General features: G+C 36.6%; 1 long non-coding RNA gene and 1 pseudogene across 1 annotated transcript; both read right to left on the bottom strand.

The window, feature by feature from the left end:
• Nucleotides 1-3,420: 3,420 nt before the first annotated feature.
• LOC116575339 lies at nucleotides 3,421-5,439 on the bottom strand (annotated as a pseudogene).
• Nucleotides 5,440-54,869: 49,430 nt separating this feature from the next.
• LOC116575340 lies at nucleotides 54,870-120,744 on the bottom strand. Its single transcript, XR_004279722.1, has 3 exons — nucleotides 120,694-120,744; nucleotides 56,123-56,193; nucleotides 54,870-54,910 (listed from the first exon to the last, which is right to left on the bottom strand). It is a non-coding gene; the product is annotated as an uncharacterized LOC116575340 (long non-coding RNA).
• Nucleotides 120,745-144,179: the final 23,435 nt, after the last annotated feature.

Here is a 144,179-nt window from a genome sequence, read left to right on the forward strand (position 1 = left end):
CAGAGAAGAGCAGTCATAGAAATTCTAGCCACCCAAAGCTATTGTGCCCTGAGACGGTAATAAAAGATACCTAGTGGACAAGGGAAGTATGGGGCAGGTTTAAAAAAGAAAAAAATATCCTTTCCATCTGAATTCATTTCAATTCTCTTTAAATAATAGGTCTCTTTATGATTGTTATTAAGCCATTTTTGCAGCAAACCTTCATAACCTTATTGATATTGTTCAACATAAAACAAAGCATTATACCTAAAAATGGAAATTCAAAAAATATAAACACAACTTTGTCTTACCAACCTTGATAAATAAGGTATATTCTAGCAGAATGCTAAAATAGGTTGATTATCTTCATGACGTAAAAGTAAAAGTCATTGTTTACTCCACATGTATGTATTTTCTCATGCAGGTAGTGGAAGTACTTTATCACAGGGAATAAACATATCAGAGTTATAATGCTGGGGGGAAACTCCTCAAAAAACACTTAGGGGGGAAAGTAAACTGAAATAAATTTTTTTTCTTTATGAGAGAATAGCAAGGAATAAAATGAGCAAGCAAACGAAGGAAGAAACAGGGAAAAATAAAACACAACTGCACACCCTGAGGAGCAAGGGACAGAAAATCTATATAGCCAATAAATAACCCCCTAGTCAGAGAATCTATACACCATCCAAAGCGGACAACTTGGGAAGCGCCAGCAAAGATAGAGAAGGCTCAATCACAGCAGTTATTGAAAAGAAAAAGGCAAAAAAAGAAAACAATAGAAAAGAGAGGAAGCATGCACCTGACTCTTCTGAGAAATTTATTACAAATTGAATCTACTGGTTTCCATGGGAGGGAGGTTGTTTTGTTTTGTTTTGTTTTGTTTTCTGTGCTTGAGATGAGGTGAAAGAAGGAAGGGCATTTCCCTTTCCTCCTAGGATTCTAATTCCCTTTCTGTGTGAACAGAAATTACACCAAAACACCTCTCAGATCCACCATTCAAACACCTGCATTTTCTGTCCAATCTTGTACTTTTCCTTTCCTGGTCTATTTCTCCCTGCCCTACCCTGTTGAGACCTGTACTGTTCAGATCAGAAAGAAAAGATAGAAAGGAAGAAGTACTGGATAGGAAACAGAGAGGACTGTGTCAGAAGGGAGAGGTGGGGAGGCAAGACCGTTGTGTATGTCTTCCACACCATGCCCCACCAAGCCTCTATCTCCCTATCACAGAAGTTGCCACATTTGGTTCACTTAACCATATTTTTTCTAAAGGCAAAGATCATTCTATGTAGTTGTCTGCTTTCTACTAAGTCTTGAGTAGGGGAATATCCAATATTTCATGATGGGAATTTTTTTTTTTTTAAAGATTTTATTTATTTATTTGACAGAGAGAGATCACAGGTAGGTAGAGAGGCTGGCAGAGAGAGAGAGAGGGAAGCAAGCTCCCCGCCGAGCAGAGAGCCCGATGCGGGACTCGATCCCAGGACTCTGAGACCATGACCCGAGCCGAAGGCAGCGGCTTAACCCACTGAGCCACCCAGGGAATTTTTTTTAATGTACTTTTAAATCCTACTTAAGAGCTTACCATTACCAAAGGGTCTTTGCTAATTGACTTTGTGGCAGAGCTGAGACCCAGTGGAAAGAGGATCAAGTCAAGGAAAATCTTTTCCTCTCATCTGACTATTCAGTGCTTCAGAGTCAGAGTGCCAGATACTCACTACATCAAGTACTTGTCCAGGGCCTACTGAGTTATTAAAATTGTGGTTGGTGTAAAATAATATCATATAGGTCGTAGGCCCAGAAAACTTAACGCCAAAGTAGAATGAACTAGGCAGTACTGTATATTCAAGTTATCTAATGGTTCAATTTAAGGGTTAAATTATACAAAACAAATAACTGATGGATATTAATGCATATGGTATATTAAGTGCATTGTACATAGAAATAAGTGAATCCTAAGAGGGGAAGGCAGAAGTTATTGGATATGATTTGTATTCAAAAGATAATTATAGGGCGCCTGGGTGGCTCAGTGGGTTAAAGCCTCTGCCTTTGGCTCAGGTCATGATCCCAGGGTTCTGGGATCGAGCCCCATGTCGGGCTCTCTGCTCCGTGGGGAGCCTGCTTCCTCCTCTCTCTCTCTCTGCCTGCCTCTCTGCCTACTTGTGATCTCTCTCTCTCTGTCAAATAGATAAAATCCATAAAAATATATATATTTAAAAATAAAAGATAATTACACTGTAAGGAGATGTTTAAGATAAAGCTTCTGGATTTTTTTTTAATACTAGAAGATTAAATAAGGAGCCAAGAAAGTTTTAATTAAGTAAATTCCATTCATATTTGTTATAGAATATTAACCTTCCTAAGATATTTTTAGAAATTATGATCTAAATATATGTAAATGCTTTAAATTAGTAGGACAGTAGGAGATAAGGTATTATTTATAACTATTTAATCATCTTTTTAAAGTCTACCCTCTTTAAAAATAAAAATCTTGAATTCAATCTCCTTAAAATTTCCCCTATTCTTAAAATATTATAATTTGTTTTTAAAACTTTAATTATTAAAGTATAATATTTATTCAATCCTGGATAAAAATGGAATTTATATTAAAATATTTTTGTATATTCATAAGAGAACTTGAAGAGAAGGCAGATAATGAAAAGAAATTTTAATCACCCATAATCCTATCATGCAGACATAGACATTATTAATACTTTGAAATATATATTCTAGTCTATGTCTTATATAATACATATCTTACTAAAAAGGAATCTTATCATATATCTGCCTTTTGCCTGTTTTCTTTAACAGTTTGTCATGAGTATCAGTAGAAATACATTTAAGACCAGGAAATGTTTAGATATTTATCTTAGAATGTATGTATATAAAGTTTACTTTCAGATTTAATGTATTACTTATTGGATTTTTTTTGTGGTGCCAATTTTAAATACAGTTTTATTTAAGACATTGCATTTTCCACTTAACAATATAGTGCTTATAAAGTGCAATGTTTATTTACTTTCCCTGTGCACATATTCCATATTCAAGTATCAAGAATGCCCAGTTCTGGGGGTAGGAGAAGAATAAATGAAACAAGATGGGATTGGGAGGGAGACAAACCATAAGTGACTCTTAATCTCACAAAACAAACTGAGGGTTGCTGGGGGGAGGGGGGTTGGGAGAAGGGGGGTGGGGTTATGGACATTGGGGAGGGTATGTGCTTTGGTGAGTGCTGTGAAGTGTGTAAACTGGGCGATTCACAGACCTATATCTCTGGGGATAAAAATATATTATATGTTTATAAAAAATAAAAAATAAAAAAAATTTTAAAAAAAGAAAAAAAGAATGCCCAGTTCTTTTGCTATAGCAGCTCAACTTTACAACTGCCATGGAATTTGCTACAAATTTGGGTCCTTTGAATATTGTGTGTGGTACAATGCTCAACCTATTTATTCTCAGATTGGTTTAGTCAACCTCTTCAATGATGGGCCCAGAGGAGGCACCACCAGAGGGAGGAGATCCACCACCAGGGAAGCCTCCAGGCATTCCTCCTGGCATGCCCCCTGCACTCTGGTACAGCTTGGTGATGATGGGGTTGCAGACTTTCTCCAACTCTTTCTGCTGGTGTTCAAATTCTTCCTTCTCTGCAGTCTGGTTCTTATCAAGCCAGTTGATGATTTCATTGCACTTGTCAAGAATCTTCTGTTTGTTTTCATCATTTATCTTGCCCTGAAGTTTTTCGTCTTCAACAGTTGCTTTCATGTTGAATGCATAAGACTCAAGTGAATTCTTGGAAGACACCTTGTCCTGCTGTTTCTCATCTTCAGCTTTGTACTTCTCAGCTTCCTGGACCATGCGCTCAATATCTTCCTTGCTCAAGCGGCCCTTGTCATTAGTGATGGTAATCTTGTTCTCTTTTCTGTGCTCTTATCCACGGCAGAGACATTGAGGATAACATTAGCATCAATATCGAAAGTGACCTCAATCTGAGGGACACCACGAGGAGCAGGAGGTATGCCTGTGAGTTCAAACTTTCCAAGTAGATTGTTTTCCTTGGTCATGGCACGCTCACCTTCATACACCTGAATAAGCACACCAGGCTGGTTGTCAGAGTAGGTAGTGAAGGTCTGTGTCTGTTTGGTAGGAATGATAGTATTACGCTTGATGAGAACAGTCATGACTCCTCCAGCAGTTTCAATGCCAAGAGAAAGTGGAGTGACATCCAACAGTAGCAAATCTTGAACATTTTCAGATTTGTCTCCAGAAAGGATGGCTGCCTGGACAGCTGCACCATAAGCAACAGCCTCATCAGGGTTGATGCTCTTATTCAGTTCTTTTCCATTGAAGAAATCTTGAAGAAGTTTCTGAATCTTGGCCATACGGGTAGAACCACCCACCAGGACAATATCGTGGATCTGAGACTTGTCTAACTTGGCATCCGAAAGGGCTTTCTCTACAGGGTCGTGCCACGGAACAGGTCAGCATTTAATTCTTCAAACCGAGCATGAGTGATAGAGGTATAGAAGTCAATTCCTTCATACAGAGAATCAATCTCAATACTGGCCTGGGTGCTGGAAGAAAGTGTACGCTTAGCACATTCACAAGCAGTACGGAGGCGACGAACTGCCCTCTTGTTTTCACTGATATCTTTCTTATGCTTGCACTTGAACTCTGCAATAAAATGGTTGACCATTCGGTTGTCAAAGTCTTCTCCACCTAAGTGGGTGTTTCCAGCTGTGGACTTAACCTCAAAGATCCCATCTTCAATAGTAAGGATTGACACATCAAAAGTGCCACCTCTTAAGTCAAAGATCAGCACATTCCTTTCAGCTCCAACATTTTTGTCTAAGCCATAAGCAATAGCAGCAGCAGTTGGCTCATTGATGATTCAAAGTACATTGAGACCAGCAATAGTTCCAGCATCTTTGGTAGCCTGATGCTGAGAATCATTGAAGTATGCAGGTACTGTGACAACTGCATTGGTAACGGTCTTCCCAAGATAAGCCTCTGTGATTTCCTTCATTTTCGTCAAAACCATAGAAGACACCTCCTCTGGATCAAAGCTTTTTGTCTCTGCCTTGTATTCTACTTGGACCTTGGGCCTTCCAGCATCATTCACCACCGTGAAAGGCCAAAGCTTCATATCAGACTGGACAACAGCATCATCAAATCTCCGTCCAATCAGGCGTTTGGCATTAAAAAAACTGTGTTGGTGGGGTTCATCGCAACTTGGTTCTTCGCAGCATCACTGATCAATTGTTCGGTGTCTGTGAAGGCGACATAACTTGGGGTGGTCCGGTTTCCCTGATCATTAGCAATTATTTCCACTTTCCCGTGCTGGAAGACACCCACACAGGAGTAGGTGGTGCCAAGATCAATGCCAACTGCAGGTCCCTTAGACATGGTTGCTTGTGTGTGGGCCTGGCTCGGGTTGAGAAGAAGACAGCAATCCAAATATTTAGCCCCGCGTTCAATCACTTATTGGATTTTTTAAGTGGTTCTGTTTTTCTCCTCTTCACTTTACTCAAAAGTACATGAATATGAGGAGCCAAATAATTTTTAACTGTTGTGATATCAAAAGCAGTCCAAGAATGCTCTTACCATGGAACCAGGTGTGGTGCAGAGTCTGTACCAAGCATGAGTACCAAATCAGAGGAAAGCCCCAGGTGACAAGTCTCTATATGTGAGTTCATATTCTGGCTCTGATCCTGAGCATCTATGCCTCTTGGGCAAGTCACTCAGCACTTCAAGTTGTACATATGAAACATTTAATACTAAATGACCTCTGAAACTCCCATGAGTCTACTCTGAATGCAGGTATGGGATATCCCAGAAATGGGAAAACTGATATTTAAATATACAGAGGTGGTGCTGGCAGCCTCAAATTTCACTGGCCTTGGTTTGAAGACTGCTTCTATGCTACAGGTTTCTGAAATCTGTGCACAAAATGACAACAAAATTTTGGTCAGTGTCCTAAAACCTATTCTTTCAGTTAAAATGAAAGGAAACAAAACAAATTTAAAAACTCCTTTGGAGAATCCATTTTGGCCATTGAAATAAAACCAATCAAAAGTTGACTACATCTATCCTACTTCTACCTACATCTACCCTATTTCCATATAAATGACTTTTCCTTCCTAATATATCTGTGACATTATAAATAGTCATTTTATAAATATAAGCAAGCACCAGTGATATCTACCCATACTTTTAGCTTTTAATGGAATTTATAAATACAAATTATTCAAAAATGACACAAAAATGACATCAAAAAGTGAACACAAAGAAATTATAAAGATTAACTCCACTGCCTGGAATCTGATAAACAGGTTTTTGCTACTTATAAAACATGGTATTGTGTATTAGTAGACGCCAAAAAAAAGGAAAAAATTTTAAATGCATCAGTTGTAAATTGATGATCTCAGATAACTGATCATCAGCAGTATTCAATAAAACATTCAGTAATGATGGAAATGTTCAATACACATGGTGTCCAATATGGTGGCCCCTATTGAAATGCAACTAGTGCAAATGAAGAACTTTTTTTTTTCAACTTTACTGAATCTTAATTTAAATTTAAATAGCCATGTGTGGCTAATGGCTACCATATTGGACAGCAAGACATAGACCATATTTGGGACAGAAAGTATAATGGCCTAACCCATCTATCCATGTTATTCAAAATAAAACATGATAGAATACAAACTTTACAGGTCTACCAAGATTACATTTCCTAATTGCAAAATCCAAAGTAAGTTCACCAAGGTTACACTTCTGTTCATATTTTTATACTCCTGTTTTGCCAGATCCCTCAAGTAAAGACCCTGATACCTTATACCTGATGACTTACTTAGACCTAGGTATACATACAAAGACCAGCTCCAAGACAGGGTCCTCAAAATGCAACTGCACCTCTGATGAAATAATTATGGAAGCCTGGTACCAATCACAAAACAACACGGTGGGAAGATTTTTTAAAGATCCTAGAGCCCAAACGTGGCACAGAATGCTAACCATTTTCAAGATTTCAAGAAGGCTTGGACAGAAACCCATCAGAAGTAAACTAGACACCAGCTCCCAACCCCAGTTATTTCTATCTACCTAAGACCCAGGAATTCTTTACTTACTTACTTACTTATTTATTTATTTTCAGCATAACAGTATTCATTGTTTTTGTACCACATCCAGTGCTCCCTGCAATCCGTGCCCTCTATAATACCCACCACCTGGTACCCCGACCTCCCACTCCCCGCCCTTTCAAAACCCTCAGATTGTTTTTCAGAGTCCATAGTCTCTCATGGTTCACCTTCCCTTCCAATTTCCCCCAACTTCCTTCTCCTCTCTATCTCCCCATGTCCTCCATGCTATTTGTTATGCTCCACAAATAAGTGAAACCATATGATAATTGACTCTCTCTGCTTGACTTATTTCACTCAGCATAATCTCTTCCAGTCTCGTCCATGTTGCTACAAAAGTTGGGTATTCGTCCTTTCTGATGGAGGCATAATATTCCATAGTGTATATGGACCACATCTTCCTTATCCATTCGTCCGTTGAAGGGCATCTTGGTTCTTTCCACAGTTTGGCGACCGTGGCCATTGCTGCTATAAACATTGGGGTACAGATGGCCCTTCTTTTCACGACAGCTGTATCTTTGGGGTAAATACCCAGGAGTGCAATGGAAGGGTCATAGGGAAGTTCTATTTTTAATTACTTGAGGAACCTCCACACTGTTCTCCAAAGAAGCTGCACCAACTTGCATTCTCACCAACAGTGGAAGAGGGTTCCCCTTTCTCCACATCCCCTCCAACACATGTTGTTTCCTGTCTTGCTAATTTTGGCCATTCTAACTGGTGTAAGGTGATATCTCAATGTGGTTTTAATTTGAATCTCCCTGATGGCTAGTGATGATGAACATTTTTTCATGTGTCTGATAGCCATTTGTATGTCTTCATTGGAGAAGTGTCTGTCCATATCTTCTGCCCATTTTTTGATATGATTGTCTGTTTTGTGTGTGTTGAGTGTGAGGAGTTCTTGATAGATCCTGGATATCAACCTTTTGTCTGTACTGTCATTTGCAAATGTCTTCTCCCATTCCGTGGGTTGCCTCTTTGTTTTCTCGACTGTTTCCTTTGCTGTGCAGAAGCTTTTGATTTTGATGAAGTCCCAAAAGTTCATTTTTGCTTTTGTTTCCTTTGCCTTTGGAGACATATCTTGAAAGAAGTTGCTGTGGCTGATATCGAAGAGATTACTGCCTATGTTCTCCTGTAGGATTCTGATGGATTCCTGTCTCACATTGAGGTCTTTTATCCATTTTGAGTTTATCGTTGTGTATGGTGTAAGAGAATGGTCGAGTTTCATTCTTCTACATAAACTTCTGCCCAGTTTTCCCAGCACCATTTATTGAAGAGACTGTCTTTTTTCCACTGTATATTTTTTCCTGTTTTGTCGAAGATTATTTGACCATAGAGTTGAGGGTCCATATCTGGGCTCTCTACTCTGTTCCACTGGTCTATGTGTTTGTTTTTATGCCAGTACCATGCTGTCTTGGTGATCACAGCTTTGTAGTAAAGCTTGAAATCAGGTAACGTGATGCCCCCCATTTTATTTTTGTTTTTCAACATTTCCTTAGCGATTCGGGGTCTCTTTTGATTCCATACAAATTTTTGGATTATTTGCTCCAGCTCTTTGAAGAATACCAGTGGAATTTTGATTGGAATGGCATTAAAAGTATAGATTGCTCTAGGCAGTATAGACATTTTAACAATGTTTATTCTTCCGATCCAAGAGCATGGAATGGTCTTCCATCTTTTTGTGTCTTCTTCAATTTCTTTCATGAGTGTTCTGTAGTTTCTCGAGTACAGATCCTTTACCTCTTTGGTTAGGTTTATTCCCAGGCATCTTATGGTTCTTGGTGCTATAGTAAATGGAATCGATTCTCTGATTTCCCTTTCTGTATTTTCATTATTAGTGTATAAGAAAGCCACTGTTTTCTGTACATTGACTTTGTATCCTGCCACATTGCTGAATTGTTGTATGAGTTCTAGTAGTTTGGGGGTGGAGTCTTTTGGGTTTTCCGTATAAAGAATCATGTCATCTGCGAAGAGAGAGAGTTTGACTTCTTCATTACCAATTTGGATACCTTTTATTTCTCTTTGTTGTCTGATTGCTGTTGCTAGGACTTCTAATACTATGTTGAACAAGAGTGGTGAGAGTGGGCATCCTTGTCGTGTTCCTGTTCTCAACAGGAAGGCTGCAAGCTTTTTCCCATTGAGGATGATATTTGCTGTGGGTCTTTCATAGATAGATTTGATGAAGTTCAGGAATGTTCCCTCTATCCCTATACTTTGAAGCATTTTAATCAGGAACAGATGCTGGATTTTGTCAAATGCTTTTTCTGCATTAATTGAGAAGACCATGTGGTTCTCTCTTCTCTTATTAATTTGTTCTATCACATTGATTGATTTGCGTATGTTGAACCATCCTTGTAGCCCAGGGATGAATCCCACCTGGTCATGGTGGATAATCTTTTTAATGTGCTGTTGGATCCTGTTTGCTAGGATCTTGTTGAGAATCTTAGCATCCATATTCATCAGTGATATTGGTCTGAAATTCTCCTTTTTGGTAGGGTCTTTGCCTGGTTTGGGGATCCGGGTAATACTGGCTTCATAGAAAGAATCTGAAAGTTTTCCTTCTGCTTCAAATTTTTGAAACAGTTTTAGGAGAATAGGTGTTATTTCTTCTTTGAAAGTTTGGTAGAATTCCCCAGGGAATCCATCAGGTCCTGGGCTCTTGTTTTTTGGGAGGTTTTTGATCACTGCTTCAATCTCGTTACAAGATATCGGTCTATTCAGGTTGTCAATTTCTTCCTGGTTCAATTTTGGGAGTTTATAGTTTTCCAGGAATGCATCCATTTCATTGAGGTTGCTTAGCTTATTGGCATATAACTGTTGATAATAACTTCTGATGATTGTTTCTACTTCCTTGGTGTTCATTGTGATCTCTCCCTTTTAATTCATAATTTTTTGAATTTGAGCTTTCTCTCTTTTCTTTTGGATTAGTGTGGCCAATGGTTTATCAATCTTACTGATTCTTTCAAAAAACCAGCTTCTAGTTTCATTGATATGTTCTACTGTATCTCTGGTTTCTACCTCATCGATCTCAGCTCTAATCTTGATTATTTCCCTTCTGATGTGTGGAGTTGGTTTGATTTTTTGTTGATTCTCCAATTCTTTAAGGTGTAGAGACAGCTGGTGTGCTCTGGATTTTTCAATTTTTTTGAGGGATGCTTGGATGGCTATGTATTTCCCCCTTAGGACCACCTTTTCTGTATCCCATAGGTTTGGGCCAAAGTGTCTTCATTCTCATTGGTTTCCATGAATTGTTTCAGTTCTTCTTTGATCTCCTGGTTGATCCAAGCATTCTTAAGCAAGGTGGTCTTTAGCTTCCTGGTGTTTGAGTTCCTTCTGAACTTCTTGTGATTGAGCTCCAGTTTCAAAGCATTGTGATCTGAGAATGTGCAAGGAATACTCTCAGTATTTTGGTATCGGTTGAGTCCTGATTTGTGACCCAGTATGCGGTCTATTCTGGAGAAGGTTCCAAGTGCACTTGAGAAGAATGAGTGTTCTGTTGTTTTAGAGTGGAATGTTCTGTATATATCTATGAGGTCCATCAGGTCAATGTGTCATTCAATACTCTTGTTTCTTTATTGATTTTCTGCTTCAATGATCTATTTCTGAGAGAGGCGTGTTAAGATCTCCAACGATTAGTGTATTCATATCAATATGACTCTTTATCTTGATTAACAGTTTTCTTATGTAAATTGGCTGCTCCCATATTGGAGGCATAGATATTTACAATTCTTAGATCATCTTGGTGGATAGTCCCTTTAAGAATGCTGTAGTGTCCTTCTGTATCTCTGACTACAGTCTTTAGTTTAAAATCTAATTTGTCTGATATGAGAATCACTACCCCGGCCTTCTTTTGAGGCCCATTGGCATGAAAGATGCTTCTCCATCCCTTCACTTTCAGTCTGGATGTAGCTTTAGGTTCAAAATAGGTCTCTTGTAGACAACATATGGATGGGTCCTGTCATTTTATCCAGTCTGCAACCCTGTGCCATTTTATGGGTGCATTTAGGCCATGCACATTGAGGGTGATTATTGATAGATAAGTTTTTATTGACATCGTGTTACCTTTGAAGTCTTTCTTTTTGTAGATTGTCTCTATATTTCTGTTCAATGCTATTCTTGGGCCTTTTCCTCTTTTATAGAACCCCCCTTAATATTTCCTGCAGTATCAGCTTGGTGGTTGCATAGTCTTTTAAGCCTTGCCTGTCTTGGAAACTCTTTATCTCTCCATCCATTTTGAATGTCAGTCTTGCTGGATAAAGTATTCTTGGCTGCATGTTCTTCTCATTCAGTGCCCTAAATATATCTCGCCAGCCCTTTCTGGCTAGGTCTCTGTGGACAGGTTTGATGTTATTCTGATGGGCTTTCCTCTGTACGTAAGGATCTTCTTTGTCCTAGCTGCTTTCAAGAGGTTCTGCCTACAATTATAATTCTTCGTTCTTACTATTAGGTGTCTCAAGGACTTTCGAGAATCTGTAATCTTGGGGGGAAACCTTTCAGCCTCTAGTACATGAACGCTGGTTCCATTCATGAGATTCGGAAAATTTTCATGAAGAACTTGTTCCACTATATCTTCTAGACTTCTTTCTTTCTCCTCCCCTTCAGGGATTCCAATAATTCTGACGTTGGAATGTTTCATGGCATCATTTATTTCCCTGATTCTGTTTTCGTGACTTTTAAGCTGTTTGTTCCAGGCTTCCTCCTGATCCTTTCTCTCTGTTTGTCCTCCAGATCACTAAATCTATCTTCTGTCTCAGTTACTCTAGCATTGAGAGAATTTAGATTAGATTGGAACTCATTGAGAGCATTGTGAAGCTCATCCCTGGTAGCTTTTCCGCTCTTCCCTAATATTGAAAACATGATCTCTGGTTGTTTTCAGTTTGGCCCTAATCAATTCCATTTGGTCACCCATGGCTTTCTCCAACCTAGCTATTGCTTGGATAATTGTTAGCCTGATTTCTCTTTCTGACATATTGTCTATGTTGATAGCCTTTAGCTCTGTTGCAGAAGGTCCATCCTCTGTATTTTTCTTCTATTGGGCATTCCTCCTCCTAGTCATTTTGGTGAGAGATGGCTGAACAGGTGTAGCTGGATGTATCTATCGTCTGTGGTGCAGTCAAGGTGCACCCTGGAACGCTTCTGAGCAATCAGGGTTCCCCACCCAAATGAGAGGAAAAAGAAAAGGAAAAGAAAACAAGAGAGAGGGAGAGAGACAGGAATGAAAGGTGAGATAAAAGAGAAGGTTCAGCCCAAAGGCCCCAGGAATTCTTAATTTGAGCTAGGGACAGTGAAGGGAGTCCCAACAATGATTATGATTTAATCTTCTGCTAAAACAAGGAATGGGAGAGAAACTTAAAAGAAAAATACACTTGATTTAGGAAAGTAAAGGAATATAGTTCTTTAATCCAGAAGTTAGAAGATCCTACTTCTTTATCTGACATTGAGACTTGCTCTATCTCCTATAAGAATGTCATCGCATTAGTTTCAGAGAAAGTCTTTCAAGGAACATATTGATGAGTTCATTGGGGATAGAACTCAAGCAAGTAGTTTAGTTCTTATGCCTGTTTGGCAAGAAACGTCTATATGTGTAACAAAAGTTGGTCTGAGATTACTTTCACTGTGATGATCCGAAATTGTGAAATTTTAGGGTAGAAATGCATATCCTACTATGATGTATAAACACTAGATACTAGGAGAGTCACCGAAATGAGCCTGATATTTACTCAATGAAGAAATTGGCTTTGGTGGCTGGCAATATAATTATTTTACATATGATTTTAGTTTTTGTTAGTATATTGCACTTATTTTTATTTTAAACAGGATCAGTATGACCATTTTTTGTATGAGAAAATGCATAGAAGCCAGTAAAATGTAGACACTTTCCATCCCATCTTTCTAAATGTTTATTTTGTGAGAGCAAAAGAAAACTCTATTTAAACACACATCAATGGCTAATTTTAAGAAAATATAAGAAAGTGGAGAAATCAAAGCCCACTGTAGTAAAGGAGAGACTGAGGTATTATTGGCTAGTCTTAAATATTTTAAGAAAAAGGATAGAAAGAGTATGCTTTCATGTTTAATGTCTAAACGCTTGTCAGATAAAGTAAGAGAGAACAAGAAGAAGGGAAGATAATCATGCTAAAAATTTCAAAGATAAGTAGTTGGGGAAATGATAACTCTTCTTTTTGATCCCTCATCAACTGACTCATTGCCTAGGAGGTTTTTGTAATGTTGATCTCCTGAGAGACAGCCACCCACTGAGAATATATAAATTGGTAATGAGCAAAAAGTCAGCAGATGGAAAGAAATCACAGAGAAGGAAGTAAGGATTTTCACTCTGCACAAATTACAAAACATAAGGGAAGACAGTTTCCCAAGAGAAAGCAAAAATTGTATTGGGTTGGTTAATTAGAATTTACTCTACAGGAGTGAACATTGTTGTTCTAACAAAAAATGAAACTGGAAAACTGAATGTCATTCCTCATGATAGAAGTATTGGGTCACACTTATGGCATCCTGGAGGTCTAGTTAAATGAGGGAAATCCTCATGGCTTTACTGTATTTGCAGCTTGGTAATAGTCTCTCTATAATCAAAACAGCCACTTTAATGGCAAAGAAATAAAAGCCATTCTGGAAGCAGAAGACATATTTAAGTGGTTGGCCATGATTGAATAAGTTTATCAAGAAATTAAAAAAAAAACTCCAACAGAACTACTTAACGCACTAAAAGGAACTGGTTAATTAACACATTAGGGAATCCAAAATACTATCACAATCACTGAACAACCTACAACTGGTAGAAGCATGTTCATTGGTAACTAGCTTCACTGAGGCATTCACCAACTAGGGTAGACTGTAGCCTTTAGCAATCAACTAACTAAAGAAGAATTGTGGAGAATTATAAGAGAATGAAAGGTCCCAAAGGATAAAGTTGGTGGGCAGGAAAATGAAGCATTTTTAGGATATAATCAACAAACCAACTCTAAACTCCAAAATTAACCCACAAGGGGATAACAAGTGGGAAGAAAGTTTTCAAAATATAGTTCCCCAAAGCAAAATAAATAAAAATGAAGATTGCTTGAAATCCCCCTACTTGAGAATGCCATGGCCTTCTCAACACTAGCAAATAAAATCTCTTAAGACACACACATGCAGGAACTTGAGTAATTATGATATCAAATAAAATTAATATTAAAGCATGTTTGTATCAAATAGATGACTTAAAAAATTTTTTACACTACTAATTCTAGTTCCAACCATGACAGAACAAATGTCATTGGGCTTACTATTCTACCTTAAACAATTATAAATACATGAATCAACCATTTAAAATAATCAAACAACAGCCATCCATGATCCTTGGGAGAAAGGGCATACATGAGTTGAGTTCCAAACTGCAGCATAGAAAAGTAGCCTGAACAAAAACTGTGTTCTCACGGGGTAGGAGAAATAGAGACCAGAATTAAGGGCTGCTGAGGCAACAGAAACTTTCAGGAAAAGATAACTGGAGAACAGTATACTACACAGAGAAGTATCTCCAGATATCTGCAGATATATCCATTTGAGTCTTTGGACCAATACTAACATACACACATTCAGGGCAAGACTACATGAGGCATGGTGTAAAATGGCTAGTAGGGACTGTGAAGTGAATGAAGGGCTCCACAATCACGTAATGTCCAGAGACACTGAAATTCTAATTCTCTAGAATAAGTGGCTTCACTGAACTCCACATACATTTAGTTGAGACCTCAAAAAGAGTATACATTAAAAGTAGTATTATTTTGGTTCTAGATTAAGGACTACTCTAGACCTACTCAAATAGCCTCAACATGATAAAATTTATCAGATATATCAGACAGGAAATTGCTGCCAGAAAAAACTCAAGACTTTCATAAAGATAAAAAAAAAAAAAAAAAGTAGGCTCTCAACAATGGAGTATTCACAATGTCCACAACAAAACCAAAATTACTAGGTATTCAAAGAAACAGGGAATGTGACACAACCAAAAGAAAATATATATAGAAAAATAACTAAATACGATGTAAATACTGAAATTAACAAATACTATGGCATTAGAAATGTATGAAGGATTTAAAGGAAAATACAGAGGTAATAAATAAATGCACAGAAAATAAGAATTTATGAAAAACCAAATGACAATTCTATATTTGAAAAGTCCATTATCTTAAATGAAAAACAAATATGACTCAATCTACCTAATAGTAGATTGGACACTATAGAAGAAGAGAGAGAGTACCAGAATATCAGAATCTATCCATACAGAAATACACACATACACACAGAGGGAGAGAAAGAAGACTGGAAAGTTAAATAAAGGCTCACTAAAAAAATAAGTAAAATAAAGTTTACTGACATGTGGGACAATAACAAGGAGCCTAGCATATATATATATAATTGTAGTCCCAGAAACAGATGTGAGAAAATGGCAAAAATATATGTGAAGAATTAATATTTGAAACATTTCCAAATTTAATGAAAACAATAAAGGCACAAACACAAGAAGTGCAATAAAACATATAAGCAAATAAGAAAAAAAAAAACACAAGTAGAACACTAAGGTCTATCATAATAACATTGCTAAAAACCAGTGATGAGGAAAGAAGCTTAAGAATAGCCAAAGGGAGGAAAAATTACAAGACATAGGAAAAATGTTGAGTTACCTTTTACTTATTATCTGAAACAGTACACAAAAAAGTCAAGGAAATGACAAATTTTAAGTGCTAAAAAGAAAATAGATGTCTATATTCAGCAAAAAACATTTTTCAAAAAATTAAGGTAAAATACAGACTTCTTCAGACAAACAAAACTAGAGTGAATATCTTCCCAGCAGACCTGTACATCAAGAAATGTAAAGGGAAATTCCTTAGGTAAAAGAAAAATAACACCAGATGAAAATCATATCTAGACAAAATAAGTAAATAAATAAATAGTACTAGAAAGTCTAAGTATATACATAAATACAAGAAACTTTTTTTATTTATAAGTGTTCTTAATAATCCATTATTTAGATCAAAGCTAATAATACATTTGGGAAGTTATGTCATTGTAGAGGTAAAATATATGGCAGCAATAGCACAGTAAATAGTTTTAAAAAATGGAAATTGTGGGAAGCATAATTATAAAAATGTAGTGTTCATTCTATGATCCCCAGGATAGGATTGTGAAAATGATGGACTTTCACAGCCATGATTAATTTATGTTACATGGCTAATGGTATTTTTAGATATAATTAAGTTTATTAATCCATTCACCTTAAATAAAGAAACTATCTGTGTGAGCCAAAACTAATCACACAAGCCCTTTAAAGGTAGAATTTTCTCAGATTTCCTTGAAAAAGGAAGTCAAAGACATGTGAATATGGGACATATTAGGTGTACCATTGCTGGTATAGAATGGAGGCAGTCATATGAGAAGGAACTTGGAAAGTCTTGGAAAATGAGAGTGACCCTCAGCTAATAGCAAGTAATGAAACAGGGACTTGATGCTACAGTAGCACAGGACTGATTTTTGCCAGCAATTTAAACAAGCTTGACAGCCTTCTTTCCCGGAATTTCCAGATAAAAGCTCACCCAGGCCAACATCTTGATTTCGGCTCTGTGATAACTAACCAGTCAAACTCCATTGGACTCTCTGATCTACAGAACTGTGTGCTAATTAATTGGTGTTGTTTTAAGCTACTAAGTCCATGATAACTTGTTAAGCAATTGAAAATGAATAGAGTATGCTTTGTAGAGTTCTTTCACCATACATAAAATGTATTGAAAGGTGACTTAAGTCATACAATTGTGAGAAGTTAAATGTGCACCTTTAAAGCCCTGCAACAATTACACATACAAAAAGATAAACTTAGCAATCTAATAGTTGGGTACAATGAAATACTAACTATTTTCATTGAATTCCAAAGAATAATACTTTGAGCATTCTCAGATTGAGCAGGTACTTTGTATCTTTTGTTTTAGGACAAAGAATAATGTCTGGCATACAGTAGGCAGTCTTTAAACATCTATGGAATGAGTGAATAATTGAATGCATAAATGGATAGTCAAGTCTATGAGCTAAGTAATAAAAATTCATCAGTGGGGGGGTTTGGGAGAAGGGGGTGGGATTATGGACATTGGGGAGGGTATGTGCTTTGGTGAGTGCTGTGAAGTGTGTAAACCTGGTGATTCACAGACCTGTACCCCTGGGGATAAAAATATATGTTTATAAAAAATAAAAAATTAAAAAAAAAATTCATCAGTGGTTCTAGACCCAAAAACACCTGAATGAAGACATGTTTTAGGCCATAAGCAAAATAAAGAATAACTGAATGGAAAATCACCACTTAAACAGAGAAATCAGCAAAGACTTGAACTTTCATTATTTATACCCAACCTGGTTCTAAAATGGATTTAAATTACTTGACAACAGTTAAAAGATTGAACCAATAACAAAGATAGAAAATCAAGTTTATTATATGTAAATGTAATGTAAATAATCCATTATAAATAAACAGAAAACACATACAAACACTCCCTGCTTTTAGAGACAGGAAATATGCATTCTGGGCTTAACACTGTTCACACTGTTTTTTTGTTTTGTTTCATTTTGTTTTGTTTTGTTTGTCATCATGCTACACACAGTGGGAAGAATGTCTGTATCCTTGCAAAAGTTGCAAATCTAATTATAATGTGCAAGGTCAAATAGCAGTCCAGAAATAGAAACTGAGATTTGAAGAAAGTGCTTATATTTCCAGATAGTGCATAGCCCATGAGTTGAAGCAGCTTTTTAGCAGAATCAGCTAGAGTTTTATAAACTCCACGTTGCTCATATCCAATCATATGTACACAAACGTTCCACATATCATAATCTCTAATACATGGCAGGGTGAAGGGTGAGGGCAGAGGAACAAATATATCTTAAGTGCCTATTTTGGGTAGGAGAGGACCTCTCTAAAGACCTCATTGAAGGGTTGCATATATATTCTGTTCCTTTTGGGAGAATTCCTGGCACAGGGATATAGTTTGCAAAAATGTAGACTAATGTACTTGGGTTCTTGGCAGTGCTCTGGTTTATTCTGGATGCTACTGCCTGAGATGTTTCAATTACTCTGTAATCCAAAACCTAGACCTGCACTTTCACATAATTTTGAAAACTGTTGTGGCTGTTCATATGTCCACATATTTCAGATAAGAATCTAAACTGTCTTAAATTAACATTATTAAAACACGGAGTTGTTCCCTTCCACCACTTTACATAACTGTACATAGCCCTATTGGAAAATACAAGATATGTGTGGCTCTCTGGGTTTATGTGAGGTTGGTCTCCCTCTGAACCGATGAATCTAGATCACTAATTAACAACCAGGTACAGGGTGTTTTACTAAAAACTGAAGTGACTTGATTAAACTCAAGCTTTTGAACCAAACACAATAGAAATGCATCTTCTTTAAATTGTCTAAAGCACCTTTTTCTCTGAGGATATGCTATTGGGAAAATGAGCACAATCTTTAACCAGACCCTACATAATTCACACTAATTAAACAAGTAGTTTATAGGTTTGAACCCATGATATCGAGTTATAAATTATGTAATTTAAAAGCTGCATTCACTTTTTCTAGTAACTAGAAACCAAGAAGAGGCTACTTAGCAGTAGCTTAATCCAATAGACACAAACTGAAATTTGTGGTCACTTCAATATTTAGCTAGTAGCTTCACTTTTTAAGAGGCTATTTACCAAACATGAAAAAGGGAAATTAAAGACAGAACCAAGCCTCATTTGGCTTGAAATCAAGAATCCCATAGTACGGCCTAAAACAAATATAACACTATATTTACTAACAGAAATTAAAATAAAAACTTTTTAAAAAGAGTCATATATCAACTAATACATACAGTAATTTACTCCTCAACTATGTGCCAAGTATTGTGTAATATGTCAAGGATACAAAGAAGAAAAAGATGTGATTCCTTCTCCCCAAGTTACCTCCAGTCTAAAGCAAGAGAACAATGAACATCAGTAAGTTCAGAAAGTATGCTAGGTGCTCTGAGAGGTACCAGTGACCAATGATTTCATAAAGTTTAAAATGCATGAGCTGAAGGCCTGAAATATAATTTAAATTATCTATTCTACAGGCAAAGGAAACTCAATGAGCAAAGGCAGACTGCTATGAAAGTGAGGCCCATCTGGAAGAGCACAGAGGGTAAGTATGATGTGAAAGACAGAGAAACTGCCCTTTGAGGAGGTAGAGGCCTAAAATAAATGTATAGCTGTGAGGATAAAAGGGGGAAATTTTTAATTATGTTCCATAAATAACATTTCTAAGAGGTTTTTATTAACTGTGGTTAAATTCTTATAAACTCCTAAATTCATAGTTTCTATAGCATAGTCATTAAAAAGAGACTATTAACACAAATGGGCTTCATATTAAATAATAATTATATTTATGTAGAATGTGTTGGGATACGATTATTAAATATTTAAGAGTATTAAATTTGATAACTTTCTCACAAACAATTATTTTTCCCTTATTAGCTAATTCCAACTCCAATTTTATATACAAAACTTAGTAACATTCAAACTCACACTACTCATCTTTGAATCACTTAACTGATAGACATTTGCAACCACTAGAGAGCAAAGAAAATAGTAAAAGTAAAAATAAAATAAGAATAAAAATAGTAGGGCGCCTGGGTGGCTCAGTGGGTTAAGCCGCTGCCTTCAGCTCAGGTCATGATCTCAGGGTCCTGGGATCGAGTCCCGCATCGGGCTCTCTGCTCAGCAGGGAGTCTGCTTCCTCCTCTCTCTCTCTCTGCCTGCCTCTCTGCCTACTTGTGATTTCTCTCTGTCAAATAAATAAATAAAATCTTTAAAAAAAAAAGGAATAAAAATAGTAAAGTAGGATCTACACAGCAGTAGATAGTAAGAGGCTGTTTACCTCTTCAGCAGTTATGCTGGTGGCTCGCTTTGATGTGTTTTACACTTACCAAGGTACTTCCCATATATCAATTAATTTAATCATCCTAACAACTCTCAGAAGCAGACAGTATTTTCTCAGAAGCAGACAACAGATTTTCTTTTTATATGGACACTCAGAAGTTATGTAATTTCATCAAAGTCACACAACTAATAAATACAAGTCAGTCCTGGGACTCAAACCCAAGCCACCTTTTTGCAGTAAAGACAGCCAACATTCACTGTGTTCTCGTTAACTGTTAAACATTATATTAAGTGATTTAGTAATATTATTTTAATCCTCATAAAACCCCTCTGGCGTATACACTAGTATGCCTATCCCCACTTTACTAAGGAAGGAAAAGAGAAACAAGGAATTTGTATAAATTGTCTCGGGTCACCCAACCAGTAATTAGCAACACCAGGTTTCTGACCCGAGCTCTTAAACTACAGGGTCACACCGTCTACAACTAAGCCAGCCCAACCACAACCACCTGCATTTGCTCTATCTGTATCTAAAGAAAACTGACTACTAGGTAAGCCAAACCCAGATATAATGTTGAATTATCCTCTGAGACCTTTAGCTAAACTGTAAGTTCTTATGTTCCTTTCTGAATACCTATAAACTAACACACTCTAAGCATTATCTGTACATTTTCTGGCATGCTACCATATATTGACTTTTTTCCAGAAAAGAAAATTTCTTTTGGAAATTTTGGAATTTTGGAAATCTGGAGTAGAAAAACTACTCCAGGTTTCTTTTGCTCCTAACTTGTTAATAAAAAAAATAACTTGTGCTCTATATCCAGTAGTTTCCACAACCATCATTTTACACATATCAGGTAATTGTGATGTCAGAAAGAAAACCTCTTTCTGCAAAGAGGTTGAAACTAAAAAATAAATGCTAATCAGAACCAAACACTTAAAAACATATTTAAGTAGAATATGACCAGATTTAAAACACATATAGTTTTAAAGTAATTTTCAAATTAGCTGGGCATCAAAACTTATAAAGAGTACTACCTTCAGTAATGCCTAAAGGTTTAGCAACTTCTCTCTCTGTCAAGATGCAGAAGGACCACAGACCATCTCCTATTTCTCTGCATTCCTTCATCCTTCTTTTCCTATGGCTAGCAGTGATAAGTTCCTTCTCATTTCATGTATCTCTATTTAGACATTTATTTAAAGACAGTTCTACAAATTGTAGAAATGTCACAGATAGATCTAGGGGCTGAACATGGACCATGTAAATGCCAGACAATTATAAGTAACTCTGTCTGCTTATATCTTATGGCAGAATGGAAGATAGTTCTCCAGAAGGAGCCCGTCTCCGGTGAGTCCTAACTTGGGCTGATACTTCTGCTTTTCTACATCCTCTGCAAATATTTAATCTTTTGCCAACAGTTCTGTGGACAGAGGGAGCCATGGTCATAGCATCTTTAAAAAATGAGCAATCTAGAGAAAGTGAAGAATACTGAAGAAAGTGGGACCTATTGAGAGTCAAAATGATTCCTTGGTGAGTGTGCAGCCTCCATGTTCTAAGGCCAACTCCAACTCTTTCCAGTTTGTTGTGTCTGTGACATTTAGATATCTCATGGTATCTTGCAACATGGCAAAAACACTAAGGAAACTCTGAAAAATAGATTGTTTTCTTTCAGATTCCCTTCTATTATGAATTATTTCCAACCTATAATACGAACTTTGAAAATAAATCACACACAGTTTCTTACAGATAAACCCCGTACGTGGTGTTGGAACCACCACAGTGAAACTCACACTACTTCCAGCTGAACCTCACACTACTTCCAGCTCTGTGACCTTGGATTCCTTCAAGTACAAATCCTCAAGTACCTCACATACAGAATATGAATAACAGCAGCTGTTTCATTGGATAAGAATATTAGTTAATTCATATAAAGACCTGGGCACACAGTAAATTCTCCATACATGTTAGGAAGAAAAGGAAGAAGAAAAAGAAGATAGAATTATTGTTTGTTTTCTTTCAGTTTCCAGCAGGAAGAGAATAAAAGCATTTTGGATACTCAATTCTGACAGATGCTGTAAGACAACATAATGCTTTTCAATTTGAAAACTTAAGAACTCAAGTCTGGTCACTTTTTAAGGGACGAGAAATAATGGAAGAATTACAAATTGACATAAAGACAATTTATTTTAAGTCAGAAAAACTGATAAATTTTCAAATCATCATTATAATTACATAGAAAAATTCAAGAATAATGAGATAAACTTTTAATATTTAAACACACCAGAAAAAACAGCTTTTTAAAGAATGTCAAAATAGTATACAAAGAGGAAAAGATTTCATTTAAGCCTCACTAGGAGAATGACAAAAAGAAAATACATAAAAGTGAAGATTTATTTCTTACAAAACAGATTGAGAAATCCAAGAGTTATATGGAAATTTTGGCTGAATGATGAAAAGGAAATGTTTTAAAAGGAGAAAGTAGGTATCTCTTGGTGATTTAGTGAAATGTCTTCAAAATCCAAGGTTACAGGAAGGATGGAAGACTAATCAAAAGGATTATTGTGAAAAACAATGGCAAGTGTGTTAAATGATGAGTTTTCAGAGAATGCTTCACCCTGGAAATTTAACATCCTTTAAAGCCCCTCTTTCTGACTCACTGGTCGTAGTTTTTAATAAAGTCTAAGAGAAAGGGTAGATGAGTAATGCTATGAGTCAGAGGTTATTTTTAAGAAAGGTGATATTAGATTTTAAAATCTTGGCGACCTTTAACATTTTATAATGCCTGCTTTTCTAAATTATTCTGAGAAAGTTACCAAGGTTTACAGAAGTTGGCTGCTTCATATCCATCATGAACTATTATGAAGCAAAATTTGGCAAAAGGTTTAGTTTTTTTAAAAGCAGTGGCAAAGCGCTAAAAAATTTAATGCTACTTGGGTATTATTTTGCTAAGTTTAGGTCATAAAATTAATTTTTCCCGTTAAAGAGTTGTTTCTTAAAGGTGCTACAGACATTTGGCACGCGCTATTAACCAAATTGCATGGTAATCTCTAGCCCTCTTTCCCTAAGATTTAGGCCAGGTGCTTCACTTTATATAGACTTAAAATTTTGCTTTGGTGATAAATATAGATAGGTAGTTGAGATATTAATCTCAGCTTAACAGTAAATTCTTTTGTGTTGTTAATAATTGATATTGATATACATAAACAATGAATCTTGGAACTCTGCATCAAAAACTAATGATGTATTTTATGATCACTAACATAAAACAATAAATAATAATAAAATAATAATAATAATAGTAATAGTAATAATAATAGATATTGATTATGCAACTTGTGAGAGAGTTCAGTTGTTAGGATTTTGTGTTTTTAATATCTTACTGTCAAAATATCATAGTATCTAGTGGATATTTAAAAGTTTACAATGATAGCCTAATACAATGGTCTACACCTGGGGATATTACATGTAGATATTTGCTGTTTGAGATTGCAGGTTCCTGCTTTATGGTGGAATCTGGTCAATAAAAGCTCATTTATCTAATGCTAAATTGTTCTCCTTGCCATATTCCTAATAGCAGTTGCTGACCAAATTGAAACCATTTCCAATCTTCACCCTTTAGCTTACATGATTCCTGACAAGATGGAACTTAAAAAACAGATTTGCAATTTTTATCTTTATAGACATTCATACACAGAGCTACCCATAAATATATCCATGTATAGAACACATCCATTTGCAAAAGGGAGTGTTGATTTGAAAAATGACAGAGGGATGCTGCTCAAGACCAAAGAAAAACTGTTAGAACTTTGTATCAATTCAGGTCTTGAAAATTATAAATTAGGGGTGCATGGGTGGCTCAGTCAGTTGAGCATCTGTTCTTGGCTTCAGCTCAGGTCATGATTGAAGGGTTGTGAGATGGAGCCTTAAAACATTGGGGTACTTGATCAGTGGGGAGTCTGCTTGAAATTCTCTCTCCCTCTTTCTCTGCCCATCCCCCTGCTCATGGACTCTCTCTAAAATAAATAAATCTTAAAAATGATTAAGTTAATTCCCAAATAAAATTTAGTGAGTTGCAAAGCAAACTGTGTATCACTATATTTTTAATTCCATGAAAATGTTAAGAAATAATCTCTTTGTTTTATAACACACCATCTGTTAACTCAATGAAAGCAAAGTTTTAGAAATACTGTAAAATTGCTTTAGAATTTGTTATTTTTTGAAACAAATGAAGGAAAATTAATTTTGTTACATTTCTATTCTGAATCTAGCTTTGTTATGCCCCTATACAAATCCTAATCAAACTTTTCTACAGGGTCATATAAAAATTAACCAGTTTCTTGATAGGAGCCCTTTCTTGTGTCCAGATTTCTATATTAGGTATTGGTTTTACCTGGCTACAGACCCTGCAACTCTTCAGTGCTATACATCATGATAAGAGGTAGAAGATTGTCTTCTGATGAAAGAGCACCTGCAGTATCCATGCGAAACCATTAAAGACTATAAACTGAGAAGGCCTCCTTGCCTTAGAAACCCTGGCACAGTTAGAATTGTGAGTCAATAAAGAAGTGGCAATCAACGTGACATACCTTGGGAAGGCACAAGGGCTTCTCAAAAGTACAGATGCCAGTGTTCATTCATTTGAATGTAATTTCTTCAGCTCAAGACGATCTTCAATGTTTGCAAGAAAATCCATTGAAATTTAAATACATTTGAAAGGAAAAGAACTGATATTTATTCTTGGCTTAATATATGCATTATTAGATGTGCTTTACATAAGTTAATTTAGTTGTTACACATTTAAGCTTATGCCTTAATTATTAGCTAACTTATGCATAAGGTTTAACAGGAAAGCTCCTGAAAAACTAGTTCCCAGAGAGTATTCACAATTGGGCAGAAAAAAACTGAGAAGTTCAAAAAGGGTCAAACCCCAGCATTTAAACTAAATTTAAACCTATAATTCTTACCACTGACAGAGGAGAGTGATATGACTTTATGGCAAATATATCACTTATTCATTTGTCAGTTCATTCCTTTATTTTATAACAAAATACTACGCTATGACGTGAAAAATATACAATATATTAAATGACCAGTTAGACTAATACAGAGTATAGTGAAAAAACATATTTGAAAGTACAATATTTGATAATACCTTTCTATAAGCAGTAAACTTTTACTTGGCAGGATTACTTGGAAAGGAAGGGTGGGCAGTGTATTAAAATTATTTTGAAATAAGGAAATTAATAAATAAAAATACTTATCTAAGCTTTAAAATATGTGATATTTTTAATTAACCTAAATGTTTCCTAGTTAAATGTTCTCTCTTAAAAAGCCTTGGAAATCAATTTTCATCAAACTTTCAAAGCACTAGCTCAGATTATACGGGAACTACTCTACTTATACGTGAAAAAGATATTTCTCAAGTTCTTAAAAGTGCCGTTTCTCTTCCATTAGGCAGGTTCTTCTAAAGCCTATTCACATTGTTCCTTTGCTTGGCTATGCTTTTGTGAAAATGCTCAGATGAACTTTCATCCTGTCAAAAATATAAAGTCTCTGATTCCAAATCCCAATTAATATGTAATATGCCAATCTGGATATAAAATTTTATTCTGCATTTTATATAATTTAGTTTTGCATTTAGAAGATATTATTTATTGCATCATTCATTATCCTGGATATAAAGCTCACATGGGAAATTTATTTTAGAATTTTAAACTGGAGAGAAAGTTTTCCCAAAAGAACTAAAATGTTTCCTTTTTTCCAATAACAAAGGTCATTTCTCTTTTTGCTCCAGCTGCCAGGAACCTCAGAACCAAACCTGATGTATATTACACTAACTTGATGGTCACATTTAGCAGTTTCTACTTTTCTATCAGCTTGATTTTCTGTACCAATCTCTACTCTGTTTGTGGGTAGAGAAAGAAACATGTTGTATTTTATTAATTAAAATATAAAGAATAATATACTATACATAACTCCTAAGTCATATAGTTTCAAATTATATATAATTGCCCACCACTTTTGAAATAAATGATTAATATATAAACTTATTTGTCAGGCCAGGTCAAGTGGACACAAACACCTCATTTTTAAATTAAAGTATAATTAACATACAATGCTCTATTAGTTTTTAGGTATATATCATCATGATTTAATATTTTTATACATTATGAATGTATGCCCAAGATAGGTTTAGTTACCATAAGTCACCTTACAAAGTTATTAAGATATCACTGACTACAGTTCCTGTGTTGTACCTTACTTCCCCATGATGCATTTGTTTTGTAACTGGAGGTTTGTACCTCTTACTACTCTATCCATTTTGCCTGCCTCCTCAAACCCTCCCTGCTCTGGTAACCAATACTTTGTTTCCTGTATCTATGAATCTGCTTCTGTTTTGTTTTTTATATTCCACATGTAAGTGAAATCATATGATATTTGTCTGATTTACTTCACATAATACACTCTAGGTTTATCCATGCTGTTACAAATGGCAAGATTTCATTCTTTTTCATGGTGCAGTACTATTATACTGTATATATTTACCACATCTTTATCCATTCAACTGCCAATGGACATTTACATTGTTTCCATATCTTGATTATTATAAGTAATATTGCAATAAATACTGGGATGCTTATATTTCTTTGAAATGGTGTTTTAGTTTTCTTCATGTAAACAGCCAGAAGTGGAATTGCTGGAGTTTATGGTAGTTCTAATTTTAATTTTTTGAGGAACCTCCATACTGTTTTCCACAGTGTCTGCAACAATTTATATTCCCACCAGCAGTGCATGAGGGGGTTCCCTTTTCTCTACAACCTTGCTAACACTTGTTATTTTTTTTTTTTTTGTCTTTTTGGTAATAGCTAATTGGAAAGCTCTGGGGTAATATCCAATTTTGATTTTGATTTGCATTTCCTTGATTATGAGTGACGTTGAGCACCTTGTCATGTATCTATTGGCCATCTGTAGGTTTTCTTGGGAAAAACGTCTATCCAAGTCCTCTGCCCATTCAACACCTCATTTTATTTATATGTAAGGTTATTTAAGTGGAAACCTGAGGATGTTAAAGTGAGTCTCATTTAATCTTAATTTCACTGTTAATGTTTTACCATCATTTTAGACTAGAAAATATAGATCCACTACACTAGTAGTGTAGAAAGCCATCATCATTATGTAGGTTTGCAATTGTTGCTACGAAAAGAGTAAAGATAAAATAGATTGGCAGAAACTAAATAGCTTACATGTTTACTCTTGTCACTCTGCCTCCCTTCAAACTATGCCTTCTGAAAAGAAGACACAGAAGTGAAGGAAGTGATCTGAGGAAATATAGCCTCCTTTCCTTTTTCATCATTTGCGCTCAGCTCTACAATCACTTAAGAACTTGACTTTTTCCTTGGTGCTATGTATTTAAGAATACAGCTTCTACCCCTATTGTTTGTCAACTTAGACCAAATCACTCCCATAAGCTCTTCCATTTATGCACTGTCCTTTCAAAATGATCTATATCAATTAAAGTCTAAGAAACTTTATAATCTTAATATTGACTTATTTTTGATAACTGCAACTATCCCCCCCCCATACCATTAAGGACCTATTCAATTAGAGAGGACTTTCCTTTCCCTGGAGATTTAAAGTCAAATGAAAAAGTCACTTTGGAAATTACACCTTAAAACAAAGTCACTGTGATAATCCAAGGAAAACATAACCAAAGAACACATTTCTATTTCATTTCACTTATAGTTTGTTTATTATCTATTTATTTCACCCTATCTCTGGAAAAAGCTTGACTTTAAAGATGTTTTTCTTTTCTCAAAGTATGTCATTGGGTAATGAGGAAGAAACCTGAGAACCTATCATGGGGCATTTGGCTGTGTGTATACTAATAAAAACTAGTATTTTGCCTCCTTGTAAAAAAAAAATTAAAAAATGTTGATCTGTATTAAGTGATCAGGAGGACCTTAACTAGAAGATCTCTGTCTAGCATCATCGGCAAGTGTAGGCCATCTTTTGGGCTTTCCTGCTATCCTTTTCTTTGGCCACTGAACTCTCTGATCTTCTAGGTCATGATCAATCTACCACTTCCTTGCTTGTTTCCTGCTTCATTAATCTAGTCTGCCTTCTGGTGAATAAGAGTGCCTTCTCACCCCCTACCTTTTCTCAGTATGCATCAATAACAATAATGGCTAATATTTATGGAGCATAAGTACTTTACATGAATATTCATTCAACAAAATTATTTACTATATACTAAGTTATACTCTGCTAGGCACTGAAAAAACTGATTTAATCCAGACAAAATCTGTTTCCACTGAGTACGAGGAATCTACGAATATAGTAACTCTGAAAAAAAGGAGAATTTTTTTTTAAAAGAGTCTATCAAAGGATTTTACCTAGCTAGAGAAATAGGAAAGGTCTTAACCAAGGAATTGATGACCAAGTTGAGACATAAAAAAATCAAGATAATTTATTATGCATAGAGGACAAAAGATATTGCAGAGAGGAAGCAGTATATGCAGAAAGCTTAAAATCACATAGTCAGAGGAAATGATAGAAATAGAATGGCATGGACCATTTGAAGAACTAAAGAAGATGGGCATAGCAGGAGTGCACAGAGCTGGATCTAAAAAGAGTGGTGAGCACTAAATGAAGGAAAGCCTGGTGAGTTATGTTAGGGATTTAGGTCTTTATCCTTAGAGCAGTTAAAACCACTGAAAGTTTTTAAGTAAAAGTGATACAATTATATTTGGACTTTGAAATGATAACTCCCCCAGGATTAAGGTTGCAGGCTTGGAGAGATACACAAAAATGGATAAAGGAAGACCAGTTAGAATATTGCAATAATTCAGGCAGGAGAAGATAATATTTTAACCTAATAATAGCTCACTTTAACAGAATTCATGTGTCAGACATATCTCATTTAATCCTAAAATCAATCCTATGTATTAGAGACTGTAATGATCTTTACAGATACGGAAAGTAGCTTCACAGTTGACTTGCCAAGGTCACATAGGTAATACGCAATATGAGTAGGATTCAAGCCCAGGCAGTAAGCAATCTAGCAATAAAACTCGTGCTCGTATCTGGTGTTCTACACAGCTGCCCAGAAATGGCAGCCTTTAGAAATGAAAAGAAGAGCACAGATTTAAGAGATACCTGGAAGCTGAAACTCCAGGACACAATGATGGATTTGTTATGGAGAGTGAGGAGGTGATATCAGTTAAAATAAGAAGGAGATATCAAGGATGATGTCCAAGAGTCTGATTTACACAGGTGGATGGATGATAGTGCCATTCACTGAAATAGGGCACATCAAAAGCAGACCAGATTATTTTTGCTGGACACTAAAGTGGTAAGAACAGATTTGAATCAGTAATAACTATTATAATAGGGAAAAGAGTCCAGCATGAACTCAGCTCAACTTCAATTTCTGCACAGGTGACTAAGAGTTTTAAAGGAAGAATTAAGGGAGAAGAGTCTTAAATGGATCCAGGTAAGGGATGGCACAGTATGGGAAGTGAATAAGTACAAAAAGTAGGAGGGAGGACATGGAATAGTAAGAAATATAGATATCTACCAATCTCTACTCCTAGTTTCTGACAGACTAGGGTAACCTGGGGACCTACTACTTGGTGATTAGAATCTGTAGCGAGGAGCAGTCTTGTGGGACTAAACTCTTAATTTGTGGAATCAGACACTATCTTCAGGTAGATAGTGTCAGAATTGAGTTAAATTTTAGGACACCCAACTGGTGTCACAGAGAATTGCTTGGTGTAGGAAAATCCATAATATTTGGTGAGCAGAAATGTCAGAAGTGTTGTCAGTATATGAGTAAAGGAGAAACATGGGAGAAAGACAGGTTTGTTAGTTTTTTGTTGTTTTTTTTTCCCCCACAAAACAGGGATTAGTCCATGTAAAATCCATCTGGATTTGTTAGCTGGCACTAATCAAAGTTAGGCCCCTACCTTCCTACAGAATCTAGAAAAAGGGACTTATCTTCAGGTATTGGCTGGAACAAACATTAGATTCTTTTTGTAGCCTTGACTTTTCTTAGGAAGACACTGTAAGACGGTCATTCTAGAGATAAGGCCTTGAACTGTTAGGAACCATGTTAGTGTTTTGTTTGTTTCTTTATAGACCAAGGTTTACCTACTAAAGAAGAAGGCTCAGAGAAGCCTGCATATGGAAGGTAATGGAAGTCACATCATAGTTGAACTTACTAGGACCTGTTATTTTTCCCATGCCTGTGAAACTCTTTCACACCCCTTTCACACTCCTACGGATCCACTCTTTCACACCCCTGTGAAGATTCGGGTAGATCCCAGAGCCTTTCTCTAGTTATAAATAATAGAAAGTCATTCACAAGTTTTAAGAAACAAATCCATTGTAATGGTTAAAACTCCAAAATCTCTAACTCCAACCTGCCAGAGCAAAGGCTATGGCTATTTTTTTTTTTTTTTTCCTCAGTGTACTTGTTCTCTGTTACTGGCTATTGCTTTGATTCCCCCTGGTGAGAACTGAGAAGATTAGTGAGAAAAGAGCACACAGTTAAAGTAGCTGACGTAGTTGGAATGTAGCATCTGTATCTGTAGTCAAAACCTGTATATCTTATGGATTACTAATAACTCCACTTAAGTGTCTAGTAGACATTTACAACTTAATGTCTAATATCAAAGTTGATTTTCCCTCACCGTAAAACCTGATCTTCCCAGAATCTTCCCACAGAAGCAATTGGTGACTCTCTTCTGTCAATTGTCTGGGCCAAATATCTTAGTGCCCTCCTTTTTTCTCATAATCCATTTTCAAACCATTAGCCTATCCTGTCACTATCTTCAGAATACAGCCAATTCTCATTATTCACAGTAATTATGTTCTATAAAGTCACTGCAAACATCAAATTAGCTAATCCTAAATCATTGCTCCTTGGGGGAAAACAGGGTTATGTTCCTGTGTGCATTTTGGTCACATTTTCATCAACCAATCAATATATAACCTTGTTTTATGTGTGCTTCTGTTTAAACACTTATTTAATTTATATCATTGATTCATTAACATAGACCTCATGGCCAGCAGCACTAGAAGTCATGCCTGAACAAACCTTATCTAACACATATACTTTCTCTGTAGGGCACATCACCATGCTTGGAATAGTTTTAAACAGCAAAATTAACAACAAAAGGCACAAACGTGCAAAAGATGTGCCATTAAATATACCATAAATATACCATGAAAAGACGTGCCACTAAATATACCATGACACATATTTAAAATATGAGAACTGAAACAAAAAGGCAGAGTGTCATCTTGTTGAAACTCAGCTAGTAATATGCACAACAAACAACTCAAATTTTTTGCTACCCTGTGCCCATGCATGTCTGTGAATGACCACAAAATAAGGCACTGTGAGTATTGTTTTGGGGCCTATAAATAAATTTTAGTGCAAAGGCAAAATCGCAAACCTGGAATCTGTGTAAAATGAATATTGATGATATATCCAGAATCTGACCACTTCTCATCACCATCATCTCACACCACCTCTGCTCAGACCACTATCATCTTTTCATGTGCACTCACCTGCCTCCCAGCATCTACCATTTCTCCCAATAATAGTCTAGCATCCACACACGTTTTCTAAACTCAGATCAAGATCATGTCATCACTATGCCTCAAACCCTCCGGTACCTTCCAATCTCTTTTGACAAGAAATCCAAAGCCCTGGCCATCGCTCTCCAAGATGCTGAATAATCTGGCCCCCTTCAAGTATAGTGGCCTCATCTCCCATCACTCTCTTCCCTCCCCAAACTCCATTCTAGGTAAGCCTACTCCCATCTCAGGGCCTTTACACTTCTTTTCTGCTTATAAGGCTCTCTCTATTGCATGCCATCTAACTTCCTTGAGATTTCTGTTCAAATATTCCCTTATCATAAATAATCATTCCTCAGCTACCCTTATAGTAACACCTCTATTATCTTCTATCCCCCTCGCCTACTTTATTTTTGAGTGGACTTATTGATACCTAACATATTATATTTATTTCTATTCTTGTTCTCCTCTTTTTTCACTGCTGCTTTCCCAGCATCTAGAACATCTTGTACAATATAAGGACACAATAAATATTTATCAAAGGAAGGCAGAGTCACTGACTTTCTCACATGTGACACTTTTACAGATTCTGTGGTAATCTATTCCCTGGCTGGGACTGGAAGACTTCCTTCTGTCTTCCAAATCTTGTGCTTAAACCTCTGATTGGCAGAATCTAGCTGGCACTCTGCTGGCAAGGGAGTAAGTAATTTCTAGGCTTTGTCCTGCAGCATTGGAATGTCAGGATAGAACTGAGAATCAGTAACAATATTAGGTAGATTCTACTCTTTGGATATTCAATGTCCATTCCCAGTGCTTGGCCCATTATTACCTTCCAAACAATAATATCAAAGACATACTTCCAACTAACATAAATACAACTATTCATATGCTAACAAAGGCACACTCAACTTTTCTCTCAAAAAAGAAAGACAAAAAGCCCGATAAATTATTGTATTGATGTCTGGATAATGTTCATTTATTTTCTAGCTCAGGAATCATCCTTTGATAAATGGCTTGTAATGTAAGTAATGAATAAAATGTTAATCACAAACAATACAAATTATATGAAATCGTGGAGAAGGGGGGGAGAAAAACAATTAATACATTCAATCATATACACAATAAAGCAAGGATAAAATATATATATATAGTTATCATAGCCCTTGATTCTGAAACTGATCACAACATCATAATTAGTCAACTTTGCTCAACTACATTCTATTTGCTTTTGCCCTTATCCAGCACCTAAACCAGTCACTGGAAGACAGTTCATGGATCTCTCAAGTTTCTGCCTATTTTGCAAGTAGGACTGCCATTTCAAGGATAGATGCATAGCAAAGAGTAAGTTTATTTATTTATTTATTTATTTATTGTCCAGTATAATAAAGACAGTATCTCCCCTAGGGCAAAGGTCAGACAGACTATACATTATAAAGCACTTCTTCATACTTATTTCTTATTTTTAAACTCAGAGTTCTCTCTGATGCCACTCACTGTAAGTATATACATTACCTGACCATCTTCTATCTCTATTTGGGAATTGATGCTTGAGGACCAGCAGAAATGCTGACGCTCATTTATTACTACTGTGGTGAGTAATAGTCTTTTTAATGACCCACACACACACGTATGTGTGGATCCCTATGATCATGAGAAACAAAAATCCACACTCCATGGACATTCTGGTGTGGTTCATCCTCACATACCTCTTTGAAGCCCAGATCTTAGAGTCAATAATTCTTCAGTTATATGTCTTTGGCCAAAACTTCAGGTACTAGGAATAACATGATATATATCTATACCACCTCAGGCCACCTTTCTTCTAGATGAGGGGGAAAGCTAGATGAATGTTTGAACTTCTGCCTCCTAGAATTTTCTTTACTCATTATCCTTCAGGGTTATCTCTAAGTAGGACTGGAATAGCATTATTCACACCCATAAGGTCATGGGTTTGAAGGAAAAGTGGCAATATCACAAAAGAAAGTGGCACTTGGGTCTGAGTCACATGCCCAAGCAACTTAACTTATATCTTAGCTTCTGCGAAAGTTCAATGTCATTGATGACATAATATAGCTGTATAGGCCTGAATTTATAGCTCAATAATTAAATAATATTTATTTCACAATTATATAGTATCCAGGTGTTCCAAAATCCTGGTGTCCTTCATTACCACTCTCCTGTCTGAGTTTCCCTACCTGCATCCCTACCTATCACAGTTATTTCAATTACTATTGGATTTGTTATGTCATAAAGCCCATGTGGTAGACACATGTGTTTCCCACATGGCTGCAGAGCCTTCTTTTGATTTGGACACAAATCAAAGCTGGAAGCCTTATGGTAACAAGAAATAGATTGGAGTAGCATTTTCCAACATATTCCAATGCATTATATGTTGACCTAGAATCCAACAATTCAATCAGTTATGCCACAATCAAAATGGAAATAAGAGTGTTCAGTTCTAAGACTTTTTCTAACTTCTGATATGCCAGCAATAGTGTATATTCTCATCAGAGCAATCTAGATAAATCTTTGGCTGCAGGAAACACTACTGCTTTACCTCCTGCGAGAGTACCAAAAGAGCTTGAAATCTTGTTTTCAGTCTTTGAGAAATTACAGAATACTCTAAAGTTTCAAGCAGAATACAAACAGAATAAAATGGTATAGTTTACTTCCTGTCTCTCTAAGGCACTCTAAGACTAATTTGTATTGGAGTACCCTACAACTGAGTCATTTGTTTCCTGCCTTGAAATTAGAAATGATAAGAAATCTTAATGCAGGGCACCTGGGTGGCTCAGTGGGTTAAAGCCTCTGCCTTTGGCTCAGGTCATGATCCCAGGATCCTGGGATCGAGTCCCACACCGGGCTCTCTGCTCAGCAGGGAGCCTGCTTCTCCATCTCTCTCTGCCTGCCTCTCTGCCTACTTGTAATCTCTGTCAAATAAATAAATAAAATCTTTAAAAAAAAAAAAAAGAAATCTTAATGCAAAAACCATTCTGAGATAATTATGTCTTGATCATAATGTATTTAAGTTTTCATATGCATGTAGGATTCATCAGAGATTCCAGTTGAATACTTCAATGCCTGAAGTCTATTATTCTAAATCTAATATGATTCTGGGATAACTGGTTCAAGATGGCAGCATTAATGAGCCAATTATGTAATATCATGGCACTATAACTTTTCTTCCATTATGCAAATTCATTTGAATTTTCCCATATAAAGCACTTATCTTGGAAATTCAGACTTAATGTCCTTTGTCAAGAAAGCTGGAGACTATCAGTACTCCATGGTCCTACTTGTTAATCATTAAATCCACTCCTTAGCATTTGCTTTTGACTCAGAAAAGAGAACAGGTCATCTTCATTTATCAGTAGGTAAAATATCCAAAAACAAATCATTCTGTAATTATACCAGTGATGTGGAATGAGGCACTGGTGATGTCTGGGGGGTTTTCAGAAAAAAAAAAAAAAATGTTAGCAATCAGAAGAAGCTTTCCGAGAAGTGACACTGAAATATGACATATTCTTGTTTATCAGAGAACTGAGATCTCCTTTTTTTTTTTTTAAGGATATCTGAAGGCAACCTATTACCTACTGATTACGTAGTAATGAATACTGATCAGCTTAGTAAGCAGAGAAAGAATTTTCTAAATTCAATCACTCTGACTAGCTGAATCATATTTTGGGTGGGACATCAATCACAATTTGACCTTCTCCAACAGTGCTGTTTATAGACTATAGCCAACTCTCAAATAAGCATATAAAATAACTCATTCTTAAATTGTCTCATATCAGTGAAGTATGAGCAATGTGTTTCTGCAGAGAGGGTAAATTTTAAAGAACTAATGACGGATTATTGAGTTATAGTATCTATCTTTACAAATGAGAAAGATAACTCACAAAGGTCTTTGCCATGAAGATAAATGCTATAATCATTCATTTCATATAGATTATTGAACCTAACATTCTATTGTATTCTTCATTCTTTAGAATTAATTTCCATTGAAAAATTTTCCATTTATGGACCAAGACAGCAACAACCACTGTACACAAGAAGAAACATGTTAATGAAGCAAATCTGAACTGAGAAAGAAAATACTCCAAAGCCACTCTTAATGATTTGCCCTCCTACTTCTGAAACTGGCATGACATAAATGAACCAAGAGGTTAGTCATTGTGGAGCAGATGTCCTTGCCCCTACAAAATTGAAAGTAAAGAAATTACATTTTTAAGCGCCTATTTTGTTCATGATTTTCTATAGGTTTATTCCAAATAGATTGGTCTAAAACATACAGCTTATTCTTCAGCAACTACATTAATAAAAGCATAAGGAGGAAGACATTTCTCAGTAGCTTCCTCAATCAACATTGTATACAATATGATTTTGAAATCAGAATTATTTTGCAATGTGTTTTAAAGTAGTTACTACTAAATAAATATTAATTCAAAGGAAGTAATCTCCCAAACTGTGCACTCAGTTCAGACTTCAGTAAGGGTCTTATTTTAATCATTATCCACTTTTTGTGTGAATCCAATATCTAAAAGAGAAAATCAACATTTTTAGTGTTTAAGTTTTTAAGATAAAAGATTTTAAGATAAGGGAGCCTGGGTGGCTCAGTGGGTTAAGGCCTCTGCCTTCAGCTCAGGTCATGATCTCAGGGTCCTGGGATGGAGCCCCGCATTGGACTCTCTGATCAGTGGGGAGCCTGCTTCCCTCACCCCCTCTGCCTGCATCTCTGCCTACTTGTGATCTCTCTCTCTGTTAAATAAATAAAATAAAATCTTTAAAAAAATTGCCTTCAATTCGGGGAAAAAAGGCAGAATTAAAAAAAAAGATTTTAAGATAAAAAGATATATCTTAGAACATGTGAAGATTGCATTTAATTACTTATAACATGAGACCACCATATCTTAAGAAAATTTCATCAAAGTTCCCTAAGACCTTGAGTATTTAGTATCTCAGTCTTCCTAGGGAGAGCACCTAAGACACAGCTTCCTCATACTTAAACACATTCTCTAGTCTATAAAATATAACAGTATATCAAGTTTCCAAATGTGGCAAAAAGTTAAATAGAACCCCAAATTTATGTTTAATCAGAAACTGTGTTATAGCAGGAAGCCAATTTAAGCATTACCTAAATGTAACAGCAAGTGAGATATGTTTCTAAAATGCTCACTCTGAAACACAAGAAATAGTATAAGTTGGTTTAATAGAAAGATTCCTGGATTACATTATCACAGTTTTAACTTCTAAATGCTTTTAAAATCTTTCTAAAATGTATCGGTAAACTTAACTTTCTCACCTCAATAAGTTAACTTTCATAACATAATGGATAATTAAGGTCTCTGTAACCTCTTAAGAATATGATTACATACATCAGTTCTTGCTAAAAACAATTGTAGATGCAGTTACAGATTTAAAGACTAAACCAAATGCATACTCCTCAACAAATGTTGAATGTCTTTTAAAAATAATTTCACTGGGGACACCTGGGTGGCTGTCAGTTAAGCATCTGCCTTCAGGTGGGGTCCTGATTCCAGGGTCCTAGGACAGAGTCCCACATCAGGCTCCCTGTTCAGTGGGGAGTCGGCTTCTCCCTCTGCCTGCCACTCTCCTTGCTTGTGCACACTGTCTCTCTCCCTCTCTCTAACAAATAAATAAATTTTTTAAAAACTTAAAAAACGGTTTCACTAATCTGAACTTATTTTTTCTTCTACTTGCCTACTTCCAAAAATAAAGTAGCTGTCCAAAAAATGCACTAGATTGAGGAGTTGGTGAAGGGATTCTGAGATTGAACAATTATCCTATGAAAGCCACAGTATCTGCTTTGTTACATTATTTCAGTTAATCTTCAGGAGAACCCTTGGTGATAGGAATCACTGTTCCAAGTTTACAAAAAATAAAAGGAAGGTTTAGAAAGTTTAGTTAACTTGCCTAGGTCCACAGGCAATAAATGAAAGAAGCAGCTCTGTTTCCCAGACTTGCTATTTCTAGTATATTATGTTGCTTCAAAATCTAGTTAGCTGGAAAGTGTAGTTATTGGAAAGTTTTCAACATTTTGAAAATATTATTTGCAACTGAAATTTGTCAGTTGTTTCAATAATTTCATTCATTTTTTTAACATCCTTTATTGAGTGACTCCTACTAACTTTGTATCAGGTACCATACTAGGCACAATTCACATAACAGTGGGCAATAATCTCTGCTCTCATGGAATTTATAATTTAGATTGAGTGAACAACAGAAAAGAAAAAAGACAAAATAATCATATACTATAATAACTACTGGCAAGCAAACAAACAAGAAGACCAAACAGAGAATAACAATGGGAGAGCTATATTTTACAGGGTAGTCAAGAATTAGCCAGGGCATGGTGGTTCCAACCATGCTGGGACACAAGCAATATAGACGTTATGGGAAAGGTAAGGGACAGAGCTGAGACTTACCTAGGAAAAAAGCAGATGAGCAACCGGCTTGACAGCCAGACCAGTGAGAAGGCAAATCAAGATGTGTCTTTATGCTTGGAATAAAACTAATAATGAAAATACAGAAAGGGAAATTAGAGAATCAGTTCCATTTACTATAGCACCAAGAACCATAAGGTACCCGGGAATAAACCTAACCAAAGAGGTAAAGGATCTGTACTCGAGGAACTATAGAACACTCATGAAAGAAATTGAAGAAGACACAAAAAGATGGAAGACCATTCCATGCTCTTGGATCGGAAGAATAAACATTGTTAAAATGTCTATACTGCCTAGAGCAATCTATACTTTTAATGCCATTCCAATCAAAATTCCACTGGTATTCTTCAAAGAGCTGGAGCAAATAATCCAAAAATTTGTATGGAATCAGAAGAGACCCCGAATCGCTAAGGAAATGTTGAAAAACAAAAATAAAATGGGGGGCATCACGTTACCTGATTTCAAGCTTTACTACAAAGTTCTGATCACCAAGACAGCATGGTACTGGCATAAAAACAGACACATAGTCCAGTGGAACAGAGTAGAGAGCCCAGATATGGACCCTCAACTCTACGGTCAATTAATCTTTGACAAAACAGGAAAAAATATACAGTGGAAAAAAGACAGTCTCTTCAATAAATGGTGCTGGGAAAACTGGACAGCTATATGTAGAAGAATGAAACTCGACCATTCTCTTACACCGTACACAACGATAAACTCAAAATGGATAAAAGACCTCAATGTGAGACAGGAATCCATCAGAATCCTACAGGAGAACATAGGCAGTAATCTCTTCGATATCAGCCACAGCAACTTCTTTCAAGATATGTCTCCAAAGGCAAAGGAAACAAAAGCAAAAATGAACTTTTGGGGCTTCATCAAAATCAAAAGCTTCTGCACAGCAAAGGAAACAGTCAAGAAAACAAAGAGGCAACCCACGGAATGGGAGAAGACATTTGCAAATGACAGTACAGACAAAAGGTTGATATCCAGGATCTATCAAGAACTCCTCAAACTCAACACACATAAAACAGACAATCATATCAAAAAATGGGCAGAAGATATGAACAGACACTTCTCCAATGAAGACATACAAATGGCTATCAGACACATGAAAAAATGTTCATCATCACTAGCCATCAGGGAGATTCAAATTAAAACCACATTGAGATATCACCTTACACCAGTTAGAATGGCCAAAATTAGCAAGTCAGGAAACAACATGTGTTGGAAGAGATGTGGAGAAAGGGGAACTCTCTTACACTATTGGTGGGAATGCAGGTTGGTGCAGCCTCTTTGGAGAACAGTGTGGAGATTCCTCAAGAAATTAAAAATAGAACTTCCCTATGACCCTTCCATTGCACTCCTGGGTATTTACCCCAAAGATACAGATGTAGTGAGAAGAAGGGCCATCTGTACCCCAATGTTTATAGCAGCAATGGCCACGGTCGCCAAACTGTGGAAAGAACCAAGATGCCCTTCAATGGACGAATGGATAAAGAAGATGTGGTCCATATACACTATGGAGTATTATGCCTCCATCAGAAAAAACGAATACCCAACTTTTGTAGCAACATGGACGGGACTGGAAGAGATTATGCTGAGTGAAATAAGTCAAGCAGAGAGAGTCAATATCATATGGTTTCATTTATTTGTGGAGCATAACAAATAGCATGGAGGACATGGGGAGATATAGAGGAGAAGGGAGTTGGGGGAAATTGGAAGGGGAGGTGAACCATGAGAAACTATGGACTCTGAAAAACAATCTGAGGGTTTTGAAGGGGCGGGGGGTGGGAGGTCGGGGTACCAGGTGGTGGGTATTATAGAGGGCACGGATTGCATGGAGCACTGGTTGTGGTGCAAAAATAATGAATACTGTTACGCTGAAAATAAATAAAAAATAAATTTTTAAAAAATCCAGAAAAAAATTGTCTTAGGGGAAAATGAAGGTTCTAAACCCCAAAAAGAGACATGACTGGGACTAAGCAGAGTCATTTACATGGGTTGTTGTCAAGGTATAAGTTTAGTCCTAAAGGGAAACTAAGGTTCAAGTGAGGTAACCATGCAAAAACTATAGAGGTTGGATCCAAGGCAGGGAGGGTCAAAGAAGGTTGGGGTACATAGCACAATAGGCATAAGACCCTAAGACTGGCTGTCAATGAAATGGCCTTTGGCAAGGGAGGGCATGTTAGAACTCTGTAATTAAGACCATGCTGGGATATCTCTGATTCAAAATATAAACCTTTTTAGGATGCAGCTGAGGCCAATGATGTGACCAAAGTCCACTCTCAGACTTAGATTTCATTAGTCCCAAATGTGGCCACACCAGGAACAATTTTTCAATAAACTTGTTACTTTGAGATAATAGAAATTCACACACAGTTGCAAGAAATAGGATTTTGTGTCCATTTTACTAAAGTTTCCCTCAGTAATATCTTGCAAACAAAAGCACAATATTATGACCAGGATACTAACATCAAGATAAAGAATAATTCTTTCACCTCAAGATACAAAATTTTCCCATCAGTTGACCCTCTTTTAGCGTTGCTCACTTCCTTTTCATTCTCACCCCATTCTTAATCCTGGACAAATAATGTACTCATAATCTTGAAATTTTTTCATTCCAAAATGTTATAAAAAAGAATCATGGGGGGGGGGCGCCTGGGTGGCTCAGTGGGTTAAGCCGCTGCCTTCGGCTCAGGTCATGATCTCAGGGTCCTGGGATCGAGTCCCGAGTTGGGCTCTCTGCTCGGCGGGGAGCCTGCTTCCTCCTCTCTCTCTCTCTGCCTGCCTCTCTGCCTACTTGTGATCTCTCTGTCAAATAAATAAATAAAATCTTAAAAAAAAAAAAAAGAATCATGGGTATGTTACTGTTTGGGGTTTGCTTTTGTTCACTCAACATAACTTCCAGTGATTCTTTTAAATTGTTCCATGGATTAGTAATATGCTCCTTTTTATTGCTGAGTAGTATTCCATGGTATAGATGTACCACAATTTACTTAACCATTCATCCATGAAAAATACATCTGGGTTGTTTCCTGATTTGGGGGTATTATGAACAGAGCTGCTATAACCTTTATGTTCAAGTTGTTATATGAACTTGAGATAAATGCTCAGGAGTGTAATTACTGGGTCATATGGTAGTTACATGTTTATTTTTTCAAGTAACTGCTGAACTATTTTTCAGAGTGATTGTACCATTTTGCATTCCCACTAGCAATGTATATAGTAATCAAGTTTTTCCACAACCCCTCCAGCATTTGCAAGGTAGGGAGCCAATAGCACTGACGCACTCGGATGCCACAGGTGCATTCCAGGTGAGGGTTCCTTAACACTAATATATCTATTTTCACTTATCATCACTGAAATCTGGATATGTAGTCATGTTAATTATACTGTTTTAGAATAATCTAATAAAATTAGAATAATAAATAAGCCAAATGTGGTTTTTAATTTACTATCAGCAATCTGTCATTTTTTAATTATCCTGCCATTTTTATGGAAATGAATAGTTAGAAAAAATATGTTAAACCTGTCATTTATTACCTTACACATTCTTATGGGGCCTAAAGCAACAGACAAACCTCTTAAGTATATGCCATATATCAGAGTGTCATGTCTAAAGTTTGGCACAAAGATTTTTAAGGTCATGAAGGGTAGAAACTAGGAAAAAAAAAAAGCTTGTCACTTAAAAGCTGCAAAGTTTCTATCTCATAAGGTAAAATACTTTTATTATTTTCCTTGAGAAACACTTTCTTCACCCTGAGAAAATCACCTAAAAGGTTCCTAAGTTACTCAAAGTAAAAAGTAAGTATCTGTCTACTTTTCCTGAGGAACAAGTAAAACAACCAATAATCTGAAAGCATATGTTTCACAGAGGGAATCTACGTGTTCTGTTTGGCAATATAAATTGTATTGAGTGGATGTCCTAAACTCTGAACCTGCAGCTTTTGTTGCTTTTAGTGGGGAGAGTGAGAAAGTTTCTGAGTGGATTGAGTGAAGAAAAAAAGAAATTCCTTTCTCTCTGGATCTTGGGATACTTGAGTTTTTCCAGAATGGGAGAGTCCAGTGGGGAAGTGGGATTTCTGGGAAGTGGGGATTTCTGCACTGAAGATTGAGCTCTGAGGACAGTGGCAAGCTATCTGTTTAGGAAATACCTTATTTCATAAGTGAACGTAAGGCTAACAGAAATTTTTTAAAAGTTAGCTTATGGTCACAGCTTCTTAATGTAGAATTACGGAAAGATCTTATTTCAAGTCTGTGAGAATTATAAAGAGAAGGGGAACTGTCCCTTCCTGCCTGACAGCCATAAGCCAGGAGTCATAAGCAGTCATAAGCCAGGAGACATCACGATGTGGTCAGGCATAACCACTCAATGAAGAAGTCAAGAGGATTATGAGGAAATTTGCCTTTCAGCACATGGAATGCAGAGTATGAGGAACCTCCCAGATATAACTAAGGGGCACAATGAGGAAAGTCTAACTCCTGGGTGTCCACTCTGATGTTGTCTGCATTAGATTATTTCAGTGCAATCAGCAGTGGAACCCCATTTTATTGGAAGTCAAAAAGCAGTGGTTCTCATGCTTCAGGGTGCTAAGAGTCTCCTGAGTGCCTGCTAAAAGGCAAATCCCAGGGTTCCAGAGCAGAGGGTCTGATTTATGTCTCCCATTTTAAAAAGCTCTCAGATAATGCTGATGCAGGTGGTCCAAGACAACACTTTAAGAAACATTGCCTGAAAAGCTAAAGCACTTTTATCAGGTGTTAATGAGACCTACAAGGGAAAAAAAAAAAAAAGAAACTCAAGTCATTCTTACATAAAGTAAGACAATACATTTTAGTTCTTTAATTTACATTTTGGCTAAGAGCTATTAGAACATTTAGGACCCAGAGCCTCATTTTGGGATAATTATCTTTGGTGTGGGCTCTAGAAATAATTATCTTAACAAATTCTTCTCAAATATCAATAAAATATGTTGTTGTTTTATATTTTTAAAATCAAAAATTTTATTTTGTTCATTAAAAAATGTGTGTTGAATGCCTACTATCCCAAAAAATATAGCATCATATAAAACAAAAAGTTAATTTACATGAACAAACTTGTTTCAGGTACTTTATAATCTATAGGTTTTTAGAATGAGTGAACTAAACACATCTATTGGATATTCTTATATGTGAAAATTGTTTTATTCCATGGGATTCAGAAATAAATATCCTCTTAAATAATGATTATGCACATAATTCCTTCTCTTGTTACTGCAATTAAATTTTAAATTCTTCATTTATACATTTATATAAATCTTTCCAATTTCCTATTTTATTGACTGCCTAATTACTTTCAGATATTATAATTTGTAGATGTTTATACTGGATTTCTTTATTCAATAACATTTCATAATGCTTAAAAATTAGGCAGTTTATTTTCATTTTTATTTACTTAGCCAAGTCAAATTATTTTCAAGAAGGAAAAAAACATACTTGTTAGATTGGGATATTTGATTCTCTGTTAGAATATATGAATGTGCAGAGTAGTAAGAGCTAGTCTTTAAAAATTTAATTCCAAAATGTCAACACATAGGGAAAATTTTAGATGACTTTGAGTCCATTTCTTATTATAACTACAAGTATTTCGAGGAACAATTAGCTTTTCATCTTAGAGTTCACAATTACAATCAATATTATAAAAACATTTCTGAAATATGCCTCTCTGTTTTGACTTCAAGTAAGATATTCATTTCTGAGCTTTTATAGGATTTGTTAAGTTCTCAGCTATTTATACTAGACTAACATTTTTTAAAAAGAGCATTTAACTAAACTTTTTAAATAACTAGTTCACAAAATTGCTTCATATATGTTCTAAGAATTTCTTTTCATTTTAACGAATTGTCTTATAAATTGTAGAATTCTCTCTATATCATTATAGTAATTACTGATCAGATTATAGGAGTCATGTTGAACTACTAGGGAAAGGGGACATATGAAAGTGAAAATATGATATCTGACCAGTCATGGTGGAGCTAAATAAAAAGATAAGGTAGGTAATTCAGTCAAACTGTTGTAGAAAGAAAGAAAAGGTAATAGAAGAGCATAACTAGTGGAAAGCAGAGTTTAGGGCATGAGAATAACCTGTCAGCAAAACAGTTAAGAGTCAGGTTGATACAAATCTGAAGGAAGCTTCTCCAAGAATAATTTATTGTTCCAAATATCTCCACCTTCAAAGTGTTACATCACTAAGAGTGTTACCAGAAATCCCTAGCTTTCATTTTGGAGTTGTCTGAATTTTGTGTTTGGTTTGGGTTCAACAGACTCGATGGAATAGAAGAAAAGACAGGTACATGTAATTTATAAGCAATAATTTGTTATTATTTCATCTCTTAATCATATTAAAAGTCTGACAGTGATGCTCTACATTCAGTGCCTGGAGCATCATAGTTTCTAAAAAATTAGTAGAAACCTAACAGTCTTGAAAAATTCTCAATATGGGGCACCTGGGTGGCTCAGTTAAAGCCTCTGCCTTCGACTCAGGTCATGATCCCAGGGTCCTGGCAACGAGCCCCTCATTGGGCTCTCTGCTCAGCAGGGAGCCTGCTTCCTCCTCTCTGTCTCTGCCTGCTTCTCTGCCTACTTGTGATCTCTGTCTGTCAAATAAATAAATAAAATCTTTTTTAAAAATTCTAAATATAAGTCAGAACATTAACTGTGTAAGAGTGTCGTGGTTGTTGTTTTATGGCATTTCTCTTGAATATTCTTGCTGAATTTTGGCTTCACTCAGGCAGTAAAAACCACTGTAATGAGTCAAAACATAGAAAAAAAAATCCTATGGCATATTACTGATAAAACCCATACCACATGAGTTGAAAATAAGAAACTATGAAACTATGGACTGCCTGAGTAGTGAAAAATGCATGTTCAAAAAAATTTAGAAATTCCTTTTCAAAGTGCTCAAGGTCAATCATGATTCAAGTGAATTTGACAAGGATCTTTGTATCGCTATACTATTTTTTGAAAATACTATATACTCATCCTCAAACATAAATTAAATTATTGTCTTTAGGGTATAGATCAGTCACACAAGTACCATCTTCGCTTCTACCTGAAAACAGTGGCATCATCAGCCATCTCTTTTTTAAACCTTATGTAACACTTCCACCCTAACATTTCCATGTCCTAACTTATCTGGTCCCTCTCCATTTCACTGCTTCCATCATGAGGCAGATATTACTAGTGCTAGGGCTAAGTGCTAGGCACAAATTCACCATCTTTTCTCCCCTTCTTTTCTAACATTGATTGTATATGGGAGGTACATGTGCTAGGTTCAAAGTGCTTACTGCCTATCTCCCATGTGGTGAGGGGTGCTCTGTTCTGGCCAATGAGTTATTAAGCTGAAGTTAACCGAGTGAGTCTTAGAAAAACCACTGTTTTGATTAAAGTGCTGGAACCACTTTTTGCCTTTCATTTTCCCACTTATCTTCTTACCTGGATCTTGGAAGCCTCATACTAAGGTTTGCAGAGCAAGAAGCAAATAGAGCCCAGAAAGTTGGTGACCGTCTTAAACAGCACCAAGAATTTTGGACTGCCTACTTCTGGACTTCTTGCCACATCCAAAAAAAAAACCTCTATTAACTTAAGTCATTATAAACAGGTTTCTTGTATGTGGAATCAAATGTAACAATAATCAATACAAACAGGAAACAATGGCTCCTCTCCTCACATTAACAAGTATATAAATATTTACACTAAAATTATTTTTTATCTTACATCAATAAACATTTTTAAAACACAGGAAGAAATAAACATACAGGAAAAAATTAAATACACACAAATTGTTCAAGGATTTTGTTTTGTTGATTTTGTTTTTGTTGGTTTTTATTTTTTGGTTTTTTTGTCCTTGGCCAAACAATGTTTAATATTACATGCAATGGAAACAAATCCTAGTTTTGTGCTTTTTAAAAAATAGTTGCTAATTCTTTGACACTTTTCCCCAAAGTTAGAGTCTATGCGCCTTTCCCTTTGATTAGTAGACTTGCCTGTAACTAACAGAATTCAGCAAAAATTATTCTGTGTGATTTCCAAGGCTAGGTCACCAAGGGCAATGCAGCCTCAACCTTATTTCCTTGAACATTTGTATTTAGATCCCTGGCGACTCCCTAAGAAATCCAGGGATTCTAAATACACCATTCTTTAAGGAATCTAACAGGGAGGCACACTTAACAGAGTTCTAAACCTCAAATTCTTCCAGCTCCCAAGCCAAACACAGGAACGAGCAGTACTTCAGCCCCAGCAATTGAGTCCTTTTTGGACTATGAGTCTTTTTAGCAGAAACTAGACATCATGGAACAGAGACATGTTCATCATGGAAGCTATCCTCTTATTGATCTATCCAAACTACTGACCTATAGAATTTATTAGCAAAATAAAATAATTTATGCTGTTAAGTTTTGGGGTGATTTGTTTTGTGTAAATAGTAGCCACAACATTGGAGAAAGCTGTCTCCCCACCCCCACATTCAGATATATGTGAGAAAAGAAGTTTTTCAGTATGAAGACAATGGCACGTGGTAATGACAGAAATGGTATCCAAGAGGATTGCAGTAATAATCAAGCAATATTTTACATTTACATTGTGCCATTGAACCCATGGAATTCAAGACCCATTACAAACTTAACTCCTTAACAACAAAATACATAGAAACCCTGTTTGTTGTGTGTGTTGGTGTACTGAAATTCACAAGAAAGAGAATGAGTTCAAATAGTCATAAATAAAAATCTAAAATCACCAAATAGCACTGAAGTTTCAAAATATATTCAAAGTTTTAGTTTGCCAATTAATACCCTTTAACAGGATACCTGATGCTTATATACCTCTTACCTCCTCCCAATATAAAAACAGCAGCAGCGTTATCATCATGATCAACTTTATCTCAGTTCTTCAACCCAAATGGTGAAGATTCAGATGGTGAGATGCCATAGATTTCTTTATCATGTAATACATTTCTTTCATATTCCACATTTAATGATGTTTGATTTCATCTTTTCCCCTTTCATATTGTAAACTCTGCAAAGGCAGAGCCAATGTTACTAAAACTTGATCTATCTCTAAGTTTCTTACACTTGGCTAAACTATAGTGTCCCATATTGAAAACATAATTTTGTTGTTTAATTTTGTTGTTTCATTCTTCCTATTAAAATGTTAAAGTATCCAGTCTAAAATTCTTATTCTCTGAAAGATTTTCCTTTGCTTCTTATTTTTAAACAACAGCAGCATTTCTACAAGATGCTTGCAAATGACTCTGTATTTTGATCTATTCTTATTTTTCTTTTCTTCATAGTCTGTCCAAAGAGGCATGCAGATATAGATGGGGTGATGAAAACAAAATGTCATGGAAACCAGACTCATTGACAGTCAGCCAAGAGTTTCCCTTAAATACTTCTCTTGAAACAAAGTTGAAAATTATGAACTTTTTCCCAAGTCCTGACATTGTCTTCCTCAAAAGAATCCAACTTAGGTCTTTCCAAGGGTTTTGTTTACTGTCAGGGACAGACAGTTTATATCCTTCCTGAGGCCTAAATTGCTCAGATTACTGTCAAATATCACTCAATCCAGTACTTTGTTTGGATATACCTGTCCTAAAATTGTGACACTAACCTCCACAAGCTTTGTACTGAAAAATGGAAATGGAATTCTCTGCTTTTTGTTAACTATAAAAAGGCACAAGTTTCTAAAATCTGACTATTGACTTTAAAGTAATTAAATGATACTAAAAAATTTACAAGAATCTGGCCAACTTATTTATGTTAGCTACAATACACATATTATAGGGTTTTATGAGTTTGGTTTGGTTTTGTTTTCAGATTCCACCATAATAGTTTCTAGGTTTGTGAAGGCCCACAAATAGTGCCAGGCTCAATGTGTTAGATCATCGTTTGAGGTTTCAGATTTCATTATCAATGGTATAATTTTAATCTTATATATTTTTTTCATTTTATTTCATTTCTTATCAATGTTCCAGAATTCATTGCTTATGCACCACACCCAGTGCTCCATGCAATACATGCCCTCCATAATACCCACCACCAGGCTCATCCAACTCCCGCACACCCCCTTCCCCCCAAAACCCTCAGTTTGTTTCTCAGAGTCCGAAGTCTCTCATGCTTTGTCTCCCGCTCCAATTTCCCCTAACTCACTTTTCCTCTCCATCTCCCAATGTCCTTCGTGTTAGTCCTTACGCTCCACAAGTAAGTGAAACCATATGATAATTGACTTTCTCTGCTTGATATGTTTATTTCTTAATGTATTTTAATAATTGGTTAGTCACTACCTATTTTGTACTTTCTTACCTGTTTTGAATCTTTCTAACATCTTTAAAGAAGAGTTTGCCTTCTCCATTTATCAGGAAGACCTTTTTTTTTTTCGATTTTTTTTTAAAGATTTTATTTATTTGACAGACAGAGATCACAAGTAGGCAGAGAGGCAGGCGGCGGGGGGGGGGGGGGGGGGAGGGGGAGAAGCAGGCTCCCTGATGAGCAGAGAGCCCCGATGGGGGACTTGATCCCAGGACCCTAAGATCATGACCTGAGCCAAAGGCAGAGGCTTAACCCACTGAGCCACCCAGGCACCCCAGGGAGAACTTTTTAAATACGTCCTCAAAGAAAATTAATTTTTCACAAACATAATTTATATGGAACTGATTCTTTTTGAGTTAAATGGGATTTTTATTCCATGGTTTGTATCTAAGTTGACTTCCAAAATATCAAATGTCATGTGTTTTGCAACATTATTGTTGGCTTTCTATTAAGTTCATCTATTGGCATGACTCTTAAATTTATAAACCATAACAAAGTATATTGTTATATTTCACGAGTTGATATTTTCAGAAAACAAATGCTAAGTAATTAGGGAGTGGACAAACATTTGGAAGATTATTCAATTTTCCAACAGATTTGTTTTAACAGTTGTGGTAGTCAGGACTCCTGAGATCTGAGTGCTGTGTAATGGAAACATGTGTTTATTAAGTTTCTGTTGAGTGTCTTCCAGTGCTTCATAAGGAAAGGTGTGCCGCCTTAATTGACACACAGCCTAAAACAACACGATAACATTCTCTTACAATAAATGCCTTGACTGCCAAATATAATTAGAGAATTTCCAGATAATGCCAAGAAAATCTAATCAAAAACCTACCACTAACAAATCCATGCCTTATTAGAAAATTAAAATGGTTACTGAAGCATGGATTTGTCAACTTCTTCAGGTATTCTACTCAAGTCCTTAATTCATTCACCTTCACTTACCAGGAACCCACATTTTTATTCATGCAATTTGTTCCTATATACTGTAAGACTAGTTGCATTGAATTATAGTCTATATGTATATACTGTCTGTTTGTTCCAGTAAGATTTGAAATTATCAAGGGCAGGGACAATTTTTTTTTTTTTATCCCTGTACTCATCAGCTAACAGAGTGTGAAAAGATAGACCACAAGTAATATGGAAATGGGGAGAGGTGAATTTAAATCTTACACTGATGGCTGAGTAATATTCCATTGTATATATGGACCACATCTATTTTATCCATTCGTCTGTTGAAGGGCATCTTGGCTCTTTCCACAGTTTGGTGATTGTGGCCATTGCTGCTATGAACATTGGGGTACATATGGCCCTTCTTTTCACTCTATCTGTATCTTTGGGGTAAATACCCAGTAGTGCAATTGCAGGGTCATAGGGAAGCTCTATTTTTAATTTCTTAAGGAATTTCCACACTGTTTTCCAAAGTGGCTGCACCAACTTGCATTCCCAACATTGTAAGCAGGTTCCCCTTTTTCCACATCCTCTCCACACTTGTTGCTTACTATCTTGTTAATTTTGGCCATTCTAACTGGTGTAAGGTGGTATCTTAATGTGGTTTTGATTTGAATTTCCCTGATGGCTAGTGATGATGATGGGTATTAAAGAGGGCACATACTGCATGGAGCACTGGGTGTTATACATAAACAATGAATCTTGAAAACTGCATCAAAAACTAATGATGTATTTTATGGTGACTAACATAAGACAACAAAAATAAATAAATAAATCTATCTTACACTGAGAAGAATGATGAAGTACTCTGTATGGAAGTTTAGTATTGTCTTGACCACCTATGTGCCCAAAATACATGCTAGAAAGAGTGTTAATGCTTCAAATTCACCAAAAATCACAAAAATAATTAAGTTGAGAGAAAATTAAGAACACAATTGTTTCTAGCACCATTTTGTATTGTTGGGACATTTAAATCTGCAAATGTAAACAGTGATACAAAAAGACAGTACTGACTACTTTCCAGAGTAGCAGTACTTGCTTCCACACTGCTATTCAGGAATTTTTTTTTTTTTAAAGAGGTATTGTGGATCAGCTTGAAAATCATAGTGAAAATAATATATACATGGAATTAATCAGCTTAATAAATTTGCTTTTTTAATAAACTGAATTAGGCACCTGCAATTGTTACAGTAAAGGCCTATCCGGGGAGATTATGTCAACACACATTTCAGAGCTTGAAAGCATAACTCCAAATATAAATGCTGGCCATGATATAAAGTCAATGGGATCTTACCACAGGGTCAGCAGAATTTAGAAAATACAGGTTTCTGGTGACTTCAGACCTACATGTCCTCTCAGACTGCAGAAAGTAGTGCAAGTACTCTGCTGACACATTCAAGGATGTGGCTGAAATTTTACCAGTCATGTTACTCAATTCATTCCATTAAAATGCAGTTAGACAATATGACAACAGTTCATGTTACCTAATATTAATTTTCGGCAAGAAAAAAATTAATGTGTGAGGGTTTCCAGGCTTCCTCCTTATTCAACTAGAAAAAAAAAAAAAGAAGAAGCAGAAGAAGAAAAGAGAAAAAAGAAAAAAGAAAGGAAGGGAGGGAAAGAGAGAGGAAGGAAGGAAGAAAGGAAGGAAAGAAAAGATTTCTAGAATTACCAGTTTGATCAGTTTTCCTCCCCACCCCTTTTCTCCTGAGATCAACCCTCTCTGGCTTTGATTGCAAGACTGGATAGAAGCAAAGAGGGACAGAAGGAAACTAGGTTTAAGAGTTCAGGGTGGGGAGAATTCCTCAGAGACTGTGGGATGTGAGGCATGGCAGCTTTTGCACACAAGTGAAGTAAGGAGAAAAGATGGTTTTTCTTTTTCAGTGTTACTACCATCTGCTTGCTCTTCCCCACCCTACCCTTTCACAGTTTTTGAAAATCAAGAACTGCAAGCTTAGAGGATTGAGAAGCCCACCTTTCAAGGATTACATGGCATAACAATAAAGCCCAGTGGGTTTACATATCCAGGACTCAGCAACATTCCTCAGGATACAGCAGATGCTGCCAGACTTCTGAAGAAGCAGTGTTACATAATGAGAGGAAATCCATGATATAGGGTCAAATAAACTTAAGTTTGGTACCCGGCTCTCCCACGTACTACCAAATAATAGGGAGCATGTTGCTCTCCTCCTCCGGTAATAATACTGACAGGCAGGATTACATATGTGGTCCATACCCAGGTGGTGGTTGTAAATGCATGTTCATTCTAATTTTGAAGTACCAGTTGTCAATAAAAATACCCTTATACTATTTTTGCCACTGAATCTTTTGTCAAATATTGAAAATAATGTGTTCTTCAGGAGTATGATTAATACTATACTATAAAGCATTTGCAGCTTTTAAAGCCCTTTTCACAATTTTTTTTAATACAACCCCTCTTACAGCTCTGAAAAGTATGCTACTGTATTAATAGCCCTAACATATGGACAAACTGAGGCTCAAACAAGTAAAGGGGTTTGTACAAAGCCAATGATCAAGTGACAGAATTAAGGCCTGAATCCAGATCATCTGGACTTAATTTTTATGCTATTTCAGCTGTATCTCCATTGCTGCAATTGCAAAATGCTATAAAGATAGAACTAAGTTCTCGAGAAGAAGCTGATCCACAGCATGGGAAGTGACACTGAGGACATTCAGATCAGTGAAGAACCCCACTTCCAGAAGTTGTTGACACAATCACTGTCCTATTTCTTAAGTGTAAAGGTAGTGTTTGTTACTCCATCTGTACAGAGGAAATGTGTAACTTTACAGGACAGGAGTTTTTGCTTTAAGAAAGTAAGTAGCAGTGACTTAATTACTACTAGTAGTATACCTATCCCAAGCCCCTATACTTCTTCTCTGTCTGGATAAATTATTTCATCTAGGACGCTTTCCCTCATTCTTAGCTGCATCCCAGGCTGAGTTAGAGGACCCTTTTCTGTCTCCTGACAGCATTTTATTGGGGGGGGGGCAGACATCCCTCATAGCCCTTACATTTACCAGAGTGAAAGCCCAAGGATAGGCTTTTGTCTTCTTCACTATTGCATTCCTAAAATTAGAACAGTACTGGTCATTAAACAAATAAACAAAAAAAGTGCTCAATGAATATATGTACAATAAACAAATGATGCCCTTGTATGCTTTTGAATCATTCAGTGTCTAGGTCCCAAGTACACACGTGCTTTGAGGATAGAGGTTCTCCCATATCTGTAAACTCAAGGCCTGGTCTAGATTCTGGCACATACAAACAGTTCTTACATATTTGTTAAATAATACGTACTTGGTATCATGCACTAAGTCGTTCACGGATATTCACTCATTGATTTCTGATCATACTCTAGCAGGTGGGTGCTATTATCCCACCCATTTTGCAAAAGAGGAAACTCAAGCACAGAATACATTTAAGTAACTGCATAAAATCACACAGCTGGAAAGTGGCAGGGCCAGAGCTACAGTCTCCATGGTCTGGCTTCAGAGTCCATGATCTTAAATAAATAGACGGAACTAATCAACAAAATAAAGACACTACAGTGATACCTTCAATAACAGAGGACTAGAGTTGTGCTATAAACACAGAGGAAGAAGTCATTAATTTGGCCTGGGGATGGTGAAAGCCTTCATAATATAAGTAACATTTGAGTTCATCATTGAAGGATGAAGTTTACCAGGCAGAAAAAGTAAGTATTTAGTGCTTATGCTACATATCATTTATTACAAACAACATGATTATCTATCTAAAATCTAGAGTTTTAACAGTGTTTTTATTTAGCATCTATACTAACTTCACACACCATTTTTTAGTTCCTTTGGAACTTCTGCTAGGAAGCCTACCTCACAATTTTTTCTGTTTTCTTTGATAATGACAATCTTCTGGGAAATGCAGGCTTTTATCTTTATGAAGTAGATTATTTTTGCTGATGCTCACGAAATGAACTAGAACAGAGCTGAAAAATATGAAGTAATTTTTCTTCTCCATTACATAAGAATCGCTTTGGCTTTCAACTCAGAGGAGCTTGACACTGTATACTGATCACTCCAGGAACCACCAATCTATATTAGAAGGTTCACGTCTGGTTTTGCCAAACTTCCACTTGAGACCACATCCAGACCTCAAAAGACTCAAGAGAAGGAAACGATAGGGAAGGGGTGATAGGAAACATGGCCTAACTTGTCCAGAGTGTGCAATAGGAAAATGGGAGTCACTGGGATAATGTGGAGATGAGCTAATGCCAACATGGCAACATTAAGGATCAAGTTCCCCTAAATGATCCTACTGGAGATTAGACTGGCTAGAGCTGATTCTGCCCCTGCACCCCTTTGGCACATTAAGGCAAAGAAGGCTTAGCTTGCAAGTGCACAGCTGCTAAGCTTGCAAAGGAGCCAAGAAACAAATGTGAAAAACATCTGCAAGCATGTCACTCAAAAAAGACCTTGAGATAAGTTAACTCTAAATGTGTGAAAGTTGGGACGAAATGGACGAACACGTTTTGTGATTTTGCCCAGTTTCCAAATTGTGTGAAGTGGGAATAACATACACATTGCTTCAAATCTCTGAAACACTAGTTCCTTTCCACTTCAGAGGTCACTGTGTTTAATATTTTTGACAAGGAAATTTCAAACCAAATCTCCATGAAACAAAGCTACTACATCTCAGCTTGATATCCTAAAAAAGACATTTTATCCCTTATTGTACTACACAGCATCAGTCTATAATCTCTTGGAGTGGAGTAAGATCACACATTTATCCCCTAACGACCTGCAGAAACAGTAAATAAAACACAGGCACAGGTCAGGCTGACCCACAACTGAGTAAGCACATATAAGGGGGAGGAATTTAACCAGCAGAGCTGCAGGGGCAGGGGCTCTGTGAGACATCAACAGTACAGTTTATTGTGAAGTACAGGAAATAGCCCTGGAGGACTTAAATGTCCAAGTAGGTAAAGTGATGCAATGCATTACTAAAACATTAAGTAAACGTCAGCACTCTGTCTTCCTGCTATTAGATATTACTCTATTGGGTAAAATACAGTAATTCTAAAAACAAAAGTCCAATTAAACAAGCAAACTATCAGGACTTTCAAAATAAGCCCTGATCAGAGCAAGAAGTTCTACCTTTTGGATTCATGTATATAGTGTCAGACATCATAGTTTTCATTCTTAAAATGCTCCAGCCCCAAATGGAGCTAAGAACTCACAATTAACTTTTTAAAAGATCAGATACATGTGAACTTTGAGTTTTGATTCCACAAAGAATATAAATGACCTTAAATAAACTCACACAAACCAGTGGTAAATATTACTGAGAACCCAGTGGGAAATAAAACTCCATTACCAAGGCAGGGGGGATAAAATTATAATTTTTAAAACAGATATCATGGCAGGACTCTGTATCAATTTTGCAGTTTTAACATTTTTATTTTATCATTCTACATAAGACAACTTACTCTTTTAGGTACTGGTATACAGCCTACATGGTATAGAGACCTAGAGAGGAAAGATTAAACCAAGAACAAATGATCAAATTGCTGAGTTCAGAGATTTCGCTAATATTCAAATTAATCAATATGACTAGAAAACAGTATCAGTGTCTTCAGGAAGGCCTATTTTAATATTTAAATGTATTTTTTTCCCTTAAAGCATTTTTATCAGTATCTGTTTCAGCAACACAAAAACAAAAGATGAATCTCAAGTAAAAGTTTCCTTGCTATAAATCCAAAATTGCTCTAAAAAATAAAATTTATTTTAAAAAATTAAGTAACCCAGGGGTGCTTGGGTGATTCAGTTGGTTAAGCATCTAACTCTTGATTTTGGCTATAATTGTGACCCTGTGGTCATGGGATCCAGCCCCATGCTGGGCTCTGCACTCAGGAGGGAATCTGCTTGTCCCTTTCCCTTTGCTCTTCCACCCTGCTCATGCTCTCACTCTGTCTCTCTCTAATAAATAAATGAATAAAATCTTTAAAAATAAGTAAAAATAAAAATTAAGTAATAAATATAGCATTACCAATAAAATAAAATGTTTTCTGTCTCAAAAATCTTAATATGAGATTTAAGAGAGTTTAGGATTCTGTCGTCTACAACCTTCACCCAACTGCTAAAATTAAAGGGTCTGATAGGCACAGAGAGAAGAAATAGCAAATGACTATTATTTCCATTCCTTTTACTTTTCTATAATTTCACAAATATTTAAACTAAAAAAGAATATATAATTTTAGTAAAAGTAATCTAGTACTTCATTCCCTACTCTGAATTCTTTGGGTTCATATCAGAAATTGCCCTCAAAGAGAAAATAAAATTCAACACATATGATCATATACAAAATCAAAAGTATCAAAATCATATAGTAAGAATGCCAAAATCAGAGGTTCTGGTGGAATACTACTTATAAGAAGACAGTGCTCTGTAATAGAGGTCTAGACTGGGAATAAGTAGATTAGGCTTCTTCTTTGATTTTGTGAGTAGCCAGATAAAAGACCTCAAAAAATGAATTAACCTCCCTAAATTTGTTCTTATCTGCAAATAAGTACAAAAAAAAAAAACTTGTTCTGTTTACCTAATAGGATTGTTGTCATGTGAACCAAATGAAATAATACAAATCAAAGGATTTCCAAAATACATTATTCCCCAATTTAAATTTAAAAAAAGAATGATAACTTCTCCCCATCCACATATACAGACTCCTACTGAAAACATTACCTGAAATCTTCACTGCTGAGCCCATCGCCAGTTGACAAGGAAAACATCTTGACTTTTTTTTCCACATTGACCTACAAAAATCAGGAGTTGCACACTAAATTATAAAGTTTACACATTTATATTTGTGATACATGTTTAAAGCTCTTCACTAACTAGACCAGAATGATTAGAGAATTAAATTCATTTGCAATTCTAGATTGTTGGTTTTCAAAAAACTTTGAGATTTTCAACTCTCTGTACTCAATGTTTTTAGTGAAAGAATTTTGTTTACTTACTGTATGCAATCATGACTAAGACTGAACCTGCTTATTTTATTATTTTGTTCTCTTCCACATTCTATGTGCTTATCAGTCACTCTCACACCTCATTACCTGGAAAGATGTGCCTCAGAATACACAATAAAGCATCTCTCAGAGGTGCCTGACTTCAGCAAGCTACAAGTCACTGTTTCAAATGGGAATCAGTATTACATTAAGAAAACTGGACAATATTGTCAGTTGTCTCTAGTCTTTCATGGACAACATTCAAAACCAAATTTAGAATTTGTCCTTGCCTGGCTAGTCTTCCTTTAATATTAGAAAAATTGTTTAAGGAAATAATGCTGATACTTGGGAGTTTTTTTTCACAGAAATTTTTATTTTAAAACATTGGGTAGCAGCAGGCTATGTTTTTGTAAAAGTGGCTACTTAGTAGGTTTTCATGGTTTTGACTATGATTTTTTATCCCTTAAATCCTTAGAACCCTTTAATCCCAAATATCACTTAAATGGACTCTAAAATCTTTAATGGCACAAACTATATTTTATTCAACTTTGTATCTCCAACACCTAATCCAGTGCTTGTCATAATCAGAAAAGAGGTCCTTAATATTAATTGCTGAGGTGACCTACTTCTAAACCATCAAAGGTTCTGTAATATTCTGCCTTCTTAGATTTGGACTATCATATCTCAAGAACTGGATTCCCCACTGTAAATCAACTTCACTAAAACTAAACAGTTACCATGTATTTAATACGATTTTGTTGTTGTTGTTGGTCTGAATGAGGCTGAAATTTCCAGATAGTGTATGCCAAGGGTGAATATAAATTCACTCTATTTTATCTTTTGTCTGTGAGAAATTTTAAGAAAATATGGCCCTATCTTTAATAGGTGTAAATTTCCTGAAGAGTTCTTTATACAGTTTTCAAGTATTAATTCTCTTGCCATGGGGAAAAGCCTTCAATTCATTTTTAATTGATAATTCATTACTTACATCAGTGACTTTTCTCCTTTACATATTTATAAGAACTTTTTGGTCTCCATCTTGATTTTTAAAATAGATATTAATTTAAAAAGTGATCGGTTCATTACTAGAAAATGATGCAGAAGTGGAAAGTGGTTCCCTGTTGCCCCAGGTAACACAGAATAAAGGAAGTCTGAGATCATGGCCAGTGTATGCCATTTTCTGCAGGGTATGAGGTTCTCAGCATCGCTACCATTTACCTGAATCCACTTCCCTACATGGTTCCAGGATAGTGGTGTAATAATGAGTCCAATTCCAGTTCTGATGTTTGACCACTGACAGCTTTCAAAGCCCCACCTCTCCCCCATCCCATTCCCTTCCTCCTTACAACTAGGCAAGATGATAAGAAAGCACAGGCACACCTTCCTTCAATGTGCAAAGCATAAAAGCTCCAGCCTGTGTGTGTGCAGGAATCATGCCAAGCCCACTTCCTAACTACAACAAAAACCATCCAGCCTCTACTCCCTGCTCTCTCAAACTATCTCTAAACCCATTTGGTAGCCTCCCCAGAAAGCCACATTTTGTGAGTCATAAACTTTTCACTCTTTCCTACATGTATGGCTATCATCCATCTTGATATCTGAACCAAATTTTGGGTGGAAAACCCATCTCATTTTTACAATGTGAACCAGAAAGTAGAAAAGAAATGAGATATCCTGTGGAGTTGGGTGAGAGGAAGGCGTTTTTTCATACAACATGCATTTCTGACAAATTTGTTGAATAATTTGCTGTTGGTTATGCTAACATTACTGGCCTTTGGCAGGTCTCTTTCCTCTTCCCAGGAATCATGCAGCTCTCAATTTGCATGACTATCATGCCTTGCAAGGAGACCTGGCAGGAACGGAGTCCACAGACTTATATAGAAGAAAAGTCAGCTGTGGGTGCCCAAGGAAGTAGGAAACAGCAGCTCCAAAAATTAAAGGTAAAATATGTATTCAGTGAAGAGTCTTAGAGAGGATTATCAGAAAGTAACACCAAAATGAGAACCAAAGAATGTATATCTACTTCTGGCATGCAATCCCCTTGCTCTTATTTGTATAAATTCTTTAAACACTGTGTTGCAACTCAATTTGACTTTAATATCCATGAACCTCACAAGGAGAGACTCTCTCTCCAACTCTTTAAAGCTACTAAATATCTCTTGGCATTTTTTTTTAATCTTATACCATTTTGGCTAACAGGTTGACAGAAATCAGCAACTCCCCTATTATGCTATGCATGAAACCATTTGCTGCTGCTGTGAATGCTTGTACTACTAACTATACTAGTATCAAAAACCAATGACTCAAACTTTCATTTGATGTCTTCATGTAAACATTGCCAGAATTTATCTGCTTATTATCTTTCCCTGAATCCTTTTCTGACCCTTCTTAACTACATCTTTGTCTTCTAATCCAAGATCAGTGGTTCCTTTCCTTTGAGTTAAGACTATATACAACTCACTTTGGTTTTCTTCTCACTCACCTGCAAGATAAAAAGAAGGCACTAGAAATTGCAAGGTATTTTTTATAAGTTCCAGTCTACTGAAAGAGAAGGTATGAGATAACTGTGCAGTGAAGAAATATTCTTCTTGCTGCAGGCTAAAATCAACTTGTGAGGTACTGGATAAAAATATAAAATAGTCGGCAGTGACCTCATAACTATAAGTTTCCTGCTGGCACAGATACATCTCTAGCTTTGCCCTTTGCTCTAGAAGATGATGTTGCCATTAGTATTGCCTTCTGATTGAGCATTGTGATAATCCTCAGTCTGAGATATATAAACTTCTGAAGCAGCAAAGACATGAGTGATATCATTTAAGCTCCATCTTGGTAAGGTGAGTGGCCAAGATGGCAGAGAGCTACGCAGAACACTGGCAATAAGTATTGGTTATCAAATATTTTATTTTTTTCAAAGATTTTGTTCTATTTGAGACACAGACAGAGAGAGTGAGAGAGAACATGAACAGAGTGAGGGGCAGAGAGAGACAGAGATCTGTACTGCAGATCAGTACAGACTCAGAGGGAGTCTGATGCAGAGCTCAATCCTGGGACTCCAAGATCATGACCTGAGCTGAAGGCAGACTCTTAACTGACTAAGCCACCTAGGTACCCCATGTGTTATCAAAAGTTTTAGAGACAACCATATAACACAAATAAGAAAGAACATGGTCCCATCCACATGCAAATTACTCACTTGTATGCTTTTTGGGATAGACATAGAAACACAAAGTCATATTCAGTCATACTCATCCTTCTTCTCATGTGCGTGCTTACATGGGAATGTGTAGGCCAAAAGAGATTCAGAAACAGATCCCACAGCTGCACTGACTGAGATTTACAAGCACACGCGCATGTCAGGTCCACACCACCCCAGCAGACACTCATGCAAACATGCTACAATGGTGCTGTTCCTGGCATTCAGAATCCCTCAACCACACGCAAAGTCCACTCTGTCGTATGCGCTTATCTGCAATATAATTGCGTAATGTGACCAATTTTTCCTTAAGTGTTTTGTCTCTTTTTCCTGATTAATAGTTAAGTTCCCATCGAAAGTTATTTTGACAGTCTTATTGATGAAAGATTCACCAGAAAAATTAAAATAAAAACTGAAGTACACTTCAAATTTCTGAGTGCAAAATATTGAATCATCTTTTACTACCATGAAATTTCCAAGTTACTGTTTAGTCCTCTTCTAGTACTCTTCTAGAAGTTGAATTTTCTGGAGTACTTTGTAGAACAGAGTAGTTATTTGAATAGTAGTATTTTCCCCTCTGCCTAGGATTATGGTCTGCATAAAAGTGCCTTGAAAACTAGGAAATATTTCTACACTAATTAAAGTATATAAACACTTCAGGCTAAGCTTAGGCATGTGAAGTTGTTACTCAATTTTAGGAACCGAGTACCTTAAAGAAGAAATAAATACTGTGGCATTAAATTGTATATAACTGAAAGAGCAGGGGAAAAGGTCAACACATCATAAAATACATGCTGGAAATTTAGGAAAAGCTCACACTTACAGAAATAAAGATCTTCAGGTATAATAACTAAGACTATTGATGTTAACCATGACATAACAGAGTGTTTATCCAAAGGTCCTTTGTAAGATTCGTTCTAGGTTTTGCTTTGTGTTTAGAAATGGAATTTCGTATATGTTAATTATACTACTCCCCTGCTGTTTTTAGTACTAATGCAAATTCATAAGGCTTGATGTCCCTTCAAAGCAATTGAGATTTCACCCTTCAGTTCACCTACTGATATTACTATGTCTCTTGAAGGAGGACAAAATTAACCTCAAAATTCAAGGCACAAATACTAATTTCATATGCTATTCAACACCTACATGAGAGTTCATCTGATTATAAGTTGTATTCAGAAGGCTCCCTCTTGCATATTTTCAGATTAAGTCCCTATTGTAAACATGTCAAAGTTCATGGTTGGTAAAGTGCTACATTTCAGTACAGTCAGTGACCATAGAAGTGCCATAAGACACAAATTGCTTTGTACCAAAAAGCACAAGATCTGTGTCTAAAGCAGAGGTCCTACTCAGTTTACAACATCCTACAGACACCGAGAGTAGCAAAGAGACAAAGAGGTCAGGTAACCACTACAAAGTCAGTTGGCTTTTCATGTTTTTGATCTAAAAGTTAGGAGATCCAGATGGTAATAATTATTATGTTCTTAACAAATAACAATATGGAGCTCCTGGGTTGCTCAGTAGGTTAAGCCTCTGCCTTTGGCTCAGGTCATGATCTCAGGGCCTAGGATCAAGCCTCACATGGGGCCCTCTGCTCAGCAGGGAACCTGCTACCCCCCATTCCCGCCTGCCTCTCTGCCTACTTATGATCTCTCTCTGTCAAATAAATAAATAAAATCTTTTAAAAAAATAATAACAATATACATTTTCTGGAATGGCTTACTCATCCTCTATTCTCTCCGTTTAGTTAAAAAAAGATAAGAAACCAGAGTTTATATTTCCCAGACTCCCTTACAAACCTCTGTTTCTTCTGTGTTTACTCATATTGCTTGCAATTGTTTTCAAAACATTTATCAGAGCTATCTGGTACTATATTTTGTTATCCCAGATTTAAGCTTCCCAAACTTAATTCTGGAATTCTAGCCTCCTGCAGCTCAGTACAGACTCTACTTACTTTGAAACTGATGGTTTTGTGTTTATCAGGACAAATGTTACTTAAAGGAGATTATACTGGTGTCAACACGGAATGATCTGGCAGTTACCAGGATAACTCAAAGTGCACAAAGATATGTTTCCCACCCAGATGTTATAGTATCTGACATTTCACTACTAGAGAGTCATTTCTTTGGATTGTACTCCGTAGCGTCTGCTTTCAGTGTTAGCTACATCACACTAATTCAGACTGAAGAGTCAAAGGGTTATGTTCCAGCAAGGACTTCATTGCTGTAGATGCTTCAGTGAAGATTTTTCATTATTTGTAGCAATACTATCAACCATTTATTGATTTCCTAATGCATACTAAAGTACGAGACATTTCATAGTTCTATTATTTAATCTATACAACAACCCTATAAAACAGATGTTATTATCATCCATATTTTACAGAGGAGAGGAACTTTAGGAGAGCAGTTACAGAGTGCTGTCTTTGAGGCAAGAGAGACATGGTAAAACTTCAAATTCATTACTTACTAGCAATGTGCCTTGGAAAATTTACAGCCCCTCCCCCTGTAAAAACAGTGGCAATGGTATTTTTATCCTGCACTTGTTATAAAGAGTAAATAGGCACCTGGCATCCAGTGGGTCTGAACTACAGAGGTTTTATAAAGATAGATGAGAAAACAATGAACAGAAGTCAAACAAGCTGCCCATATCACTAGTTAACAAGATCCCCAACCCTGGACAGACTCCACTACAATATATAATATAATAGTGGGTTTTGCAAAAGTTTGCATGTCTCTGTACCTCTATGTCCTTCTTCCAAAACAATTTGCATAGATATAAAACAGGAAGGCAACAGTCACTACAGTAATCACAGCAAGAAACACACTGCAAAATGAACCAGTCTCCCTCAGAATAGGCAGTCCTTTCCTAACCTGGATTGTTAAGGTCTGCTATGGATTCAACAATGGCAGCCTCATTTCTCTCTCCTGGCTTCACGTGATTGGTCTGCCAGTCAGTCTGTGATACCAATTCTAGTCTATTAGGGGACATGTGCGAGTCCATGCCAATGCCAAGGCTGAATCACGTCAGATAAAAGATGATGCAGTCCTCAGACAGCGGAGATAGCAATTAAAAATGACCTTTGTTGGTGAATGAAGTACCTACGCACCAAAGTACCGACCCTCAAATTAGTATCAGGAGAGAAGGTACTGTGTGATTCAAGAGAAGAAAATGTAACTGTTGAGAAAGATATGGTTATACTCATGAGGAGAAGAGCCAGAGAGAAAAGGTTCTTACTCATGCTGTAATTGGTACTAGACACAAACCTTCCATTTTGCTTTTAAGGATGTTCAACTTAGCAGTACAGAGAACTGTTTATTTCAAATGTGAACTTTATAACTGCTCATAAAAAGAGTCCCTTTCTCTCTTATTGACATACTTTTTTCTCTTTTAGCTATTTATATTGACCCTCATCCTCATCTTTTGTGCAGTATTTTGTTAGAACTATTAAAATAACCAAACATAAATTCTAAGAAAAATCTTGCTTTTTCTCTATTCACCCCTATTACTTCCTTTAGGGACACAAGAGATAGTCTTTCTTTATTATCAATTGTAGATTATTTTAACAAGATCTTTTTCCTTATAACAGTAAGACTGTGTTATAATATTCTCTAATATTATTCCCTGGGCCTGAACCAGTCTGATAACTCAGCTTCTAAAGAAAAGGAAGTAGAAATCATCAACCAGCTTTCTCTTAACTGAACGTTCTGTTTTTTGAAGAAGAAAACCTTTTCCTTTGGTAGAAAATGCCAGTTGGTTCTGACAAACACTTGTGAAACTTCTGTCTTCTTGAAAATAGCAAATATCTAAAAATTCACAAAAATTTTCACAGATTATAAGAAATTAGTTGGAATAGGTGTGCTCTTAAAGGCCAAACTTCCTGAGCTCCAGCCCTGCTTTTGCAGCTGTCTTTCCTGCATCATCGTGTAGAAGTCTTGCCAAAATCTTAGGTTCAACTTGTTCAAATCTAAAATCTCCACCCCATCCTCCAAACTTCCTCTCACAGGAAAGGGCATTCCCAGCTCACCTTTCAGATGTCTTCAGATTCTTCTCGCCTCCCAACCACTTATACACAATTCATATCAAGAGCTGGCAGCTCTTCCTGTCAGTGGGTCTTAACCGTATCTCCCTCCTCCTCTCCATTCTCCCTGCTTGGCACTCATCATTCTCAAATGACCTTCTGAAGTCTCCTCATCGATGGTCTTCTTGCCTCCTCTAATGTCCTTCACACAATCACAGCACAATCTTTCTCAGATACAGAATATTTTTCAGCAGCCTACAGAATGAGTTCAGGACAGCCTGGCACCCACCTTCATCCTGGGTGACCACTTCGTTTTGATATTCCCACATAGCAGATCCTCTGGCTTCACCGAAAAACTCAGTGTTGCCCAAACGTGCATCACACTTCCCAAACTCTCCTCCTCTGCTGATGAGACTCCCTGTTTCTAGAATGCTTAACCCATCTCCCTGATGACAGTACTCCCCCCTTCTTGAAGTCCTCTTTGACTTTTTCAAAGTAATATCACTCTTTCTCCTCTTAGTGCCAAGGTAAAATTGTAACTCTTCATGGCAGCCAGTAGGATCTTTTTTACAAGACAAATCAAATTAATATCACGTTCCTGCTTAAATATTTTGGGGTTACCATTAAGCTCAAAATAATAAAATTAGACACTCTTAGCCATTATATACAATGCCCCGTATTTTCTGGCTCCTGTCTACATCTCTGTATCTCATGCTGCCCTGAGTTATTGCCACAAGGTCTCATTTTTATTCTTCAAGATTCTAAGTTTATTTCCACCTCACCATCTTTGCCCTTGCAATGGCTCTGCCTGGATTACTCTTCTCACACATCTTCACATGACTGACTTCTTCAGGCCCTCAAAGGCACTGCCCTTCGAGAGTAGCCAACATAAATGCAATATCACAAACCTCTGCATTTTTTTTTCTAGCACACATGACTGTCAATAGTTAGACTTATCTTATGTGTATATACTTACTTTGTGTTCATGCCTGTCTCCTTCCAACAAAATGTAAGCCCCTTGAGGAAAGACTGCTATTATTTTGTTTACTATGGAATCCTCAATACAGAGCCAGACACATTTAATAAATGTTTATTAAAAGAGCTAAATGAAAAACATAGCACTTTTTTTATATATTATCTTGTATTTCAATGATTGTCCATCTTTTTCCCAAGATTATAACTTTCTTGAGATGAGAAACTATATATTGATTATACTTATCTTCCCTCACAACACCTAGAGTATCAGATTGTCATGGTAGGTATTCAATAACATTTTCTAATTGGAATTGAATTGAGTAACTTTATCCTTCACTGAGCTATCCAATCTCCCTCATTGTAAAGAGCAGTGGAGCCAGGAAACCTTGACCCCAGGCACAGTTTTGCCACTTAAGAGCTGTGTGATTATTGTCAGGTTGCTAAACTCTGAATCTCTGATTGCTCATATGAAAACCAGAGATTGTAAAAATGCTTCTGCCCAATTCACCTCACCATGCGAGGATAGAATTAAATCACAAGTGTGCTTTTGTCTCTAATTAAACTACAAACTGTTTAAAGACAGAGGCAATAATTGCTACTTCTTTGCCTCATCTGTATAGAACAGTCTCATATTGTGTACACATAGATCAACAAATAATAATTACTTATTGAGTACCTATTGTGGGATGACAGACTGTAGTAGGCACCTTTCGTATGATAGTTTATTTAATTTAATCCTTAAAACCACCTTGTGACACTAAATATTGGTCTCCCTATATAGAGAGGAAAAAAATTAACACCTACAGAGATGAAGCACTTTGCATAAGGCAATCCTGTTAGTCACTGGAAGTGCTGGGATTTAATAGAAATCTGTGTGAACAGCTAATTGTAAATGCTGATAGTTGTTTATCTTTTTTTAAAACTACCCAAGATCCATTCTTCTCCTGAGAATTCCCCAGGTACCTTGATAAAATCTTATGTGCTATAAGCCCAAGAAATCCTTGGTGGTTTTTTCTTTAATTCCTCCCACACATGATTCTCAAACAGCTGAGGTACAAGCACATGACCTAAACTTGGCCATGTTCTTGGGAGCACTGAATCTTGGTCATGGTGAGAGTGGATGAAGGAAAGAAGGGGAGTTCATTCTGAGCAGCAACAGTTTGTGTGAGAGACTGTCCTTCAGTCCCCTGCCAGGAGCAACTTCTAGGACTGCCCGACTTCTGTTTCAAGTCTGGTTCTCCAGTCCTGCCTTCAATACAGTGAATTCCCTAATAGTCTTTCAATACATTGTTTGTGTCCTTAAATTTACCAGATTTTGTTGCTAGCAAAAACAGAACCCTCACTAATAAACTGTGCAAAAAGAAATACAATGGGAATTATAATGAATTCTCAAAAAAACATATAATGAATAAGTATGCTAATGAATAGATACTGCTATTCATATGGAAGCATGTAAAATATTAGATTATAGACTAAGGACCACATTAAAAAATCACAAAAAAGGAATGCCAAGAGATAGTATATGATTAATTGCCCAAATTAACAGCCCAGGCTATAAATGCTGAAAGTGATCAGAGGAGAAAAAGAACACAGCAAGCCTGTATGGTTCAGAAAGCCTTCGTAGTTAAATAAATACTCAGTGAATGAAATCTGGATATTATTTTCTAAGGCAAACCTGAGAAAATTAATGAATGCAATTCTCTGAGACACAAAGAGTGGGGTGCTGAACGATTCAGCACCTAGTCAACTGAACTACTGTTCTTCAGAACTATGAAATTCAACAAAGGCCTGTTACAGAAAAAGAGGTTTCTGCCATACTGCTGTTAAGGACTTTCAGTCAACAAACTGGATCAAGCTCCAAATATCTATCAAGCAACCAGTGCCCCAAACATCAGCGAGGAGCAAGGAATACAAAGAGTCAAAATCAGACATCCAGGTGTGCACCATCTAAGTGAGTAATAGAGACACCAAATATTATTAAAATAATGCACTATTGCATTTAGAGAATTGTCAAAGGGGTTATCTTCCCTAACTGGGGGGCTGGAGATCCTTTTAGGAAGGGATGTTAAGTCTTGAAAGGTCTTGAAAGAAAAGATAGAATTGGCAAAGAAAGAGGCAGGCAAAAGGTATTCTAGGAAAAGAAACAAATATCAGCAAAAACGGAAACAAAAAAGGCCAACGTTTGTATGGGTATAGTGTGAGGCAGACAGCAACAAGAGATTAGGTCCAAATGGGAAGCAAAGGATAGATCATAGGGGTTCTGGGATGTGATGACATTGTACACACAAGAATATAAAACCCTAATTGACCAGGCCTGGGTTTCATGTCTACCTTTGAAAGCTGGAGAGGAGTCAATGTCACTCAAGTCACATGAACTGAAAGTGAAATGGAGTGATATCCTGGAGGATTATCAGGAAGCTATTTCCAGAAGAGAGAATAGATGCTCAGTGGGAAATGGCTGATAATATCTATTATTCTATTCTGCTAAAGAAAAGACTCAAGGGCTTCACTATAATCTACTAGGCCAAAGAATTCAATAATAACTGCACTTCTTACTCATGAATAGTAATTTGAACTTCACAATGTGTTAGAATCTGAATAAATCTGCTATACAGTAACACCATCAGGGCAAAGACAATGTCTGTCCAGTAACTACCACATGTGGTACATAGTAGGTGCCCAACTAAGTTTGTCTAATAAAAATGAAAGAACGCATATAATGCCTTATTTCGTGTTCACTATCAATTGTATAAATTTGATATTTTAATTTCCATTTCATATAGATAAATTATTTAAGTGATTAATAACATTTTTGGTGAGGAACTATCTACTCAGATGAATACAAATATCTAATCAGTTATTCTTCTTAACACTGAATAAGGATAAACGATTCAAAAATCTAGAAGACAGAGTTTTTATTGTATTTACAAAAGAACTTTTTTTTTTTTAAGATTTTATCTATTTATTTGACAGACAGAAATTACAAGCAGGCAGAGAGGCAGGCAGAGAGAGGGGGAGAAGCAGGCTCCCCGCTAAGCAGAGAGCCTATGTGGGGCTCGATCCCAGAACCCAGGATCACGACCTGAGCCGAAGGCAGAGGCTTTAACCCACTGAGTCACCCAAGCACCCCAACAAAAGAACTTCTTGACTTCTAAGTTTATAAAAATTAGGGGGCGCCTGGGTGGCTCAGTGGGTTAAGCCGCTGCCTTCGGCTCAGGTCATGATCTCAGAGTCCTGGGATCGAGTCCCACATCGGGCTCTCTGCTCAGCAGGGAGCCTGCTTCCTCCTCTCTCTCTGCCTGCCTCTCTGCCTACTTGTGATCTCTCTCTGTCAAATAAATAAATAAAATCTTTAAAAAAAAAAATTAGAACTATTTGCCCCAAAAGTCCACACATCTCCTACCACAAACGTGTTTTTTAAAAGATTTTATTTATTGGGGCACCTGGGTGGCTCAGTGGGTTAAAGATTTTATTTATTTATTTGATGGCGATCACAAGTAGGCAGAGAGGCAGGCAGAGAGAGAGGAGGAAGCAGGCTCCCCACTGAGCAGAGAGCCTGATGCAGGGCTTGAACCCAGGAACCTGAGATCATGACCCGAGCTGAAGGCAGAGGCTTTAACCCACTGAGCCACCCAGGTGTCCCTACAAACATGTTTTAGACAGAGTAAGACGTAGATTTAAATGAAGACTGCTTTCCTCAAAGCAAGGAGATGGACACATTGAGCTTCAACAAATTAGTCTGTAATTTCTCTTGTAACGCTGAAGTTTCCTAGGGAAAAAGAAAGCATCCTTGAATGGCTGGTTTCTTTTACTGTAGTGACACCTACTGTTGTAGACAATACTTTGTTTTTGGGAAAATGTATTTAAGCTCTAATAAAAGGCTGTTAATATGAATTTTTTATTTCAGTGATTTAACCCATGAATTATAATATTAAGGCAAGTAAAAAGACAATGTGTTTAATTTAGACACTTTTGAAATATATATAAATAAGGTATTTATCAAATACTATTAAGTGATCAGCTTAATAAAATGGCCATTACCAGATTTTGTCAATTTAGTAATAAAGCCTATACATTTTAAATGTAGTATTAAAATAATAGACTCCTTTAGGTTTTCAAAATAATCCTAAAACACCCATTTGAATAGTATTAAAGAGAGTATATGTGCTCATTTATGCTCACTGTATTTTACTAACCACTTAATTCTAACTATTTTTTTTTCTCTTTTTTCTCTTTTTCTTAGAAAGGCACTAAGAAGACACTGGGCCCACTTTACAGGATCTAAGAAACCTGAATTTAAATTAACTTAAGAGGATGGTTCAGTCATTAAGCGTCTGCCTTTGGCTCATGTCATGATCCCAGGGTCCTGGGACTGAGCCCCACATCGGGCTCCCTGCTCAGCAGGAAGCCTGCTTTTTCCTCTCCCACTCTCCCTGCTTGTGTTCCCTCTCTCACTGTGTCTCTCTCTGTCAAATAAATAAAATCTTTAAAAAATAATAATAATAAATTAAATAAAAATTCTCTATTTCCATAGCTTTTTGGAAATGGAATGTTGAAATCTCCCTCACATTGAAAATATCAGTATCTTTAAGACATCTTTGTGTTTTCATTTTGGTGGAATAAATACACTAACCTACTTAAAGTTGTCTAAGTTTGGAGTAAGCTAACATTATTATTATTGACATTACATTGCTAACTAGACTTAATTGACTACTTACTCTGTGACCAGGTCATGGTAACTGTTTTATAAGTTATAAGTTATTATCTTGCTTAAGGCTCACAATAGCCTGGAGAATTCTACATCTTCTATACTGCAAACCAGCAAACTAAAGCAGAGAAATATCACATAATTTTCCCAAGGTAGATAGATCACCTAATAAGTGGCCAATAAAACTATTAAACTCAGGGCAGTCAAGAGTCTAGAGCCCAACCTAGGATCACCTATATCTATTCTGACACATGAAAAATGGCATGCAATTTAAAGGAGAGAAGAGGAAATTTAAGGAAAAGCAAAGCATAGTGTAAGGAAAAAGTCCTCAGCAGATCTATATTCCCCCCTCTGCAAACCTTTCTATGCTCTCCTTTTGCAATCTTTGCCTGAATACTCCCAGCAAGATATATCCAAGTGGGAAAAACTCAGCATAAAATAATCAATGCCACAAGCCTGATCAACCCCATAGCACAATTTTTTACTTGCATAAAGACATGCTTTTTGGAAAACATACACAGCTACAGTAATCTAATAATACAGAAATAAAGCATCATATAGAAACTAGGAAGCAAAAAACCGGTTTGTTGTGATGATCATTGGAGCATACCAACTGTAAATATCTCAACATCAGTTAAAAGTGGGAGGTAAAGATCAACAAACTCAAACAACATTAGAACTAAAATGAAAAGAGTTAGGGATCTTTCCTAGTATCTCAAGAATGAAATATTAAAAGACAAGGATACTTCCTGAGAAGACAGTCTTCAGATCTATAGAAATTCTTATTCGTTTGAAGGAATTTCCCTGACACATATTTATAAAGATATCAGTGACTACCTAAGATGATGAGATCTACATAGACATGGATATCTATACTTAAGCTTAACCTTCCTGCCTGGTCTTCCATATTCTCACAAAACTACAATAACAACAACAACAACAAAAATCTGTTGATATACACATTTTGAAGAGAATCCAGGCAGGCACCAAGAAGGGCAGAAAGAACTGCAAGGATGGAAAGCAATGCAAGCAAGCTGACAGAGATAGTCTACATGAGAAAAAGTAATCAGCAGTATCAGACAGAAAAAAGCTTCATATATTACAAAATGGAATTTGGGAATGAATGACAGCCTCTAACTTGGATCATTACAGAGTACATCACAGAGTCACAAAATAGACAATGAATATGAACTGAATTTTTTAAATTGATTTATAAATACTGATAGTACTTAAAAAGACAAAAAAAAAAGAGAGAGAGAGAGAGAGAGAGGAAACAATCCGTGCAAGGGAGAAGAGAAGAGTGTAGAACACAAGGTGAAGTCAAGACTGTTCAATATGCATTCAGAGACAGTGCTTAGATTAGTTTGTCTACACAGCAGGGATTCTAGACAGGCTGCAGGATTAGTGTCAAATGGTAGATTCATAACTTACCATGAATTGTGCTGAATGGTAGGCTAAAGAGTTGGTCTTTACTCTCTTTGGTGATTTAAAAGACTTTGATCATCAAGACAGCACTGTGCAAACAATATTTTGGGAATAATATCCATAGAAATGTAAAAGATAGGCCAGGAAGGATAGAGAAAGATGGGACAAGATGGAAGCTGCTTCATTAGTTCAGTATGAGATTTTAAGTATCTGAATTAGATTGGTCAAGCTGAAGGCTGTAAGAAAAAACATGGATGTGAGTTGCCAAGATTAAGTTTAAAGATTCTGGCAAATAGCAAGGATCCTGGTGTTTGGCTTTAGTGTGGATGCAGGCTATAAAGAGCAAGAAGAAAACAAAATAGAATAATGACTCTGATAGATCAGCTATCCTGTAGCCTCAAGCTTTCAGAAATGCACCCAATCAGGCAGGGGGTAAGTACCTCTAGAAGAGGAAAAGAGAATAACAGCAAAATTGTTAAGAAGAGAAGAGCTGAAAATTACACAGAATGGGCAGTGATTGGTCAATTTGTTACATAGAATGAAAGGATATTCTCTAAATAGTCCGTAATAACTACGAAAGCCAAGCCGATTTGTGCAAAATTCAAGCTGTCTGGACCAAGCAACAGAAAAAGATATAGAAGAAAAAAGAAATACGAAAAATAAGCAAGTGGCAAGCAGCCAACACGACAAGCAAAAGAAGTGGCAAGGGAGAATAGAAGCACTGGGAGTGACAAAGAGCTGTCACCTTGACAAAAGAGAAAAATAGAGTTAACACTAGATAGAGGTGTCCATACAGCTCTGAAGTCTAGCATGACTACAAAATTAAGTGTGCATCGCTTAGTAACCATGACATTGACTGTTTCTAGGAACAAAAATTAAGAACGTTGTAGTCACCAGCCCAGATTTACTTATGAAAGCAACGGATAGAATGCTAGATATTTGACATCTGGGAAGGAGGGGTGGAGAGAAATTAAGTCAAAATAGAACAAAAGCCTATGAATAATCAATCTCCCAAGACCTCTGCTGTCCATTTTATGGAAATGTTCTTCCTTGGGATCTCCCCATAGCTCACAACTTCCCTTCATTCAGTCCCTACACAAACTGTCACCTCCCTGTGCTCGCTAACTAAATTAACCACTCAGTCAGGACAATCACTCTTTAACTTCCCAATATGCTTTGTTTTAGTTAAAGAATTTAACTGCTCTCTGAAATTGTGCTTTTATTTTTGAATCTTTTATTTTCATGTAAGCTCCTTAAGGGCAGGTAGATCATCTTCGTTTGTTCATCACTGTGTTCTATAGCTTTGAAAGACTCCTAAATGCTTGTTGAATAAATGGATAACCATATTTTCACAGTGATGGTCTAATTCCCACAAACCCAGGTTGAAATTCTGACTCAGCCACCTACAAGTTTGTAGTGGGCATGTGCTTTCATTTCAGCATATTTTGGAGAATCTCTCATTGCTAATTTCAGCCCAACTGGCTCAGGATTCTGGCCCGCAGCTCCAAGGGGACCCCTAATATGAGATGGGTTATTCGGAGGACCCAGTCGTCCTGACAACACTGGTTAGTTTGTGGATTGGCATGGAATCTAAACTAGGTCAATTCAGACTCATCCCCAGGGCTTTCTCTATAGCTATCCAATCACTCTACATATTCTCTGGGATCTCTTATAAGTAGAATATAAGCTTAGTTACTGAATGAGAAGTAGCTGCTCAAAAATAAATCGAACATGAAGGGAACGCTGAGAGATATGAAAAAGAGACACGTTTTTGATGACATGGCTTGAACCCCTAGATCTAAACATGCCTAAAATTTAACCTTTTCAACTTCAAAGGAACATAAGACAAAACTCTTGTTTAAGCTAATTTGAGTTGGATTTCTCTCACTTGCAATACAAAGAGTCCTGATAAGCAAAATTGTGAGAATTTGAGTCGCGCGTCAGTTATTTGCAAAACAGTGATATTAACACCTACTTGGGTGGGCAGAAAATGTAATAGTTTAACGTATAAAAAATAAATAGCAACAACAACAAAGTAGATACTCGATAAATGGGAAAAGCAGCTCATGAATTGTGTACAGAAGACATAGCAGGGCTCCCAGTTTGTAAGACATAATTGCTAGTATTCAAAACAAGCAAAGGAAAAACTTTTTCATGTCAGATCTGTGCATAAGAAAGAGGACTGATGTGAGATAAATTTAGCAATCAGTGCATGAGAAATCTAAACAAGCATCATACCAGAAAGAAGGAGACAGGTCATAGACAGACAGGAGTTAAAAATGAGGTTAAAACTATCCATCAAGTCAGGAAATTAGAGACACTGAGTTGATAGGGAGTTAGAAAGAAGTCAAGTTTTAAACACCAGGAACAAAAAGAAAAAAAATATCAAGAAACGACTGAGTGAGAGACGACTGAAATAATATTGCAACTATTTGCACTGATCCTCTCACAGAGACCCTGGCTGATTTACTGGACTCAGGGCATCTCCTTGAAACATCAGAAACTTTGTCTGATATATTTTATTCTGAGTTAGTTTGTCCAATTAATAAATCAAACCTAGGTACAGACATCCTCTTAAAATGTGAATTTCTTCTTTTTCTCAAGCTAAGAGCAACGGCTTTAAAAAGTTAAAATGTTTCTGAAAGAGAGAATGACTATTTGTGAATGACTTGAGAAGAGCCAGCCCCTGGAACTAGCTAACAAACCCTCAGGGTGTGCAATCCTCCCCATTATCTAACATCAAAAGGGCTACTGGTCATGTTATTTGTCAGTTTTTAATCAACCAAATATTGTTGAGCATTACTATACCAAGCAATTATGTGAGCAATTCACAGTGAGATGAATGTATTTCCCTATCCTGTGTCCAAAGTTAATTAAAAATAAACATAGATGTATATATGAGGCAATGCAATTAATTATTGACAAGTATTTTCTTTTTTTTAGTTTAATTTTTTTCAGTGTTCCAAAACTCATTGTTTATGTAGTACACCCAGTGCTCCATGCAATATGTGTGCTCCATAATACCCACCACCAGGCTCACCTAACCCCCCCATCCCCTCCCCTCCAAAACCCTCAGTTTGTTTCTGAGTCCACAGTCTCTCATGGTTTATCTCCCCCTCCAATTTCCCCCAACTCACTTCTCCTCTCTATCTCCTCCATGTTATTCCTTATGATCCACAAGTAAGTGAAACCATATGATAATTGTCTCTCTCTGCTTGACTTATTTCACTCAGCATAATCTCCTTCAGTACCATCCATGTTGATACAAAAGTTGGGTATTCATCCTCTTATGGAGGCCTAATACTCCATTATATATATGGACCATATCTTCTTTATCCATTCATCCATTGAAGGACATCTTGGTTCTTTCCATAGTTTGGTGACTGTGGCCATTGCTGCTATAAACATTGGGGTACAGATGGCCCTTCTTTTCACTATATCTGGATCTTTTCAGTAAATACCCAGTAGTGCAATTGTAGAGTCATAGGGTAGCTCTATTTTTAATTTCTTTTTTTTTTAAAGATTTTATGTATTTATTTGACAGAGAGAAATCACAAGTAGATGGAGAAGAAGGCAGAGAGAGAGGGAAGCAGGCTCCCTGCTGAGCAGAGAGCCCGATGCGGAACTCGATCCCACGACCCTGAGATCATGACCTGAGCCGAAGGCAGCGGCTTAACCCACTGAGCCACCCAGGCGCCCCTCTATTTTTAATTTCTTAAGGAATCTCTCCACACTGTTTTCCAAAGTGGCTGCACCAACTTGCATTCCCACCAACAGTGTAAGACGGTTCCCCTTTCTCCACATCCTCTTCAACACTTGTTGTTTAGTTGTTGTTTACTGTCTTGTTAATTTTGGCCATTCTAACTAGTATAAGATGGTATCTCTTTTTATTTGAATCTCCCTGATGGCTAATGATGATGAACATTTTTCATGTGTCTGTTAGCCATTTGTATGTCTTTGTAGAAGTGTCTGTTCATGTCTTCTGCCCATTTTTTGACACGATTATCTGTTTTGTGTGTGTTGAGTTTGAGGAGTTCTTTATAGATCTTGGATATCAGCTCTTTGTCTGTAGTGTCATTTGTGAGTATCTTCTCCCATTCTGTGGGTTACCTCGTTTTGTTGACTGTTTCCTTTGCTGTGCAGAAGCTTTTGATCTTGATGAAGTCCCAAAAGTTCATTTTTGGTTTTGTTTCCTTTTCCTTTGGAGACATATCTTGAAGAAGTTGCTGTGGCCGATGTTGAAGAGATTACTGCCTATGTTCTCCTCTAGGATTTTGATAGATTCCTGCCTCAGGATCTATAAAATCTATAAAAGACCTTGAGGTCTTTTATCCATTTGAAGTTTATCTTTGTGTATGGTGTAAGAGAAAGGCTCAGCAAGTATTTTCTAATGAGTGACTTGATATTTTGAAATAAGACAAATCAGAGTGGAGTAACAATAGCAGCTTGAGAGAAAGACTAAGACAACTTTAAAACCAAAGAATTATAGTTCCTCAGTGGGTCCAGATTGATATCAAAAGCCCACTCATCTTCTATAACCCAGCCCAAATGTCACTTCCTCTAGGAGGTCTTTTTGAACCCTTCCTCGAGAAGAGCTGATCTCCCTCTCACCTTGTTTTGTCCATATGCTTATTTCAGCACTCAGATGAAGTAATTCTTTGCTTCCTTTTGTTTTCCCATCTACCCTTATTACCCCAGTCCCAAAGCTGTGACCTTCTTGAAAGCACATCCTTACAACCCTAGAATCTAATACAAAGCCTGGCACCAGGCAGGTGAGCAATGAGAGAATGATAACCGAATGAATGAGCACAACATAATTGGAAGTGTTCTATATAGCTGTTGAAATGAATCTATTTTGGCAAATCTTACCATTATTTGGATAGCTGCCTGTGAATCAAGTTCACCTAGATTTTAAGAGAACGATAGTGAATTGACTGTTCTAGCATTTGCTAATCTGGAAATTTCTCGTAACTTAGAAAACACCATCACCTAGGAGATTCTAAAGATTTTTCCCCTTGTTACTTACACAGTACAAGCTAATTCATGGATGAACGAAAAACATTTCTTGTGTTATCATCTTTTCCTGTGTTTAGTGAAAGTTAATTTCAGAACCAAATGCTTAACTGAAGATAGCAAAGCTCTTCTACTGCTATAATATTGAAGAACTCACCCCAAGGAAGCAGGGTTATTGCCTGTTCATATTTTTAGCATTTCCCTGCTCCCCATTGTTACCTCATTGATTCAACTAATGTACCACGGTGTTTTTCAAAATATGAAATGCTATTAAGCAGAGTTCTGAGGGAAGTTGATTCATTTGAAGGAATAACAAGAATTCTAAGCTCATTACAATATTAAAGATGCAATTTCTGTGATATTACTTTTACTGGCATTCTATTCAGAATCAAATATTATGGAAAACTTAAGAGGAAAGTATGACCTCAGGTCAATATGCAGAACTATTAATAAAGAATAATGAGTGGTTAAAAGCACAGACTCATGGAGTTGTCATGCCTGAGTTTGAATCCACCACTATAAATGTGTAACTTGAACAGATTATTTTATCTCTTTAAATAGCTTCATTATTTGTAAAATGAGAATAACAACAATAATATCCATGTCCAGACTGAATTAGATAATCCATGTGAAATAGAACATTCAGTACATTTTCAGCCAATACTATTTTTATTATTACTCTATGAGCATGAAGATATTTTAGGCTTGCAGATTAATTGAGTCTTTCTAAAGCATCCCAACATTATGTTGAAATGATAAGGGTTATCCCTCCTTCACACCCATCAATCAATGCCTGGCTAATAAAGTAGATGTGTGGTTCCTTATTCAGTAGACAATAAATAATATAGAATTGAATAATATTAACAGATGAAAAAACACTGACTTCTACATAAAGGAGGAAAAAAAAGAATTTTTGGCAGAAGATGAAGGAATCATTTGATAGGTTCTTCAGCTCAGACATGCTGAGCTGAGTGAGTACTATGTCTAAACATTACCCTAGCACTTTCTTCCTCGAAAGATTAACCAATGTGTGTGTGCATCTGCATTTAATAACTTTATCTTTTTTCATAAAGGAAATATGAAATGAACAGACACAAGACCCCAAGATAGCCAAGTTTAGCTAATAAAAATTAGATAGCAAATATAACACTAGATAATTTTTTAGTATAAGTATGTCTCATGCATGTCCCCCAGTTGGTATCCTGAAAGGTCAATGTACTTACTACCTAATTAATATGGTTTAGCCCTACCCCAGAATCAGTGGTGAAAGGGAGAATGAACATTGTGAAAATACCCCTTTAAATCAGACTTTACAGGAAGAGGTCAGCATAAGTTAGGGGCAGAATCACTGTTAACAGCCTCAGTTGAAAGATGTTGTACAGAAACTCTCGAAACTTTCTTCCCACTTTGTGAAGCCACAAGGTATCACAGAACTTTAAGACTTAAGTTCTTGACACATAGCAGTCTTCAAAAAATACATTTTAATTCAATAATTAGAAATACAAGTATTATCACATTTTATGATGAATTCTTTTCTCAAAGTAAATGGCAATATATCTTTGTGTCCATGGGTAATGAAAATTCAGCAGTTAAAGATGCTTAAATTCACTGCCAGCTTTCATATGCTTGTATTAAGCTTTGAAAAATAATTCCCCTATCTATATCTAAGCTTCTTTATGCCCCTGCTATTATATGACTAGAATCTTTCAAAACCATTTTCCCCAGTCCTTTAATATTCTAAGTGTCTGTGCAGAAGTCAAACTTACACATTTGGAATTGAGATTAAATTCCCCGAATCTTTTGGCATTGCTGAGTGCTGTCATCCCCATCACTGCTCAGCACCAATGCCATTGGATAAAGTGGGGGGGGAAAGTAAAAAAAAAAATTGCAGCAACTGAATGATATGTGGAATGTGGAGCTGTAATAGTGACAGAGCTTGACACACAGTCTTACTCGATATGACAGAGCATGTAATGCACCTAGAATTGGACCCCATGTAGTGACTAACAGTTTCAATTTTCTGAGTTTTATAGAATTTTGTATTATGTTTGACAGCTCTGTTTCACACCAATGGCTGGTTCCATAACGCTAATGAAGTACAAAGATGAGAAAATGTCACACACACACACACACACACACACACACACACACACACACAGAATGCAAAAAGTGTATGCAAGCTTCAAGCTCATAAAACCTAATTTCCTATGGGAAATTACCATTTTCATATTGTTGTGACAGTTTCAGTGTCCTGCAAGTGCAAAATCCAGTTCTTCCCCATATATGTTTTGAAGAGCTCAATCAAGGGTATAGATGGGGGAGAGTGTGGGGGAGTTGCTAAACCTGTCTGTGCTGCACCATTCATTTTTCTATTCTATTTCTTCATCTCCCACTTCCTCCTAAAAATCCAGGATTTTTCCCCAGTCTGCTTAAAACACAAGGCGACATTCTAGGAGGACTGAGACAGGTGATATCACATCAACCCCCTGGCAACATTCATACATAGTGAGGAAATATTTGTGCCATTCTGTATATAAAAATGAGATTCTAGCTCACTTTCTAGTGGCTTGTCTCTCCCCTGTGTGGTTCTTACTTCCTCCCTACCTCACCATCGGCCCCGGTTAAATTATTCCAGGGATGGTCTCCTGCCATCTGCTAGTACTTATAGTGCAGAAAGTTCTAGGCCCCTAGCACCACAGAAAGAACATTCCCAAGGACATGTAAAAAGGTAACAGGGATCAGAACCTCTTAGTCTATTGCACGCTGCCTCTGCCTTCTCTTTCTACTCCAACTTTCTCTCTGCTCAGCTAAATCCACAGTGGTTTCCTGGGTCCCCCTGCTTCCCTGGCCTTCCGATTCACAGCTGGGCTCCTTTTTCATGTGCAGCCATTTGTCAGACTGATTAATTACCTGGTAGCTACTCCTCTGACTGGGCCTCTGGGTCTTGTCTTGTGATCTGCTCTCAGAGGAGCCCTGGGGACAGTTTTCTGTCATTTCCTGGGTCTCACCCTCCTGATTCTGGTCCCAGACAATTGGAGGTAGACACCTGTTCTCAATTCCCCAACAATAACAGCTAGTAATTAGAAAGCATTTCATAATGTGGCAGTGTATCATTTTGGACACAGGGCAGACTTTGAAGTCAATCAAGGGCTTGAAAGCCTGACTCCTGCCCTAATTAGCTCCGTAGTTGTGGCAAATTGACTTAACCTTCCCAATCCCATTTCTGCGAAGCTATGCCCATGAGAAGAGTAGTGAGATGAAGATGCATAAAGTATGTATTGAACCTATGCCTCTGACTAGGTTTTCTGATAGCAAAATACATTTCATGGCACACCCCACCATCTTTCTACCTTTCTTCCTGAGCAAATGAGGGATTTCAAAGTTGTTATTGTCCATCCACTCATTCTCCATGTTCTATGTTGTACTCAAGTGAGCAGTTTTGTTTTGTTTTTTGTTTTTTGTTTTTTTTGCAAGACTGTTGAAGTACAGGGTGCAACTCAATGGGAAATTTTACTTTATTACACATCATTGCCCCATGGGAATATTTGTGCTTGTGAAATGCACTGGTCTCCTGAGTTTCTATTTTATGTTATTATTAAATACAATTGAAATCTATGTACAAATGAAAAGTTATTCGTTATTAAGAGGCAAAGATACTTTCTTTGAAAAGAGACAAACTGGTTGCTGCCTATATGTTTATGTGGTCTTCTGAAGTCACTAAATTCTCATACATGATGGCCAACTCATTCTCTCATACCTCAACTAGCATCCCCACTAAAGGGGCACAGAGGTAAAGCCATTTGGTACATCAGGCTTGCACAGAAATCCAGGCCAAAACATACATCGATCATAGCATGTAATAGTGATACAGTGATTGGTCACAATGCTCAGCTACCAGAAAATTACCTTACTTCAGTCCTTTCAAATGCTTAAGATAATTCTATGTGTCTGGGTCCTGGGCACTTGGCATCAATAACAGAAGCTACATCAAGAATAGAGACCATGTGGCCAGAAAACACATACCACACTCTCTGGTGAGAAGTCATTCCCAGAAATACTTCTTAGAAAGTGAGTTTCCAAAAGTAGAAGTAATCCAAAATATACTGCCATCATTATTTATTGATGTTATTAATAATTGTAATGACCATATGGATTATGCTATAAATGCTTATCTTTTAAAAAGGAAATGCTATCAGCTTTCTATCCCAACCATGAGTATTTGAAAGCTTACTTGATAGGGCTATAAAAAATAGGGCAACAATAATAACAATGTCTATTATTGAACATATAACATATACCACACATCCTTTAATTTAATCCTTACAATAACTCCAGTAGGTAAGAATTATAATAATGTCTATTTTTTACAATTAAAAAAACTTGTTTTTAACTCATTTTTACTTATCTTATTTATTTTTATTATAACCTTATTTCTTATAAGTAAGGAACCTGAGACAGAAGATAAGTAACTAGTTGTCATAGCTACTGTGAAAGCCAAACTCAATTTCAGGTTTTAATTATAGAATACAACTACAAGTCAAAATATGAATACCATTTTGGTCATTTGGTTAGCCAGTTTATCCTCAATACCCAGTGCAGTGCTTAAATCTGAAATGTTTTCAGAAGTCAAACAGATAAACAAATGAGTTTCTGCTGCTAAAATGATAGAAAATGGGGCACCTAGGTGGCTCAGTCAGTTGAGCATTCAGCTCTTGACTTCAGCTCAGCTCATGACCTCAGGGTCCTGGAAACAAGACCTGCACTGGACCCTGTGCTCAGTGCAGAGTCTGCTTGAGGATTCTATCTCTCCCTCTCCTTCTGCCTCCCTGCCTGCTTACATACATATACTCTCTCTAAAATAAATAAATAAATCTTTAAAAAAAAATAAAATAAATTGTAAATGGTAGGGTCTGTGGCAGAACTAAAGAGTTTGATTTCCTGTAAAGACATTCAAATTCAGTATTTTTATAACCCTGTGGCAATCAAACCCAACAAATCTAGTGGGCAGCCCCAATACACAGACAATGTGCTTAAAATGCTCAATTTCCAGATGGATTTTAAGAAAATATCAGCCACAGAGTATTTTCAGGACATTCTTTGCTATGTAACACTGATTCTATGACCACTTAGAAATAAAGCGATATGAAGATAGAAAAGAATGAAATATTAGCTTTCAAGGAAGAGAAGGTTAAAAAAGAATATCAATGACTGCCATAGTTTAATTAATAGAAATGTCAATAGTAACCAAGAATATTGAAGAATAACTTAACATTCCCTTATTTGAGAACAATTACAATAATACATGCAATTCAGCATATTCCTAACCACCAGAAAAGAGCTTTTTTTGTGGGAAGGGGTAGAGAAAACAAGGTTGTAAGGAAGCAGCTAACATGTATGAAATGCTTGCTACATGCCAATCATTCTAAGAATATCAGCAAAAAGAAGAAAGAATCCCAATAAATATTTATAAAATCCCACAGTGTCAAAAAGCCAAAATCATCCTCAAAAATTAATAAACACAATTATAATAATGAAAATAGTCTTAATTCATTGATCACCTCCTATAATATCAGAGCACATAGTTAAAGGAAAATTTGCTACAGAATTTTGTATACAGATATTTATATTAACATATTGTTCCTACATGATATTTTACAAAAATTCTCCATAAACCCACAGAAATGCGTAACTTAGGAAATTTAGAAATAGTTGCCTATTTTTCACAGCTGCCTTTAACATGAAAATACTAATATTCCAACTTTTATCAAGTGTTACCTAAAGGTAGACCTGACCAGTATCTACATCTTACGTATTTATGCATAAATGACACCTTTTCTTATAACAATATAAGTCAACAGAGGTCTTGGCATGATTCCCAAAGTTAATGGCTGTTGGCATCAGAATCATTAAAAAAACTAGGTTTGGGAATTTACTAAACTAGAGAGAACTATAGGAGGGCTCTTAAATATTTACCACAACAAAGAGTGATGAGTATCCAAAAAAGACTGCTGGGGAAGAAACCCAGAGTCTGCAAATAAAAAGGTTAGTTTTTTCATTGTCAAAAGAGAAAGATGAGCAAAGTATAAAGTTGATTATTACAGGAAAATAGATCTATGAGAAATAATCTTCAAGGAAAGATTCCTTTAATTATTAAATTTTACTAGGCAAAAAAGATTTTACAACAACTCTAACAGAGGTGAGGAGCTGGACCAGATTTTCTAAATACCCTTTCTGTCAATACTGTTCTATAATGTATATTTCAAAACAATGCTATAAACATGACTGGTAATTTAATTAGCAACTTGAGTCTATAGATGCCAATGGCAAAGTTGTAAGCTTTAAAAAAGCATCCTTACAGAAAGCAAAGCCCTCCTTCCTTCTTTTTCCCAAACAGAAATAATATATTTTATTTTGAACTAAACAAATCAAAGCAAATCAAACACCATTTGACCTAGACCTAAACCTTGTGCATCCCAGATTCCTCTTTAACAAAATGGAAGTGGTGACAGTTCTCTTTACATAGTTATACAATCCAACAGAAAAAACAAAACTGTATATCACGACACCTGGCTCAGAGAAATCAGTCTACAAATTCACGTGTGCACTCGCAATAGATTCTTCTTGAGACCCACTATGTGTCAGATCATATTCTTGATGCTGGGAATACAGAGATGAACAAATCATAAAAGGTCCTTGCCTCCATAGAATTTACATTCCAGTGGGGGAAATAGACAATAAATAAGAAGACAAATACATAAAATAATTTCAGGTAATGATAAGTGCTTTGAAAAAATAAAGCAAGGTGGGGGGAGAAACAATAGAAAGAAGAGAGCAGTGGAAAAGCAGAATTAGATGGAATGGTGAGGGAAGGCTTTCCTGAGGAAGTGATATTTGAGATGGGATCTGAATTATGTTAGGGAGAGAGCCCTTCAAAGTCTAAGGGACGAGAATTCCAGGCAGAGGGAAGACCAAAAGTTAAATCTTTTAATGCTGGGTTGAATTTGGCAAAAGTGAAAAGAAAGCCTGTGTGGCAGAAACATAGTGAATGAGGAGAGAGCAAAAGGAGATGAAACTGTTGGAGTACCACTGGTGGGTTACAAAAGATCTACATGTTATGGCGTCATATTTTAAGAATGATGTGAAACCCATTAGAGGGCGGCAAGCAGCAGAGTGACAAAGTTTGGGTGACAGTGCTCCATGAATCACAATTTGATCAATTGTTTACCCTAACTAGTTTGTGCATGTATTAGAAATCTGTGAATGGTGGCCAGAGTTTAGAAGTGGCACCATTTATTGACATTATTGTGCATTAAAGCAGTCAATCATAAGTGTGTCATACTTCATATACTAAGTTAGATGACTCATTAAATCAGACATCCATACTAAAGAATACTGCCTATAATGTGTGTAAATAATATTTGCCAAAAAGTAGAGACAGTAGAAACAAAACACCTACAGAAAAAGAAAAATTTTGAAGTTCATAAGCAAACACCCATGGTCCTTTATCCCTTCTTTCAAACCACTACTTTTACTTTTCTACCTGCTGAGAATCCATTAAATGACTGATGTGAAAAAATTCAAAGGAAATCTGCAACAACCCTAACAAAACACATGTATAATAGACTTCGTTAGTTTAAAAAAAAAATGTATGTTTGTCCCTTCAAAAATATATCTTTACTACCTGAGGAGAAGCAAAATGAAAGGCAAATGAAAGAAAGGTGTCATGCTGCATAATTTTGAATTCTTAACTGTTTAGAATAAATTTATTAATCTTGATATATTTGATTTATTTAACTAAAGAAAGAAAACCATAAGAGCTTAATAACATGCATCAATGGATAGGAAACTAACTGCAAATTTCCTAATTTGGTGGATCTGAAAGTATGGAAACAAGGGTAGTTTTAAAATCAAAGCTATTACATTAACAACACATCATCATGCAGTAAAAATGTTAAAACGTTGATCTCATTCTCACTCAGAATGTCCCAGAAACAGTTGTCCAAAGCAACACACAGTCTGATATGTTGATAAAATGTGTCTCCATCACTGCTCATTAGCAGGGAGCTCCTGAAAGTTTAAACACAAATCACAACTCTTGTTGGAAACCATCAACCCCCACAGAAGCTGGCTAACAGACAAGGACAACAAGGTGAAGAAGCTGATAGGGCTAGATCCAGGTCTGCACACTCACAGGAAAAGTTGGGCACTTGGCACTTAGACCGTGCCACTTTGTAGCAGCATTAAAAGCAGATCAGAGAGGAAGAACCCTGCCCAGACAGATGTGAGTAAATTTGTCATTGCTTCATGTGACCCCGTTCTCCAATCTACAGAACAGGGGGTCTGAATTAATTTAACTAGTCCTGGAATTTACTTGGTTGCAGATATAACTTTTTGAAAAATATATTCGTGGAAACTGATGCCAATGATGCAAATATCTATATTTCAATCATTGGGGGAAAACTACGGATAAAGTCCCTTTCAGACCAGGGACTAAAGATCTGGGTTTATAAGGAGATCTACCCTCTTCATGGCTATTAAGTAGCAAACTGGTTATGTAATACTGATGCTGCTGTTATGTAATACTGATAGCATCATCATCATAATAATGGGTAACACTGATTGAACATTCAATCAGTCCTATGCATGTCCTAAACCCTTCACATGTACTATTTCATTTAATTATCACAATGCCTCTCTGGAACAATGTTAAACAAAAGCATACGGTAGGTGGATCTTTATTAGTGAAAATCCATCATCCAGACATTGTATACAATTTCTTAGGAAAATCCCAAAATCTGTTTGTGTCCCATCATTCCTTGTAATTAACTATAATGTTAACTTAATATCACCTATGAGATATATTTTATTGTTTATCCATCCCTAGTAAGAGTTTAGTTTTTAAAAAATCACAAGTATTGAGGGTTGTTGGGGGATGGGGGTAGGGAGAGGGTGGTTGGATTAAGGACATTGGGGAGGGCATGTGCTATGGTGAGTGCTGTACAATGTGTAAGCCTGATGATTCACAGACCTGTATCCCTGGGGCAAATAATACATTACATGTTAATAAAAACAATTTTTAAAAAATCACATGTATATCATTAGGAATGAAGGACTTCATACATAATATACAGCTATGCACCTGGTGATTAGTTCATTAATCTCAATTAGCTCAGAGCTGTAAAGATCAGAGATGCCAGCCCCAATCATGTTCTTTTATTCACACACTCACTCATTCTTTCAGCAAGTATCTTCAGAACTGTACTGTTAAAAACAAGAAGAGCATATCTGACTTTGCTGTTATTATAAGCTTAGTGGGGAAACATAATTACCCACTGATCAAGCATAACACTTTGAATTACCTTGAAGGTGCTTGGGGAAAAAGTAATTCCTCTGTCAGACAATCAGGCAGTAACATAAACTGCAAAATATAACTTTTATTGGTTGGTAGGTGTTGGACAAAACAGCATTTTCCTTGGCCAGCTCTGAGTGTGTAGTATACAAAGGATAAATAATTAAATTGGTTCTTCTGAATTTTGTATTTAAAACATGTGTGGTATACACTGAGACTTTCAAGAACATTTTTTCAGGGGCGCCTGGGTGGCTCAGTGGGTTAAGCCGCTGCCTTCGGCTCAGGTCATGATCTCAGGGTCCTGGGATCGAGCCCCGCATCGGGCTCTCTGCTCAGCAGGGAGCCTGCTTCCCTCTCTCTCTCTCTCTCTCTGCCTGCCTCTCCATCTACTTGTGATTTCTCTCTGTAAAATAAATAAATAAAATCTTTAAAAAAAAAAAAAAAAAAAAAGAACATTTTTTCAAGAGTGGCTTGCAACCCATTCAAAGACAGCAAACTCTAAGAATGAATGACAGTTTATTAGACCTAACTAAAAATATTCATTCTTTACCACAGCCTGATACTAGCAGTGTAGAATGCATAGCTAATGCCACAGTGTCAGCAGTAGGAACAAGGCATGTTTTATGGGTGAGCGTGGTAGTTCCTCTACATGGTATCAGCCTCAAAAGGCCCATCTATTGTCTCAGCCTGAATGATTCCTATAACTATCTAATGTAAAAAGTAGCACTTGCTATTATTTGTCCTAGGGTGACCTCCTTCAAGCTTTAAGATTTGCAAAACTCTAGATTCTAAACTTTGGCGTGCTTGTGTGTATACCAATCACGTATATTTGGTGTGTCAGTTTGTATCCAATTTGGAGTATATCCAGTGAGTGTATAGACAGCAATCATATTTCCCCCAAGTCATCACTTTTTTATCAGTCCACATGTGGAAATAACCCTAACCTTGATTGATTTGGCTCTTCTCTGAGTGTTTCTCATACAGTATTTCTTTTTAAAGTGGCAGCTACTCTACACAAGACTTTCCAAATGCACATAGTTCTGGTTTTTACTTAAGCTAGAGTAATGTTCAAAGAACTTTCTAAAAGCTATAGACAAGAGCCTAAATAAATAATTAAGTTTATTTACTACCACAGTAGTAAGTGTTCCCATCCTGTAATTCTAAAATATTCAAAACACAGCAGATCTTTATAAGAAGCTAACTCTCTACTATACTGTAAACCTCTTGAGGAGGAAAAATGCCCTATTTTTTAAACGCCAGTAAAAAAAAAAAAAAAGATTTTCAACACATTTTTATCACATTAGATTTGTATTAATTATGTTATTTTGAAATAAGTATAGCATATATTCCACAAAGAATCCAAAAGGTTCATTTTAACCTAAAATGCCAACTGTATCAGGACCATTTTACTTGACATTTTACTTGATCTCTAAGGCCCCTCCTTTAAAAAAAAATGGTAGATGAATAAAATATCTAATAGTTAAGGAACAAGAAAGGAAGGAGGTCAGTAGACTAGATGCTATACAACAGCATAATCACTGCCTGTCTCCTTTTATCCTCAGTTGGCTATGAAATTGTCTACTTATGGCCCATAAAAAGAGCAAGGCACCTGAAAATATGTCAGTGGGGCTGACCTTTTATAAAGGAAAGACTCCTTACAAAATGGAAAACACAACTCATTTGATGAAATAATTAAGGAAAAACTAATGGAATTTTGGATACAAATGAAAGCTGAGATTCTAAAAGTAACACTGGATTAATGAAAACTACTGTGACCTTCTCTCAAAATAAGTCCACACTTCAGAGAAGCAATTAAAAGAGCTCACAAAATGTAGAATGCATAGCTAATGCCACAGAATGCAAGTCTGAGGAATTTACAGGGTAATAATAAAAATTTCTAATAAGTTGCTGCACTTGAAAAGGCAAAAAGACGGTCAATGGGGTTAATCACTAGACTGCAAAGTTTAAAATATTTGCTAAAATGAAAACTAATTAAACACATAAAGCTTTGGCAAAAAGCAATCTTGAAAGTACAGGAGCTCACATAGAATATGAATTGTGTCTGCCTCACTTCTCCTCATCTGGAAACTAGGGTACCCACCACAAAAGTATTTCAGGGAAGTAAGAAGAGAATGTTCTGAAGAAAGACTTGACAACTCATCTGTCAGTGATCCTCCCTATATGAGCCAGATTCTCATGTATACTGTTCCCTTTTCAATAATGTGATGTGGTGAGCAGAAAATCATACGTTGGTTTATTCACTGGGTGACGAGCGAAATGATCCTCTACACCACAAGGTTTATTAACACATATAAGGGTTATGAGGATGTATTGCTACTCCATATTCCTTATGCAAATAAGAGCATTTGGCACAGGAGCTCAATGCTTGGACTACTGAGCCTGGGTAAAACTGCAGAATAGAGCTTTCTACCGTTTTTGCTGTGGGTAAGAAAGGATATTTGTTCTCCTTTGTGGATCCAAATGAAGTATGTTAATGTGACTCCTGGCAATTCCCATCTTCTTTGGGGACTATGGATAAATGGAATAAGGTTAGGGCAAAAAGTACCAGGCTTGGAGGCTCTAATTCCCACTGGGAATCTTCCTTAGGGTATAGTAAAGGCCCTCACATAAAATTCCCAATACTCTGCTAAAAGTAGGAAGAAGAGAGATATACTAGAGTTGGTGCCCTGCGGCTATAAGAGAAAGCATGGACTATGAAAGTTACTCCTTATTTCCAGGAATTCAAATTCCTAAGTGTTGAACAAAATTTGGAGGAAAGTTGATAGTTTAGCTAAAACCTAAAAATGAAACGGAAGCAAAGCTATTACAACTAAGCAAACTATCCTTTTGAAAAAGTAGTATTATTTCATTACAATCAGGTAATATGCATTCACTATTAAAAAATAAAGCTTAGGGGCACCTGGGTGGCTCAGTGGGTTAAACCTCTGCCTTCAGCTCAGGTCATAGTCTCAGGGTCCTGGGGTCCAGCCCCGCGTCGAGCTCTCTGCTCAGCAGAGAGCCTGCTTCCCTTCACTCTCTTTGCCTGCCTCTCTGCCTATTTGTGATCTCTCTCTCTCTCAAATAAATAAAATCTTTAAAAAAAAAAAGAGCTTATTTTACTCACTTACTTGTGGAGCATAAGGAATAACATGGAGGACATTGGGAGAAGGAGAGGAAAGAGAGCTGGGGGAAATTGGAGGGGGAGACAAACCATGAGAAACTGTGGACGCTGAGAAACAAACTGAGGGTTTGGGAGGGGTGTGGGGTGGGGAGTAGGTGAGGCTGGTGGTGGGTATCAAGGAGGGCACATACTGCATGGAGCACTTGGGGTGCTGAAAAAACAATGAATCTTGGAACACTGAAAAAATAAAATTAAAAGTAAAATATGACCAATGTTCTTATCATCCAGAAACAAGTATTAGTAACATATTGACATATGTTCTAGGTGTTTTTGTACATCTAAAACCTGTTTTTTGTAAAATGGGATCAGATCATATATACTATTTTATAAACTTCTTTTCCTCCACATTGAATACTTTTCATAAATGTCAATTTATGTATATATAGCAATTTGTTTATTTCAACATTTTCCAAAATATCTTATATGAAACCACTAGTTCCACAACATATAGTTTAAGTGTATTAAGGGGACTATATCATGCTACATCTTCTAAATATGCAATCATGAAAGATTTTTTTTAGAAATCTCTCTGAATTAATGTTCCTGAGAACACATTTTAGGAATCACTCTCTAAATGAATTCAAGCACTGATCTGAGTCAATACAAAGAACATCGGACCTTGTTGTTAAGGAAGGGAATTGTCAAGAGAAGAAAAGATGAGGTTCAGAAGTTCTTGCCTCAGTGGCTCCTGAATGGCTCAGTTGGTTAAATAGCTGACTTCAGCACAGGTCATGATCTCAGGGACCTGGGACTGAGCTCCATTTCAGGCTCTCTACTCGGGGGAGAGTCTGCTTCTCCCCCTCCCTCTGCTGCTCTCTCATTCACACTTCCTCTCTCTCAAATAAATTAAAAAAAAAAAAAAGAAAAAGAATTAGAATTAGAAGAAGTAGTAGTAGTAGTAGTAGTAGTAGAAGTTGTTCTTGCCTCAGTGCAAGAGCCATGACCTATCTCTAACCCGATAAAAGAAACCCCTGAAACTCATGGTTCTCCAGGGGAGATAACAGATAAGGATTTGATGCTAATGCTCTTTTAAGTAAGGAAAGGTAATTCTGTCTAATCTTTCCTCTATTTAATGTCTTCAGCCATAGTATGTTGTCAAGTCAGGGGAATAAAGCCCTATGTACCTGTCTTTGGATAAACAGCTAACAACTAACCTCTTTGTCAGGTCCCAGAGTTGCAAAAGGCGGCAGGATAGAATATGTGACTCAGATTTAGTATCCTAGCTGTTCTCTCCTTCTTTGGAGTTGACTATGATTTGGTGTCAACCAACAGAACATAGCAAAAATGTGTATAGAAAAATGGTAGGTTCACAATAGGATCTCAACTAGAAATAACTCTTCTTATGGGCAAAATCCCACATAGAGGACAGAGCCCTTGAACTGGTGAGGATTTTGATCTCTGCCTATAGAAGTCATCTGAAACTTTTTAAAAGGAAGTGGGATCCAGGATGCCTGGGTGGCATTGTTTGTTAAGCATCCAACTCTTGATTTTGACTCAGGTCATGATTACAGGGTTGTAAGACTGAGCCCTGTATTAGGCTCTGTGCTCAGTACAGAGTCTGCTTGAGATTCTCCCTCTCCCTCTGTCCCTCTCCCAACTTGTGCTCTCTATAAACAAGCAAACAAATAAATAAAAAACATGAAAAAATAAAAAGAAGAAATGGAATCCATTCTGAAAGCATCAGGACCATGCAGCTAAGAGGGAAACTCCGGATCTTCTTGGAAACATCTCACTTGGAGCAAGCAGAAATTGGTCTGGGTAATAATTCAGTCCTGGAACCAGGCAAGACTGGCTCTTTAGTAGGAAGAGTTTGAGTGTAAAGTCTTTTGGTTTTGTTCACATCAGGCATTTTTCAGATGTAGAGATTCTTACCCTAGCCTTTCACCAACCCCCACCATTTGTTCTCTGCTATAGCCAAAAACAAGAGACTAACATGTAGATTTTAGAGAAAACAAATCTGAGACAAAAGGTACTAGAAAAAGATATTAACATAAAAGTAGCATAGATTATCCAAGAACCATGAAAAGCAGAAGCTTTGAAAAGGTAAGATTTCAGAGAGTCCATGATAGGAAGGATTTTTGTGAATACTTGACAAACTTCCCTAGTAAAACAATATGAAAGTTTAAGATCACAAAAGAACTTTAAAAATGAGGTGAAATTCATGATCATCACAACCATGAGTTGTTATTCTCATCCAACAAAAGTTGTAAAATAAGTCTTCACTGAATTCAGAATCAAGGTACCAGGAACTTGTGATCAAAGGATGAATGGAAAGCCAAATCAAATAGCTCCACATAAGTGACTTGAACAGAAAAAAAATCATAGCTACTAACTGCTAACATGTATTAAGAACTACCTATATGTCAAGCACTATTCTAATGGCTTTAAGGTAGGAGCTATTATTATTATTCTCATTTGCAGATTAGGAAACTGATGCACAGAGAAGTTTAGCAATTTGTTCTCTGCTATACTGCCACCGAACAGCAAACTGGACATTCCAACCCAGGCTGCCTGGCTCCACAACCTGAAGAAGAACTTTCGAGACCTGCACACTGGGTACATCACCTCTGTAAGTTTCTACTTTGTCAGAAGATGGAGATGTTTTGACAACCTCTCCTATATCAGAGAAGCAATCATCTGTTCAAGTAGTACACAATTTCCCCTCATTCCCAGGGACAGTGGCTACCGTGTGAACCATGGTACAAAGAGGTGGCCATATCTGAGAGCAGAGTGACAAAATGGCAGAAGTTCTCACTTCAGCATGGAGTGCTCTTATGGAGGATCTGCCCCTCTTACTAGATCATTTCTTTGTGGTAGCTACTGCTAGTTTGACCAACTCACCCTGGTTTGTCCAGGACTCTCCCAGTTTCAGCACTGAAAGCCCTAGACAAACCAACAGGGTTAATCACCCCAAATCATACAAAGTTGTTATGACAAGAAACATCTACATATCCTCACTCATCCCAAATCAAGGTGGGGCTCAAGGAAAAGTAGACAAGTCCAGAAAAAGGATTTCTTTAGTCATCTATTCTAATTCACAGGATAGGGTACCAGGAAATAACCAGCAGCAGTGTACAGACTTTCATGTATTTCATGGGATCAAGTGTCCAAGAACCAGGTGGGGTAAGTTGAAGATCTTACTGCAGTCCCAAAGAGTCTAGTCAGATTAATGCTTTCCATGTAATAAATGTGGTTGATAGTTTCATATGTAAACCTGCCATTCTAAAGTTAACCTGAGAATGGTATTTGGGCATTACACAAATGGACAGAGGGTCCAGTGGCAGTTCAGGTATGATGTTTGTTGGAAACACTGTAACTGAATTAATTCCTTCCCATTTCAACAAAGAGTAATCAGAAACCATAGGAAAAACAGTTTTGTAAACATGCTGCAAAACATGGGAAAAGTAACATTACACTGAGGATACAGAACTAAAAAATATGGTACATAAAAACCTTTGTTTCAAAACTGGAAATTTTACATATCTGAATAACTACAATTATATGAATTATTATAAAGATCACAATATCTTTTTTTTCTAATTTTTTATTTTTTATAAACATATATTTTTATCCCCAGGGGTACAGGTCTGTGAATCGCCAGGTTTACACACTTCACAGCACTCACCAAAGCACATACCCTCCCCAATGTCCATAACCCCACCCCCCTTCTCCCAATCCCCCTCCCCCCAGCAACCCTCAGTTTCACATTATCTTTTTAAATTAAATTCTTCGTAACACTGGCTTTAGGGTGCCTGCATGACTCAGTGGGTTAAAGCCTCTGCCTTCAGCTTAGGTCATGATCCCAGGGTCCTGGGATCAAGCCCACATTGGGCTCTCTGCTCAACAGGGAGTCTGCTTCCCCCTCTCCCTCCCTCCCTCTCTGCCTGCCTCTCTGCCTACTTGTGATCTCTGTCAATTAAATAAATAACAAAATCTTTAAAAAAAAAAAAGAAGAAGAAATATTGGCTTTAGTGAGTCTCACATGTAGCATCAGGTAATAAAGTCAGGTGATAAGCAAATTCAAGAGCTGATTATTTTAAAAACAAATAGAATAAACTTTTATAAAACTAAACACAAAAGGAGCAAAAAATACAAATAAGTAAGAAGACACAACTAAAAAATGTGGAAGAGTTATTGTATCATTTTTAAGGCATAAGGTATGGGTGTCTAATTTAATAATTTTAAAGATCAAGAACTTTAACAGGTATCAGAATTACTTACAGAACTTGTTAAAACCAGAGTTTATGACTCAGTAGGTCTAGGGTGGTACACACAAAAAAATCTCATTTCTAACAAGTTCCCAGGTGATAAAGGTGATACCAGTCTGGAAACTACATCTCAGAAATCACTGATTTATGTAAAGTAAAATTTATTATGTAAAGTAAATTTCTGGAAAAATAGAGTAACTGAATGATTCGGGAAGTTAAAAACCTGAAAAATCAAAAGTTATTGAGGAATTACTTTTTTAAATGGTCATTTAGCTAGAGAATTTAACTGTTGAGCTCTTTAAAATATTAAGAAACATAATCCCCATATCAGAGCAACTATTTCTGAGCATCAAAAAGTATGGAAATCTATCCAATTCATTTGGAAGTTAGTGTACCTCCGAAAGCAAAACCTTAAATCTCACAAAAAAGAAAAAAAAAAGTATAAACCTGCAGTTGTTTGATGATTTATATAGTTATAGAACCTCATCCACCTGAAATCTTATGTGGGAGGCCAATTTATAAGGCCAACAGAAGAAGAAATGCTTTACAGAGAGACTTCTCAGCCCTAACATTGTGGCCATATAAAGATCACTGCTTTAGTACAAAATTGCATATAATATAAACTTAAAATCCTAACTAAAATAACCATAACCTGATGAATAAAAAGAAAAAACTAGGTAAGTATTATCCCATAAATGTAGGCATGCTTTAATAGAAAAATCTGTCAATATAAACCAAATTAAATGCTTCAATAAGAAAAAAAATACGTTAAAACAACTATTTCCATTAAAAACGTTTTTGCAGATTAAAAGTGGAACACAACCTATTGATGATGACTAAGAACATTAGGTTCAAACCAATAATATCCATTATAGCAACCCTATGGAGTTTTGAGTACTTTCTCAAGTCCTTAAAACATTTTTTTTTGTTTATTTTTTTCTTTTAATTTTTTTATTTTTTTATAAACATATAATGTATTTTTATCCCCAGGAGTACAGGTCTGTGAATCACTAGGTTTACACACTTCACAGCACTCACCATAGCACATACCCTCCCCAATGTCCATAACCCCACCATCGTCCCATAACCCCCCTCCCCGTAGCAACCCTCAATTTGTATTGTGAGATTAAGAGTCTCTTATGATTTGTCTCCCTCCCAATCCCATCTTGTTTCATTTATTCCATTTCTACCCCCAAAGCTCCCCACATTCCTCTCCACTTGCTCATATCAGGGAGATCATATGATAATTGTCTTTCTCTGACTGACTTATTTCACTAAGCACAATAACCTCTAGTTCCATCCACGTCATCACAAATGACAAGATTTCATTTCTTTTGATGGCTGCATAGTATTCCATTGTATATATGTAGACCTCTTCTTTATCCATTCATCTGTTGATGGACATCTAGGTTCTTTCTATAGTTTGGCTATTTTGGACATTGCTGCTATAAACATTCGGGTGCACGTGCCCCTTCGGATCACTACGTTTGTATCTTTAGGGTAAATACCCAGTAGTGCAATTGCTGGGTCATAGGGTAGCTCTATTTTCAACTTTTTGAGGAACCTCCATGCTGTTTTCCAGAGTGGCTGCACCAGTTTGCATTCCCACCAACAGCATAGGAGGATTCCCTTTCTCCACATCCTCTCCAGCATCTGTGATTTCCTGACTTGTTAATTTTAGCCATTCTGACTGGTGTGAGGTGGTATCTCATTGCGGTTTTGATTTGTATTTCCCTGATGCTGAGTGATGTGGAGAATTTTTTTCATGTGTCTGTTGGCCATCTGGATGTCTTCTTTGCAGAAATGTCTGTTCATGTCCTCTGCCCATTTCTTGATTAGATTATTTGTTCTTTGGGTGTTGAGTTTGCTAAGCTCTTTATAGATTTTGGATACTAGCCCTTTACCTGATATGTCCTTTGCAAATATTTTCTCCCATTCTGTCAGTTGTCTTTTGGCTTTGTTAACTGTTTCCTTTGCTGTGCAAAAGCTTTTGATCTTGACAAAATCCCAATAGTTGATTTTTGCCCTTGCTTCCCTTGCCTTTGGCAATATTCCCAGGAAGAAGTTGCTGCGGCTGAGGTTGAAGAGGTTGCTGCCTGTGTTCTCCTTAATGATTTTGATGGATTCCTTTCTCACATTGAGGTTCTTCATCCATTTTGAGTCTATTCTCATGTGTGATGTAAGGAAATGGTCCAATTTCATTTTTTTGCATGTGGCCGTCCAATTTTCCCAACATGATTTGTTGAAGAGGCTGCCTTTTCTCCATTGGACATTCTTTCCTGCTTTGTCGAAGATTAGTTGACCATAGAGTTGAGGGTCTATTTCTGGGCTCTCTATTCTCTTCTGTTGATCTATGGGTCTGTTTTTGTGCCAGTACCATACTGTCTTGATGATGACAGCTTTGTAATAGAGCTTAAAGTCCGGAATTGTGATGCCACTAACTTTGGCTTTCTTTTTCAATATTCCTTTGGCTATTCGAGGTCTTTTCTGGTTCCATATAAATTTTAGGGTTATTTGTTCCATTTCTTTGAAAAAAATGGGTGGGATTTTGATAGGGTTGTATTAAATGTGTAGATTGCTTTAGGTAGCATAGACATTTTCACAATATTTGTTCTTCCAATCCAGGAGCATGGAACATTTTTCCATTTCTTTGTGTCTTCCTCAATTTCTTTCATGAGTACTTTATAGTTTTCTGAGTATATATTCTTTGCCTCTTTGGTTAGGTTTATTCCCAGGTATCTTATCGTTTTGGATGCAAGTGTAAATGGGATGGACTCCTTAGTATCTCTTTCTTCTGTCTTGTTGTTGGTGTAAAGAAATGTAACTGATTTCTGTGCATTTATTTTATATCCTGACACTTTACTGAATTCCTGTACAAGTTCTAGCAGTTTTGGAGTGGAGTCTTTTGGGTTGTCCATATATAGTATCATATCATCTGCAAAGAGTGATAGTTTGACTTCTTCTTTGCCAATTTGAATGCCTTTAATTTCTTTTTGTTGTCTGATTGCTGAAGCTAGGACTTCTAGGACTATGGTGAATAGCAGTGGTGATAGCGGACATCCCTGCTGTTTTCCTGACCTTAGCGGAAAAGCTTTCAGTTTTTCTTGATTGCGAATGATATTTGCCCTGGGTTTTTCATAGATGGCTTTGATAATATTGAGGTATGTGCCCTCTATCCCTACACTTTGAAGAGTTTTGATCAGGAAGGGATGCTGTACTTTGTCAAATGCTTTTTCAGCAACTATTGAGAGTATCATATGGTTCTTGTTCTTTCTTTTATTAAGGTGTTGTATCACATTGATCGATTTGCGGATGTTGAACCAACCTTGCAGCCCTGGAATAAATCTCACTTGGTCGTGATGAATAATCCTTTTAGTCTACCATTGGTTCCTATTGGCTAGTATTTTGGTGAGAATTTTCGCATCTGTGTTCATAAAGGATATTGGTCTGTAATTCTCTTTTTTGATGGGATCCTTGTCTCGTTTTGGGATCAAGGTGATGCTGGCCTCATAAAATGAGTTTGGAAGTTTTCCTTCCATTTCTATTTTTTGGAACAGTTTCAGGAGAAAAGGAATTAATTATTCTTTAAATGTTTGCTAGACTTCCCCTGGGAAGCCATCTGGCCCTGGGCTTTTGCTTGTTTGGAGATTTTTAATGACTGTTTCAGTCTCCTTACTAGTTATGGGTCTGTTCAGGTTTTCTATTTCTTCCTGGCTCAGTTGTGATAGTTTATATGTCTCTAGGAATGCATCCATTTCTTCCAGATTGTCAAATTTGTTGGCGTAGAGTTGCTCATAGTATGTTCTTATACTTGTTTGTATTTCTTTGGTGTTGGTTGTGATCTCTCTTCTTTCATTCATGATTTTATTTATTTGGGTCCTTTCTCTTTTCTTTTTGATAAGTCTGGCCAGGGGTTTATCAATCATATTAATTCTTTCAAGAACCAGCTCCTAGTTTCATTGATTTGTTCTATTGTGTTTTTGGTTTCTATTTCATTGATTTCTGCCCTGATCTTTATGATTTATCTTCTCCTGCTAGGTTTAGGCTTTCTTTATTGTTCTTTCTCCAGCTGCTTTAGGTGTAGGCTTAAGTTCTGTATTTGAGACCTTTCTTGTTTCTTGAGAAAGGCTTGTATCACTATTATATTTTCCTCTCAGGATTGCCTTTGCTGTGTCCACAGATTTTGAACCGTTATGTTTTCATTATCATTTGTTTCCATGAATTTTTTCAATTATTCTTTAATTTCCTGGTTGACTCACTCATTCTTTAGAAGGATGCTGTTTAGTCTCCATGTATTTGGGTTCTTTGCAAATTTCCTCTTGTGACTGAGTTCTAGCTTCAGAGCATTGTGATCTGAAGATATGCAGGGAATGATCCCAATCTTTTGATACTGGTTGAGACCTGATTTATGGCCCAGGATGTGATCTATTCTGGAGAATGTTCCATGTGCACTAGAGAAGAATGTGTATTCTCTTGCTTTGAGATGGAATGTTCTGAATATATCTGTCATATCCATCTGGTCCAGTGTGTCATTTAAGGCCTTTATTTCCTTGTTGATCTTTTGCTTGGATGATATGTCCATTTCAGTGAGGGGAGTGCTAAAGTCCCCTACTATTATTGTATTATTGTCGATGTGTTTCTTTGATTTTGTTATTAATTGGTTTTTATAGTTGGCTGCTGCCATATTAGGGCCATATATATTTAAAAATTGTTAGATCTTCTTGTTGGACAGACCCTTTGAATATAATATAGTGTCCTTTCTCATCTCTTATTATAGTCTTTGGCTTAAAATCTAATTGATCTGATATAAGTATTGCCACCCCAGCTTTCTTCTGATGTCCATTAGCATGGTAAATTCATTTCCACCCCCTCACTTTAAATCTGGAGGTGTCTTTGGGTCTAAAATGAGGTTCTTGTAGGCAGCATATGGATGGGTTTTGTTTTTTTATCCATTCTGATACCCTGTGTCTTTTGATTGGGGCATTTAGCCCATTTACATTCAGGGTAACTATTGATAGATATGAATTTAGTGCCTTTGTATCGCCTGTAAGGTGACTGTTACTGTATATTGTCTCTGTTCCTTTCTGATCTACTACTTTTAGACTCTCTCTTTGCTTAGAGGACCTCTTTCAATATTTCCTGTACATCTGGTTTGGTGTTTGCAAATTCTTTCAGTTTTTGTTTGTCCTGGAAGCTTTTTATCTCTCCTTCTATTTTCAATGAAAATAGTATTCTTAGCTGCATATTTTTCTCATTTAGTGCTCTGAGTATATCATGCCAGTTTCTTTCTGGCCTGCCAGGTCTCTCTGGGTAAGTCTTCTGCCAATCTAATATGTTTATCATTGTATGTTACAGACTTCTTTTCCCGGGCTGCTTTCAGGATTTTCTCTTTGTCTCTAAGACTTGTAAATTTTACTATTAGGTGACAGGGTGTGGACTTCTTCTTGTTGATTTTCAGGGGGGGTTCTCTGCACCTCCTGAATTTTGATGCTTGTTCCCTTTGCCATATTAGGGAAATTCTCTCCAATAATTCTCTCCAATATACCTTCTCCTCCCCTGTCTCTTTCTTCTTCTTCAGGAATCCCAATTATTCTAATGTTGTTTAGTCTTATGGTGTCACTTATCTCTCAAATTCTCCCCTCATGGTCCAGTATTTGTTTGTCTCTCTTTTGCTCAGTTCATTCTCTGTCATTTAGTCTTCTATATCACTAATTCTTTCTTCTGCCTCATTTATCCTAGCAGTAAGAGCCTCCATTTTTTATTGCACCTCATTAAAAGCTTTTTTTATTTCAACTTGGTTAGATCAGTTCTTTTATTTCTCCAGAAAGGGCTTTTATCTGTCCAGAGAGGGTTTCTCTAATACCTTCCATGCCTTTTTCGAGCCCAGCTAGAGCCTTGAGAATCATCATTTTGAACTCTAGATCTGACATATTACCAATGTCCATATTGTTTCGGTCCCTAGCCTTCAATACTGCCTCTAGTTCTTTTTTTTTTTTTTTTTTTTTTTTTTTTTTGGTGAGTTTTTCCACCTTGTCTTGTCCAGATAAGAATATATGAAGGAGAAAATAAAATACTATAAGGGTGGCAAAGACCCCAGGAAAATGTGCTTTAACTAAATCAGAAGAGACCCCAAATCATGGAAGGGGGAGAAAGGGGATAAAAATAAGTTCAGAAAAAAATTTTAAAAAGAATACAAATAAATATAAAAAAGAAAAAAATATATATATACATATATATATATTAGACTGATGACTAGAACAGGGTCACCCACTTAATTTTGGGAGTATTCTGGTTTCCTAGAAGAAACTACCTCCCAAATTTTTAAAAAAGGAAAAACATATATGAGAGTAAACACAATGAAGGGATAGAATATGCATATAAAGATGAAAAAAAATTTTTTTAATTTCTAAAAAAGAAGTTGATAGAGTAAGTTGATTAGTAGAATAAAGAAAAAGAAAGTGGAGAGAATTTTCTCGGGCTGGAGACTATAACAAGCCTGGAGCTAGATTTAGGGTATATTTTGATCTATTAGAAGTTGTACCCCAAATTTTTTAGAAAAAAAACCCTATGTGTATACAAAAAATAAAGTTAGATACAATGAAGGATAAAATATGACTATAGTAATAAAGGTTCAAAAAGATTTTTTTTTATGAAAGGTATTGTTAAGATAAACTAGTTAAAAAACATTAAAAGAGGAAAGAGTAAAAGTTAAAAAAAATTAGCAGAAGGAAAAAAAAATAAAATTAAAAAAAAATTAACTAACTGCAAGACTCAAGAATCATGGGGAGAAAGCCATGAATTCCATTCTTTTCTTTCTCTTCCTCTGGAATTCCGCTGTTCTCCTTGGTAAGTGAACTTGGTCTTGGCTGGATTCCTTGTTGATCTTCTGGGGGAGGGGCCTGTTGTAGTGATTCTTGAGTGTCTTTGCCTGAGGCGGAATTGCACTGCCCTTACCAGGGGCCAGGCTAAGCAATCCGCTCGGGTTCGTTTTTGGAAGCTTTTGTTCCCTGACGCTTTCCATAGATTTCCGGAGAACAGGAATGAAAATGGCGGCCTCCCAATATGTGGCCTGGAGGAGCCGAGAGTTCAGGGTTCCACTCCTCAGTTCATCCTCAGAGAAAAGCGCTCAATCACTCCCGTCTCCCTGGACTCTGGCTGTGCTCCGAGCTCACGCAGCCTGTGACCAGTTCAAGGTTACCCCGAGTTGAGAGCTCACTCCTTGGCTCTGTCTCTGTAGCCAGCTTCCCCGCTCTAATACCTGCAAGATCTGTGACACTCAAACACCCCCGATCCTTTTGTGACCCCACAGGACCTGAGGCCACGCTGATCCCTCATGGGCTTCACCCCAGTTTACCCTCTGTAGTGATGACCCTCAGTGGAACAGACTTTTAAAAGTCCTGATTTTGTGCTCTGTTGTTCCACCACTTGATGGGAGTCAGCCCCTCCTTCCACGGTCTATCTTCCCATCGCTTTGGGATCACTTCTCTGCTGGTCCTATCTTTCAGAAAGTGGTCGATTTTCTGTTTCTAGAATTGTTGCTCTTCTTCTCTTTGATCTGTTGGATTTGTAGGTGTTCACAATGGTTTGATAAGCTATCTAGCTGATCTCCTGCTACCTGATGTAGTCTCAGCCTGCTACTTCTCCGCCATATTGACTCCCCTTAAGACATTTTTTAAGACTTCCAAAACTGCACAGAAAACTGTTCCACTTTTCAAGGTAAGATCCCAGAAGAGGAGGATCCCAGACCTTATTTCATCTGATCCCTTGAATTTAGCTATATATCTATCAAATCATTCTCAACACTTATAAATTCAACCTGAAATGCAAGAATGGCTGGGATTCTACAAACAGAACAACAACCATGTGTTGTAAGGTAGGAGGTGTAGAGAAGTGAATCTGAGGGGATATATATTGGAGGATAAATGGCAAGGGGAGGGAGCCTCAGTAAGCCAGCTAACTGAAAGTGATATAGCCCTGAAGCACAAAATCAGAACTTTCAGAAGTCTGCTCCAGTGTGAGACTTAACTGCTTAAAAGGTGCTCAGGTGGTGAAGTGGGGCAGAATCCTACATGGGACAATGTGGTCTCAGGATCCCCAGTGTCACAGAAAGAACAGAGTTCCCTGAGCCAGCAGAATTCCCAAGCAATGAAGCGGGGAAACTGGCTATAGCCAGTGAGCCCAGGAGTAGGTAACAGCTCAGTTTGCCATAAATCCAAATCTGTGGCAGCATCAGGCAGACACTCTCAATATGGGGGTCCTGCAACCAGCAGGTCCACAGCAACACTCCTTCCTTGGGAGGATGGGGCCAGTTCACACTATAGAAGTCTGCAAAGTTTGGCACATACATAAATGAAGACTGTTTTCGCCTGCAGTTTTACAGAAGGGAAGGGGTTGGGATCTTTCAGCTCTGGGACTGGAGATCAGGCACCATCACTTTTATTTTCATCCTCTGAAGTGGTGCAGAAAGCCTTTAGGGAACAAAAGCCACATAGAAGAACCCAAAGCAGCTCACACTTAGTCTGGCTCCTGTCAAGGGGAAGGACAACTCTGCCCAGGCAAAACATCTAAGGACCAGGGCAGGAGTCTCCTCCCCCAGAAGACCAGCTGAAACATCAGGTGACTACCAAGTTTACAAAACACACAAAACTGCAAAATTTCAGCACTAGGGGAAAACAGCATATAGAATTCAAGGTTTTTTCCTCATGAGTATTTTATCTTTCAGTTTAAAATTTTCCATTTTTTTCATTTTTCAATTAGTATTTTATTTTATTGTCTTTGTTTTTGTCTTTTTTTAACTATCTTTTTTGTATTTACATTTTATAGATATATTCTTCATTTTCTGGCTTCCTTTCACTGTATTCAATTTTATTTTTCAATATACATGTGTGTGTGTATATATATATATACACACACACAATATTTATATATTATATACTATATATAAACATATATAATAACATATTTGTGTGTGTGTGTGTGTGTGTGTGTCTGTGTTGTGGGGCTTTTTTTGTTTTTGTTTTTGTTTTTGTTTTTTTGCTTTTTTTACAATTTTGGGATTTATTGTCTTCTAACAAACTGACCAAAATATACCTAGGACCTAATATACTTAGGATCACCCTATTTTGTTCACCTGGGAGATTATATTCTCTCTTTATTCCCTTTTCTCTTTCTCTTTTTCCTTTCTCTTTTGGTTTCTGACCTCTTTGGTTTTGTCTAGTGAGTATTTCACTTGGGTCATAGTTGATATTTTTATTTTGTTCTCTCATCCATGCATTTGTCTCTGGGAAAAGAATGACTAGAAGGAGGAATTCACAACAAAAGTAACAGTGTTACTATTCTGCCATAGATCAAATCCATATGGATATAAGTAAAATGTCAGAGCTAGAATTCAGGATAATGATTATAAAGTTACTAGCTGAACTTGAAAAAAGCATAAAAGACACTAGAGAATCTCTTAGCATAGAAATAAAATCTAACCGGGCTGAAATTAAAAATGTTTTAACTGATATGCAGTCTAAAATAAATGCTAGGATAAATGAGGCAGAAGACATAGTCAGTGACATAGAAGACAAGATGGTGGAAAGAAAGGAAGACAAGAAAAAGAGAGAAAAAAAACTAATGGACCATAAGGGGAGGCTTCAAGAAATCAGCGATACCATAAAGCAAAAAAGTATTAGAATTATTGGGGTCCCTGAGGAAAAAGAGAGAGAGAGGGGCAGAATGTATATTTGAGAAAATTGTAGTTGAGAACTTCCCTAATCTGGGGAAGGAGTCAGATATTCAAGTCCAGGAGGTAGAGAGAACTCAAATCAAAATCAATAAAAATGGATCAACACTCTGACATATAATAGTGAAGCTTGCAAATCTCAGAAATAATGAGAAAATCCTGAAAGCATCTCAAGACAAGTGCTCCTTAGCCTATAATGGTAGAAACATTAGACTGGTAGTATCGACAGAAACCTGGCAGGCCAGAAAGGACTGGCATGATATATTCAGGGTACTACATGAGAAAAACATGCAGCCAAGAATACTTTATATAGCAAGTCTGTCATTCAGAATGGAAGGAGAGAAAAAGAGCTTCCAGGACAAACAGCAATTAAAAGAATTTGTGATCACTAAACCATTCCTGTTTTGTAAACAAAGAGAGAGCCCAAAGGTAACATAGACCAGAAAGAAACAGAGACAATCTACAGAAATAGGAACTTTATAGGTAACACAGTGGACTAAATTCATATCATTCAGTAGTTACTCTGAATATAAATCGTCTAAATGCTCCAATCAAAGAACACGGGGTATCAGATTGGATTTTAAAAAAAAAAAGCAAGATTCATCCATTTGCTGTCTAAGAGACTCATTTTAGATCTAACATTACCTCCAGATTGAAAGTGAGGGTGTGGAGAACAATCTATCATGCTAATGGACATCAAAAGAAAATTGGGATAGCAATCCTCTTATCACACAAATTAGATTTTAAACCAAAAACCATAGGAATGAAGAGGGACACTATATCATACTTAAAGGTTCTATCCAACAAGTGACTCTAATAATTATAAATACCTATACTCCCAACTTGGGAGCAGCCAATTATATCAACCAATTAACAACCAAATTAAAGACACACATTGATAATAATACAATAATACCAGGGGACTTCAACACCTCACTCAAAGCAATGGACAGATCACCTAAGCAGAAGATCAACAAGGAAATAAAGACTTTAAATGACACACTGGACCATATGGACTTCACAGATATATACAGAGCATTCCATACTAAAGCAATAGCATACACATTCTTCTTAAGTACACATTCTCCAGAATAGATCATATACTGGGTCAAAATCAGGTCTCAGCTGGTACCAAAAGATTGGAATTATTCCCTGCATATTTTCACACCACAATGCTTTAAAACTGGAACTCAATCACAAGAGGAAATTTTGGAAAGAACTCAAACATCTGGAGATTAAAAAGCATCCTATTAAAGAATGAATGGGTCAATCGGCAAACTAAAGAAGACTTTAAAAATTTTATGGAAATAAATGAAAATGAAAACACAACTGTTCAAAACCTTTGGAATACAGCAAAGGTGGTACTCAGGGGGAAGTATATAGCAATACAAGGCTTTCTCAAAAAATTAGAAAAGTCTCAAATACACAAGCTAACCTTACACCTAAAGAAGCTAGAGAAAGAAAAGCAAATAAAGCCTAAGCCAAGCGGGAGAAGAGAAATAATAAATATTAGAGCAGAAAGCAATGAAATAAAAACCAAAAGAAGAGTAGAACAGATCACTGAAACTAGAAGCTGGTTCTTTGAAGAATTAATATGATTGATAAACCCCCAGCCAGAATTATCAAAAAGAAGAGAAAGGACCCAAATTAATAAAATCATGAATGAAAGAGGAGAGAACAGAACCAAGACCAAAGAAATACAAATAATTATAAGAACATATTATATGCAACTATATGCCAGCAAATTAGATAATCTGGAAGAAATGAATGCATTCCTAGAAACTATAAACTACCAGAACTAAAACAGGAAGAAATAGAAAACCTGAACATGACTAGCAAAGAAATTGAAGCAGTAATCAAAAATGTCCCAAAAAACAAGAAACAAGGGCCAGATGGCTTCCAGGGGAATTCTATCAAACATTTAAAGAAGAACAATACTCATTCTTCGGAAGCTGTTTTAAAAAATAGAATCGGAAGGAAAACCTCCAAACTCTTTCTATGAAGCCAATGTTACCTTGATCCCAAAACCAGAGAAACCACCAAAAAGGAGAATTACAGACCAATATACCAGATGAACATGAATGCAAAAATTCTCACCAAAATACAAGCCAATAAGATCCAGCAGTTCATTAAAAAGATTATTCTCACAGGGCACCAGGGGGCTCAGTGGATTGAGCCTCTGCCTTCAGCTGGGTCATGATATCAGAGTCCTGGGATCAAGTCCCGCATTGGGCTCTCTGCTCGGCAGGGAGCCTGCTTCCCCCTCTCTCTCTGCCTGCCTTTCTGCCTACTTGTGATCTCTCTCTGTCAAATACATTTTAAATAAATAAATAAATAAATAAATAAATAAATAAATAAATAAGATTATTCACCATGACCAAGTGGGACTTATTCTTGGGCTGCAAGTTTGGTTCAACATCCACAAATCAATCAATGTGATATGCTACATAAATAAAAGAAAGGACAAGAACCATATGATCCGATGCAGAAAAGGCATTTGACAAAGTAAAGCATCCCTTCTTGACTAAAACTCTTCACAGTATAGGGTTAGAGGAAACATACCTCAATATAAAAAAGAAGAAAAAAGCCATATACAAAAAAATCCCACAGAAAATATTATTCCCAATGGGGTAAAACTGAAAGCTTTTTCCCTAAGGTCAGGAGCACAGCAAAGATGTCCACCATCACTACTGCTGTATAACATAGTACTAGAAGTCCTAGCCTCAGCAATCAGACAATAAAAAGAAATAAAAGGCATCTGAATTGGCAAAGAAGTCAAACTCTGACTCTTCACAGATGATATGATACTCTATGTGGAAAACCCAAAAGATTCCACCCCAAAATTGCTAGATCTCATACAGGAATTCAGCAACATGGCAGAATATAAGATCAATGCACAGAAATCATTTGCATTTCTATACACTAACAATGAGAAAGAAGAAAGAGAAATTAATGAATTGATACCATTTACAATTGCACCAAAATCCATAGGAATAAACCTAACCAAAGAGGTAAATGAACTGGACTCTACAAACTACAGAGCACTTATGAAAGAAGTTGAGGAAGACACAAAGAAATGAAAAAATACCCCATGATCATGTTTGGAAGAAAAAAATGTTGTTAAAATGTCTATGCTTCCCAGAAAAAAAACTATACATTCAGGGCAATCCCTATCAAAATACCATCAACTTTTTTCACAGAGCTGGAACAAATAATCCTAAAATTTGTACAGACCCAGAAATGACCCCAAACCACCAAGGAATGTTGAAAAAGAAAACCAAAGCTGGCAGCATTACAATTATGGACTTCAAACTACATTACAAAGTTACAGTCATCAAGACAATAAGGTACTGCCAGAAAAAAGGATGCAGAGATTAATGGAACAGAATAGAGAACCCATAAATGGGTTCAACTCTATGGTCAACTAATCTTTGACAAAGCAGGAAAGAATATCCAATAGAAAAAGGATAGTCTCTTTGATAAATGGTGTTGGAAAAATTGGACATCCACATGTAGAAGAATAAAACTGGACCATTTTCATACACTATACACACAAATAGACTCAAGATGGATGAAAGATCTAAATGTGAGACAGGAATATAGGCAGCAATCTCTTTGACCTCAGCCACAGCTACTTCTTGCTAGACCCATCTCCAAACATAAGGGAACAAAAGCAAAAATGAGCTATCAGGACTTCATCAAGATAAAAAGCTTCTGCACAGCAAAGGAAACAATCAACAAAACTAAAAGGTAATCTACAGAATGGTAGGAGATATTTGCAAATGACAGGAGATAAAGGGCTAGTATTCAAAATCTATAAGGAACTTATGAAACTCAACACCCAAAAATCAAATGATCTAGTCAAGAAATGGGTAGAAAAAATGAACAAATATTTTTCCAAAGAAAACATACAAATGGCCAACAGACCCATGAAAAAAATGTTCCACCTCACTTGGCATCAGGGAAGTACAAACTAAAACCACCGTGAGATACAACTCAGAATGGCTAAGATTAACAAAACAGGTTGTGCACTACATCTGAAACTAATGAGGTATCATATGTTGGCTAACTGAATTTAAATTTAAAAATTTACAATTTTTTTAAAAATTAAATTAAAAAGATAGGAAACAACAAATGTTGGTGAGGATGTAGAGAAAAGGAAACTGTCCTATACTGTTGGTGGGAATGCAAGTTGGTACAGCCACTCTGGAAAACAGTATGGAGCTTCCTCAAGAAGTAAAAATAGAGCTGCCCCCAAACCCAGCAATTGCACTACTAGATATTTACTCCAAAGACACAAATGTATTGACCCAAAGGGTCATGTGCACCCCAATGTTTATAGCAGCAATGTCCACAATAGCCAAACTGTGCCAAAAGCCAAGATCAATGGGTGACTGGATAAAGAAGATGTATATATACAATGGAATATTACTCAGCCATCAGAAAGGATGAATACTTAGAATTTACATCAATGTGGATGGAACTGGAGAGTATTATGCTAGGCAAAATAAGTCAATCAGAGAAAGAAAATTGTATGATTTCATTCATATGTAGAATATTAGAAAGAGTGCAGAGAATCATAGGGGAAGGGAGGGAAAACTGAATGAGAAGTCATCAGAGAGAGAGAAAAACCATGAGAGACGTAACTATAGGAAACAAACGGAGGGTTGCTAGAAGTGAGATGAATAGGAGGATGGGGAAATTGGGCGATGGGCATTAAGGAGGGCATGTGATATGATGAGCATTGGGTGTTATACACAACTGATGAGTTACTGAATACCTCATCTGAAACTAATGATAGACTATATCTTGGCTAATTCAATCTAAATAAAAATTAATTAATTAGCTAGCTAATTAATTAAAAATAAATAAATAAGGGGAAAAGAGAAAAGAAAACTTCCAGGCTAGAAACACTGATTTTACGGGTTGGGGGGGCCCCCCCTCACTGGAGTTTGGAATGTTTGGAGACCTCCTGTTACAATGAAATCAAACTTGTTTTCCAATGTCTTTAATATGCATTGTGATATCCTATGCAGTGCATCTCAAATCCGAATGACCACATACAATATTCTTTTTGATGACCAACTTATGGGACATTTTGGGACAATCCTATGATAAAGGATCAAAAAAAATTTTTAAGTACACCTGTGGTGAATACAATATCCTCATTTCATCCCAAAGACTCCATTTTATCCCAAAGACTGCTTGTCTTTGTAAAAGCTCACTGTGGCAGCACTATAATCCAGCAGCCCTGGCAAAGATGTTGGTAGCAATAGAGAGCAGTGAAATGCCCTGAAGGTTGTGTTTTCACATTACTTCTTGGGATGCTATGCATGTTGTCATATTTGTAACATTTTGTCATTTTCTTGACATTCTGGATGCTTACTAAAAGCTTTGCAGCCTTCTAGGAAGTTCTGTCTCTGTCTTCTTGAAAAGATTTCCAGGTAATTCTTTGGGATTTCTCTTATAATTCATGCGACATTATTTTTAAGTAAATATGATGTGCATATCATTTCATTTTGGCAGCTCTGAAATGCTGAGAGGTGTATTATAGAAGCACTACAAACAACCATATATCTACTAAGAATTCTTTCCCAAATAATGATGAAGGTTAAACTTTATATGTGTTGGTCCATATTCATTTCTCAGCTCTGTTTGGGAAGTAATACTCCTAAATTTCTATAGTGCACACAAATATAAGAAGAAAATTACCTCCCAGATGCTTCATTCTTTCTGACACTGGCCAGGAAGTGCTTTCTGCCTATCCATTGGTCTATCCAGTTTATCCAGTACACTTTGTGTACTTCTTATAATTTATACATTATTGCCTCCTTCAGTCATGCCTCCTGATAGTCTATTTCCTCTTCTAAATATTATCATGGAAAAGAAATGCCTTTAACATTAAACTTCTTCTTTAGTGAAATCAAAATCCTGTAACTAATTCCTAATTCTCTTTTGGAATTTAAACAGATTTTCCCCCACTGTATTTCTTGGCATTTTCAAACAGTTTCACACCTGTAGTTCAATTATTTTCTCCTTTTCGCCTTACTTTTTTTTTTTTTTTTTGGTCAGGATTATATTAGGGCAAACTGCTGAATGTGCAAATCACTCTTTGAAAAGAAGTAGAAGAGGGGCACCTGGGTGGCTCAGTTGGTTAAGCGTCTGCCTTTGGCTCAGGTCATTATCTCAGTGTCCTGGGATCAAGCCCCACATCAGGGCCCCTGCTCAGTGGGGAGTCTCCTACTCCCTCTGCCTCTCCCCTACCTGCACTCATGCTCACTCTCTCTTTCAAATAAATAAACAAAATCTTATTAAAAGAAAAAAGAAAGGAAGGAAAGAAGTAGAAGATTTAAGGAAGAAGTAACATTTCATAATGCAAAAAAAAAAAAAAAAAAATGGCACTGCATTAGCCTAAAATGTCTAGCTCATCTTTCAAACATGACTTTCTCCTCAGAAGTATGTTAACCACTAGAGAAATCTCTTTTATTTATACGTTGAATCTTTCTCTGTATGTGTACAATGACTTAATATATAAGTTTAATATATACAGTTTTTGTTAAGGGGGGGTGTTTGTTTTAGAAAATTTATTCAGGCAAATCAATTATATTAATTATCTCAATATCTTAAAATGAAGAATTGGACTTTGAACATTGTCCCTTTCTCCAGAGACTTGGCATAGAGCTGTATAGGTTGTGTGCTGCACAACTCCAGAGTGTAGAGTATGATGCAAGGGATGCCTAAGAGATGACTGTCATATAAGAATTCATGCTTCTCACATCTGTTGTTCCTCATCTTCTTCTATCTTGACCAAGAACACAAAGTTTTGTTTTGTTTAATTTAAATTCAGTTTAATTAACATATAGTATATTATTAGTTTCAGAGATAATTTTGTGATCCATCAGCTGCATGCAACACCCAGCGCTCATTACATCAACTGCCCTTCTTAATGTCCATCACCCAATTACCCCATCCTCCTACCCACCTCCCCTCCAGCAGCCCTGGTTGTTCCTGTAGTTAAGAGTCTCTTATGATTTGTCTCCCTCTCTGTTTTCCTCTTATTTTTCCTTCCCTTTCCTTATGTTCATCTGTTTTGCTTCTCAAATTTCATATGATATTTGTCTTTCTCTGACTTATTTTGCCTAGTTCTATTCACATCACTGCAAATGGCAAGATTTCATTCATTTTGGCCACTGAGAAATATTATACACACAAACACGCACACACACACACACACACACACACACACACACACACACATATATATGCATGCCACATTTTCTTTACCCATTCATCAGTCAATGGATATCTGGGCTCTTTCCATATTTTGGCTATTGAAGGACACAAAGTTTTTTAAAATCTTGTTTTAAATTTTCCATGTTTTCTTCTTTTCTTGTTGCCTCTCATCTGACTCTGTTTTCTATTGACACTACACACACACACACACACACACACACACACACACACAAACACACACACACATAGATACTTTATTTTATACTAAGTTAGGGAGTATACCTCTTCATCATACCTGCCTTTGGGTTTCATTATGGTACCACATTTTTACATTTCGAATAAATTTTTATCGGTAGATTCTCTCTCTTAGAGAGAGAAAGAGAACTAACTAAAATTTATCGAGTATTTACTACTCAATATTTACTACTACCATTTATTGTGTGCATATATATACACATATATATGTGCATTTTCATAAATATATGTATGCCACACATACTTCTGTGGCAGACAGTTTGTTGCCTCCCGCAAAATGGCACCTTTTCATGCTTCTTCCTTGCTATTAGAATCAAGCTGCAGTTCAGGTATCAAGGTAGCCCTTCAATTCAGAGAAGGTAGACCTGGCCCTTAGTCTAAATGGCAAAGTCTGAACAATGAGATAGAAGAGGAACTCTGATGGGGAAAGGAAAGCTTCTGGGGAATACTTTCCTCCCTCATATTGAGGTAGGCATGGGAAGAGTTTCTTGCCTTTGACATGATGCCCAGATCTCTGTAGCTACATTGCCATCATAAAGACAAAGCCAAGTAAATCACTGAGACATGGATTCAGAGCCACACATTAAGGCAAAAAACCAATGTCAGAAATGGCCCTAATTCCTGATATGTAAGGAAAAAAGAAACTCCTATTATTTCACACATGACTTTACTAAGCAGTTTCTTGAAGCCCAAAAGTATTTCTAACTGATATCACTCTTCTCCATGTGAAATAAAATCTTCCCATTTTTTAAACAATTTCAGGTTTCAGTGAGCATGAGGAAGAGCATTTTGGAGGGCTAGGGACTTTCCCTGGGGCCATGATGTCACAGCACATAAGTACTATGTCTTTTACGACTTCTCTAAGGTCATTTATCTTACTATTGCATCTGCCTGTTCTCTGCATATGCTTAGTGAGCTAGATCTTAAACCCTATAGCATGGAGAAGAACTCTCAGAGAAGTGGCAATTTTCTGCAAACAACAATGTGAAAAAAGACAAAGTAACAAAGCCAGGTTCTGCAAACAGTGAGTAAAGGCCACATATTCAAGACCACCAGAGCTGTCTGTGCACAGCTCATCTGGGGAGGAGAACAAATTGTATTTAACTCTATTCAGCCCCATCTGAACAGAAGCAGCTGATCAAGATGAACAGCATCATTCCCAAGCACAAAGAACTCACACAAGGCTCATTCTGATATGTTTGAAAAACAAGGTGAAAGCATACTAGAGAATTTACTGAACATGTGCTTCTAAGCCAAATGATCCTCCACTGGGAGCTGCATTCCAGCTTGCTGCTATTTTAAACAAAAATTTAAATGTGGATAAAATATGTCACAGAAAAAGCTGTAAAGCTGTAATAAATCACTCAGAAAGCACAATTCATAAAAATTTGCTTACATGAGCATTATGTTAGTAATTTAGCTGTGGATCTTCTTGACAGGTAGACACTATTGGATGCACGATTCAAAGAAGAAAAATAAAGACTTACACTGATACTAACCAAGTGTGCTCAGAATTTAGCAGAATAGCAAGATGCAGTAGCAGCACAGTTACCACAGGGGAGCCAACTCCAATGAGGCCCATTAATATACACTGTCTGAATCATCAACCATGAGAACAATGGTTCCCACTGAATAGACTCTATTATATCTTGGGACAAATTAGTAAAAAAAAAATTTTTTTAAGTGCTGCTTTTATAGGGCATATATGTGCAAAAAATCTAAGATTATGAAATAAGTGTTTGAAAAAGGATGAACTGAAGACCTGGTTCTTCCATTTACTATTGTATATCACTATGAAAATGGCTCCACCACTCAGCTTCCATTTCTTCAGTTGATATCCTGCTGCATTTAATCACAATTTGAAATTGTCTAATTTATCTGTGTTTTTGTCCATCTCCCTCAGTAGAATACAAGCTGCAAATAGAAGGATTGCGCCTGTCTCAGTCTCTACGCGATCCTTACTACCTAGCACAGGGCTTGGACCTATTATTGATATGCAAAAAAACACCGAATAGTTAAATATAAACTTATAAATACAACCAAATTCCTAAGATTGTTTTAAGAGCTAAATGAGATACTATGCAAGAATTCCAGCTGTTTTGCAAAATGTACAGTATTATAAAAAGTAATATTAACAAGACAATGGTCTCAATCAAGTCATCCTGAATTTACAAAAAGGAAAACTACGTTACACATAACAAGTATCATTGAGTTACTCAACCTCTTAATGCCACAGATGGACATTCTAAAACGGAGCCAGCCTAGTGCATCTTAATGTGAGAATAAAATAAAATAGTGTGTGGTAGACTGAATAATGGCCCCCAAAGTCCTGATCTCTGGAATCTGTGAATTATCCAAGTGGGCTCAATGTAATCACAAAGGTCCTTAGGGGGGCATAAGAGGATCCAGAGTTAGCAGAGAAGGCGATCTGATGATAGAAGCAGAGGCTGGAGTGACACTTTGAAGACTTCTGGGGAATACTTTCCTCAGAAAGTATTGAAGACAGAGGAAGGGGTGACAAGTCAATAACAGAAGCAGCCACCGAAAGCTGAAAAAGGCAAGGAATTATAATCTCCCCTTCAGAGCCTTCAGAAGAAACCTGTCTTGTAATTCCTTGACGTTAGCCCAGGGAAACTGATTTCAGACTTTTGGCCTTCAGAACTGTGAGACAATAATTCTGCATCATCTTAAGTAACTACATTTCTAGTAATTTCTTATAAGAAAAATAAGAAATCAATACAAATATATTGAGTTAGTTTTGGCTGTGAATCAGCACACAAGAACAGCGTATTAGGGTTTTACGTCTGAAGGAACAGTATGCAGTGATCCTTGCATTCAAAGGAGCAGTGTACCAGCCACTGAATGATATAATTTTAAAATAATTAACTGCTTAGGACTTTGATGTTATTAGAAGATTACCTCTAGGAATAAATATTAACCCTCACTTCTCTGACAAACACATTTTAAAGTTATAATTAAGGCCTCCATATGTTGTAGTACATATTTTTTGTACATTGGCTCATTTAGTTCTTGCAATATCCCCTTGTGGTTGGTATCACTGTCCCCATTTTATGTATGAGAAAACTGTAGTTTAGAGGGATCAAGTAACTTGCCCAAGGAACACATATATAGCTGGAGACCAATTATTTTTATGGCAACTTGGCTTTGGAATCATGAAGATTTCTGCCGATCAAGCTGAGAGCAATAAGGAAAAATTGCTTCATCCTGCTTCCCGCCATATCATTGGTTGCCTGGGGACATCTCACACACTTTATCTCTATTGTAACCATACAGAACAAAATGAAATTGGACTTCTGCCTAGAGTTACAGAGTCTCACTCTAAAGTGTCAAAGATTACAGATTTCTCTATCAACATTAACTTGCCAGACATTTAATTAGATAGAGAGCCCTTACTCTGTTCCACAGATAAGCTTTAAAACAGGAATAAAACTACCAGCAAATGGATTCATTCTTTTTTACTTTACCAGGGACAGTCTGGGTTGGATGAAGTTTGAAATATTTTATCCTTTTCCTGGTCTCTCCCCCTTTTTATACATGTGTAAAGATGGGGTTAACTTGCCGCTGATCTGTGACAGCTCTATGGTTATCTCCAGGCACCCCTGCAACCATGGATCTGATAAGGATGGCCAAGATAGGGCTGAGATATACTAGTTGGTAATTTTTAAGGTGCTCTTTAAATTATGAAAGTCCCTTGGAAGCGTCCTGTACCAGCTTATACATTGCTTATTGAAAATTTACAGACCAATGGTATACGCTTAACTCATCTGATTGTACAACCGTGTTTGGGCTATGTGACCTGCAGTATATAAAAGATTCCTCAGTAAACTTAAACCATGGCTTCACAGAATTTGCTGGATTGTGATCCAGAGACCAGCTGTGTCCTATGCAACTGAAAAAAACACCCTAAAATCTACACCTGAATATCTCAAATATCCTTGATCTTTGCCTGTGCTATCTTTCTCCTTTTGCTGTTTTGAGTCCTTTCTCTTTATGAAAAGTTTGTGAAAGTATACTTTGTGGAGTCTTGTGAGTCCTTGCAACTATATGACCCTATGTAATTGCTGCAGTATATATTCTGGTCCACTATAACAGAGCCCAGAAAACCAATGGATCTTGTCACTTTTAAGAAAGTGAAGGTGAACAGTGTATTTCAAGTACGCCTAAGGTTTAAAACCTGTCACCCAGTTCTAGGACTTCAAAGGCACTTTCCTTTAATTTATTGGCTCTTTCTCAAACATGTAGTGTGTCCTGACTATGTGCAAACACATATCAACAATCCACAGGTACACTGACCTATCCCTTGTCTCTACAAATCTCTAAACAAAACTTACACAGTATTCGAAGTCCAGTGTCATTTGATTAACCTCAATAACATTTCAAACCTACCCCAGAAATAAATGGTAGACTATTTAACCTGATGAATTATATTCTATGCAAGGAAGTAGATCTATTACTTTTAGAAATTTCAAGCTCTTTCTTTTTGTATTTGGTGTCTAAACATTTTTTAATATGTATGATTGAGAAATGAGAGCCAAGCCTCCATTATTTCCTATGAATTATATTTTCTGAAAATTTGTTTCATTTCAACCAAATTAAAGAGTAGTAGCTAATCAGTAACATCTTAAAATGAGGACCAAATTTTGCTCATCCCCAAACAACCCAAACAACATATCTTATACCTTATATCTTACCCATCTTTAAAATGTGAATACTAGGGCACCTACGTGGCTGAGTTGGTTGAGCAACAGCCTTCGGCTCAGGTCATGATCCCGGAGTCCTGGGATCGAGTCCCGCATTGGGGTCCAAGCTCCAAGGGGAGTCTGCTTCTCCCTCTGACCTTCCCCCTTCTCAAGCTCTCTCTCACTGTCCCTCTCTCAAATAAATAAATACAAATCCTTAAAAAAATGGGAATACTACCAATATTTGGGGCACCGAGTAATAGCACATCCTGTCACCAAAGGATAATTTTGTTGACTTAGTGGCCTGTGGAAACAAACTATCAGAGTAGTGGATCCTGTAGGTTGTTCTCAGGATACAAGATACTTCTATTCACCAGGGGTTGGACATATATTAGTTATCTTCTCTCCTTCAAGCCATGTGGCTTCTTTACACATTCATTTTGGAACTCCAGGCTAGTGAGAGTAAACTGCATTTTTAGCACTTCAAATCATATTCTTTCTTTTGTTGTTGGGTCATTGAACATGCCTTTTTCCTCTACCTAGACTACTTGCCCTTTCTCTTTATCTCCCTTGTCATTCTTCTAAATTACTTAGCCAACATCTTCTTTCACTTTGGACCTCAGCATAGGAACATTTCCTCCAGAATGTCTTTTTGACTCCTCAGACCAGATGAAAGACCTCGGTCTTATAAACTCCAATATGTTCCTCCACTTCCCCTTTCAGAATATTATCACTTTCTTGCAATTAGCTGTTCAACCTTCTGACTTCACCATATAAAATCTAAGACTCATCAAGTTCACACTGTTGAAGATTAGTACCTAGGATAATTCTGGACAAATGGCCTTAAATGTGTTCATTTGTAATCTCTCCAAGGTTTCTTACCCTGTTCATGGAGATCATCTACGTTTATCAGTCCGAGGTTATTTTAGTAACAGTGCTATCAAAAATATGAAACTGTATCAGATTGCATACATGTGCATTTATATGCATAGGTGCTACTAGAAAGGTAATCTAAATAACTTTTTGCTTTGACAAGTGATAATGGGTGACCTCTTCCATGACTATAATGTTATGTCTGAATCTCCCATTCTACCCTCTAACCCCCACTTTTATCACTCATCATCCCCAAACCAGTGCTGACATACCTTCATCTTACTCTTCAACAAAACATTTCCCTTTTGTTCAGTGTCTATCCCTGCCAAAAAAAAAAAAAAAACAAGAAAGTTTTTGTATCATTTCCATGATTAAAAAAAAAACTAAATTATTTACATATTAGTAACTGTTTGCCACATATATTTGGACCAGTTTGATGGTTTTTTAGATTTAAAAAAAATAGATTTTCAAGGGAGTTCACTGTTAACATAAAACTATCATAAAACTACAAGGTCAAAATCTGACCCACGAAAATAATACTTTGTGATAATAACTACTTTAGGGTGTATTAGTAATAGTTAACTTTGATTGAGTGCTTCCTATGTGCCAGGTTCTATGCTAAATACTCCATAAAAATTTTCTCATTTAATCCCCATAAAAAAATCTATGAGATAAATACTTGCTCTCCTCATTTTAAAAATTAGAAAATTAAGACTCAAGAAGAATTAAGGAATTCATCTAAGACCACCCCATTAATAGAGAGCAGATCTGGGCCTCGAACCAATCTAAGTCTACAGACCATCTGATCACCATCTAATTACCATTAGTACTTCTCCAATATAAGAAAAATCAAAGTTTAAAACTGCTGCCTAACCAAATGACTTATCAGTTTTACAATGAGTCTTACCTCTGGTTGCTGGATATCTTATGAAAATATATAAATTTTAATTATTTTTACTGCATATGTCCCTGTAAGAAAATATTTCAACCACAAACAATTCATGACACAGGTTGGCAACTACTGGAACTACAGTTCTTGCTTCCATATGAATTTATTAATAGAAGCATGATGCCATTAAGTACTAACACTGAATCATCACTTGGTTCCTTTAAAAAAAAAAACTTGATAGAATTTTTAAGAGAGTACACATTTCTATTGCAGCAACATTTGCTTGCCTATGAATGTCTGAAAGTGTTTAATGAGTAATTTTAACCAACTCAAAATTTTCCACCTTTTTAACAGATGTAGTAAATAATAAGTGAAACCTATGCATCATGCCAAATCCTTTTTATGTTATAAAATAGAATCAGCAACTTCACATAGAAAAGGTGTAATATGGGAGTCCCATAAAGGATATATGAATCTTAATTGTGGGGGAGGAGATGGGTAAAATAAGTAAAGGGGATTAAAGAGTACACTTAATGATGATGAGCCACTGAGTTACTGTATAAAAGTACTGAATCACTATATTATACACCTGAAACCAATAGCACTTGTATGTTAACTATACTGGAATTAAAATTTTTAAAAACTTAATAAAAAAATAATGTAGGAATCTTAATTTTTCATGCACAAAACTCTACTGGAAGACCCTTCTGCTTGTCTTCCATGTTCTGCAGTCACGTGAGAAGAGCCTCAGGAAGAGGGGCTCTTCAAACTGCAAACCATATGCCTCCATGAGAAAGGCAGCATTTAGCTGCCTACCACACAGAAGCTCTCAGTGGCCGATAGATGTCAGCTAGGGAAGCAAAGGTGCCAATAGGGAGGGACCAAAACCATAGGTCATTAAGAAAAGGACATTTGTTCACACACACACACACACACACACACACACACACACACACATACGTACATTCACCTGGATATCACCTAATTATCCTTCAGGACTGAGCTCAGCTCTCTTACCACTGTCTAGGAAACTATCTTTCTTGACCCCAACCCACCTACTGGCCCCCTCACAGCTTCATCCTTAAACTCTATGACAGATGTCCTTCTCCAGCTCTCTCATAGGCCACCTCTAGCATAACACTCAGCAGCACCTACCACACTAAATTCTGTCCTTTTCTCTTACCTCCCATTAGACTATAAACTCTTTGTGAGCAGAGGCTATATCTTCATCTTTATAATCTCAAGTACCTAATAAAGTGCCTGGAACTTAGTAGATGCTTAAATATTTATGGAATGAATGAATAATGACTGTTAAAGCAAGTGTAGCTTAGGACATCTTTTATCCTGAAGGTTTATCATCATCTACATAAGCATCATGGCAATCTCCCTGCAATACATTCCAGGGTCCTTTCTCTTTTTATTCTCTCTGTAAGTAATCTTATCCATCACTCCTGTGGCTTCAGTTGTGACATTTATGACTCTGAATGTGTGTGAATTCCAAATCTATATTACTATTTTTCATCTGAATTCCAAATGGGCATTTTCAACTGTACTCAACATCGTCAGCTGGATTCTTATTCTAAAATCACTCATTACTTGGGGCGCTTGAGTGGTTAAGAGTCTGCTTGGGGGGGGGGGGTTGGGGAGAAGGGGGTGGGATTATGGACACTGGGGAAGGTATGTGCTTTGGTGAGTGCTGTGAAGTGTGTAAACCTGGTGATTCACAGACCTGTATCCCTGGGGATAAAAATATATGTTTATAAAAAATAAAAAATTTAAAAAAAAAAAAAAAAAAAGAGTCTGCCTTCGGCTCAGGTCCTGGGATTGAGCCCCGTATTGGGCTCCCTGTTCAGCGGGAAGACTGCTTCTCCCTCTCCTACTCCCCCTGCCTGCGTTCCCTCTCTCGCTGTCTCTCTCTCTCTGTCAAAAAAATAAATAAAATCTTTAAAAGTAAATAAATAAAATCACTCATTACCTTCCTCTCAAGTTTTCTCCCTCTCCTCCTCTAGTTGGCATCATCATACGTCTGTCACTTCATGTTAGAGACCTTTACCCCTTTCCCTCTGGCACCATCCTTATCTAGCCAGGCACCAATTCTTGTCAGTTTTACCTTTTAAATCTTTCTAATTTTCTTCATCTCAGCATAACTCAGTCAGTTCAGACCCTCAGTCTTTTACAGGAACTATTCTAAAAGCTTCTTAGATAATCCTCCTAACTTGAAACAAACAATCTTGTATTCCCTTTTCATCACAGGGACACACCCCTGTTTGAGTATATCAAGTATCATTCTAGCATTGTGGATACAATGGTGAGTAAGACAGTCAAAGTCCCTACTTCTGTGTTAGCTGAAGTAAAAACTAAGCTTTTTGGAATCATATACCAGGCACTTCCTGATATGAATTATGCATCTTCTACCCTTAGCTCCTTCCATTCTTCTGCTCACATCCTATGCTGCTCACTTTTAAGCATTTTATTCTTTCTCAAAATATTTTGCCTTGGGACATGCTGTTCCCTCTGCCTGGAATTTTGATTTATAACCAGTCCATGCTATTACCTGATCAATGTCTGCTCATTCTTCAAGACACAACTCAAATGTCATGTCTTCAGTGCAGCTTTTCTCATAGTCAATCATTCTTCCATGTGTTCATGGCACTCTGGACCTGCCTCTATTATAGCATTGGTCATACTGTACTATAATTGTGGATATGTACATATCTGTCTTAGCCTATTTGACAATGAGTTCTTCCAGAGAAGAGTTCATTATCCTTGTATCTAACCAGAATCTGGCACATTATCCTTGTATCTAACCAGAGTAGACCATAATACTTATATGTGGTATTGAATAAATAAACAAAAGAGTCAAGCAAGTATATATTCTATCCCTCTTAGTGCTAACTAAGAAAACGAAGATAAACATTCAGAACCAAGAAAGCATAAACACTGGGTCTCTTGATTCTTTACCTTGAAATTTCTGTCAATTTTTTCCTTAAGTGAATTTTAACAATTTAATGTTTTTAAAGTTTTAAAGGCTTATTTTAAGAAACAAAATCTTTGTTCCAAAACAATGAATTCTGGAACACTGAAAAAATATTATATTAAAATTTTTTTAAAGGGTGCCTGTGTGGCTCAGTGGGTTAAGCTTCTGCCTTCAGCTCTCCTCATGATCTCAGGGTCCTGGGATCGAGCCCCACATTGGGCTCTCTGCTCAGCTGGGAGCCTGATTCTCCCTCTCTCTCTCTCTCTGTCTGCCTCTCTGCCTACTTGTGATCTCTCCCTCTGTCAAATAAAGAAACAAAATCTTTAAAAATAAAATAAAAAAAGAAAGAAAGGAAGGAACTCTTAACTATAGAGAACAAACTGATAGCTACCAGAGAGGAGGTGGATGGAGGGATAGGTGACATAGGAGATGGGAATTAAGGAGTGCATTTGTTGTAATGAGCACGAGGTGTTGTATGGAAGTGCTAAATCACTATATTATATACCTGGAGCTAATATTACGCTATAAGTTAACTAACTGGAATTTAAATAAAGACTTTTAAAAAGTAAAATAAAAGGCCCTATTTTAACAACTGAATAAGTATATGGACATTTCTTCGGGGGGGGATTTTTTAATTTAAATTCAATTAAATAACATATAATGTATTATTTGTTTCAGGGGTTCAGGTCTGTGATTCATCAGTCTTGTGTAATACCCAGTGCTCGTTACAACACATTTTTTTGTATCATGCACCATAAAGCAGCAAATTGAAAATGGAAGACCAAAGGTATCTTTTAAAACGATAAAGGCCAATAGTATAGTGACATATGTTCTGGCCTTATGTAACCCTTCTTTTGCCCTAGAAAGCTGGAAGGAGCAGGACATGGCATTTTTCTTCTCTGAAACTCAGATTCATCATATGTAAACTGAGCAGAACAGACTCTGGCCTCTCCCAGTCTGATAATCAGTGACAGACACTATAATACACCATAGAACTGCCAGAAACACCACCAATGCATAAAAATGAATACAAAAGCTACAGACAAGAGGAACGCATTCTCAACTAAGGCCAACATAACTACACAGAAGCAAGAAGACCAGGGTAAGATCATTTGAATTATGCCAAGGGATTCTAGCTGAAATGCCAACAAATACATGCAATTATTCTAAGTGTGCACAGGAGAAAAGAGACAAAACGAGATTGTTGAAGCTTTAAAATGTCTTAAGAAATGTGAATCTCACAGGGCTCAATCAAATGACACAGAAAGGCAAAAGCATTTAATGACTTAGAGGCAAGGGTTTAAAAGGGCTTACTAATATCACAACGTCTCCCCATTCCTTCTGAATTTGGCAAAAGAGAAAAATCACAAAATGTTCCAGTTACATATAGTCTCTAAGACTTGCTTAAAGTACACTTCTGTTTTTAAGCCAAAGTCTGGGCTCTTTTTTCTTCACTAATGTCTATGAAGGTGAGTGGGGATAAGAATATCACAGGTAGAGTACAACTTATCAAATTAGATAGAATTACCAATCTAAAGAATTAGTTGCACATCTAAATATTTCTGGGCCAAATGTTCTAACCTGCAGAGGTCCATAATTTTGAGTTTCCCCTCTTCATTTCCTAAATGTTGTGCTCTGTGCCCTTGACAGCTGCTGTGTTTTGCCACTCTGTTGGTTTCTAAGCTGCTCTGCATGTGACGGGCTGTGATATGAGAAGAGGGGGAACAGATAAAAGATGAGGAGAGCACTAGAGCAGAGCGAAACAGCTGCCAGAGGAAAGATGTGTCACTGCAAGGTATGTAAAAGCACACTAGAGATGGAAAACTTTTGGAAGGGACTTCTGTGCAAATGAAGATTAGAAACATGCGGAAGGTCAACAAACAGGGGAATCAAGCACAAAACTGCAAATCCACTTTCACAAATTCTGTGTTCTGATCATCCTTTTAAAACGGTAATTTCATTCCACTTCCGTCAGAAGGGAATGATTACTTAAAAGTGTCAAAACCATGTTTTTTTAAAGACAGTCTACTGAATTTTAAAGGATTCTTTTTTTTTTCAGTTTTAGAGAAAAAAAATTGTAATATATTTAAAGTATACAATTAATGATGTGATATACTTTTATACACTGAAAGAATTCCACCATTGAGTTGACTGACACATTCATCACCTATTTTGTTTTGTCTTTTCGTTTGTTTTGTTTTCTTTGTTTGGGTTTTTATTTTTGTTTGAGTTGTATGAGTTCTATATGTTTACATATTAATCCATTATCGGATAGTTTGTGAGTATTCTCCCATTCTGTAGGATGCCTTTCCTTCTGTTGATTGTTTCCTTTGCAAAGCAGAAGATTTTTAGTTTGATGTAGTCCTAGTTATCAATTTTGCTTTTATTGCCTTTGCTTTTAGTGTCAAATCCAAAAAATGATTTCCAAGATCAATGTCAAGCAGCTTACCTAATCCTTATGATTTCTTCTAGGAGTTTTATGGTCTCAGGTCTCATGTTCAATCTTGGATCCATTTTGAGTTGATTGCTATGTATGGTGTAAGATTTTCATCCTTTTTTATGTGAATATCCACTTTTCCCAACATTTATTAAAGAGATTGTCCTTTCTTCATTGTATATTTTTGGCACGTCATAAAAACTTAATTGATTTTATGCCTGAGTTTATCAGTCCTCTGATTGGTTCCATTGATCTATATCTGTTTTATGCTAGTCCCATACTGTTTTGATTACTCTAACTTTGTGATATAATTTGAAACCAAAAAGTGTGATGTCTCCAACTTTGTTCATCTTTTTTCCATATTGCCTGATGGTCTTTTATGGTGCCATGAGAATTTTAGGACTGTTTTTTAATTTCTGTTGAAAATGCCATTGGAATTTGACAGAGACTACATTAAAACTACATCTTTTTGCATTGTCTATACATTAAAAAATTATTGTAACAATTGGTATTTTTAATAATTTTCTCTTTTAATCTTTATACCAGTGTTATAAATTATTTACCCACTATCGTTACAATAGTAGAGAATTGTGAATTTAGCTATGTTTACTTTTACCTATGAAGTTCATATTTTCATATATTTTCAATGTTCTTAATTAACATCCTTTCATTTAAGCTTGAGAAACTTTCCATAACATTTCTTGTAAGCTGGTCTACTTGTGATGAACTTCTTCAGAATTTTTTTCTCTGGAAAACTCTTTATCTCCTTTTAATTCTGTCAGATGGAGTATTCTCAGTTGGTAGTTTTTTCTCAGCACTTTGAATATATCATCCCATTCCTTTCTGGCCTGCAAAGTTTCTGCTGAAATACCCACTGATAGTCTTGTAAGGGATTCCTTTGTATGTAACAAGTTTTTCCTCTTACTGCTTTTTAAATTTTCCTCCTTGTCTTTGACAGTTAATTATAATGTGTTTCAGCGTGGGTCTCCTTAGATTCATTGTACTTGATAATCTTTAGGTTCCTTGGATCGGGATATCTTTTTCTTTCCCCAGGTTATGAAAATTTTCAGTCATCATTCAGCTTTGACTAAGCTTTCTGTCCCTTTTTCACTTTTTTCCCTTATGCAAATCCTATAATATGTATATCTTTCTGTTTGATGGTGTCTTCCCTTAAACCACATAAGCTATTTTCACACTTTTCCTTTTTTTCTCCTCTGATCCATAAATTTCATGCCCTATCTTCAAGTTAATTGATCTCTTCTTGCATGTGATCTAGTCTGCTACTGAACACCTCTATTGAAATTTTTAGTGCAATTACAGTATCCTTCAGTTCATATTTTTTCTTTTGTAACTTTAAAATAGGTTATATTTCATATCTTTTGGTTGAAATTATCAGTTTGCTCATACACTGCCTTCTTAACCTGGATGAGCACTTTTAGAATCATTAAACTGAACTATCTAATGGGTAAATCACTTATTTTGAATTCCTGAAGATCAATTTTTAGAGATTTATCTTGTTCTAGAGATTTGTCTTTTCATATTTCCCTGTTTCTTCGTTTTCCTTAACTCTCTGTGTTGCTTTCTGCACATTAAAGAAGCCTCTCTCTCAGTCTTGAAAGAGTGATACAGTGGTCTCCTGTAGGAAACGAACCTAGTCAGCCCCAGCTCTTGGTTCTCTTAAATCTCTGTGATTGTCTAAGCCACATCTTGGTTCTTACTGGTCCTCAGTGTATGGTGTACAGACATACATTAATATCTCAAAGGATATATAAATGTAAACTAGGATACTGATTAAAAACTAGACTCCCCAAGGCAATACCTGGAAAAGTATGTAGTTAAGCTTACTGGGAGACAGTAGCTGGAAGATGGGCATTTTTGCATGTACAGAGCCTGCGGGTATTTAACAAGGGTATATAACAGGGGGGTATATAAACGTTGAAAAAGTGTTTCTTTGTTTGCTACAATCCTGTGAGACTCATGAATGCAAACCTAGTTGGCTATGAGAGCCAGGTAATCTGAAGGCCTTTCCCTTCAGTGGCAACTGCAAAACAACACAAACCACCACCAACAACAACAAACAAACAAATAAACACAATAACAACAAAAACAAAAACTAGGGCACTAGACATGTGTACAACCTCCTTTCAGAGAGACGCTGGTACCCTGGTTTTCATTTTGTAATAAGGTAAAATGAGGAGGTGGGGGAAATAGCCACCAGCTCCCCTGGGTTCAGTCGAGGACCACAGCTAGATGTGAGTTAATTAGAAGACAAACCCTCAGTCAGCAGCCTGTAAAGTCAAACCCCTTCCAGGGAAAGATAGAGATGGGTACTTTTGCCTGATCCTACTGCACTGAGCCAGGGCGGGGGTGGGGAGATGGAGGAGGTCTTAGAGAGGGGGAGTAGAAGAGGCAAGTGTTCATGTAACCATTAAGGACTGCTTCTTTGCTACTGTCCTACCGGTCTTGTGAATTTAAGTCCCACTGGCTTTCAGAACTATGGGTTTGTGGGGCTTTGCCCTCAGGTAGGAGCCTTAAAAGTTGGAGTGCTAGATGAGTAGCTCAAATCTTTCACTCCTCCAGCATAAGCTGACACTATCCGGGTTCTCCATCTATTGTAGGTCACTGTGCTGAGGGTAAGGTTTATGGCAAGAGTGTGTATCAGTCTCCCATTCTGATGTGTATATTTTCTCTTTCACACAAGTGTAGGGGTCACTCAACTATTTCCTGAATTTCTCTCAGAGAGAATTGCTCCTTATATAGCTGCACAATTGGTGTGTCTTTAGAAGGAGGAAAGTTCATGAGACTTCTATGTCACTATTTGTCCCTTAGTAAAGGAAAAATTTAATGTCTTCAATAGAATATACAAAGTTTAATTAATAAAGTTAATCTAAGTCAAGAACCAAAATAGTTATAAGTAATGTGCTTTCATTGATTAAAAGGAATTTAAAAAGTATTTGGTCCCCTCTGCCTCCATTGAGTCTTTGTGTAGACAAAATTCTTAATCTTAAAAGGTAACAATAAAGAATAAAATGAAAATAGTTAATTGAGATATCAATGAAGTTATTCATACTAATATTTTCAGAGCAAATAAGAATAGTAATCTTTTAGCATTACAAGCAAAAATTTAAAAGAAGAGGATGGATACTTCCAGAAAACAAACTTATATAACAGAGTCCAAACAAGCATTCCGTTTGTTTTTAAAATATGAAATATTGATTATTTTCAAGGTCTTCGGAGACCACTTTACCCTAAACAAATATCAACTTCTTATATTTGAGATAATGTTTCAAACAATAGAAGATAATACACATATTTTCAATTATTATATATACTTATCTTGTTTACTATATATATATATATATATATATATAGTGGATATATATATCCCTACATATACTTAAACCCCACTTGGTTAGAATCTCATTTTCTAAGCACATCTAGTGTGTGGTATACCTATTGTCACCATGTCCATGGGGCCCCTGGAGGACCACCTTGTACTCTCTCTTAATTTCAGTCATTAGCCTGATATTTGATACAGTTTATAGGAACCCTCATTCTATTCTTTCTCTGCTAGTTCTCAACTAGAAATTAGGATTTTACCTGGAGTTCTCTCTCATTCATCTGGCATCCTGATGGCTGGATACTGCTCCTATGTCCATGGTGTTTGCCATGAATAAATCGTGAATAATCCTGCCAGACTTCACACCAGAAGTCACCCTGCCAAATCCTGCTGCACAAGGTCTCCCACTCAATGAGCTCCTTGGCTATACTGGCAGTTTGACAGATGTAGGTCTCTACTTGTTGTCTTGTATTCTTATAACCAACTCAGTTTCTGAGATTTATTCAATTTTAGTTCTATCCCCATCTTGACCACTGAAAACTTCCTCTTATCTAAGATTATCCCCAATGGGAGAGACATGCAATTTATTTAAAAATTAAATTTATGCTCTCCATGGCCCATGGCCCCCCGATACTTGTCTTTCTTCTGGATTCATTATGTCAACTCTCATCTTCTGGATTCATTATTTCAACTCTCTCCTCTGAAGAAAAAGGAGCTGGTTTATAAAAATTTCCACAAACATCCCTAGGTGAAGGTTGTGCGGAAAAGAAGAATTTGAATCCAGATCCAAATCTTCTTGAGACAACTGGACAGTAAATTAACTGGGACAATCTCAAGAAGCCACTCTAACCATTCAAGGAACCACTCTAGCCTCACATAAGTGGTCCACAGGTACAGCAGCTGGACTAGCTCAGCCCAGTGAGGTAATTTATTCATTCAGCTGGGCTTATCTGTGCCAATTAACCTCTCTCTTGAAACTACTGGTTGCTCCCAGTACTTCCTGATGTGAGATGCCAGGTCAACCTGTGTCCACACCTAACCTAACGCAACCAGCAGAGATTCACTTCCCCACCACTTCAAGGTTCAGATGAAGCACTCATCATGGGACATGCAATCTGACTTTTCCAGTGGCTGCTCACAGGGGTTGGCTAACAGAATCTATAAAGACAGAGTAGTTAATGCCCTGGAGGAAATACATAAACCAACGAGAAACAGGAGATGTCAAGGAGATTTAAGATAAATCCATTTCCCTTTTTCTCTTTCAACTCCAATGAACTTTTTTTTTTAAATTTTTTTAAAGATTATTTATTTATTTATTTATTTGATAATAGCAAATAAAATAGCAAGAGGGGGAAGCAGGCTCCCCACTGAGCAAAGAGCTCGATGTGCGGCTTGATCCTAGGACCCTGAGACCTGACCTGAGCTGAAGACAAGAGGGTCAACCCACTGAGCCACCCAGGCACCCCTTCAATGAACTTTTCTAGGAGTGATTCCAGATAACCTCTTTAGAAATGTCCTGTAACTAAACCACTACCTATGTAGTGTATAATGCTTCGAAAGCCTTTAGAATACTGTAGGGAAAGAGTTTTTTTAAATTGGCTTATCTCTATACCTGAGCTCTTAAGAATTTCTTACAGTTAAAACACTAGGATTTATCTGCAGGGCTACAGAGAGATAATCCTGCTTTGAATAATATGAAGCAAAAACAAACAAAATCAGCCAATTGATATTATACTTGATATTAAAATCTATTTTTCTCCATTTCTTTCCCTTTTTCTCTTGCTGCCCATACTATGCTTTTATTTTAAGGGCTCCTGTTTCCTGGCTTTAGTCAAAAACAATTTGACTCTAAATATTGAATTTAGAAACCTTTTTTCTTAGATTAAAAGCCATATACTTTTTTTAAAAAAAATCTGTTATTTGGGAAAATATATTGGAAACTATGCTGCTGAACTTCCATTTTCTCTGATGTTTTGGTCCAGTATTCTTTTATCATAAAACACAAAACCTAACAAAATGAACCAACATTTAAAAATTTCCTGATGTGTACATAAAGCCAATAAATTGTTTTGTTAATAACAAACAACATGAGATGTAATCAGCTCAGTAACACACTACCTTGTATTCACTCTCTTTCCTCCCCTGTGCCACTTTCCTTCATGAGGCTTCCTAAGCCTCCAGAGAAAGAAGAGACATATATGCAGTCTGGGGAGATATTATTACTTTAAGCTTATGACTATAAAATCTCTCTGGTAGGGATGACAGTACACTCTTTGCACTCACCACTCTGCCCCTCTTTACCATCTGCCTGTCTCTCCCTCTTTCTTTTTCTCTTCCTGTCTGCCTCACCTCCTACCTTGGTTCCATCTCCCTCTCTCTCTTTCTTTTTACCCCCTTTTTCTCCTACTCTCTTTGTTTCCCTTCTTCCTTCTTTCTCCTACCTTTCCCCCATGTCTTTTTTCTTTTTCTCTACCAACTCAAGAAAAAAAATCCTATTACCATAAGAGGTAACATGGGGAAACTTTACATTTAATCAATGCATGTGAATGACTGGGGTAAAGAGCTAAATAGAGAATAAGAGGAAATAAAAATATTTTCATTGACATCAATAAAGAAAACTTAAATTTAAATTCTGGGTGATTACCAGTGCAATTAATTTCAATATTCCCATTAGTCTCAAAAGTGTGGAGAGCATAACTTTGAGAAAAATTTTCCAAAAATTATTCTAAATTATGTGTGACATCTGTCCTAAATTTTGACATTTAATTTTAAGGCACAAAGTGTTCTTGTAAAGAAGATAAGAAAATAGACTATGACCTTCTTAATAAATGTACTATATATTTTTTAATTCTAGATTATTCTTTTCCCAGAGATTTAAACTCTCCCTTATCTCTTACCTCAGTATTCATTATGGGTTTAGAAATTCCATTGATTAATACAAAGAGTGAACTGGGCTTCACGCTTATAAGTGGACTGCTTGGTAAATTTATTCCCTTGGGTTTAAAATAACCACTAAGTAGAAAATTGTAGCAGCACTATCAATGGAACAGAAGAAGGCTGATAAATTAGGAATGGAAGAGAAGAATTAATTGGTATTGGACATGAAAGGGGAATTTTAGTTCATAAACATTTGTGCTATAATCTCCTCTAAACTTTAATTAAACTCTCTCAAGGTTTATAATCTTAAAATACATTTATTTTAAATTTATCCACTTGCCAGAAAGATTTATTCAAGCTGTCAGTTTTCTACTTCAAAGCATTTCATTTTGAAGAGACTGATTCCAATCATCACCCCTCTGATGAGGTAAAGTCTTTTAAAGCTGACTCCAGAAACTTCTGCTACAAAAAAAAAAAAAAAGAGAGAGAGACTCCTCCACTACAGGTCTGAGTATAAATTGATACAACCATTTGTATATTAAACATTGGTTGGGAAAGCTGAATGTGCACATGCTCTTTAATCCAATAATTCCACTCCTAAAAGGCACAGGAAAACCCTTGTCCATGTACAACTGGTGACATTAACAGGAAAGTTTGCAGCATCATTACTCATGGTAACAAAACAAAAACAAAAAAACCAGAAAACTCAAAATCCATGAAGAATAGAATAATACATAAATTGGAATATATTCGGGGTGCCTGGATGGCTCAGTCATTGAGTGTCTGCCTTCTGTTCAGGTCATGATCCCAGGGTCCTGGGATTGAGCCCCGAGTCAGGTTCCCTGCTCAGTGGGAAGCCTGCTTCTCCCTCTCCAATTCCCCCTGCTTGTGTTCCCTCTCTTACTGTGTCTCTCTCTGTCAAGTGAATAAATGAGGGTTTTTAAAAAAAATCTATACGGGCTCCCGGGTGGCTCAGTGGGTTAAAGCCTCTGTCTTCGGCTCAGGTCATGATCCCAGGGTTCTGGGATCAAGCCCCACATCGGGCTCTCTGCTCCACAGGGAGCCTGCTTCCTCCTCTCTCTCTCTGCCTGCCTCTCTGCCTACTTGTGATCTCTGTCTGTCAAATAAATAAATAAAATCTTTTTAAAAATCTATAAATTGGAATATATTCAAATAAAGAATACTATATATATGTGTGTGTGTGTGTATACATATATATCAGTGAAAATAACTATAGTCACACATCAATATTTAAGCTTATTAAAAATTATACAATTGAGTGAGAAAAGAGGCTCATGTTTATAAAATTCAAAAAGAGGCAACAGAAATAAATCTACCTGGTTAAAGAGTAAAGAACTATAAAGTCATGATTAACAAAAAAATTGGGGAGAGAGATATACTCTAAAAAAGGAAGGAAAGGAAAATTATCAGAGAGAGGCATTGAGAGGACTTCTAAGGCACTAGGCAAATACCATTCTTAACCTGGTGGTAGATATGTGGATATTTATTTTATTATCAATACCAAACTGTGACTCTGTGGATTCACATAGATTTGCATGTATATTCTGGAATAAAATATTTAATTAAAGTAAAAAGTATTGTTAACGAAATAATGATAGAAGGATTTCTAGTTCACACCCCTCCCAGAACCATCAAAAGATTTTACTTATTTATTTGAGAGAGAGAAACAGTGAGTGAGCAGGGGTCGGGGCAGTAAAAGAGAAGGAGAGAATCTCCAGCATACTCTGTGCTCAGCAAGGAGCCAAGGCAGGGCTTGATCTCACAACCCTGAGATCATGACCTGAGTTGAAATCAACAGTCAGACATTTAACCAACTGAGCCACCCAGGCATCCCCCAGAACCATCAATTTGAACAACTATCCATGAAGGAAAATACTTTCACAAGAGGTAGTTTCCAGGTGACAGATAACAGCACCTGGGTGAAGCACAGAAATAAAAAAAGATACATTGAGGAGGTAAGGAAAAATAGATTCATATTACCCCATCACTTTTTCCCCAACCTTAGGTGGCCCAGTGCAGAGAGACTCTCTACCCATGGGAGAAGGACCCACCCAAACTATTATGGTCCTAGATGACCCCTGGAAGGCTCCCATGAACCAGACACCCAACCCACACCAGGAAATCCTATGACCTTAGGCCCCCAGAGGCTTCCACAAATTCAAGGTCCAGGCACATTCCACTCAGTTTTGTTTACAAATATTACCGGACTTTTCAGTTTCATCCCATATCAGGACTTTGTTTTTGACATATGTCCTTCTCAAAGTAGTATAAGTTCTTGTAATTAATGTCTATAACTCTTCCAGGCACATTCCAGAGTGGGTCAGATCCCACGGAGCCAAATGTACTTGTGCCTCCAGGCTCCTAATTAGCCCTTGCAATCCCAGGCTCCAGGCATGTACTTGAGATTCCAAGCTTCCAACTGGGCTCAGCTCCAGGCCAACTACCATAGATTCACACTTTCTGACCACCCCAATACCAGACCAGCCCCTATAGACCTAAACTCCAGATCATTTCCTGTGGATACAAGCCTCCAGCCTGCCTTAGCATGAGGGCAGGCCATGTGGTCCAGCCTGAAGGCCTGCTCTCACTGACTCAGGATCCAGGCCCATCCAAGCACCAGACTGGCCCTTAGAGATTCAATCTCCATGTGAGACCCCAGGTTATAAGCCCATACCCATGACCCCAAGCTACAGGCTTACTCTAGTCCCCATGGCCTCTGGTCCAGCTCCTCTAAAACCAGGCTCTCAGCTTCTCCCAGTACTAGATTGGCCACTATAAACCCAGATGCCAAGCCCATACCAGCAGTCCCCATCATTTGCCTGACACCTGTGAATAAGGATCTAGGTCCACCCATGCAGACCCGGGTCCCAGGTGGCTACCACAGAGTCAAGAGCCAGGCCCATGCTAATGAACGAAGGTTCTAGGTACATCCCTATGGACCCAGGCACCAGGCTGATCCCCATGTACCAAGCACCAAGCCTGCTCACTTGCTAGCCCATTCACCAGACCTACCCACCCAAAAATTCCAGTAATAAGTCCACCCACAGATACTACCAGAGGGCCTATCCAGGATCTCTGGGTGGGCTGACTAGTGAGGGGTTTTGCCTAGGAAAGCCAGTTTTTAAATGGCTAGAAGAGATACCTATTTCTTTAAATGTGTACACACAAACAATGGTACAAGATCATGAATAACCAAAGAAACACGATACCACTGAAGGAAACTAATAAAATTCCAATGACTTACCCTAAGAAAATAAAGGTCTATGAATTATCTAAAAAAGAATTAAGAACAACCCTTTTAAAGAAATGTAGTAAACTAAAAGAGAACAAATAGATGACTTATTAAAATGAGGGAAACAATACATGAACAAAATGAGAAGCTTGACCAAAAAAAAAAAAAAAAAACCTGTTAAAAATTTAAAACAAAAACAGAATTGAAGAAAGCAATGACTGAAGTGAACAATTCAATAGAGAGTTTCGATATCAGACTTGACTAAGCAAAGAAAGAGTGAACTGTAAGACAAGTCATTTGAAGTATCCAGTCAGAGGAACATAAAGGTAAAAGAATGAAAAAGTGTGAAGAATTACTGCAAGAATTATTGAATACCATTAAGAGAAATAACCTATGTATTATCAGAGTCCAAGAAGAGAGAAAGGAGCAGACCTAAATATATTAAGCAAATGCTAACAGATTTAAAGAGAGATTAGATAAAAATCACATAATAATAGGGGACTTCAATACTCCATTTTTAACAATGGGTTGATTAGACAGAAAATCAATAAGGACACAATGGACTTCAAATATACTTATTATGAAGTGAACCTAACAAACATATACAACATTCCATTCAACTACAACAGAATATACATTCTTCACAAATGCAACATGAAACATTCTCCAGGATAGATCATGTGTTTGGGCACAAAACAAACCTCGGCAAATGTAAAAAGGCAGAAATCATACAAAGTAGATTTTCCAACCAAAATGGTATAAAATAGAAATCAAAGCTGACAAATTCACAACTGAGTGGAAATTAAACAATATGCTCCTGAATAAACAATGAATCTACTTGAGACAAATGAAATGGCAACAGATCACACCAAAATTTATAGGCTGCTGTAAAAGCAGTTCTGAGAGCAAAGTTAGTAGTGATAAATGTCTACACTAAGAAATAAAACAGAGCACAAGAACCTAACTTTGCACCTCAAGAAACTAGAAAAAGAAGAAACTGAGCCCAAAACTAGCATAAGGAAGGAAATATCAAAAATCAGAGAAGATATAAGCAAGAGAGACCAGAAAACCAATAAAGAAAAATCAACTAATTTTTTATTGTGTGCTAATTTTTTGAAGATAACAAAATTAATGAACTTTTAGCTCTACTAAGTAAAACAGATAAGTAATCAAGTAAAACCAGAAATGAAAGAAGAGATACTACAAATGACATCACAGAAATACAAAGAATCATAAAAGACCACATAAACAATTATACACCACAAATTTGATAACCTAGAAGAAGTAGATGAGTTCCTAGAAATAAACAACTTACCAAGACTGAATCATGAAGAAAAAAAATTGAACAAATTATGAGTAAATGTATTCAATTAGTAACCAAAACCTCCAACAAAGGAAAAGCATGGGACCAAATGGTTTCAAGAAAAAACTCTAGCCAACATTTAAAGAATTAATACCAGTCCTTCTCAAACTCTTCCAAAAAAAACTGAAGAAGAGGGAACACCGAAACTCATTTTATGAGGCCGGCATTTCCCTTATAATACAGCCAGAAAGCAAACTATAGGGCAATATTCCTGATGAATATGGATATAAAATTCTCAATAAAAGACTCACAGGGGAAGGGAGGGAAAACTTGAATGGAAGAAATCAGAGAGAGAGACAAACCACAAGAGACTGGACTCTGGGAAACAAACTAGAGTTACAGAAGGCGTGGGTGGGGGATGGAATAATCAGGCAGTGGGTTTTAAGGAGGGTGTGTGTTGGGATGAGCACTGGGTTTTGTACACAACTACTGAATCAGTGAACACTACAACAAAAACTTATGATGGGGGCGCCTGGGTGGCTCAGTGGGTTAAAGCCTCTGCCTTCGGCTTGGGTCCTGATCCCAGAGTCCTGGGATCGAGCCCCACATCGGGCTCTCTGCTCCTCTCTCTCTCTGCCTGCCTCTCTGCCTACCTGTGATCTCTGTCAGTTAAATAAATAAAATCTTTAAAAAAAAAAAAAGAGAGAAAAAAACTTATGCTGGCTAACTGAACACAATTTTTTTTAAAAGAGGTTAAAATAAATAAAAGACTTGAAACCAAATTCAGCATCACATTAAAAAGGATCATACACCATGACCAAATGGGATTTATCTCTGATATGCAAAGATGGCATAACATACACAAATCAATCAATATGATATAGCACATTAATAGAATGAAGTATAACAATTATATGACAATAGATGCAGAAAAAGCATCTGACAAAATTCGGCATCCTTTCATGACAAAAACTTTCAAGAAATTGGGTACAGAAGGAATGTACTTCAATATAATAAAGAAAATATATGACAAACTCACAGCTAACATTATACTCAATGTTGAAAACTAAAAGCTTTCCCAAGGTCTGAAAAAAGAAGAGAGGATTCACTCACCACTTTTATTCAATATAGTAGGGGAAGTCTTAGCCATAAAACTAGGCAAGAAAAAGAAATAAAAGTGATCTAAATCAGAAAGAAGTAAAATTCTCTGTTTGCAGAGAATGTGATCTTACATGTAGAAAATCCTAAACATTCCTCCAAAAAACTGTTAGAACTAATAAACAAATTCAGCAAAATTGCAAATACAAGATCAATATAGAAAAATAAGTTGTTTCTGTAAAGTAACAATGAATTATCTAAAAAGAAATTAAAGAAAACAACCCCATTTACAATAGCATCAAATAATAAAATACCTAGAAATAAATTTAACAAAGGAGGCGAAAAAACTGTACACTGAAAATTATAAGACATTGATAAAAGAAATGGAAGAAAACATAAAAAAGTAGAAAGATAACTCATGTCCATAAATCAGAAGAATTAATATGATTATTATTTTCATACTATCCAAAGCCATCTATAAATCTAGTGCAATACCTAACAAAATTCCAATGGCATTTTTCACAGAAATAGAAAAAACAATCCTAATGTTTGTATGACACCACAGAAGACTTCAAAGTCTTTGTATGAATGTTTGTATGAAACCACAAAGTCTTCAAAGCAATCCCAAGAAAGAACCAAACTAGAGGCACCACAACTCCTGGTTTCAAACTTTATTACAAAGCTGTAGTAATCAAAACAGTATGGTACTGGCATAACAATACATAAACCAATGGAACAAAATTGAGAGTCCAAAAATAAACCCATGCACATATGGTCAATTAATATTTGACAAATGAGCCAAAAATACTCCATGAGGAAAGGATTGGCTCTTCAATAAACAGTGTTGGGAAAACTGTATACCTACATATAAAAGAATGAAACTGGAGCCCTACCTTGCACACACAAAAATTACACTCAAAACAGACTAAAGACTCAAATCTAAAATCCAAAATTATAAAACTACTAGAAGAAAAGTATGGAAAAAGCTCCTTATTAATGATTGGTCCTGCCAAGGATTTTTTGGTTATGACAGCAAAAGCAAATAAAGCACATAAAATCAGAAATAAACAAATGGTCCTACAACAAACTGAAAAGCTTCTACACAGTAAAAAAAATAAATAAATAAAAATAAAAATAAAAAGAACCTATGGAATGGGAGAAAATACCTGCAAACTATCTGATAAGGAGTTAATATTCAAAATGCATAAGGAACTCACACAAGTCAGTAGGAAGGAACAAAAACAAATTAATAAAAAAATGAGTAGGAGGGTCACCAGGGTGGCTCAGTCAGTTAAGCATTTGACTTTTTATCTCAGTTCAGACTTTGATCTTATTGGACTCCATGCTGGGCATAGAGCCTACTTAAAAAAAAAAAAAAAATGGGCAGAGTATTTAAATAGATATCTTTTTTTTTTCTAATAAGACATATAAATGGCTAGCAAGTACATGAAAAGATGCTCAACATCATTAATCATCAAGGAGATGAAATAAAAATCACAAGATTTCACCTCACACCTATTAAAATGACTACTATCAGAAAGTCAAGAAATAACAAGTATTGGTGAGGATATGGAGAAAATGGAAACCTTGAACCCTTTTGTCTGGCATAGAAATTGGTGAAGCCATTATGGCAAACAATGTGGAAGTTCCTCAAAAAATTAAAAATAGAGACAACAATACTGTACTATATTCATATAACATAATAAATACTGCTATAATGACAATCATGCTACAATATATAAATGGGTTAAAATAACACAACGCCTCTTAAACCCACACAATGTTTTGTGTCAAATATAGTCAATAAAAAAAAATAGAGTTTCCATATGATTCAACAATCCTACTTTTGGGTATTTATCCAAAAGAAATGAAAACCTACCTTAAAGAGAGATTCACATTCTCTTGTTCATTGCAGCATTATTCACAATAGCCAAAACATGGACATAACCTAATTATCCATCAATGGATTAATGAATAAGGAAGCTGTGAAATATCTATAAATGGGACATTATTCAACCATAAAAAAGAAAGAAATTCTGCCTTTCCAACTACATAAACATTGAAGACATTATACTAAGTGAAATAAGTAAGACAGAGAAAGATAAATACTATATAATATCACTTTTATGTAGAATCTAAAAAACTGGACTTAGAAATCAAGAGTAGAATGGTTGTTGTCAGGGATTGGTGGGTAGAGCAAAGGAGGACATGTTAGTCAATGGGTAAAAATTTCCAGCTATAATATGAATAAGTTCCAGAAATCTAATATGTTGCATGATGACTATAGTTAAAAATATTGTGTTATATTCTTAAAAGTTGTTGAGAGTAGGTTTTAAATGTTATCTCCACCCAAAAAAATGAAAGGGAATGGTGGTGTTACCTTACTGTGGTAGTCATTTTGCAATATACACATATTCAATATCATGTTGACATCTTAAGTACACATGTTATATGACAATAATATTTAAATAAACCTGGTGGAAAAAAACAAAATTAAAATTAAAAAACATTGGCCCAATCCTAAAGAGAATAATATTTCATTTTAAAAGGGAATTTGATAGTATTGGGATTGATCTGGATGCTTGTAATCCAAATAATCTATAAACTTTAGAATGTTTTCCTTTCAGTTTTATACTACACTGGTCATTCCATATAAATGGGGGTGAAAATGACAAAGACAGGTCTATGATGGATGTATCATAAAATGGCCCTCATAATCCCTGCCTCCTGGTATTCCTGCCCTTGTGTAATACCATCTTCTTGAATGGAGACAGAAGTTGTGAATTTCTCTTTGCTGAGAGAGTAGGCAAAGGTAATTTGAGGTGCATGATTACATTATATAAAATCATAACATCTGTCTTCAAGGAGACTCCCTCTTATGAAGAAGCAACTGCCAATTATGAGATGCCTATAAAAAAGGCATGGGGCAAGAAGCTGAGGACAGCCTCTATTAATAACCAACAAGAAACTGAGGCCTTCAATCTAACAGCCCACAAGTAATAGTGCTGTCCACAACCACATGAACAAGGAAGCAGAATCTTCTCCAGTCAAAACTCACATGAGATCATATCTTCATCCTTCCTTTTTACTGTAGCTTTGTAGAACCCAGCTTAGACCATACCTGGACTTCTGACACACACAGCATTGACGGATTGTTGGCTCATATTACTAAAAGGAGTAAAATGGTCATTTAAGAGCTGGCAGTGAGAAGGAGAGATCAACATTGAGATAATGTTGAGGTTGCAGAAAATTTACTGACAAACCCTGGGGGTGACCAAGGGATGGATGGCAAGGCAGAATGAGCACAGTCTTTGGGAGTATGCCAGGGTATTTGAAGGCTCTTCTCTGAGAATACTGAAATAACCCACAAACTGTAACAGTGGTAGGATAAGGAGAACGGCAGGGGGCCAGGAGTTAACATCTTTAAGGAATGGGAAGATATAACCAGTAATCTATAGATAAGACTGTAAGAGATGATGGGATTATGGACATTATAAAAAGAGGAATAATGAGCAATTAGTCTGGTGCCCAAATTTAAAGCTGAAGAAGTTCAAAAAAGAGGAAAAGAGAATGCAAGAATGGCCTAGAAGCAGAAATGATGATCAGGGAAGTTCCCTCCCCCACCTTCAGGCCCAATGATCTGAAGTGGGGTGGGAAAGAGGATAGCCAGCAGTGAGGAAGATTGTGGGAATGCTAGAGATCTCAGAGAAGAGCTACATTTCTACAGCACAGAGCCCCCTTAAAACTAGACTCCAGATTATGAGAATTTCTCTTTGGTAAGGAGAATATCTTACTATTTTGCCTATTATTGCAAAAGTTGAATCTTTAACTTAAAGCAGGAAATACCCAACTAAAAAAAATTCTATGCATTCATGAAATCTTTCTTCATGCATTCGTGAAAAAATTCTATGCATTCACTGACCTACAGATCTGATTTAACCTCTATTTGTGGTTTTAATCTTGGTGAGCAGTCAATTCCACAAAAGCAGACTGCTCAGAATCCAAATTAGAATTACAATAAACATCTTCTTAAATGTCTTCATTCTCTTTGGGCCAGGTTTTAGGAATGTTTTCTTGTTAATTATTATAATAACTATGACAAAGTCAGAGTCTCCAAAGATATTGGACAAGGCTATAACCGCAAAAATAATTTTATATGCGTCTTACAGACTAATCAGATTTCTCAAAATGCCAGTTTATGCATTTGTAATAAGTCTCAAAATTAATACCCTGACAATCATATATTAATATGTGCTAAGCAGAACATTAACAACCACAACAAAGTTAAGGATCAATTGCAAGAAAAAGAAGTAAGTGTACTCTTACATAGGAATTTTTTATGTAAACTTAAATTGTGTACTTGATGCTATTAGAAAGTGAATGTTCATTCTATACTTCATTGGTAAAAATTAAAAATGAAAACACTTAACTCTTCATTAATAAAAAAATCAATAAATCATGAAACATGCATACATTGAATATAATAAAGTCACAGAATGATAAAAAAAACTTCTATTAGTGTTTCTATAACTATGGTCCAATGATCATCTGCATCACAATCACCAGATTTTAGTAGATTCCTGAGCCTTGTCCCAGACCTACTGAATTCATGGGACTTGCATTTTTAATTAGAACCTCAGCTAATTCTTACTTATGAAAGCTTGAAAATAGCTATCATATATTCCAAGACACCTCTCCTCACTAAACAAAATCGTTAGACCAGGAAATGGAATAATACATATAACACAAGCCTGTGTTTATAAAAACAAAACTATATAGTTGTATGTTTATGTGTACTCATGTGTGTAACTATGCATATGTTTGTGTATATTAATATGTGTATGTATGAATATAAACAAATGATATGGAAAAGTCCAGAAAGCAATATAAGGTTAATAGCGGTTACTGCTTAGGAAAATAAGTGAGATACCCACTTATTTTTCTTTATTTTTTTAAATGATTTATAATGAACATATATTCATGAATTAATATGACAATTTTAAAAGAGAAATGAAATTCACATGACTAAAATATAATTGCAGGCCAATAAGAAATGTAGATTAGTGTATTGCCATGATAATAGGATAAACTAAAAAGCAAATGGAACTACTAATACCAATTTTTTTACAAATGCATATCAAACTCTTCTGGGCATCAAAGTACACCACTCAGATTTCCTATTATTATCCATTTTTGACCTCATGGCACCAACAAGGAGTACTCTGAATCCCCAACCACACAGGCACCAACACCATACCTCCCACAGGCTGCTCCCAGCTAAAGACTCAGTGCAGCCAGGACACTAAAGTACACCCATTTCTGTGAAATATAACATTGCATGGCCACCTGGCTTTGAAAAAATGGCCATAAAACTTGCCAAAAATTTCTTAGGACTTCACTGCAGTCCAAGACTCTTCTTATCCAAACTTCTGTCTTTCATCAATGCTTTGTAGGGATCAGACTTGCAATGTGGTCTGAGAGTTCTCTCACTACCTTTGGCTCTTTCCCCAGCTTCCATCACAGATATTCTACTCAAATAAATCTCTTGCAGGTCTAGTCTCTCCTTTAGTATCTCTTTCTTAGAGAACCCAAAATAACAAACTATCTGATTCAAAGGTCTGAACTCTTAATAAATACATTGTACTACCTGCCAAATAAAACCTGTAACTTTACAGAACATTTCCCTACTTTTCAGCACAGATTTAAGGCTCCCAAAAGAAGTAATCTTTCCCACAACTGTCCCCAAACTAGCCAATTACTTCCTCTAGGATGACCTATCTTTATAACAACACTTGACTTTTAACTTCAAGTGAAGATTTTCCCAGAGCCTCAAGAAGACCAGCCTAAATGACCCTTCCTTCATTTCTTCAGTCAGAATGTATTGAGTACTAACTATATAAGAATTGCCATCCCAGACCCTGAGTATGCAGTGCAGATGAGGTGTCTGCTCAAATGTAGTATATAATCTCGAGGGGAAAAAAAAGACAGTAACAAACACAGGGGAGCCTGGATGATTCAGTTGGTTAAGCCTCTAACTTTTGGTTTTGGCTCAGGACACAATTTCAGGGTCATGAGATGAACCCCCAAGGGCAGGCTCCACACTCAACACAGCCTGCTTGAGATCCTTTCCTTCTTTCTCTCCTCCTCCTCTGCCCCTCCCTTGCCTCGAGTGCACATATGCCCTCTTACATGCTCTCTAATATAAAATAGAATCTTAAAAAAAAAAATAAACAGGGTGCTCCATATCACTCGGCATCAGGGAAATACAAATCAAAACCACAATGAGGTATCACCTCACACCAGTTAGAATGGCTAAAATAAACAAGTCAGGAAATGACAGATGCTGGCGAGGATGCGGAGAAAGGGGAACCCTCCTACACTGTTGGTGGGAATGCAAGCTGGTGCAGCCACTCTGGAAAACAGCATGGAGGTTCCTCAAAATGTTGAAAATAGAACTGCCCTATGACCCAGCAATTGCACTATTGGGTATTTACCCTAAAGATACAAACGTAGTGATCCAAAGGGGCACATGCACCCGAATGTTTATAGCAGCAATGTCCACAATAGCCAAACTATGGAAAGAACCTAGATGTCCATCAACAGATGAATGGATCAAGAAGATGTGGTATATATACACAATGGAATACTATGCAGCCATCAAAAGAAATGAAATCTTGCCGTTTGCGACAACATGGATGGAACTAGAGCATATCATGCTTAGCGAAATAAGTCAAGCAGAGAAAGACAACTATCATATGATCTCCCTGATATGAGGAAGTGGTGATGCAACATGGGGGCTTAAGTGGGTAGGAGAAGAATAAATGAAACAAGATGGGATTGGGAGGGAGACAAACCATAAGTGACTCTTAATCTCACAAAACAAACTGAGGGTTGCTGGGGGGAGGGGGTTTGGGAGAAGGGGGTGGGATTATGGACATTGGGGAGGGTATGTGCTTTGGTGAGTGCTGTGAAGTGTGTAAACCTGGTGATTCACAGACATGTACCCCTGGGGATAAAAATATATGTTTATAAAAAATAAAAAATTTAATAAAAAATAAAATAAAATAAATAAATAAACAGGAACATATAAAAAATTGCAAAAACCTGGATGCCTGGATGGCTCAGTCCTTGAACGTCTGCCTTCAACTCAGGTCATGATCGTAGGATCCTGGGATTGAGCCCCACATCAGGATCCCTGCTCGGCAGGAAGCCTGCTTTCCCTGTCCTAGTCCCCCTGCTTGGGTTGCCTCTCTCGCTGTGTCTCTGTCAAATAAATAAATAAAATCTTAAAAAAATTAAAATTGCAAAAAGCCCCATGAAACAAAAGAAACAAGAGTCCCATGAGAAGAAGAAGCAATGTTAAGATTGGAAGGTGGAAAGGTGTTGGAGTATATGAGATGTAAGCCGAGACTAAACGAAGAAAATGAAACTAACATATAAAGGTTTGGGAAAGAGTAGCTCTGGCAGAGGGACAGCCCAGGAAGACCTGAAATGAAGAAGAGTTTTATGATGGGGATAACACAAGCGAAAGGCTTAAAAGTAGTTAACTATGGTTAGAGAATAAAGGTCACATCATTCAGGGCCTTGGGGCCATGGTAAGGAGTTAAGATTTTATGAAGTCTCCGAAAGGTGTTAAGCAGGGGCCTAGGAGGGGCAGTGATAAAAAAGACTCTAGGAAGGATATGGTCCAATTTCAGTTATTAAAAGACTATTCCAGCAGGGTTTTAGAAACTGACTTAGTACAGCACACAGCAACAAGACAATGGGGAGAGCCACCAATGGTGGGGACAAAGGTGAAGGTAGGAGACAAACAAGAGCAGAATCGAATGCATCAGGAAATTGTTCAGTGGGGACACACACTCCTTGGGACCTCTCAAAGAACCTACCCACATGTGAGATACCCCAAAAGATCCAGCATTTGAATACCTGCCACATAGTCAGAAGACATAACAACCAGTAGTGGAATTAGAGAGCAGTAACCATCCAAGACAAGACTGCAGCCACAGCCAGCTAAGTAAGAACATTTCTCTTTCCTTCCCACCACCCCCACCACACACTCCTTTCCACTCAAATACACTGAGTGCCAGGGCACGAGAGCCTAGAATCGGCAGGAGAAAAGGTACATAGCAGTGGTTCCCAGCAAGAGCATCACCTGGGATCTTATTGGAAACAATTATTCTCAAATCCTTTCACAGACCTACTGAATCAGAAACTCTGTGGTTAGAGCTCATTGACTTGTGTTTTTAACAAGCACCCCAGGTGATTCTGATGCATGCTAACGTTTGAGAATCACCATTGTAGAGCTTGGCTAAACACAGAAACTTTAAACTACTGGAATGAGATTTAATAACTATAAGTGATCTGAAAGTTATGGGATCTGCCTGAGATATTACTAAATGATAGGAAAGGGACATTGGAAAGAACACAGCTGAAATCAGTGGCTTGTAAAAAATAAAACTATTTCATATTTTATTCCTATGATTGATCAAAATTTACGTATTTCTTCTTTTAGGTAAATTGACAACAAACACATTTAGGATTTTATATTTGCAAATATTTATTACTTGAACAAGAGTGGAATAATATTTTATTTTCACTATGAAATCTGATCATAAGCTATGCAAATACCTGCCCTCCAAAATCATGTACTCAAAATTGCATGGTCTTCCAATATGAGAAAGCAGAGATAACCTATACTACCCAATTGAGCACCCCTTCACAACACTCCATACAACATCAAACAGATTTCCTTGAAATAAACAAGCAGTTTACTCTGAAGAGATATGGATTGGTATGATGAGTATCTAGTCAATTATTTATATATGCTATTTCTTTACTTCTAAATTTATTGCTTTACATATCTACTAACAGTTATTGAGTGTCCAGCATATTCCAGGTGCTGCCAGATGGTAAAATACCTTAGGTAAATTTGCTTCTAGAATTGTCAACCACAATTGAATGTATTTTCTTTATACTTATCAAAATACTTTATCCACAGTAAATCATGAACACCTACAAGTCATGAACTGCATAGTTCAACATTTACCCTTTGACTATCAAAGCCAGCATAGATGTTAAAAAAAAAAAAAAAGGCAGGCTCCTTGATAAAAATTATAGAAATTATTTTAGTTGCCAAAAAAAACCTGTTAGCAGTTATTCCTGATATACCTGCTATGCATATTTTCTGAGCACAGAGGGGGAAAGATACTGTTGCACATTCACTCTGTAACTCTGCCCCAACACTGTTGAAACTATTATTGCTGTCTTGGCATGTTTCAGGTGATACTAAGGATGTTCTCTTTATATGAATAATTTAAAGATACCAGACACCATGCTAAGCACTTTACTCATTTATTTAGTGTTCACAAGTCTTCCAGCTGGGGATGATTATACCCACTTTGCAAATGTAAAAACCAAAGGTCAGAAAGATTAAGGAAACCACCAAGGTCATACCAAATGGTTTATCTAAGATTAGAACCCAAGACTGACTATCTTAGTCCAGAGACGAAGGTCTTAAAGACTTCAAGTTACTGCCTGAGACGTCCCTTGGAATGCACAATTTAGAGGAAGGAGGAGTCACAGGCTACCATCATAAGGGAGATGCACCCTAGAGAGTGAACCATATCCCCATTACAAGGAAGAATCAATGCCATTTAAAGATTTACTGAGGGAGAAGAGGGAGGTGGCAACTAGGAGATAGTGAAAGCACCACATTTCACTTAGCCACATAAACCTGCAAAGAAATCTTCCAGTAATGGTTTATGATTTCCAGCCTCTATCCTGAGGATGGCTGAAAAACAAAATGGCTTATCTTGCTCCCAAGGCACATTATCACTCTTTTAGTTAGATCAGCTTATTATGAAGGTAATTCTTGAAAAACACAAGATTCACAAAATATACCCAAAAGGAAAAAAATCAATTCCTAGGTGATCTTAAGCAGGTTTAGCAAAGTTACAGAGGCACAGAGGTGCGAGAGTATGGAAAGAATATACTGAGGTCTTAAAAATACATATAAGAGAAACAAAAAAACAGTATTTAAGTTTTGTAACCTAAATTGTTAGGAAGATGAATGAATAATAATACACTAAAAATAACCCAAATAAGAATCCCCAAAACACATCTGCATGATTTCAACGTCTTTGAGCTATAGAAAAACAACTGTAACTGGATCGCATTAAGAAGTCTCTTTTATTTGAATTTACTTTTAGAACAGATGTGTTGCTACAGACCTGAAGCTATCATATTCAAACTTCCCTAGGCTCCTGAGTCCAATGGATTTGATTCCATCTGTATGTCACAACAATGACATCCAGTGGCTAGTTCACTGAAGTGCATTTTCAGGGAAAAATTATAAACATCCTTTATAAATGTAAAGAACATTTTGGCACTTAGCGTTTTCAAAAGTCATCTCTACTATGCACCTTCATAAGGTATGAAAGGGTAGAATGAAGAACTGTGCTCCTCAAACAATTACATTCTGTGTTCATCATGAACACTTCTTTGAAGCTAGAGAAATTCAGCCCATAAACTGAGTCGAAAGCCAGAGCTGGTTGGCAGTTACTGAAGTCAATCATTTAAGTAAAAAAAAAATCTGGAATTCCTAATAACTCACTTTTATACTACTACTTATTAAAGCAGAGGAAAATTATTCATTATTTCTTTTTTCTTTCTCCTTCAACCTAAAGTTTCTACTATAAGTGTATGTGGTTCTGAATTTTAGATTCAACACAGGAGCACAGAGTTTCTCTTAAAGATGAAA

The sequence above is a fragment of the Mustela erminea genome, chromosome 16, assembly GCF_009829155.1.
Source record: "Mustela erminea isolate mMusErm1 chromosome 16, mMusErm1.Pri, whole genome shotgun sequence".
NCBI classification, from domain to species: Eukaryota; Metazoa; Chordata; class Mammalia; order Carnivora; family Mustelidae; genus Mustela; species Mustela erminea.